The 130681-nt window shown below is 38.7% G+C and overlaps 3 protein-coding genes, 1 long non-coding RNA gene and 2 other non-coding genes across 6 annotated transcripts; 3 read left to right on the plus strand and 3 right to left on the minus strand.

Annotated features, from left to right (window-relative positions):
- The first annotated feature begins 55711 nt into the window (after positions 1 to 55711).
- On the plus strand, positions 55712 to 58796 carry LOC113468105. The gene is made up of 4 exons (XM_026824764.1): positions 55712 to 55982; positions 57373 to 57569; positions 57702 to 57817; positions 57973 to 58796. The coding sequence occupies exons 1-4, from the start codon at positions 55712 to 55714 to the stop codon at positions 58709 to 58711; spliced, it is 1323 nt and encodes a 440-aa protein (XP_026680565.1). The 3' UTR covers positions 58712 to 58796.
- A 166-nt stretch (positions 58797 to 58962) lies between these two features.
- LOC103510803 (mucin-17) lies at positions 58963 to 87112 on the plus strand. Its single transcript, XM_026824765.1, has 18 exons — positions 58963 to 59513; positions 59906 to 60438; positions 60516 to 60946; positions 61046 to 61165; positions 61535 to 62167; positions 62347 to 65667; positions 65834 to 66229; positions 66407 to 66974; positions 67052 to 67501; positions 67581 to 67634; positions 70815 to 71300; positions 71704 to 72380; positions 72487 to 73661; positions 73963 to 74152; positions 74698 to 74994; positions 76636 to 76732; positions 77490 to 77622; positions 86859 to 87112. Exons 1-18 carry the CDS (start codon positions 58963 to 58965, stop codon positions 87109 to 87111), a joined length of 10365 nt encoding a protein of 3454 aa, XP_026680566.1. The 3' UTR covers position 87112.
- On the minus strand, positions 80104 to 80175 carry Trnae-cuc. Its single transcript has one exon. It is a non-coding gene; the product is annotated as a tRNA-Glu (tRNA).
- Positions 85272 to 85343, minus strand: Trnae-cuc. The gene has a single exon. It is a non-coding gene; the product is annotated as a tRNA-Glu (tRNA).
- A 1999-nt stretch (positions 87113 to 89111) lies between the features above and the next one.
- Positions 89112 to 90542, plus strand: LOC113468104. Its single transcript, XR_003391964.1, has 2 exons — positions 89112 to 89473; positions 89585 to 90542. It is a non-coding gene; the product is annotated as an uncharacterized LOC113468104 (long non-coding RNA).
- An 86-nt stretch (positions 90543 to 90628) lies between these two features.
- LOC103510804 (rhomboid-related protein 3-like) lies at positions 90629 to 107037 on the minus strand. The gene is made up of 8 exons (XM_026824766.1): positions 106487 to 107037; positions 96932 to 97010; positions 96650 to 96683; positions 92319 to 92379; positions 92243 to 92246; positions 92052 to 92203; positions 91279 to 91468; positions 90629 to 90932 (listed from the first exon to the last, which is right to left on the minus strand). Exons 1-8 carry the CDS (start codon positions 106523 to 106525, stop codon positions 90670 to 90672), a joined length of 822 nt encoding a protein of 273 aa, XP_026680567.1. The 5' UTR covers positions 106526 to 107037; the 3' UTR covers positions 90629 to 90669.
- Between the last annotated feature and the right edge of the window lie 23644 nt (positions 107038 to 130681).

Here is a 130681-nt window from a genome sequence, read left to right on the forward strand (position 1 = left end):
AAAACAAAACTAAAATTTAATATCACTTCGTGTAATGGTGCGCAGGGGTTGGGTAACTGTGCGCATGGGGGGGTAACTTTCCCAGCAAGTCCTGTAGTATGGTTAAAATTGTGCTGGATCTTGTGCTCTTCTGCATATCTGAATACAAGTCTCCTCAATTCTTTAGGTGTTAGTCCAAAGAATGTCTTAGCCAAAGTTATAATGTAACTGGCCAAATCTGCTCGGTTAAAATTGTGCTGGATCTTGTGCTCTTCTGCATATCTGAATACAAGTCTCCTCAATTCTTTAGGTGTTAGTCAAAAGAATGTCTTAGCCAAAGTTATAATGTAACTGGCCAAATCTGCTTCAACTGAAGGTGCAAATGTGGGGGGTCTACGGTCTACCCATTCGAACCTCTGTAGAGTTTTGAAGAAGCTTCTTCCGAAGTGTTGACTCCGGAATGCCAAATCTCCTTGCAGCTTCTCGTACTGGCTTCATCTCTACTTGCCAGCCTAGTTAGCTTAGTTGGTAGTGCGTCTGCCTTGTAAGCGCTAGGCCGCGGGTTCGATTCCCGCCCGGGGCGGATTTTATCCTGATGGGATAATGTTCGTTCTCGGAACGGCTGGCTTTCTCCTATCCTGTCTTCCTTCTCTCCTCGATTTCGGGACGATAAGACCATAGCAGTTACAGTTCCCTCTGTCAAACCTCTTAAAAAAAAAAAAAATCATCTCTACTCGAACGCAATCCATTGCTTGTTGCAAATCCTCCTGGCTGTACGACATCTTAACTGAGGTCCTCTCATATACCCTTGGCATCTTGGTCTGAAACATACAAAATATGATTAATTTAGAAACAAGACATGGATTTATATGGAGGGTATTTGTGCGCAGCTTGCTATTTAATTGTATAAGGGGGAATGGTGCGCACCCGCGCACTATTGCCCAGCTGAAAAGCGCACTATTAACCGAACAGCAATATTATTATGTTTTTAATTTTTAAAAATAGTTTTAGTTATTTTAAAAATATGACACTTGGATAGAAAAATTTACTAGATTTAAAGCTTTAATTTAACACTAAGAACAAAAAAATATATAAAGAAATGTTAACTTACTGTCTTATTTTCTGACTCCTTAAAATAATATGAAAATCGCCGGGCAGCAACAAGTGAACTTCACAGAAAAATCAAAATAAACAGAAGCACGTTGTTGATGAATTTTAGTTTCCGCAACGTATCCGAGAGCGCAGCACTTTTCGGAGTATCTCTAGCTCTTATCAGTTTGCTAGTATAATGGTGCGCACCATTACCCGCTGCGCACCATTACCCTGCTCTCCCCTACATGATAAAACTTAATGGTAATTTAAACCATTAGATTCTGTGAGCATTATCATAATTGCTTCCCTAGAACATTAAAAATACTGTTACAGTGTTTGAACTAAAGTAACTGTTTTACAGCGTTGAAACTTTGAATTTCTTTGTTAAAATCAACATAAAATGAAAATAGACATAAAATTTCTTTGTTAATTTGTTATTAGACATAACATCATCAACCAGCCTTACCCATTCATTGAAGTAAAGATGACGAAAGAGCTCTTTTACATTGAGATGAGGTACACATAACCTTTCTTAATAAAATAACCCATACTGAGATATATGTATCTATAGTAGATACTAGATACTTACCTACTTACATACCCACGAGAAAATACCTACCTATTCAATTATTAAGTAAATATACTTACCTATAATGTAAACATGGATGATGTACCTATCAGTAAGGAGCTATGTAGGTAAATTAGATATGGATGAAGAAAGTAAAAAGGACGTTCCTACTATTAAGTTATGGTTATTAGCTATTCTAATTCAGCATCTGTAACGATATCAAGATACATTAATGTTGATAACACGCACATGCTCGTAATACGTTTAGGCAAATATTTAGGTGGGTGCGCAGAAAAAAACTAAGTCAAATATACAGGGACGCAATGTATCTTGCTATGTCGCTTAAGCTGTGTACGCATATATTCGACGCCGTCGATCGAAGAGGTGAATCCATGTTGTCGAGGCAGTGTACGGTTTCAGTCGACATTGACCGATGACGTCCACTATGTGTAACTTTATCATAGGAGATTCGAGTTTTTAGTTCTCTACCACCTAACCTTTAGAGATCCATTATGATATGGTAAATTTCTCAGACATCAACATTCTGGTATCGTACATATCTGAGGTGGTTCCAGACTCGGAAAGAAAGTAAAGTAAGTGATTTCTCAAGTAAACGAGAATAAAAATTCATGTCCCGACGGGGATCGAATCAGTAACACCCTGTATCCGGGAAACGAGTCTCATCCATGACCGTGAATATAACCATAACAATTGTGATGATGGACAATGAAACAGCTCTGGTACCATCAGCGATGTCCACTCCGACTTTCATTCAGTTGATCTAGAAAGAGGAGAAAATCAAATGGAGAGATAATCACGGATGATTATCTTGATCAAATAATAGTAATAGTCCCAGTTGTAATAATAGAGATGAAACTAAAAGTAAGTCATTGTCAAATCTTTCAGTTATTGAATCAAATCACTCCATCTGTAGGCACCTAGGTGCTTGGAACACTTTGGTAGATGGTTTCTGCTCCAAACTCGCTTTTCACTAACTCGTCCATTTTGGTTCGTAATTCTCTCTAATATGTCAACATGGATTCTGCTAAGTGGTTTATTTACCTATTGTATGGAGTTGTGCATTGTTACTGGATCAAAAGGAACAGCGGGAGACAGACCCCCACAGGTGATCAGACCTAAAGACCTTCATAATGTATTGTGGTCTTCCTATATTCGAGCCCTGACTTGCTAGCAGAGGTTGGCGTTTCCCAAAATGAGAATCCTTCCAAAGGTACAATAACTCGTTGCAGCAAATGAACGCGCTATCAAGACTACAACCTGCTACACACTGGCACCATATCTGACTTTTGATATATTCGAGCCCTGAATTGCTAGCAGAGGTTGGCGTTTCCCAAAATGAGAATCCTTCCAAAGGTACAATAACTCGTTGCAGCAAATGAACGCACTATCAAGACTACAACCTGCTACACACTGGCACCATATCTGACTTTTGGTTCTTCCGGACACGGAAATTAAAGATTGACCCAAGCCAACTGGTTTTCTGGACAAAATTTGCACCACCATTTTCTTGTTCCTGGTAAAAAGACCTTTAATTTGATATATAGGTCGACTAGACCGACAGAGAGACCGACAGACAGACGACACCGAAGCGAATACAATAGTCCGTCCCCTATACCTTTTATTATTAGTAATAATAAAGGAAGGACGGACTAAAAAGGAATCCTAAGTATCCTAACATTATTGGTTATTGACTTAGTCCAACTCCAATCTAAGGAGGTATGTTGAAATTTACGTACGGATCTCTAAGTTAACTAAGTTTACGACTTGGTTTGATTGCTTTTTTTAATCGATTTGTTTTCAAATTCTCAAATTGCATAATGTCCTAATGTCCATTCGAATCAGAGGTATACGAGTACCTAGCTATAGCTTATAGATGACTTCGATTTTACGTCACTCGCAATTTTATTGTTTGATTAGAAGATGAAATGAACATGATTTGTATTTTGTGTACTTGGGTAAATTCTCAAATTGCATAATATCCTAATGTCCATTCGAATCAGAGGTATACGAGTACCTAGCTATAGCTCATAGATGACTTCGATTTTACGTCACTCGCAATTTTATTGTTTGATTAGAAGATGAAATGAACATGATTTGTATTTTGTGTACTTGGGTTCAGTTAGGTAATGGTTTTACTGAACTAGGTACTCCTTGGAAACAATGGACAGCGATATTCCCAATTAAAATAGCCAAAATGGTAGTTGGATTTTACCTCTTACGTCATAGGTCCTCCTTGGAAACGAAACAATGGACAGCGATATTCCCAATTGAAGTAGCCAAAATGGTAGTTAGATTTTACCTCTTACGTCATAGGTCAAAATAGACAATGTGTACGTAGACCTGGGTATCCTGAAAGCTAGAGATAGGTGGAATTACAGGTAGGCAGAGAGTCTCTACACAGAAGTAAAACCATTACAAGGATATAAGACAGACTTTAATAGAAATAATCGAGATAGTACCTACATGAAGTAATATTTGAAACAATTGAAAAGGAGATTGGACAGTACAGGGTTCATGGAGTATCAAAGAGGATATACAGAAAAACTAAACAGAGTTATATAACGAAACGTTATACATATATAACAAAGGAGATGATGCAGATGAAGCTCTCAAAACACGATATGAAATATCATTACATACTTGAAAGCACACATACAGGGTACTTATGAAGGAAGCTTTGAACACATCATATGTTTAATTTCTTTTAGCTTTTGGTCCCAATCAGACTTTTAGGGGCTCAGTAGAGGTCCTAATCCTCGGTGAATTTTGCACTGGAACTTGGTTTTTGGTCTGTCAATATCTTCTTCTATCACAGGATTCCTGGATCCAGCATCAATCTTCCCGCTCTTTATACCCTCAAGCTCTTCCAAGGTATAAAGAAAATAAAATACTTAGGTACCAAATAATAGACACGGGCATCATGATAGAAAGTAAAAAGGACGTTCCTACTATTAAGTTATGGTTATTAGCTATTCTAATTCAGCATCTGTAACGATATCAAGATACATTAATGTTGATAACACGCACATGCTCGTAATACGTTTAGGCAAATATTTAGGTGGGTGCGCAGAAAAAAACTAAGTCAAATATACAGGGACGCAATGTATCTTGCTATGTCGCTTAAGCTGTGTACGCATATATTCGACGCCGTCGATCGAAGAGGTGAATCCATGTTGTCGAGGCAGTGTACGGTTTCAGTCGACATTGGTAGTCTCACATTTCAGTCGTTTACATAAATAACAACCAAACTGATAAGTGCTCTTTCATTCACAGCTGGTCTACCGTTCTTTATCACTTTATTCAGTTTCATTCAAAAAATCCAAGTTCCCAGTCCATCCGAATCAAATGGAACAAGTTGCCTCTGGCTTTCGTTCGTAGCTAAAATATCGACTAGTTCTCCTATCTATTCCTTTATTCTTCTTAATAGACGCTGCAAGCAATCTGCATATCTCGAGTCCATAAATGGATGCTGGTATTGCTGGTGGTACATCTGTTAAAATCTCTCCTCTCAGTGACGAACAATATAAAAGCTCCCGCAGGTCTCATATTTCAGTCGTTTACATAAATAACAACCAAACTGATTAGTGCTCTTTCATTCACAGCTGGCCTACCGTTCTTTATCACTTCAGTTTCATTCAAAAAAATCCAAGTTCCCAGTCCATCCGAATCAAATGGAACAAGTTGCCTCTGGCTTTCGTTCGTAGCTAAAGTATCGACTAATTCTCGTATCTATTCCTTTATTCTTCTTAATAGACGCTGCAAGCAATCTGCATATCTCGAGTCCGTAAATGGATGCTGGTATTGCTGGTGGTACATCTGTTAAAATCTCTCCTCTCAGTGACGAACAATATAAAAGCTCCCGCAGGCTCTTGGACTAAACGTAGAGACCTGGCTTGAACTCGTAATAATGTGCTTGGAGGTGCTATTTGCTATTTAACATAGCAAACCACTTTCTATTTAGGTATCGCTTTTAAAATTGAGATACCTCTTGACGAACGTTTTGTATTTATCTTCTTGCGAGTCAATCCCATGGCGTGAAATCAATTTGCCTACAATTTGACTTGTGAAATCTGATTGGTTTGACTTTTCTACAATCTAGTTATAGTTAATGAAGGTTTAAAGGTGTATGGAGATAATATTACATGCGTATGTTAAATGAATTAGTGCTCATTGAGAAAGCCGAAACAAGAATTCCCAAATGACCCTGTTATGGTCCAAGTACAGGTTTCGGATTCTCGGTTTTGAATCGAGGCCTTTGATAAAATTGTAACCTATTCACCCCTAGATACTACTCGTATTTCACAATGCAATACAAAACTTCTTTGGAAAAGACCCGTCTGATTGGTTTGACTTTTCTACAATCTAGTTATAGTTAGTGAAGGTTTAAAGGTGTATGGAGAAAATATTACATGCGTATGTTAAATGAATTAGTACTTATTGAGAAAGCCGAAACAAGATTCTCGGATTCTCGGTTTTGAAACGAGGCCTTTGATAAAATTGTAACCTATTCACCCCTAGATACTACTCGTATTTCACAATGCAATACAAAACTTCTTTGGAAAAGACCCTGAAGTTGGTATTAAAAGTACCAACTTCAATGCTAGAAGTGCAACTATAGTTACTTAGTTGAAAAAGATCACAATTTATGCACTTTCAGTATAGGCCTGTATACAGAGTATCATACCAACAAAACTCTGCTAATCGAAATCCACAGTCATAATAAAGATGCTTACAAGGCATGTTCTCATGAAACTTACTGAATTTATGAATCCATGCTAGGAGGTATTCTAGCACGGAAATCAAGAACTAGTCTCACATTTCAGTCGTTTACATAAATAACAACCAAACTGATTAGTGCTCTTTCATTCACAGCTGGTCTACCGTTCTTTATCACTTTATTCAGTTTCATTCAAAAAATCCAAGTTCTCAGTCCATCCGAATCAAATGGAACAAGTTGCCTCTGGCTTTCGTTCGTAGCTAAAGTATCAACTAATTCTCGTATCTATTCCTTTATTCTTCTTAATAGACGCTGCAAGCAATCTGCATATCTTGAGTCCATAAATGGATGCTGGTATTGCTGGTGGTACATCTGTTAAAATCTCTCCTCTCAGTGACGAACAATATAAAAGCTCCCGCAGGCTCTTGGACTAAACGTAGAGACCTGGCTTAAACTCGTAATAATGTGCTTGAAGGTGCTATTTGCTATTTAACATAGCAAACCACTTTCTATTTAGGTACCTATCGCTTTTAAAATTGAGATACCTCTTGACGAACGTTTTGTATTTATCTTCTTGCGAGTCAATCCCATGGCGTGAAATCAATTTGGCTACAATTTGACTTGTGAAGTCTGATTGGTTTGACTTTTCTACAATCTAGTTATGGTTAGTGAAGGTTTAAAGGTGTATGGAGAAAATATTACATGCGTATGTTGAATGAATTAGTACTTATTGAGAAAGCCGAAACAAGAATTCCCAAATGACCCTGTTATGGTCCAAGTACAGGTCTTGGATTCTCGGTTTTGAATCGAGGCCTTTGATAAAATTGTAACCTATTCACCTCTAGATACTACTCGTATTTCACAATGCAATACAAAACTTCTTTGGAGAAGACCCTGAAGTTGGAATTAAAAGTATCAACTTCAATGCTAGAAGTGCAACTATAGTTACTTAGTTGAAAAAGATAACAATTTATGCACTTTCAGTATAGGCCTGTATACAGAGTATCATGCCAACAAAACTCTGCTAATCGAAATCCACAGTCACAATAAAGATGCTGAACTTACAACTCTTTCAAGGCATGTTCTCATGAAACTTACTGAATTTATGAATCATGACTCGAACTGCCTGCGGACATGAACCTAGAGATGGGTCTACTACGAACCCCTGACCTCCTCATTCAGAAACGTATATACGAGAGATAAAACTACACTTTCACAATAATGAGGTAACGAGAAAAGAAGAAACATGGTAAAATAATTATCCACAGTGATAGTGGAGGCACTAAAGGTGTCTTGACCTTGCAAGCGTTCGCTTTTGCTGAAGTCTTCTTCTTGGTCTTCTACTGTCCTCTGTACTTTAGGTAAAATTTTCATGGTATCTTCAAGTTTATAGACTTTTTTTCCTTGTGGTGCTGAATTTGTGATAGTGCTTGTGAGGATATCCACAGATGCGTGAGAGAAAAATATCGTACTCATAATCGCAAATTGTTTGGTTTTACTTCAACACAAGGAAGCCTGAATTGCCAAAAAGTAGGTATTTTGTAGATATATATTATGCTCTCTCACTTTGATAATTTCCTATTTTCTATACAATATAGCACTATACCAGTATACATAGGTACAAGTGTATGTAGGTAATAGTAGATATGTACCTATTGAAGATTCTGGTAAGTCCAATTGATTTCCTTGCGTCATTTGGTTTTCAATAAAGTCTTCTGATTCGTGATTATAATTAATACCCAAAGTGCCTCTGGCTATATCCATGTCCCATGTCATGGTTGCTATCCAATAGCTGAAGACTGATGTCTACTTAAATGAGCTCTTTTCGATCTCCTATATTTTGTTGGCATTTTCATTCCTTGAAATCCGTTGGTATAATTTGATACCTACATATATTCAATGATAGTTTATTCATTTGCCGACAATTTTCTAAAGCAAATACAAAAATATGGCTCCATACACATGCGGTGAAGCTTTTCGGTCTCCCTCTCTCTGTACACGGTAAAAGGCGAAGAAAAAGATCAGTTTTAATGTCACCTTTGAAGACCTGGATGGTAAATGACTCTTAGAAGACCTGGATCTTCAAAGAGTCATTTACCAGCCTATAGTTAACTTGTAAATCCCTCTATCAAAATCTCTTCGTAAAAAACCTCTGAAGTTGCTTGTTCGTTTGTTATGTCTTTATACCTAATAATTTCTCAATATCTTGTTTTGTTTCAGGTAAGAGATCGATTTGAATATCCTCAAAGGCTCTATAGAGGGATCCAAGGATCTCCTAAAGGTAAGGTACCCCTAAGTAAAAAGGAATCCTAAGTATCCTAACATTATTGGTTATTGACTTAGTCCAACTTCAGTATTAGGACTATTATTATTTTTTTACCTTCGTATTTGTAAGAAATTGTTACGAGGGGCCCTGGGGCCCATTCCTGAAGTTTTCACCGGGGTTGGGTGAGGCTGTGAGCAGGCCCTGCACACCGAATAGACAATGACTTTAAATCCAATTCTCTCATGCAATCCTGTACGATCGACCAACATGCAATCATATCGAATGAATAACAATGCTCGTTCACACCTTAGGTGCAGCTTAGCTCTTATGCAACCTTCAAATCGGCCGGTGGACACTGCAGATTCAGGCGTGGACAATGGACAAAAATTGTCAATCGATATGAAATGAAATAATGAAAGTGACTCAGATAGACATAGTTGATCAGTGGTCATGCACTATGTACTATGTGAATACCTGTTGAAATTGAAAGTGTTGAAACATAGTTGCCAAAAATGGATCTTCTCGAAAGATGAATTTTGAAGACAGTCGAAAGATAGGTATGTGAAGAACGGAAGTGCTTAGCTGGTTTCAGACGCCTTTCCAGAATTTCACAACACATTTCATTGAAGTTAACTCAGTCAACTTTACTGTCTTGATGTTTTTGTCTTCTGAGATGGCTCTCTATCCTTGCAGTTCTTACGTTAGAATTGCCTTATTTATACCGTCAGCAAAAGACTGGATGTCGGCAAAGACCAGACAAGGGGAATCCCTTGGAAAAGCTTTCAAATATTTCAACGGATTACTGGTGTTCTTGTGTTAACGGTCAGCACCTAAATTGGGAAGTATTGTGTCTCATCTTGCCGATTCGATGAGGGACATTTTACACTTTTACAGGATTGGCATGCTATGACACAGACCACATAAGTCTAATATGTATAGCTTTGCCCTTAACTCACAGCTGTTCTCCCAAAGCCCAATATAGAGAAACAATACATATAGCTACACGCTTGTTTTAACTTTCATTCGAATACACAAAATTTAACCTTATGCCAGAGACGATGTTTCATGCCATCTTGGGCTACGGGAATCCACCAACTCGCATTATTCCACTACTTAAATCAAACTCAAGATGAAACCGAGTGTATAATGTCGGTAACATATAAAATTGAATTTATGAAACGATGACTAAAAGGTTGGATATTGTATTCTGCAAGGGAGGGAATTTGACTTTGTTCACATCTGGATCCTGGATCTGGAGATGACCCCAAGATTCGACCCCAAGACTCTCTGCATTTTAGATCCAGCCCAAACGGTCCTATGGATTCTTTTGGGTCAAATCCATGAATCTTGTTAATCCGTCCCATGAGTTGAATTTATGAAACGATGACTAAAAGGTTGGATGTTGTATTCTGCAAGGGAGGGAATTTGACTTTGTTCACATCTGGATCCTGGATCTGGAGATGACCCCAAGATTCGAACCCAAGACTCTCTGCATTTTAGATCCAGCCCAAACGGTCCTATGGATTCTTTTGGGTCAAATCCATGAATCTTGTTAATCCGTCCCATTCCCCGAAACTTGAAATCTTTTTGATTAACTTTACAAATCCCATTCAGATTTCATTGCCTGAATATGGGACACCTCGGAATGATTTACAACAGCTGTCAGACAAATCTAAGCATGCTAGGAGGTATTCTACAGAGACGATGTTTCATGCCATCTTGGGCTACGGGAATCCACCAACTCGCATTATTCCACTACTTAAATCAAACTCAAGATGAAACCGAGTGTATGCCGGTAACATATAAAATTGAATTTATGAAACGATGACTAAAAGGATGGATGTTGTATTCTGCAAGGGAGGGAATTTGACTTTGTTCACATCTGGATCTGGAGATGACCCAAGATTCGACCGCAAGACTCTCTGCATTTTAGATCCAGCCCAAACGGTCCTATGGATTCTTTGGGGTCAAATCCATGAATCTTGTTAATCCGTCCCATTCCCCGAAACTTGAAATCTTTTTGATTAACTTTACAAATCACATTCAGATTTCATTGCCTGAATATGGGACACCTCGGAATGATTTACAACAGCTGTCAGACAAATCTAAGCATGCTAGGAGCCTAGGAGGTATTCTAGCACGGAAATCAAGAACTAGTCTCACATTTCAGTCGTTTACATAAATAATAACCACCAAACTGATTAGTGCTCTTTCATTCACAGCTGGTCTACCGTTCTTTATCACTTTATTCAGTTTCATTCAAAAAATCCAAGTTCCCATTATGTGCAAACATTAGTGGCTAGACTAGTTAGCAATGAAACTGGGTGCAAAATTTTCGAGTTTAAACTCAGAACTCTCTTCGATTGGTTTAATCCTGGTACCTGGTCCTCCCACGTGGCTAATACTCGTATATCAAGTATTTGATTCAGCGGGGGAACTCGGCAGCGGTCATGGGAACCCAACTTGGTTCTTTCAATTTAGAAGAAGTGTTTTATGTAATATAGTTTTTAGAGTATGAACTGTGTACCTAATGTTCATCAACTATTTGGCTACCCTGTATAAGATATGAGTGGTTTCTAGAAAAAATTCGGTCTTACTCTTTCCTGTATTCCTACACAAAAATGTTCGCAAAAATAATGAACTTTCGTTGAACGGTTTTGTGTCTTGTAGGTTTGATTATTCAAATGCTTAAAAACGCTTTGGTTTCTAGAAGAAATTCGGTCTTACTTTTTCCTGTATTCCTACACAAAAATGTTCGCAAAAATAATGAGCTTTCGTTGAACGGTTTTGTGTCTTGTAGGTTTGATTATTCAAATGTTAGCAAAACGGTAAGAATAAATAAGGCACAGTATGGTTCCATTATGAATTTTAATAAAAATTTAGCAAATATGAACAACCGCAATGGACCAAACATGGTGCTTACTTTGTGACAGTTTGATAATTTTCTATTTTCTTTACAATGTAGCACTATACCAGTACATAGGTACAAGTGTATGTAGGTAATAGTAGATATGTATTGAAGATTCTGGTAAGTCCTATTGATTTCCTTGCTTCATTTGGTTTTCAATAAAGTCTTCTGATTCGTGATTATAATTAATACCCAAAGTGCCTCTGGCTATATCCATGTCCCATGTCATGGTTACCAAGATGGGTGACGCCACACCAATTTGCAATGTCCCGGAACTTCAGGGCATTGGTATCAGACAAGTACCTAAACTTATCCATGGGCATGGGTTTGTATAGGGCATTAGACAAGTATTACTTTGTGTTGGTGGTAGAGACTGAAATTCGAGATCCCGTTGAGTTTTTGATATATCCAATGAGTCGGAGAGTTGATACTTTTTCATCAAAGAGAACTGTTGGTAATCTGATGAAATGCTCAGGTCACCACCCAGAAGACGTATTTTGTTTTTGTTTCCAAAAAGACATAAATGTCGTAAATGCTGAAGAATGTTGGAGAAAGTCTGTTGTCATAATAATTTCTTTCCCACAACATCGACATTACGGGAATCGAACCCGCAACCTAGCGCTTACAAGGCAGACGCGCTCCCTTCGAAGCTAACTAGGCTGGCAACACAATTTTTATTTTGGCAGTTCAGGAGAAGAAAAATGAGCTTGTGGCACTATGGCACCCACCTGAGAGCAATACCTAGTTGCCTAGCTGATGAGTTGTAAGAACAAAACGCGTCCTATATATGCTGCTCGAAGGAAGCTACACCCAGAGATTAACAATTTGACCCTTTTCACACTTGTCTTCTACGCCATAAATAAACACCAACCTACTTGAATGACAGACGGGGTAAGTCCTATGGATTTCAATAGTCTTCTGATTCGTGATAATAATAAAGATTACCTAAAGTGCCTGTGGCTATACCAATGTCCCATGTCATGGTTACGAAGATGGGTGACGCCACACCAATTTACAATGTCCCGGAACTTCAGGGCATTGGTATCAGACAAGTACCTAAACTTATCCATGGGCATGGGTTTGTATAGGGCATTAAAAAAGTAAACTTATCCATAGGTAGATAGGTACTCAATAGGTTTGTACTGTTTGTAGTCGCCTGGGGCACTTCAATTGGCCTTGCAATTCAAACCTTAGTCAAGCATGGTCTCCGAGACTCCGAGCCAATTTTTTCCAGACCGATTAAAAAAAATAATGAATTGAATAACTCCCAAACAAATGCAATCAAGTGTGTTTTTTTTTATAATAGCACTAATCATAAAGAGTATAATAGGTTGTGGGTGGAAAAAAGCTGTTGCGTCATCAGTCCTGTTCTGTTAATAATTTGAAAAGCGTAAGTATTTTCCTTCCAGCAACTATTTCAATGATTGGTAAATCAACTATTGATTCACCAATCAATGATAACTTGATCACATCCAAATCAAAACTCATCTCAGGATCATCAAGAGTATTCAGGAGCGATGCCGACGGTCGATGGTCGAAACAGTATTACTTGCCCTTCAACATTATGAAGAACATCTGGTTATTTGTTAACATTTAAATAAGTTTCACAAGACGACCGTTCAACGAAAGATCATTATTTTTGCGAACGTTTTGGGGAGGAATACAGGAGAAAGTAACATATTGATAGATTCTGACGTAACTTTGTGAAGATTCATCTTGAAAAGAAGAACACAATAAGAGAAGGTGAAGAGGTGAAGGTGAAGAGTAAAAGTTGGTGAAGAGTAAATAAGAGGTGAAGAGTAAAAGTTATTGTGTTCTTCTTTTCAGGAAAAAGTAAGACCAAATTTCTTCTAGAGACCATATTCAGAACACTGATTTTTCAGCAACCTTTTGGGGTGATAGGAAAGAAAGTCGGTAGTCACAATACTTCTGACCTCCAAAAAGATGCTGAGATTGTATTTCGGAAGACTCCAAACTCAGAACTAAGATGGTTCAATTTTAATCATCTAAATTCTAACTACTATCTGGTTATTTGTTAACATTTAAATAATGAAACTACAAGACGACCGTTCAACGAAAGATCATTATTTTTGCGAACGTTTTGGGGAGGAATACAGGAAAAAGTAAGACCAAATTTCTTCTAGAGACCATATTCAGAACACTGATTTTTCAGCAACCTTTTGGGGTGATAGGAAGTCTGGTTATTTGTTAACATTTAAATAATGAAACTAGACCGTTCAACGAAAGATCATTATTTTTGCGAACGTTTTGGGGAGGAATACAGGAAAAAGTAAGAGCAAATTTCTTCTAGAGACCATATTCAGAACACTGATTTTTCAGCAACCTTTTGGGGTGATAGGAAAGAAAGTCGGCAGTCACAATACTTCTGAACTCCAAAAAGATGCTGAGATTGTATTTCGGAAGACTCCAAACTCAGAACTAAGATGGTTCAATTTTAATCATCTAAATTCTAACTACTTCTTTATCTAACTACAGTTGAATTACATCTACTTTTATGGCAATTTTAATCTTAAAAACACTTTGGTTTCTAGAAGAAATTCGGTCTTACTTTTTCCTGTATTCCTACACAAAAATGTTCGCAAAAATAATGAACTTTCGTTGAACGGTTTTGTATTTTGATCAGATTTCTAACGAATTGCTTTCGAAATATCGGAAAATTCTCATTGTGCGAAAAGTTCGAAAGCGTTCGATCGCCCGATAAAACTTCGTACGAAATCGTAAAACTAGATACCTACCTGAATTATCTGATCATGTTTCTGCACTTAATATCACTTATTGTTGGGTGTTAAGGATTTTTACAGTGTTTGAGACCTATATTTCATGGTTAGGGGTTGGACCTAAGGGTGTGTGCTTGGCCCGTCAAACTGTGTGAGTCACAGCGGTGCCTCCAATCCTGCAAATTGTTTTTATTGGGTCTGTCTATGGCTGCATGTGAACTTAGCCCAGAATATGCATTGCTATGAAGTTAGCCTTGAAAATTGTAATGTCATAAACCTAGCTACCTACATAATTTGGTCTATCTATAGCTGCATGTAAACTTAGCCCAGAATATGCATTGCTATGAAGTTAGCCTTGAAAATTGTAATGTCATAAACCTAGCTACCTACATAATTATTTACCTACAAACCTACATACATATGTCCGAGTCGTCTGAGCACTCTAACTTCTAAAAAAAAAGTTATAGAAATAGTTAATGACTGGGCAAAAGTTACCAATGAATAATTTCTTATACTCTCTCGTTACATAATTACCTATGAGTTATAACTTGAAACCCACCCATATCTGTTTAAGAATTGGTATATAATTATCTGTGTCTGGAGATGACTTCATTGCCTACACACAGGTAACATGAGGGCAAATAGGTAGTAATTATCTTTATTTATGTGTATCTGTGTTCTGTACCTATGTATGTGTATTTTTTGTCTAGTGACTTTCTTGTAGGTATTGGTAATTTTTCATCACTATCAGTTTTAATGTCATCCAGACTGCGAAGACTCGAAGAGCAATCACCCTAGTTAGGGCTGATTGAGAGGCTGACAAAAAACGCCGCTCCCTGTACACGGTAAAAGGCGAAGAAAAAGATCAGTTTCAATGTCACCTTTGAAGACCTGGATGGTAAATGACTCTTTGAAGACCTGGATCTTCAAAGAGTCATTTACCAGCCTAGACTTGTAAATCCCTCTATCAAAATCTCTTCGTAAAAAACCTCTGAACTTGCTTGTTTGTTTGTTATGTCTTTATACCTAATAATTTCTCATTATCCTCTTTTGTTTCAGGTAAGAGATCGATTTGAATATCCTCAAAGTCTCTATAGAGGAATCCAAGGATCTCCTAAAGGTAAGGTACCCCTAAGTTGGTAATTTTTCATCACTATCAGTTTTAATGTCATCCAGACTGCGAAGAGCAATCACCCTAGTTAGGGCTGATTGAGAGGCTGACAAAAAACGCCGATCCCTGTACACGGTAAAAGGCGAAGAAAAAGATCAGTTTTAATGTCACCTTTGAAGACCACCTGGATGGTAAATGACTCTTAGAAGACCTGGATCTTCAAAGAGTCATTTACCAGCCTAGTTTAACTTGTAAATCTCTCTATCAAAATCTCTTCGTAAAAAACCTCTGAACTTGCTTGTTTGTTATGTCTTTATACCTAATAATTTCTCAATATCTTGTTTTGTTTCAGGTAAGAGATCGATTTGAATATCCTCAAAGTCTCTATATCTTGACCTTGCAAGCGTTCGCTTTTGCTGAAGTCTTCTTCTTGGTCTTCTACTGTCCTCTGTACTTTAGGTAAAATCCAAATCAAAACTCATCTCAGGATCATCAAGAGTATTCAGGAGCGATGCCGATGGTCGATGGTCGAAACAGTATCATCATTTGAGTCTTCCATCATGATATGTATCATCATTTGCCCTCCCAGATTATGAAGAACGCCCTGAGGTCGTAGAAAGTATTGTTCCTTGGTCTTCCTCTATTTCATGGTATCTTCAAGTTCCATGGTATATTCAAGTTTATAGACTTTTTTTCCTTGTGGTGCTGAATTTGTGATAGTGCTTGAGGATACTTCGTTCATGGTATCTTCAAGTTCCATGGTATATTCAAGTTTATAGACTTTTTTTCCTTGTGGTGCTGAATTTGTGATAGTGCTTCAGGATATCCACAGATGCGTGAGAGAAAAATATCGTACTCATAATCGCTAATTGTTTGGTTTTACTTCAACACAAGGAAGCCTGAATTGCCAAAAAGTAGGTATTTTGTAGATATATGCTCTCTCACTTTGATAATTTCCTATTTTCTATACAATGTAGCACTATACCAATACATAGGTACAAGTGTATGTAGGTAATAGTAGATATGTATTGAAGATTCTGGTAAGTCCTATAGATTTCCTTGCGTCATTTGGTTTGCAATAAAGTCTTCTGATTCGTGATTATAATTAATACCCAAAGTGCCTCTCGCTATATCCATGTCCCATGTCATGGTTACCAAGATGGGTGACGCCACACCAATTTACAATGTCCCGGAACTTCAGGGCATTGGTAGGTATCAGACAAGTACCTAAACTTATCCATGGGCATGAGTTTGTATAGGGCATTAGACAAGTAAACTTATCCATAGGTAGATAGGTACCTACTCAATAGGTTTGTACTGTTTGTAGTCACCTGGGGCACTTCAATTGGCCTTGCAATTCAAATCTTAGTCAAGCATGGTCTTCGAGCCAATTTTTTTCAGACCGATTAAAAATAATGAATTGAATAACTCCCAAACAAATGCAATCAAGTGTGTTTTTATAATAGCACTAATCATAAAGAGTATAATAGGTTGTGGGTGGAAAAAAGCTGTTGCGTCATCAGCCCTGTTCTGTTAATTGAAAAGCGTAAGTATTTTCCTTCCAGCAACTATTTCAATGATTGGTAAATCAACTATTGATTCACCAATCAATGATAGGCTGGCAACACAATTTTTATTTTAGCAGTTCAGGAGAAGAAAAATGAGCTTGTGGCAGTATGGCACCCACCTGAGAGCAATACCTAGTTGCCTAGCTGATGAGTTGTGAGAACAAAACGCGTCCTATGCTGCTCGAAGGAAGCTACACTGTTGGCTAAAAGCTACACCCAGAGTCACCGTTGCTCAGTAACGTCTCTTTTTAAAAACTAAGAAAATAGACCCCAAAAGTGGGTGTCAAGATATCTTCATAAGTGCTCAAAAGTACGGAAATGTGATATAATAATGTATTTCCGTATAGGTATCCAGCTTACAGACCACCTTTCTTCACTATCAAATGTAGGAGCCCACATTTCGATGCAATACAGATAATTGAGACAGAAGGATTCTGCGAAATAACGAAACAAATTATTGCAAACATTCAAATCATTATCTACAATTTTTATTTTAGCAGTTCAGGAGAAGAAAAATGAGCTTGTGGCAGTATGGCACCCACCTGAGAGCAATACCTTAGTTGCCTAGCTGATGAGTTGTGAGAACAAAACGCGTCCTATGCTGCTCGAAGGAAGCTACACTGTTGGCTAAAAGCTACACCCAGAGATTAACAATTTGACCCTTTTCACACTTGTCTTCTAGGTACGCCATAAATAAACACCAACCTACTTGAATGACAGACGGGATGTCTTTGTTGCTTTTATTGAAACTTTGAAACAAATCTCAGCTCTGTAATAAATCGTCTTCTGGAGCACAATAAATTTCCACAGGTGCAGGGCCATTCTTATGAGGTCCATCCGGTCCTATTTGCCCCCGGCCCGGAAAATGAAATACAAGTGTGTACCTAGTACCTGCCTCGGTGGTGTAGTGGTCAAGACGCTCGCCTGTCAAACAGGAGGGCGTGGGTTCAATCCCAGCCAAGGTATGAAATTTTATCCTCAATATAATTTGAGAATTTGACCACAATAATAGTAGTAGCCTACGGCTGGGTTAAAGGGACTTTTCAGTCCTATGCGAGCAGTATTAGGACTATTATTATTTTACCTTCGTATTTGTAAGAAATTGTTACGAGGGGCCCTGGGGCCCATTCCTGAAGTTTTCACCGGGGTCGGGTGAGGCTGTGAGCAGGCCCTGCACACCGAATAGACAATGACTTTGAATCCGATTCTCTCATGCAATCCTGTACGATCGACCAACATACGATCATATCGAATGAATAACAATGCTCGTTCACACCTTAGGTGCAGCTTGGCTCTTATGCAACCTTCAAATCGGCCGGTGGACACTGCAGACTCAGGCGTGGACAATGGACAAAAATTGTCAATCGATATGAAATGAAATAATGAAAGTGACTCAGATAGACATAGTCCTGATACTCCTGATCATGCACTATGTGAATACCTGTTGAAATTGAAAGTGTTGAAACATAGTTGCCAAAAATGGATCTTCTCGAAAGATGAATTTTGAAGACAGTCGAAAGGTAGGTATGTGAAGAACGGAAGTGCTTAGCTGGTTTCAGACGCCTTTCTAGAATTTCACAACACATTTCATTGAAGTTAACTCAGTCAACTTTACTGTCTTGATGTTTTGTTTTCTGAGATGGCTCTCTATCCTTGCACTTCTTACGTTAGAATTGCCTTATTTATACCGTCAGCAAAAGACTGGATGTCGGCAAAGACCAAACAAGGGGAATCCCTTGGAAAAGCTTTCAAATATTTCAACGGATTACTGGTGTTCTTGTGTTAACCCAGCCGGTCAGCACCTAAATTGGGAAGTATTGTGTCTCATCTTGCCGATTCGATGAGGGACATTTTACACTTTTACAGGATTGGCATGCTATGACACAGACCACATAATTAAGTCTAATATGTATAGCTTTGCCCTTAACTCACAGCTGTTCTCCCAAAGCCCAATATAGAGAAACAATACATATAGCTAATATTGTTTCTCATTGCTACAAAACAAAAACGGTCACAAAGCGTCCGTCCCTGGCAGTCCTTCGTCCATAGTCCTAGCTTGTAGGCCATTTGTCCGTTTCGAGGGGGCTTGTTATACAAGACACGTAAAGTTATATTAGCAGCGGAATGACATAATTATGAACAATGTCCAATGTGAATCAAGGTCGACATCAGACTCATTGAAGTATGTGTAGACCTTTAGGCAGTTCTGATTTTTTTTTTCAATTTGAATTGGCCAGGAGAGAAATGTACGGGGTGACGTCTTTATGGGTGGCTGTGGAAATACAACACCACCAACAACAACAACACCAACAACAACACCAACAACAACAACACCAACACCAACAAAAACAACAACACCAACAAAAACAAGAACACCAACAACAACAACAACAACAACAACAACAACAACAACAACAACAACAACAACAACAACAACAACAACAACATAGAAGAAGAAGACGACGAAGAAGAAGATTTCTTATCTTCACGCTTGTTTTAACTTTCATTCGAATACCTACACAAAATTTAACCTTAGGTATGGCAGAGACGATGTTTCATGCCATCTTGGGCTACGGGAATCCACCAACTCGCATTATTCCACTACTTAAATCAAACTCAAGATGAAACCGAAGATATGAGTGTCTAATAATAGGACTAGTAGTATCGAGCAGATTTGATATAGATAAAATTAGAACGTTTGGAACAATGCAATGTTAGATGTCAAATCGAATAACCCCAAGTCTTGTACAGATTTGTATCTTTTGTTCTCCCGATGGTCTTTAGTAGGGTATATCTTTGGAGATGGCAATCTGTGTGTCCATGAACATATCAATTAGGACCTTATGTGTATCACTCACTGTATCAATAGTGAACATATCAATTAGGACCTTATGTGTATCACTCACTGTATCAATAGTGAAAATGCCTGAGAACCTGATCAAGTTTGACAGACAGCCAAAACCAAGATTGTATTGTTCTTCCAAGTGTACTTTTGTTAAAGCGAATGTTTCGAAATTCAGAGACCTGATTATTTTGATCATTCAAAATCGGACATTTGTTGATCCAAAAACCAAAATGGGAATCCAAAACCAAGATTGTATTAATCTCCCAAGTGTACTTTTGTTTAAAGCGAATGTTTCGAAATTCAGAGACCTGATTATTTTGATCATTCAAAATCGGACATTTGTTGATCCAAAAAACAAAATGGGAATATTAACTAGACGTTCTATTAAGGTTTGATTGGAGACAAGACAGCAGCAAAAACAATCTCTGCAGTAAAGCAGACACATTGGTAATTGACTAATTCAATAAGTTTACTGGTTAACCTATAACAGAGAATCTATTAGTTGTACTCGTACAAACAAGAAACAAGCTGCATAAAGCAATTTCCATTCACACATATTACAAAGTGACTTCTCATTAAATCTTGCAAATCAAATAACTTAGATAACCTATAACAGAGAATCTATTAGTTGTACTCGTACAAACAAGAAACAAGCTGCATAAAGCAATTTCCCTTCACACATATTACAAAGTGACTTCTCATTAAATCTTGCAAATCAAATAAGTTGGTCATTAACTTTACCTATTAACTTATTATTCATATTACATGCTCAAAACTTGTTTTGTGTATTGAATAGATATGCAACTTTACAAGATACAAGACCTAACTGCAATCCATTCAACAGAACAAACAAACAAACAAACATCTAATAACAAACAATAAATTTCATCTGTTGGAAAAATTACTCAAATCATATTTTTTCATAGATATTTATTCTTTCACAGAGCAAACAAACATTTAATAACAAACAATAAATTTCATCCGTTGGAAAAATTACTCAAATCATATTTTTTCATAGATATTTATTCTTTCAATGATAGAATCACAATAGATATACTCGCACGTATGACTGAGTAATATTCTTGAGAATTTTTACATGAGTTGTTTCTTCTTGATGTACATATTTTTTCAACTCACTTTTTATTAGAGCTGTGAGAACTGTGCTAGAAGTTTAATGTGTTAATTGTTCGTTATATGAAAAAACTGAGTAATATTCTTGAGAATTTTTACATGAGTTGTTTCTTCTGGATGTACATATTTTTTCAACTCACTTTTTATTAGAGCTGTGAGAACTGTGCTAGAAGTTTAATGTGTTAATTGTTCGTTATATGAAAAGTGTATCAGTGTTACATGTTTGAGCTATTTCAGCACAGTGTTTAGAAATGGATCTAGTAGTCCGCGTATTGTGAGACCAACTTTGAACATGGTTTTGTACTTTCAGTACACTCTGGTCTTGAAGGTCTAGGCCCTGAGGTTGTAGAAAGTATTGTTCCTTGGTCTTCCTCTATTTCATAGTATCTTCAAGTTCCATGGTATATTCAAGTTTATAGACTTTTTTTCCTTGTGGTGCTGAATTTGTGATAGTGCTTGAGGATATCCACATCTCCCCCGTTCTCCCTCTCCCTCTTCCATCAAATAATTCATTCACAAGCTCCCTTTCCTCATCTCTCTCGCTTTGCGTGGTATTCCTCCTGATCATCTGGATATTCTTGCATCTGATAGTAGTTAGGTATTCTGGCATATGATGGTTATTCTGGCATCTGATAGTCTCATACGACGGGATGTTTGGTACCGGAGAAAGTGTTTAGCATATCACCACATCCTATAAGGTACTAGATATACCTTCTCTTCTCTCTCTCTCTTTCCCCCGTTCTCTCTCTCCCTCTTCCATCAAATAATTCATTCACAAGCTCCCTTTCCTCATCTCTCTCGCTTTGCGTGGTATTCCTGATCATCTGGATATTCTTGCATCTGATAGTTATTCTGGCATAAGATGGTTATTCTGGCATCTGATAGTCTCATACCACGGGATGTTTGGTATCGGAGAAAGTGTTTAGCATATCACCACATCCTATAAGGTACCAGGTTTACCTATAGATGTATTCTAATACCAGATAGAATATAGATTGTTGATATTGCAACTCTATTGATTTTGTTTCAAGAGAAATATTGTTACGTCACGATGACTCTCAATGGGATGCTGAGAGTATGTTTGGTATCTAGTGGATGTTTCATTATTACAATTACAATAGGATATTATCCACTCGTAAAATTTTGTAGCCAAAGCAAATGTCATCCAAAAGCGATCTCTCTAGGGCTGATTGAGGGATGACGAGAAACGCCGACCCCGTCTGTACATGGGAAAAGGAGAAGAAAAAGAAGATGAGATATTATTAGTAGATGTTTTTATTAGATACGAGTACAGCTCTTTTATTAGTAGAGTTTTCTACAAGGGCTAAAACTCTGGGATTATCCGGAACAGAAATCCGAGGGTCTGAAAAACCGGATATTTCAGAAATACCTATATACAGATCTTGATCCGGATAATAGACAGTTTTCAACTATCAGGGTAACTCAAACCAGGCGAAAAAAGTAAAAAATAAGGACCCATATTAATACATAGCTTCGGATATCTTGCCTCATAGTCCCAGTGAAAGTTCGAAATCTAAAAAAAAAAAAAAAAAAAAAAAAAAAAAAAAGAACAAAAAAAAAAAAAAAAAAACAAAAAGTTGTTACCTACTGATTGCAATAAGTTAGGTACTGATTTTATTTGATTCAATTTTGTTTGTTTTTGAACACTTTGTTCTTTTTGTAGTTGTACCTACTAATTTCCTACTGTTTTTCCTTTTTATTATTATTAGAATACCTACTTTATAATTTCTTCATAATTCAAATACATTCTTTATGTTATAAAGTACTGAAATATCATTATTTTCATTTCAGAAGACCATAATAGGTAATATAATAAGTGTCAAAAAGAGGTGGTAAAAAAACCCCTATAGGTTTTTTGCTATTTGCGTCATTCAAAAACCAAGCATATTGCCGTGTTTGTGAGATCATGAGGAGTCCAATGAATATAAAAATGTTCATAAAAAGTCTATCGTATTTGATATACAGGCTCTGAAAGTAGGGTTATCACTGTCTATCATATTTGATACCCAGGTACCCAGAGGACACATAGGTGTCTATCACATATGATACCCATGTACGGAATGGGTTAAACTAGGTCTACATTCAGAGTGTGGCCCTGATAATAGATAGGTACTGATCATAAATAGGAGATACTCATATAGGTACACAAACAGGGAAAGAACAAAAGCAAATTAATGAGGGAAAACACTGGTTGTTATTGTTACACTTTCACAGGTCGAGGGGAACAATAGTACCTTTTACCTTAGTATTTGCAGAATCACTCTTCATTTCCTAAAAGCACTTGAAAGTATTACATTTCCCCTACGCTACTGACTTTCCGACTGGAATCTAATATCTAGACCGAAGTTAACTATGTATTAGCAATTTAGATAATACCATACTTTTCTTGCCTGACACATAGGTCAAATGCAACAAGTGCTAAGCCATTAATCATTTCATATGAACTAAATTTTACTATCTTGGTACTGCGAGAAGAAGAAACCTATAGTTAAAATATTCTCAGATAGTTTAGAGGAAAAGGACTTGATACTCATCCATCTAGATTCTAGGAGATTTTCGAACTTGTTTATCCTGATCGAATAGAGCTATAAAGTGCCCTTACGCCAGCAGTCTGACCGAGATCTTAGGTATTTTATGCGTTTGGGAATACCTGACTTCTGATGCCAGGCATAAAGGAATAAATTTACAAGCTTGGAGTTCGGGGTGCGCTTAGCCTCGTGAGGACAATTGAGTAGCTACTTTAATCGAGTGGCGGAATTGAAAGTGTAAAATGATGATACAATTAGATGAGAATTAATAGCAAAGGAGGCACCATTCCACTAAGCGTCTTGACTACTACGCTACGGGAGTTGACATTTTGAGATCTCATTCGACCAAGAAGCAAAAGGGTAAAGTTCTTATTCGACCAAAAACTTAGTTTACCACGTGGTTAGTGACAAGTGCACTTTGCAGCATTTGCCATTCAAGCCCCTTTTTTGTGCAAGCGTGAGAGAGCAATATGATCACAACTTGATCAATAAACAGCCCCAAAGGATGGGTTTAAGCTTCTACGTATCTACTAGGTACGCTATGGAATTTGACATTTTAATATCTCATTCGACCAAGAAGCAAGAACTTACCACGTGGTTCGTAACAAGTGCACTTTGCAGCATTTGCCATTGAAGCCCGGTTCTGTGTAAGCGTGAGAGAACATTACGATCAAAACTTGATCAAGTGAAAAGGAGAAGATTTCGGATCGATCTTGTTCAGAACCAATGTCGTGCTGGCCTTCAGGGCCGTCAACCGGGCCCGCGGGGGGCTACCTCCAGCAATGGGGCGCTCCAACCTCCCACAGTGGGGCCCTCTTCGGAACTATTTTTCCCAAACAAAACGTTATACAGAGGGTATTTTTGGCGGATTTTATCCCAAGATTCATAAGCTTAACCAATCTTTTGGGGCAGTTGCCCGTACGCCTAGACTCAGACTGGGCTTTTTGTGTATGAATTCCCCTAACAGATCAAGTTCGTTCTCGGAACGACTGTCTTTCTCCTATCCTGTCTTACTTCTCTCGCTTTCGGGGCGATAAGACCTTTACAATTACAGTCCCCTCTATCAAACCTTTTGAAAAAATAAGGTATTTTTTACTAAATTAGGTACCTACCTATATACGAGTATGTATTTATTCGTATTTGATTTTCCCTTTTTTGTGGTGAGAGGACGGCTTGTTTTGGGCTCCCCTTGAGAACCCTGTCCTGGGGGCAAATCGACAATGAGCCCCCTGTGGACGGCCCCTGGTATCCTCTCGATTTCGTATGCACGATTCTGATGTTAGCTTTATGCCAATCCATAACAGGCACTTGATTCGAACCGGGTTTCATCTGTATTTTGATGTTCTTTATCCCAGGTTTAACATGGCAATATAAGACAGCAACAACAAGCAACTCTTTTTAACGCAGTTATAACATTCATATAATCTTGGTTTTAAAACAGAGGCATACCTAATTTTTACTTTCCTTATCCTATAGGAAGGAAAGTAATGTAATCGGGTCAAATTTTCGATGGTCAGATTTTAGTGCCAAAACACGTGTACATATTATGTGCAAACATTAGTGGCTAGACTAGTTAGCAATGAAACTGGGTGCAAAATTGTCGAGTTTAAACTCAGAACTCTCTTCGATTGGTTTAATCCTGGTACCTGGTCCTCCCACGTGGCTAATACTCGTATATCAAGTATTTGTTCACCTTTCTTCAAATGAAGCCACTCATTTTCGGGTGTTGTAAACTTGCAACCCTTCCATTGGGTTAGTCGGTCAGCAATTTGGTATTACCTCACTTCATTGCCGCTTTGCTTGGTGCTAAGACTTCGGACACTCGAGTACCTCTTGGTTAATTTTAGACTTCTAAGACTTTGGACACTTGAGTAGGTATCTATTAATTTTATTTGAGTAGTCCGAATGAAGGTTTACTACGAAATCCATAGAGGTATCAATTCAATAGAGGTTACGTAACCAGGCCGGTTGGAATTTACCAGAATGTGTGGTGACTATGAGGATGTGGTGAGGTTCTAGGACCAGAGAGGTTTGGTGTGAGGTTTGCTTCATGACAAACACCTAGGTGGTGACGCTGGCCACTTAATAACTTCTCACTCTATTAATTTTATTTGAGTAGTCCGAATGAAGGTTTACTACGAAATCCATAAAGGTATCAAAGCAATAGAATAGAGGTTACGTAACCAGGCCGGTTGGAATTTACCAGAATGTGTGGTGACTACGAGGATGTGGTGAGGTTCTAGGACCAGAGAGGTTTGGTGTGAGGTTTGCTTCATGACAAACACAAACACCTAGGTGGTGACGCTGGCCACTTAATAACTTCTCACCACTCTGTCTTGGTTGATGGTGTAAGAAGGAGGAAAATAAACAGTAAGTTACCTGTGGTCCTCTGTTACGACCGTATTATACAGGGTGTCCCGCGAACGACTGTACAACGCTTGAGGGTTGATGCAGGACCTAAAGGGCTACCAGAAAAAGCTATCTGGACAGATCCGATTTTCAACAGGGGCGGAGTTATGAAGGATTTTCTGTTTTTCAACATTTTTCATACCTTGCCCCCTTAAAAAGCCTTTATCTCTTGAACCAATAAAGATAATAAAAAAATGATTGCACCATTGAAAAGAACACAAAATTTACTAAAAGAAAAGATTCCCTGTTTTGGTAAAACCCTCCCTCAAACACAACCAAAAGCTTGAGAAAAAGATTTTTTTGTATCTCTTTAAAAACTACCATTTTTTCAATTCGATTTTTCTTCAAGTTTCCACTGAAACCCATTGAATTTCTCCTAATAGAAAAGTACCCCTTTTTGTCCTCTTTAATCCCATTATCTTGAATTTTCTGAGAAATCATTATTTACGGAGATATTAACGATACAAATGGAGAATCCGTCAACTTCCTACGTTACTATGATTCCCTGTCCACCTGTTTCTTTCTATCGCCGCGCCGAATTTTCCTCCAAAAACAACTCGAACAACAAAACAAACAACAATAGCACACCAACAACAAAACAAAAACAGCACACCAACAACAAAACAACAACAACGACACCAACATACTGTGGTGTATTTTGGAGGCATCTTTAGCCCGAAAGCATTGGGTTTTGATATAGGATTTAAATTTAAAAAATGTATCAAGAAGTGGTTAATGGTTACTTACAATATTGTGTTATGTGTTATCCTTAAAGGTTTTGGTATAATTTTGAGATGTTTGGGTACATCTCAAAATTATACCTAGCTATTCATTATGCTTTTACCTTTACGAGTAAGTAGACTACAGACAAGGGTCCACCTAATTTGTAGTCTTATTTACAATTTACTACGATGCATTTAGTAGGGTACTTCATTTCATACAGATGCTTATTATTGCCATCAGTTACAAACCTATCGTACGTACTTACTATGTTTATACTCTAGGCATCAACCTATAACATTTTGCTGTGATTTATGTAGGCCTTCCTTCAATAACATGTTATAGGTGTTTGTAGGTAAATCTTGCAATCTAATCTAGATCCAGGTGGACCTTATGTGATCAGATTGATCAGCCTCATTGACAGAGCTTTGCAAAACAATATTTCTATTGAAGATAGATCCAGCAAAAAAATCATAGACGGTATCTTGAAGGCAACAACATGACTTTTTTAAAACATTTAGAAATGGCTCTCAGAGTAAAGAGATGGAAATGCAAACTGCACCAAATTCACACTCAGGAGTAAAAGAAAGAACTTATTGGCAACTATACCTACAAACTATAAGGGTTCATAATAGAAGACGTCCTAGTACACATAGGTACATAATAGAAGTAAAAAGCCTTGAAGATCGTGTACAAGGATTGACCGTGTAAGGTGCTCCAGAATAATACGATTACCACAAAGGAATGCAGAAGATCTGGGAAACTGCACTATGGGTTACTCGTTCGCTGACTATCTCTAAGAATACCACTTGATATCTATAATATAATACTATGTCTATAATTCTTTACTATAGCTATAATAGTCAATAAGTATATCACTATACTAGTAATTTCCGTGGCTAATCCATTGAGCCACATACCTGATTACCAGTACCAGTCCTCTTCTTGGCCAATCAGCGCAGCTGTTTCCTAGGTCTATCCGTCCGTCCGGATCTGAAATTATATCCTGGCTTGTTTGGCCTCTTCTTGGCCAATCAGCGCAGCTGTTTCCTAGGTCTATCCGTCCGTCCGGATCTGAAATTATATCCTGGCTTGTTTGGTTCGATCTCAAATAGTGGCTGTATGGGTTTATTTAAGACAAAAAAGGGTTTATTTTTGACTCACGGCGAAAAAAAAAAATGATGTATAGAGTCTTTAGAGCAGGGGTGGCCACACTAACCTTACCTTCGGGAGCCGTAATCCCACGAAGCCGATTTGGGGCGAGCCACGCCGCAGGCGAAATTTTTGACGATTTCGGTCTACAATATTCAGAATGGATTTATCTTCAGCTCCGGACGAGACTTCTTCAACAAGAACCATGATTAGAGAGCCGTACAAGATCGGTTTTCGAGAAATGTCAGAGCTTGGGAGAAATGTCAAAGCTTGTGTACCGGGCTTCAATTCCGACTCTCAAATAGCGATTCTGATTCGATTTCAAACGTTTGAATCGATCCACAGAACGTCGAATAATCGTGATCGCCTGCTGCTGAAATCAAAAGAAAAATCGAAATCGTGATGAATCAAGGATCGGACTAAGATCGTGATGGAAAATTTTCAATGAGAGAAATGTGCTTGCGTGTAACAGGTTGGAGTGGTTAAGGTGTCAAAATATTTGAGATCCAACTTTTGTTTTGTGTTTAACATTGAATAAGTTCTTATACCTATTATGTTCTGTTTAAGTTCAGTGGTCCTCAGTCCTTTTAGTAGAGATTGTCAGTGGTTCTCCAACTTTTAGTAAAGATGTGTTTATGTTCTGTTTAAGTTCAGTGGTCCACAGTCCTTTTAGTAGAGATTGTCAGTGGTTCTCCAACTTTTAGTAAAGATGTAAAGATGTGTAAAGAGTGAGTGAGTGAGTTATAAAAAAGAACTACTCTTTTCAGTAGACTTCTCAGTCAACGAGTCAGATCCTAAAACATGTAGGTAACTCACGCCTCAACAGTTTTAATCCGAAAGAGGCCTGAGCAGAGCCAGGTTTTCCTTGTATAAAGCCTTCAATTTATTCTGATCTTATACCTTTTTGCAGCAATTGTTTTAAAGGAATGTTAAATAAAAGTGTTTTTGTATTTTGTCTGATTTCAGGTATGTGTTGTAATTGTAACTGAGTCTGGAAAGCATCAGTGCGGGTAAGGTAAGATAAAATAAAATTAATGAAATAAGGAGGTCAGGATTCAAGAAGGATCACCCGCTCCCTTTGGTAAACCGAAAACCGAGGCATTTACTATGCTTTCAAAAGTTTCAAGTCCTGAAGTGTCTAACCCAAAACCAACCCTATACTTTCAAAATTTTCTTTTCTTCGTCGTCATCTTCTTTCTTTTCTTTGCGTTCGTCTTCTCCTTCTTCTTCTTTTCATTCTAGTCTTCTTTGTCCTCTTCTTTTTCTTCTTCTTTAGTATCATTAATGAATCACATGTAGATGTTAGATACATTACAGGATAGGAATCGACCTTTAATTAATAATCCTACGTCCTTATTTGTCTTTTATGTTGTTTCTTATTTGTCTTCTCACACTTCTTTCAATCCTACGATAAGATTTTATAAGATCTACCTATCTATAAAGACATCTTGTGGATTATCTTATTTATTAGGCATTCAATTTTGTACTTTTACATCCATTTATAGGTACACAGTGTAGGTACATTTATATTATTTTGTTCTCGACTTGTACTTATGTACATATTATTATATGTATTTGTGTACTCGACTCGTTTAGAATTGTACTTTCTTCTCCGCCTTGGAGTACATTAGAGTTTATTACATTAAGAGTCGCGTTGGTAATATTGTTTGCTCAGGCAATGTCGTCATTAGGGCCTAGCCGTAATCTTGGTGGTGGTTTTTCTAATTCGTTTAATACTATCTCTGTAATGTCTTTCATAAGGACCAAAATAGTTATAATAATAGTTATGTAGGTATATTTACTATGTACGAACCTATATTATGTACCTTTCATAAGGACCAAAATAGTTATAAGAATAGTTATATGTATAGGTATATTTACTATGTATGAACCTATATTATGTACCTATACCTATATTTGGGGGTAATTTAACTTTCTATCTTGGAAATATGGATGCGGATTTTGTACCTAATGTCTAATGTTGTATACCTACCTGACGATTTGTAATATTAGGCACTTTATAATGAAAAAAAAAAAAAAAAAAAAAAAAAAAAAAAGAACTTACACTTATGCCACTGGAGCGTGAACCTGATATCGAGAAAAGGAAAAGAAGAAGAAGATTAAGGAGAAGAAGAATGCCGTAAAGAAAAAGAAGGAGAAAAAGAAGAAGAAAACAAGAATAAAAAGAGAAAGGAAGAAGGCAAAAATGACGGAGAAAGAGGAAAGACAAAGATGAAAAAAAAGATAAGAATAAGACGAAGGAAGAAGAAGACAAGAATAAAAAGAGAAAGGAAGAAGGCAAAAATGACGGAGAAAGAGGAAAGACAAAGATGAAAAAAAAGATAAGAATAAGACGAAGAAAACGGGGAGTGAGGAGAAAAAGAAGACGAAAAACAGGGTGATGGAAAAATGAATTGAATAAACGCAAACACGAAGAAAGAGTAGAAGAACGAGCTGAAGTAAAAAGAGATTGGTCGGAAACTAGTGCATTCAACATCGTCAGCCCACAGGCAATCCTAACAATACCGTCCATCCCATCATCCAGCTATGCACAGTTCAGCTACTTGGACTTTACAAACAATGTGATAATGTGAACTTTACGAACATATTTACACTTTACAAAACAAGAGCATTCTTCGCGAGAACAAGGAAGTGCGAGAATATAGGTAGACAAGTATAATATTGATCTTTTAGGGATTCGTTTTCTTCCTCTTCCCATCTATCCTGTCAGTTTTTTTTTATAATTTCTTTGATTTTTAGTCTGTCCTTCCTTTATTACTTTCTATTATTTCTATAGCAGATGGGCACTTTCATCTCCGCTAGATTTCATCATCTAGGTAATTTACATATCTCCAGATTAGAGGATAGGGTATTTGATAGATAAAACTATGAAGGACATTATTTAGGTATCCCTTGTCTCTGATAATATTGAGGTACGTATATGATACCTCGGCTGGGATTGAACCCACGCCCATCTTGACCATTAGACCAGCGAAATTAAAAGCCATCCATCAGACAGATAGATTGGTATCTTCAAATACTCCTGTGGAATCTACCAAAAGAGGTACTCCCAAAGTTCCAACTACCACTCCAAAGGCGGAGGAAGAAAATATTACCACCGAGTCTCTACCAGAGAGTGATGTGAAATCTAACAAAGTTTCTACCAATGAGCAATTAGAAGGCTCACAATCTGCTGAACTTGTAGCAAAAACTTCCTACAAGACGTATACTTATCTAACTACATTCTTCATACCAGTGAACGACGATTTCACAACTACGTCTGTCAAATCAAGAGATGTGGTAAGTTCTATCTTAGAATCAGTCAGTAGTTAGTAGATCATGTGTGTCCATTTTCAGCATATAAATGGTCCGTAAATGTATATCAATAATCTAGTCGGTCAGGAGGCCACAAAGTCTTTGGATTTGAACACAATGACCGTTATATAACTGTCATTCCGCCATGTTTGTGCTGGAGCTTTTGTTGTTTTACTTGGTCGTTTTTTTATTTATTTTATGATTGAATTGAATTGCAACGTACGGAGTATTTTCCTTATTCGAATTGCTAGGGAAAGAATGTTTCTGTGAGAGAAAGGGTATCTTCGTATATTCTTTGAAATAATTGGAATTGCATCAAGTACGCAAAATCGGCATTCGGTTCTGTAGTGCACATATTATACTCTTATGAGCTTAAATTATTTATCAAATTGTAATGCCGGTATTACAATCGGACCAAGTTACCTGATATCACATGCAAGTTAAGGGGACTTACTTTCCGTATACCTACTCGTATGTATACTCTTACGCCACTAAATATCAGAATGGGAGCAATTGGAGTCCACAACTTTCCGTGTACTTAAGGGGACGGAATTCGTTGCTTGAAACAAACGAAATTTGTGGTCGACTAGCTAAGGCCAGCCACTCTCTATCACTATCAGGTAGGCCTGACAGGTACACCTAATCAGGTCTACCTGATTAGCACACACACTATCAGGTAGACCCAATAGTGAGTGGCTGGCACAAGTCAAAATCACACCCGGACGAAAAACGGTGACGTCCTGCGGTATTCGACCCCAGGACCTTGAGCATGTTAGACCCCGGTGTATCCAGGTGTTAAAATCACACGATGAATCCTTGATGTAAGGGAACCCGACCATGTAAACTGTTATCTAATATAACCTAGTGAAGAAGATATGACTAGCTTCACAAGATAAGGATTATGACTGGCTCCACACCAGTGATCCATTACGACCATGGACTATAAACTTTACCATGCAACGGGCAACGGGCTCAAGGTTTTGAGTGCACAATAGAAACGTAGACGTTTTTCTCTTTGAATTCATTAGTGTCAAAAGCTTGCACATTCTAGGTGAGACCCCGGTGTATACAGGTGTTAAAATCACACGGTGAATCCTTGATGTAAGGGAACCCGACCATGTAAACTGTTATCTAATATAACCTAGTGAAGAAGATATGACTAGCTTGACTAGCTTCACAAGATAAGGATTATGACTGGCTTCACACCAGTGATCCATTACGACCATGGACTATAAACTTTAGCGTGCAACGGGCTCAAGGTTTTGAGTGCACAATAGAAACGTAGACGTTTTTCTCTTTGAATTCATTAGTGTCAAAAGCTTGCATTTCTGTGCAGATTCTAGGACGCAAATGGATCACAAAAGCTACTTCGTTCGTAGATGCCTATATAAGCTTAACAAATCTTTTGGGAACGGGATCTCACGGTGACCTCACCCCGCCTAAGTTTGGTCGGGAAAAGTCAGCACCACGCGATTGTCCAGATGATCGCTTATTCTGAAATCTTTTTGAGACGCAATTTTATTAATCACAAGTAAATTGTAAAAATAGGAAATAGTGCAATGACGTCGATGTCGTCAGGGTATGAATTGTGAGGTATAGTGTCGTCTGAGATCAGAAAACATCTGTCTTTAGAAATCTGGTTGTCCTGCTCCAGTGGCTATCACAATCATTAGTGACAAACCATCCAGTCTAGATCTATTTAACACAATCACTGCTGTTCTCCGAATGGGTACTTAGATCTTCATTTTGGTCTGCACATTTCAGGTATTCTAGTTACTGTTTCAAAAGCATCAAAATAGCTCCAAGATAAATAACTCATTGCTCATTCCAAATAGGAATTTAGCTAAAAATCAGAGTAGAGGACGGCAATTTGCCAAATTATGTTCAATACATAATTGAAGACTCGGTAACTTTGTGTAGCTTTTGACAGAGTAAGGAATGGTGACTTTATTTAGTACAGGACCGAAATTAGGTTCAATTGTGATTGATCAGCCTCATTGACAGAGCTTTGCAAAACAATATTTCTATTGAAGATAGATCCAGCAAAAAAATCATAGACCGGTATCTTGAAGGCAACAACATGACCTTTTTAAAACATTTAGAAATGGCTCTCAGAGTAAAGAGATGATGGAAATGCAAACTGCACCAAATTCACACTCAGGAGTAAAAGAAAGAACTTATTGGCAACTATACCTACAAACTATAAGGGTTCATAATAGAAGACGTCCTAGTACACATAGGTACATAATAGAAGTAAAAAGCCTTGAAGATCGTGTACAAGGATTGACCGTGTAAGGTGCTCCAGAATAATACGATTACCACAAAGGAATGCAGAAGATCTGGGAAACTGCACTATGGGTTACTCGTTCGCTGACTATCTCTAAGAATACCACTTGATATCTATAATATAATACTATGTCTATAATTCTTTACTATAGCTATAATAGTCAATAAGTATATCACTATACTAGTAATTTCCGTGGCTAATCCATTGAGCCACATACCTGATTACCAGTACCAGTCCTCTTCTTGGCCAATCAGCGCAGCTGTTTCCATGTGTTGCATGTAATTGTAACTGAGTCTGGAAAGCATCGGTGTGGGTAAGGTAAGATAAAATTAAATTAATAAGTAGGTAGATAAGGATTTTCAAGGAGGATTGCCCTTAAACGGAGGCATTTTCTATGCTTTCAAATGTTTCAAGTCCTGAAGTGTCTAACCCAAAACCAACCCTATACTTTCAAGATTTTCTTTTCTTCGTCGTCGTCTTCTTTCTTTTCTTTGCGTTCGTCTTCTCCTTCTTCTTCTTCTTCTTCTTCTTCTTCTTCTTCTTCTTCTTCTTCTTCTTCTTCTTCTTCTTTTCATTCTAGTCTTCTTTGTCCTCTTCTATTTCTTCTTCCTTAGTATCACTATGAATCACATGTAGATGTTGGATACATTACATTACAGGATAGGAATCGACCTTTAATCAATAATCCTACGTCCTTATTTGTCTTTTATGTTGTTTCTTATTTGTCTTCTCACACTTTTTTCAATCCTACGATAAGATTTTATAAGATCTATCTATATCTGTCTTTCTGTGCAGGCATCTTGTGGATTATCTTATTTATTAGGTATTCAATTTTGTACTTTTACATCCATTTATAGGTACACAGTGTAGGTACATTTATATTATTTTGTTCTCGACTTGTACTTATGTACATATTATTATATGTATTTGTGTACTCGACTCGTTTAGAATTGTACTTTCTTCTCCGCCTTGGAGTACATTAGAGTTTATTACATTAAGAGTCGCGTTGGTAATATTGTTTGCTCAGGCAATGTCGTCATTAGGGCCTAGCCGTAATCTTGGTGGTGGTTTTTCTAATTCGTTTAATACTATCTCTGTAATGTCTTTCATAAGGACCAAAATAGTTATAATAATAGTTATGTAGGTATATTTACTATGTACGAACCTATATTATGTACCTACCTATACCTATATTTGGGGGTAATTTAACTTTCTATCTTGGAAATATGGATGCGGATTTTGTACCTAATGTTGTATACCTACCTGACGATTTGAGTTTATTATTCGGCACTTTATAATGGGAAAAAAGACAACAAACAAACACAGAAAGAGGGAACTGTAACAACAAGGAGGTCTTAAGTTGTCCCGCAATGGAAGAGAAAAGGAAGATCCAAACCTTCCCTATCTATTTGGGATAATGTTCTCCCCGGCCGGGAATGGAACCTGAGACCTAGCGCTTAGAAGGCAGGCGGGCTCTCTTCCAAGCTAACTAGGTTTACAAGTTGTAAAATATTAGACCTCATACCATACCCAATAGACTAATAGACCTATATAAAACAAGCGTAAAACTTCCTACTACTTCTGTGTCATTAGAGCCTCTTTCTCATTCACCCAAAGATGAGTACCCACCTACTTGATAAATAATTAGTTTAATTATTATTGCCCTCTCATTACCTACCATGGCGTAACTGTGTACATTACGAGAATAGCGGGTTACCTCCATGAACTGGGAACCTAATGCATTTCATTCGATGACGAAGCGAAAAACCGAAAAAAACTTCACATGAGCTCGACATAAATGGTCTCAAGTAGTTGAAGTACATCAGTGGTGAAGTTAGTAGATTTTGGAGTGTTCAAAATGCCCTGGTGGCGTAGTGGTCATGGCGCTCGCCTGGTAAACAGAAGGGCGAGGGTTCAATCCCAGGCAGCGGAGACATGTTATCCTAAGTCTACTTTTGTCCTTTTTACTCGAGGATAATCGACACATTTTATCCTCGTTTGGACCACATAGCATTGGACCATATATTAATGGAGCTCTAAGGCCGACCACCCACGCGCTGACTGTCTGGAAGACCTACTCGTAGGTCCCATCTCAGAAGCTTTTTGCCACTCTCGGAACGTGTGTGACAGACCTAAACAGTTTGCAGTTTGAGCATAAGTGGGCTTCATGAGGGTGAGGTGGTGGAGAACGCGTCCGACCCTGCTTATACCATCCAGCACTGTTTAGATACTAATAAGTTATTCCAGTATGATGGTACAGTGGATCTTTAAAACAACCCCATAGCCCCTGCTTACCATCCAGCACTGTGTACTAATATGTTATTCCATCAGTGGCGTAGTATAACAGATCCTCTGCGTATAACATTATAGGTAACTTTACAACTCGACGTATAACTCATAAATCGCTCCGCTTATTCCTACACATGTCCGTATAAATAAGACTCGTATAAATTGAGAACAATCACTCTAGATCTCAAGACTACTGTAACCTCTTCAGCTCAAGAGCAACCTGGCTCGAAATGAAGATAATTTAGCTCCTGTTGGTAGGTCTGTCTGTATCTATCAGAGGTGATACCACGGCATTTTACTTTAGGGCAAAAACGTATAAATGCCACCCCTCAGCCCCGGGCATACAGGGGTCCCCGCAAGGAAATTCAGGGGTTTCCTGTCAATCTTGTCACTATTGAATCCAACACGGGTCCAATTGAGAAAACTTGCGTTGGCCCGCATAAAACTATATACGCTACATGATTTCCCCTCAAAGTGAATCATGTCTACAAAGTACGATCTGGTTCCGAAAAAAATTCGTTTCCTTTTGACACAGGTGGATTTGTTCCCTCCCGAAAAAGGGTCACGGGTAAATTGGCTTGTTCCACAGTTATTTCAACTAAAAAGGTAAAAATGAGAAAGAGAAAATACATCTAAAGTTTTAACTTTTAAATAATTTGTCATAACAAGTTTTTGCAGACCTATTGTTCCCTCCAGCCTCCAGACCTCAAGAGGATAGATCAAATAACTGACTGTGGAATAAAAAATGAAAATGACTTTCTGCTGAATTCTTCTAGCCCAGAGGCATTCCTAGCTATAATGGTAAAGGTCAGAAGTTTAGAGCTGTCTGAATAGGAGGCAGAGTTGAATTCCCAAAGAAATGTTTGATTGATTACGAATCTCTCATTGATATCTATCACCTTTGAGAGTTTAGAAGATTTTTGATGGATACGCGATTTTGATAGATACAGGACATTAGCCTCACCTAAGTGAGTCACTGAAGTCCACTAAAAAGTCTTACTGGGGGGCAGATTTGAAAAGCACCTACGGACGAACTTATCACTGTTGGACACATTCCGAACAAAGCATATTTAAGAGGGTTTTATCAGAATAAATGCTCCACATTCCATCTTTCTTTTTCGCTAGGATTTCAGTCCTTGAGTTTACACGAGGCTGAGTGAACCCCGATGTTCCAAACACACCATGATTACCACGATCTCCAAACCCACCTTAATATGGATAGGTACATCAGAATATCCCAGACTATCCTCCTCACGAGGCTCAGTAAACCCCCAAATTACCTTACCGGAGCACGTCCCTTCAAATGACGATCGGTCAAATGACGAAAAAGAGATCGGTCGGAAACTAGTGCATTCAACATCGTCAGCCCACAGGCAATCCTAACAATACTGTCCATCCCATCATCCAGCTATGCACAGTTCAGCTACTTGGACTTTACAAACAATGTGAACTTTACGAACATATTTACACTTTACAAAACAAGAGCATTCTTCGCGAGAACAAGGAAGTGCGAGAATATAGGTAGACAAGTTCTGTTGTTGACGTCTTTTAGACTCAGTAGAGCTTAGAATCAGTCAGTAGTTAGTAGATCATGTGTGTCCATTTTCAGCATATAAATGGTCTGTAAATGTATATCAATAATCTAGTCGGTCAGGAGGCCACAAAGTCTTTGGATTTGAACACAATGACCGTTATATAACTGTCATTCCGCCATGTTTGTGCTGGAGCTTTTGTTGTTTTACTTGGTCGTTTTTTTACTTATTTTATGATTGAATTGAATTGCAATGTACGGAGTATTTTCCTTATTCGAATTGCTAGGGAAAGAATGTTTCTGTGAGAGAAAGGGTATCTTCGTATATATTCTTTGAAATAATTGGAATTGCATCAGGTACGCAAAATCGGCATTCGGTTCTGTAGTGCACATATTATACTCTTATGAGCTTAAATTATTTATCAAATTGTAATGCCGGTATTGCTACAGACTCAAACCCAGTGATACGTATATGCCTCTCATCAGATGGGTGACAAAAGCCCCATTGTAAGATTTGTAAGCCAAACATAATAGCACCAAAACCAAAGAGTAAATACATTTACAATCGGACCAAGTTACCTGATATCACATACAAGTTAAGGGGACTTACTTTCCGTATACCTACTCGTATGTATACCCTTACGCCACTAAATATCAAAATGGGAGCAATTGGAGTCCACAACTTTCCGTGTACTTAAGGGGACGGAATTCGTTGCTTGAAACAAACGAAATTTGTGGTCGACGAATAGCTAAGGCCAGCCACACACTATCAGGTAGACCTGACAGGTACACCTAATCAGGTCTACCTGATCCCTGATTAGCACACACATTATCAGGTAGACCCAATAGTGTGTGGCTGGCACAAGTCAAAATCACACCCGGACGAAACACGGTGACGTCCTGCGGTATTCGAACCCAGGACCTTGAGCATATGAGACCCCATCATCATTATCATCAGCAGCAGCATCATCATCATTATATGGCGGCCATACAACTCAAAAGTTCACTCTAATGCCCATAAATATGGCATGTAATGTGATGGGACTTGGTAGACCTGTGCATGAGCAAAAGAAAAAATACAAAAACAGAGGTACATTAAGTACAAACAAGTATCTACAAAGTGTAGGTACATTATAAGTGTACAAGGTGTGAGCTTTGTACTAACAGTGGTGCAGCTTCCTCACTTTAGTACTTTACTTATTCTAAAGTGAGCGGGAGTAAAGGGACTTAATCATAAATACATGTCACAATCACAAATATCATTCCTCGCTTAATACACCACGCGAAATTTTATGACTTGACTTGGACTCGAACCATCAACCTCCAGTTTCAGAGTCGACCGTGCTAACTTCTATACCACTTACTTTACTTTCCATTTCCGAAACAGTGTCACCATAATCAAATCCTATTTCCCCAAAACCGAGCTACGTGGACCGCTCTCTCGGTAGCTTGGGGTTGGTTTTCCTCTTTTTAAGCTGGTTCAGCCTTTTGGACTGCCAGCCAGAATCAGCCAGCAGGATCAGCAATATAAAGGGGCTCGTTTAATCGATTGATCGACCATAGTGTAGACTCTGCGGAATCATCGACACTGCTAACTTGATAATTCATGTCTCCAGACCTCAAGAGGATAGATCAAATAACTGACTGTGGAATAAATGACTTTCTGCTGAATTCTTCTAGCCCAGAGGCAATCCTAGCTATAATGGTAAAGGTCAGAAGTTTAGAGCTGTCTGAATAGGAGGCAGAGTTGAATTCCCAAAGAAATGCTTGATTGATTACGAATCTCTCATTGATATCTATCACCTTTGAAAGTTTAGAAGATTTTTGATGGATACGCGATTTTGATAGATACGGGCATATACGCTACATGATTTCCCCTCAAAGTTAATCATGTCAACAAAGTACGATCTGGTTCCCAAAAAATTTCGTTTCCTTTTGACACAGGTGGATTTGTTCCCCCAGAAAAAGGGTCACGGGTAAATTGGCTTGTTCCACAGTTATTTCAACTAAAAAGGTAAAAATGAGAAAGAGAAAATACATCTAAAGTTTTAACTTTTAAATAATTTGTCATAACAAGTTTTTGCAGACCTATTGTTCCCTCCAGCCTCCAGACCTCAAGAGGATAGATCAAATAACTGACTGTGGAATAAAAAATGAAAATGACTTTCTGCTGAATTCTTCTAGCCCAGAGGCATTCCTAGCTATAATGGTAAAGGTCAGAAGTTTAGAGCTGTCTGAATAGGAGGCAGAGTTGAATTCCCAAAGAAATGTTTGATTGATTACGAATCTCTCATTGATATCTATCACCTTTGAGAGTTTAGAAGATTTTTGATGGATACGCGATTTTGATAGATACAGGACATTAGCCTCACCTAAGTGAGTCACTGAAGTCCACTAAAAAGTCTTACTGGGGGGCAGATTTGAAAAGCACCTACGGACGAACTTATCACTGTTGGACACATTCCGAACAAAGCATATTTAAGAGGGTTTTATCAGAATAAATGCTCCACATTCCATCTTTCTTTTTCGCTAGGATTTCAGTCCTTGAGTTTACACGAGGCTGAGTGAACCCCGATGTTCCAAACACACCATGATTACCACGATCTCCAAACCCACCTTAATATGGATAGGTACATCAGAATATCCCAGACTATCCTCCTCACGAGGCTCAGTAAACCCCCAAATTACCTTACCGGAGCACGTCCCTTCAAATGACGATCGACCTTAATATGGATAGGTTCATCAGAATATCCCAGACTATCCTCCTCACGAGGCTCAGTAAACCCCCAAATTACCTTACCGGAGCACGTCCCTTCAAATGACGATCGGTCAAAAGACGAAAAAGAGATCGGTCGGAAACTAGTGCATTCAACATCGTCAGCCCACAGGCAATCCTAACAATACTGTCCATCCCATCATCCAGCTATGCACAGTTCAGCTACTTGGACTTTACAAACAATGTGACCTTGAGCATATGAGACCCCGGTGTATCCAGGTGTTAAAATCACACGATGAATCCTTGATGTAAGGGAACCCGACCATGTAAACTGTTATCTAATATAACCTAGTGAAGAAGATATGACTAGCTTCACAAGATAAGGATTATGACTGGCTCCACACCAGTGATCCATTACGACCATGGACTATAAACTTTACCATGCAACGGGCAACGGGCTCAAGGTTTTGAGTGACCTACACTTGAATTTAGACCACGCTACGCCACTGATCATTAATATCACCCATTTTATCATTTGTAAACAATGGGTCACGATTTGGTGCTCCAATACTGTTCTGATGGTCAATGCAGCATCTCTCCTCTTTCCCTCCTAATGCATTCTAGGACGCGAATGGATCACAAAAGCTACTTCGTTCGTAGATGCGTATAAGCTTAACACATCTTTTGTGAACGGGATCTCACGGTGACCTCACCCCGCCTAAGTTTGGCCGGGAAAAGTCAGCACCACGCGATTGTATAGATGATCGCTTATTCTGAAATCTTTTTGAGACGCAATTTTACTTATTAATCACAAGTAAATTGATATCTAACATTGTAAATAGGAAATAGTGCAATGACGTCGATGTCGTCAGGGTATGAATTGTGAGGTATAGTGTCGTCTGAGATCAGAAAACATCTGTCTTCTAGAAATCTGGTTGTCCTGCTCCAGTGGCTATCACAATCATTAGTGACAAACTATCTAGTCTAGATCTATTTAACACAATCACTGCTGTTCTCCGAATAGGTACTTAGTTCTTCATTTTGGTCTGCACATTTCAGGCATTCTAGTTACTGTTTCAAAAGCATCAAACGCCAGCCTAGTTAGCTTACTTGGTAGTGCGTCTGCCTTGTAAGTGCTAGGCCGCGGGTTCGATTCCCGCCCGGGGCGGATTTTATCCTCTAGAAATCTGGTTGTCCTGCTCCAGTGGCTATCACAATCATTAGTGACAAACTATCTAGTCTAGATCTATTTAACACAATCACTGCTGTTCTCCGAATAGGTACTTAGATCTTCATTTTGGTCTGCATATTTCAGGTATTCTAGTTACTGTTTCAAAAGCATCAAAAATACTTAATAGCTCCAAGATAAATAACTCATTGCTCATTCCAAATAGGAATTCAGCTAAAAATCAGAGTAGAGGACGGCAATTTGTCAAATTATGTTCAATACTTAATTGAAGACTCGGTAACTTTGTGGAGCCTTTGACAGAGTAAGGAATGGTGACTTTATTTAGTACAGGACCGAAATGAGGTTCAATTGTTAGAAGTTCAACCAAAATAATTCCTTTGTTCTTTCATTCATACCTAATTCTGTTCATTGTATACCTACCTAGACCTAAACTTCTACCAGGAGCGGTGAACGTGTTGACCAGAAACTACAGATAGATGCTCAACTGTCCTAATTCTTAATTGTTATTGTTCCGATCTTGCACTAGTGATCATTTTCCTCTATTTCTATACCATACTATAGATTTCATAGCATACTATCAATTTCATAGCATGACCAAATCAGGAAGGCAGAAAGAAAAGGGCTTTAGGAGAAGAGTTATACCTTTCTCGCGGATCGAGCTTACCAGTCCGAGCGCCACGAGTGTTAAGCGTTAGGTAACTCCCGAAAGCTATTTGATTTAACTCCTCTGTAGGTCTTTAGATGGTACTTTGGGTTTTAGGTGCTAATGTACCACACTACAACGGAAGCCAGCAAGAAAGAAAAGGGCTTTAGGACAAGGGTTATACCTTTCTCGCGGATCAAGCTTACCAATCCGAGCGCCACGAGTGTTAAGCGTTAGGTAACTCCCAAAAGCTATTTGATTTAACTCCTCTGTAGGTCTTTAGATGGTACTTTGGGTTTTAGGTGCTAATGTATACCACACTACCGGAAGCCAGCAGGTGCTCTCTTTCCACTAGGAGTACGAGTAGATGTGGTGGGACTACAAAACAGGGTTAGGTGGTAGAGTTTGCCTCAGGCATTAACCTCGCCTAGTGGTCATTAGAATCATTATCAGGTTCAATAGATAGAATAATATTTCCTTTGTTTAAAATATTCACACATCAGTTTGATTATATTGTTAACAATGCTGTGTTCGTTCCCCTCTTGTGCATGTGTCAAAACATTCAAATCATTAAGGGGTTCAATAGATAGAATAATATTTCCTTTGTTTATAATATTCACACATCAGTTTGATTATATTGTTAACAATGCTGTGTTCGTTCCCCTCTTGTGCATGTGTCAAAACATTCAAATCATTAAGTCTTCATGAGGGTGAGGTGACCATCCAGCACTGTAACACTGTTTAGATACTAATAAGTTATTCCAGTATGATGGTACAGTGGAGCTTTAAAACAACCCCATAGCCCCTGCTTACCATCCAGCACTGTGCACGAATATGTTATTCCATCAGTGGCGTAGTATAACAGATCCTCTGCGTATAACATATAGGTAACTTTACAACTCGACGTATAACTCATAAATCGCTCCGCTTATTCCTACACATGTCCGTATAAATAAGACTCGTATAAATTTAAAAAAAGAAAAAATACAAAAACAGAGGTACATTAAGTACAAACAAGTATCTACAAAGTGTAGGTACCTACATTATAAGTGTACAAGGTGTGAGCTTTGTACTATATAACAGTGGTGTAACTTCCTCACTTTAGTAGGTAGGTACTTTACTTGTTCTAAAGTGAGCGGGAGTAAAGGGACTTAATCATAAATACATGTCACAAATATCATTCCTCGCTTAATACACTACGCGAAATTTTATGACTTGACTTGGACTCGAACCATCAACCTCCAGTTTCAGAGTCGACCGTGTAGCTTTGTACTAACAGTGGTGTAGCTTCCTCACTTTAGTACTTTACTTGTTCTAAAGTGAGCGAAAGTAAAGGGACTTAATCATAAACACATGTCACAAATATATCATTCCTCGCTTAATACACTACGCGAAATTTTATGACTTGACTTGGACTCGAACCATCAACCTCCAGTTTCAGAGTTGACCGTGCTAACTTCTATACCACTTACTTTACTTTCCATTTCCGAAACAGTGTCACCATATTCAAATCCTATTTCCCCAAAACCGAGCTACGTGGACCGCTCTCTCGGTAGCTAGCTTGAGGTTGGTTTTCCTCTTTTTAAGCTGGTTCAGCCTTTTGGGCTGCCAGCCAGAATCAGCCAGCAGGATGAGCAATATAAAGGGGCTCGTAATGTCCCCAAAACCGAGCTACGTGGACCGCTCTCTCGGTAGCTAGCTTGGGGTTGGTTTTCCTCTTTTTAAGCTGGTTCAGCCTTTTGGGCTGCCAGCCAGAATCAGCCAGCAGGATGAGCAATATAAAGGGGCTCGTTTAATCGATTGATCGACCATAGTGTAGACTCTGCGGAATCATCGACACTGCTAACTTGATAATTCATGATGATCGAATGTAACGGTGTACCCAGTCCCCACCTACACTCTGGTGCAGACATTGCGTGCACCCATAACACCATCATATTACACTACACCAGAGGTTCTCAACCGGTGGTACGCGTACCACTGGTGGTACGCGGATACATTTTAGGTGGTACGCACTACGCAGTCATATATATACCCAGTCACCACCTACACTCTGGTGCAGACATTGCGTGCACCCATAACACCATCATATTACACTACACCATAAACCATATTACACCCAACATAGAATAGCCTAATGACGGCAAATTACTATATGGACATCTCCAGAGTCTACCAATCCATTGTTCTTCAGATGAGGTGTTTGGTTTGCTTATGTTTGGAAAATAAATAAATAATAATATGTAGGGATAGGGAAATGTTATAATTTGCGATTATTAGATGATGTTATTTATACTGATATTAGGTAGGTAGATAGATAGATTTGTACATGAGTAGGTAAATAATTTCTACATCTAGGTAGGTACGTATGTAAATTTTAAAATCAATCAATCAGCTTGCTGAATCTACCAGTTAAACTTCAACCGATTTTATTTTATTTTAAGAGCTTTGATAGAGGGAAACTGTAACTGCCGAGGACGTCTTTATCGTCCCGAAAGTGAAGAGAGAAGGAATATAGGATAGGGGAAAGCCAGCCTTTCCGAGAACGAACCTTATCTGTTTAGGATAAAATCCGCCCCAAGCGGAAACTCCGATTCCGCCCAGGCCAACAATTAGGTACTTACTTATCTTTTTTTTTTATTTTTTTTAAGAGGTTTGACAGAGGGAACTGTAACTGCTATGGTCTTATCGTCCCGAAATCGATGAGAGAAGGAAGACAGGATAGGAGAAAGCCAGCCGTTCCGAGAACGAACATTATCCCATCAGGATAAAATCCGCCCCGGGCGGGAATCGAACCCGCGGCCCGCGGCCTAGCGCTTACAAGGCAGATGCACTACCAACTAAGCTAACTAGGCTGGCTACCTATACTTATCTAATGTGATCTTTTCCGCTTTTTGTTTCAGCTGGTGATATTAATTTAGTCAATAGTCATAATAGTCAATTCCTAGCCAATGAGAATCAGCCTGGAGCTGATTTGGACAGCAATACAGATGTGGACAGGACAAAGCGAAATTTGGGAGGTAAGTCTCTCCTCTAACTCCTAAGCTCCTAACCAGTCTGGCTCTTGTTTCATGTGATCCATTTTCTATTCCTAGATTTAGAGCTTCTGGGGTTTAGAGATTTCAAGCCCGGTTCTATTTATACCACCTATCGCATCCGTTCTCAACCTGGAGGTCGGACCCCAGGGGTGGCGAGACAAAGCCAGGGGGGTCTCGGCTCAAAAAGGTTGAATGTCGCTGACGTATAGGTACCTATAGGTAATAATATAATTTTCTTTGTCTAGATATCTCTAAACCCCGAATAAAATAATTATAGAACTACAGAGTTCACCACATTTGTGTATGGAACTTACATCAATGGCGATTACAAGCAACTCTTACAAAGTGCAACAAATATCAAAATTAACCCTTCAAAGACCGCAAATACTCCTGTGGAATCTACCAAAAGAGGTACTCCCAAAGTTCCAACTACCACTCCAAAGGCGGAGGAAGAAAATTTTACCACCGAGTCTCTACCAGAGAGTGATGTGAAATCTAACAAAGTTTCTACCAATGAGCAATTAGAAGGTTCAGAATCTGCTGAGCTTGTAGCAAAAACTTCCTACAAGACGTATACTTATCTAACTACATTCTTCATTCCAGTTAATGACGATTTCACAACTACGTCTGTTAAATCAAGAGATGTGGTAAGTTCTGTTGTTACTTATGTGCCTTCTACTATCAAGCCCTCAAAAGCAGCGGAGACAATTAAACCATCAGAAGAAGTCACCACGCCTCCTCCTACTACTACTCCAGCTACAACAACCACAACAGAGGAATCTCGGGAAGTAAGCTAAACAAATCTTTTGGGAACGGGATCTCACGGTGACCTCACCCCGCCTAAGTTTGGCCGGGAAAAGTCTGCACCACGCGATTGTCCAGATGATCGCTTATTCTGAAATCTTTTTGAGACGCAATTTTATTAATCACAAGTAAATTGATATATCTAACATTGTAAATAGGAAATAGTGCAATGACGTCGATGTCGTCAGGGTATGAATTGTGAGGTATAGTGTCGTCTGAGATCAGAGCCAGTCACCACCTACACTCTGGTGCAGACATTGCGTGCACCCATAACACCATCATATTACACTACACCATAAACCATATTATACACCCAACATAGAATAGCCTAATGACGGCAAATTACTATGGACATCTCCAAAGTCTACCAATCTATTGTTCTTCAGATGACGTATTTGTTTTGCTTTTGTTTGGAAAATAAATAAATAAATAATAATGTGTAGGGATAGGGAAATATTATAATTTGCGATTATTAGATGATGTTATATTTGCTGATAGGCAGGTAGATATGTAGATAGGTAGATTTTTAAAATCAATCAATCAGCTTGCTGAATCTACCAGTTAAACTTGAACCGATTTTATTTTAAGAGCTTTGATAGAGGGAAACTGTAACTGCTGAGGACGTCTTTATCGTCCCGAAAGTGAAGAGAGAAGGAATATAGGATAGGGGAAAGCCAGCCTTTCCGAGAACGAACATTATCCCATCAGGATAAAATTCGCCCCGGGCGGGAATCGAACCCGCGGCCTAGCGCTTACAAGGCAGACGCACTACCAACTAAGCTAACTACGCTGGCTACCTACTTATCTAATGTGATCTTTTCCGCTTTTTGTTTCAGCTGGTGATATTAATTTAGTCAATAGTCATAATAGTCAATTCCTAGCCAATGAGAATCAGCCTGGAGCTGATTTGGACAGCAATACAGATGTGGACAGGACAAAGCGAAATTTGGGAGGTAAGTCTCTCCTCTAACTCCTAAGCTCCTAACCAGTCTGTCTCTTGTTTCATGTATTGTGATCCATTTTCTATTCCTAGATTTAGAGGTTCTGGGGTTTAGAGATTTCAAGCCCGGTTCTATTTATACCACCTATCGCATCCGTTCTCAACCTGGAGGTCGGACCCCAGGGGTGGCGAGACAAAGCCAGGGGGGTCTCGGCTCAAAAAAGTTGAATGTCGCTGACGTATAGGTACCTATAGGTAATAATATAATTTTCTTTGTCTAGATATCTCTAAACCCCGAATAAAATAATTATAGTTATATTATATGAATGTTCTTCTTCTTATACCTATACTCGTATACTGTCTACTTGGAACTGCAGTTCGACCTATTATCTACTTATAACCGGTGCCACAATCTAAAGTGAAAATTGGTTTAAGTTTACCTCTTGTCATTTCAAAGTTTTCGGTCAATCAATATTCAATTTGCATAAACAGGTGTACAAGGGGCTCTTTTCTTACTTGACGGTCCATTCCCATTTGAGATCTCTCGAACTGCATTTCTATTGGTATATATGAATGTTCTTCTTCTACCTACTGTCTACTTGGAACTGCAGTTCGAGAGATTCGTATATCTACCTATACCTGTTATCTACTTATAACCGGTGCCACAATCTAAAGTGAAAATTGGTTTAAGTTTACCTCTTGAATTGACTGATTTCAAAGTTTTCGGTCAATCAATTTGCATAAACAGGTGTACAAGGGGCTCTTTTCTTACTTGACGGTCCATTCCCATTTGAGATCTCTCGAACTGCATTTCTATTGCTACCTTTATTTTGTAATATCTTCATTTAATTTAATAATATTGATCTTTTAGGGATTCGTTTTCTTCCTCTTCCCATCTATCCTGTCAGTTTTTTATCATTTCTTTGATTTTTAGTCTGTCCTTCCTTTATTACTTTCTATTATTTCTATAGTAATCTATAGCAGATGGGCACTTTCATCTCCGCTAGATTTCATCATCTAGGTAATTTATCTCCAGATAAGAGGATAGGGTATTTGATAGATAAAACTACGAAGGACATTATTTAGGTATCCCTTGTCTCTGATAATATTGACTCTGATAATATTGAGGTACCTACCTCGGCTGGGATTGAACCCACGCCCATCTTGACCACTAGACCAGCGAAATTAAAAGCCGTCCATCAGACAGATAGATTGGTATCTCATTCAAAGCCCATTTGGTATCAACTGCCTTTAAACCAAACCAAAACCAAATCAAGTTGGGTACATCCCCCTAAAATAAATTGGTACCTACCTCGGCTGGGATTGAACCCACGCCCATCTTGACCATTAGACCAGCGAAATTAAAAGCCATCCATCAGACAGATAGATTAGTATCTCATTCAAAGCCCATTTGGTATCAACTGCCTTTAAACCAAACCAAAACCAAATCAAGTTGGGTACATCCCCCTAAAATAAATTCGTGTTCAGCTTCTTCTTCTTCAGCTTTTTCTTCTTCTTCGTCTTCATCTTCAGCTTCTTCTTCTTCATCATCTTCAGCTTCTTCTTCGTCTTCAGCTCCTTCTTCTTCTTCTTCGTGTTCAGCTTTTTCTTCTTCTCGTATTTTTTCCTCTCCGAGGTTTCGTTATTCTTCTTCGTCTACCTTCCATTTCTTTTCCTTCTCCTTTTTATTGCTTCCTTTTCTTCTATATTTTCTCATTTTTCTTGCTCTTCTTGGTTTTCTTCTCTCTTCTCCCTGCTTTGTCTTCCCCTTCTACTCCTTCTTCGTCATCGGCTTCTTTGTCTTCTCCTTCTTCTTCTTTCTTCTTCTTCGTCATTGGCTTCTTTGTCTTCTCCTTCTTCTTCGTCTTCCCCTTCTACTCCTTCTTCGTCATCGACTTCTTTGTCTTCTCCTTCCCTCTCTTGTTCTTGTTCCGTTTTTTCTTCCTCTTCTCATCCTCCTCTTTGTCCTCCTCCTTATTTTTCCCTGCACTTAAATGTCCCACCTAGAATGGTCCTTTCCTAAAATAACTTCACATTTTCTTCCAATTTCTCTCACTGTAATTTATTATTTTATTCCCTCCTTATGTCCCTTCTTGAAAAATATCCCTTCCCCCCTTTTTGCTCCCCACACATCAAATAAATTGCCTGAAAAATATCACTGTCTGTACCATACTGAATAACCTCTAAAATAAAAAGGATTTTTTTTTCAAGAGGTTTGACAGAGGGAACTGTAACTGCTATGGTCTTATCGTCCCGAAATCGAAGAGAGAAGGAAGACAGGAAAATAAATTAATCAGACAGGTATGTATCAGTATCTCTATCTCATTCAAAAAACCTATACCTAGATACACAAAATAAATCCACTGTGTAAAGCTTCAAAAATTATTTTATTTCCGCGCGCTTAGAGGAGAAATATACTACTTCACCTCTAATGAAGTGGAAGTTGTATTGCCCGGGGCAAATTATTGACCTACTCAGAGCTTTGCCCACCTGAAAGACCCCCGATCACATGTAGAGGTACATGTGTGAGATCAAAACTTATGAAAGTGAAATTTTTTAGCAACCTGTTTTTTATGTGCTGTTTTCATTTCTTATCGAGTAAACGTTGTATGCGCGACATCTTAGCACGAAGGAAGTGAGGGTTCGGATTTTTGGATAAATTCCTTTAATACTGGGCTCTCTTTTTTTTAAGGAGAGCTTTGCCCACCTGAAAGACCCCCGATCACATGTAGAGGTACCTGTGTGAGATCAAACTTATGAAAGTGAAATTTTTTAGCAACCTGTTTTTTATGTGCTGTTTTCATTTCTTATCGAGTAAACGTTGTATGCGCGACATCTTAGCACGAAGGAAGTGAGGGTTCGGATTTTTGGATAAATTCCTTTAATACTGGGCTCTCTTTTTGTCTTTAGGTAGGAACGTACCTACCTACCTAATGAAATCGGCTGAAATTTTATTTTTCACTTTCTTTGCTTTATTTTTCTTGCGTAGCGATTGAACACCTGTTACGTTGGACTTTACGGGTCTGTGTTGTAGCATGCCCATATCTTAGTATAGTAGATGGGCTTTGGGGGAAAAAAAAATAATTATTATCTTCCATTAAGTCTCCTAGGTCGTTAAAGAGCTCTAGAAACAGAAAGTCACCCGTTGAAATTGGTAGGTATTTCCAATCGAATTGCGAGTGCAAAATTTTTTGTCCGATGGTGAGAATCGAACATGGTAGGTAAATTCTGTATGCCAACAACTAAACATAGATTTGATTTCCTGTCCTATAAATTATAAAACACCCATCCTAGTACGAAAAATGAAAGTGTATAAAGCGCCTTCAAAATCGTACATTTCTTTGTCGAACGTAGTATTCTCACAGATATTTTCAGGCGTTTTTTGTTTACCCGCATCGGCGCGGGAGTTTTCAAATTTTGAAATTTTTAAAAATTCTAGTTTTTGCAAAGTTTTGCGAATACATGGTCACAAATATTAATAGCACGAGATCCAAAGAAACAATCAATAGAAAAATGATAATCTTAAACGATTCTGAAGAAGACCAAATATCATCAGAAACGAATACGGAAGAAACTGAACCAAGCCTATTGCTCCAAACTAGTTATACGACGTTTACTTACTTTACTACCCTTTATAAAGGTAGCTCAAGTGACATAATAAGCAGACTGGAAACAGTGACTAACGTTGTTACGGAAACTGTACAGCCTACTGTGGTCACTGAAAATATATTGGATTTAGAAAACGAAGATGTTCCTACAAAGTTTTGTGGAAAACTTTTTGATTCTCCGATTTTAACAGTTTATCTGGAATAAAATAGGCTACATTGCCCAGCAAGTTATTGAAATGGCCAAAAAAGAACTTGGAGGAGCCACAGACAGTCAGGGTTTAATTCTGTATTCAGTCGGAAAACTAACACATCTGAAAACACAAGGATATCATTTGAATCCAACTTGAAATTTGAACTAATGATAAAGTAAGTAAATATTAAAATACCAACTCCATAGGTGGGCCATTTAAGATTATAGGAGGGTTGATAAGCCCATGGGGGTTACTGTGTACTCACCTAATTTTGTGAAATCTCTATAAAAGAAGCTAACTACAGTAGCCTGTTTCACAAATGAATCCACGATCTATGGAAGAATGTGCAATATGACACCATTTTTTATGGAATAGCCACCTTAAAAAGTAGGCACAGAGATGATAACCAATTACATCCAGCTTGTCACTATGTTGGGATTTAAACAGTCTCGGAAAGTTGGCAAATCTCTTGAAAGTTAACTTAGGAGATATAAGAAGCTAACTACAGTAGCCTGTTTCACAAATGAATCCACACTCTATGCAAGAATTGTGCAATATGACACCATTTTTTATGGAATAGCCACCTTAAAAAGTAGGCACAGAGATGGTAACCAATTACATCCAGCTTGTCACTATGTTGGGATTTAAACAGTCTCGGAAAGTTGGCAAATCTCTTGAAAGTTAACTTAGGAGATAAGGGGATGCCTAAATAAAATGTCCTTAAGATTAGACTCAATTTAAGTGCTCATACCTACCTAAAGTTACAGTTGTACTTAAGTACCCATTTTCTATTAGTAAGAACTTATGAAAGTACCTGTTTATACTTCTGCAATTAAATTTGTTACCTAGGGACCTGCTTATCAAAAGATGAGATCTCTATTCTTCCTTCAATTTTAGCAGGGGGGGGGAGTATTTGGGGGGATAGAACTATAATTTGAGTTACAAAATTACTTCCTCTGGCAAGATAGCATACCTACCAGTCACCTTGGCACATACAAATCCTGATAACATTCGTCCTTCAAGCTCCAGTAGAAAGTTCTCTCGGCCAAGTAAAAGTTCAGGTACTCCAGTATCTAGTTTCCTTCCTAGTAGTCGAAGAGGTAGTGGTCCATCATCATACCTAAGTGTCTCCAAAGACCTAATCAGCTTTTTCTCGTGAATGCCTATAAATTTCACTGATGGTTGATAGTGTGTGCCTATGCCTATTCAAATTGCACATTAGAATGGTATGCTTTCTTGGTACTCTCTGTCCCCATAGGTAGGATAAAAATTGTTCAATCTGTAATTTTATTCAACTATCTATTTCTCATTGTATGTTCTTTTCTGCTGTGATTGTTCTTTTTTATTCTTCTTAAATCTGTTCTCTTGTCTTTCCCTCTTTGAAAGATTTGGAATAATTTAATCTTTATGTCAGAAAAAAAAAATCCCTTCACAATTTTCATGGTAATAAAGCTGGGGAATAGGGAAATGTAAGATTGTTCCACTTCCCCAATCCCCACTATTTCCACCTGAAATTTTGTGAAAGGAAAATACAACTCAACTAGCTCTCTGTAACTTCTTTATTGACCAAATCTTTCAAAGTTGTACAAACATCTTTAAATATTCATCATCTGATTTGCTGAGTGATGTTATTGTACTAGGTCTGCAGATGGCATGATAAACCATCTAAAGCTAATGTTACACCAAGCGCACATTGGTTGCAAACAGTGTTTGCAAACATTTGGAATCATTTTTCTACAAACATTAGCTTGCAAACAGTGTTTGTGTGTGCAGAGTTGATCCGGTTGCTGTCGGTTTTTCTACAAAAGCTAAAGGTAATGTTTACCTTAAGTTTTTCATGGTAATAAAGCTGGGAAATAGGGAAATGGGACATTGTCTCACATTGTTCCATTTCTCCATTCCCCACCATTACTACCTGAAAATTTGTGAAAAGAAAATACAACTCAACTACTTACCTCTTTTTTACCTTCAACTTGGCCAAATCTTTCAAAGTTGTTCAAACATCTTTAAATATTCATCATCTGATTTGCTGAGTGATGTTATTGTACTAGGTCTGCAGTCTCTGCAGATGGCATGATAAATCATCTAAAGCTAATGTTACACCAAGCGCACATTGGTTGCAAACAGTGTTTGCAAACATTTGGAATCATTTTTCCACAAACATTGGCTTGCAAACAGTGTTCGTGTGTGTGCAGAGTTGATCCGGTTGCTGTCGGTTTTTCTACAAAAGCTAAATGCACATTGGTTGCAAACAGTGTTTGCAAACATTTGGAAGCATTTTTCCACAAACATTGGCTTGCAAACAGTGTTCGTGTGTGTGCAGAGTTGATCCGGTTGCTGTCGGTTTTTCTACAAAAGCTAAAGGTAATGTTACACCAAGCGCGAATGTGCGCTTGGTGTAACATTACCTAAAGTAATACTAATATTGTACATAAGAAAGGCAAATTCCTATGATAACTTACATTAGGTACCCTAGAAGTATACTCATCTTGTAGCTAGATTGCCTAGAATGCTAGATAATTTGAAGAAAAAATGTCAGATTTATCTCAGCAAATCAGTGGATGGGTGTGAGTTGAAAACCTTCTTTTCACTGTCCTTTCCCACTTTTCAACCATTTCAACCCTGTCTATCATATTTCTTGTACATATTTTCTCTTAGATGTGAATGTCACACTTTTGCCTAGATTGCAAGATAATTTGAAGAAAAAATGTCAGATTTATCTCAGCAAATCAGTGGATGGGTGTGAGTTGAAAACCTTCTTTTCTCTGTCCTTTCCCACTTTTCAACCATTTCAACCCTGTCTATCATATTTCTTGTACATATTTTCTCTTAGATGTGAATGTCACACTTTTGTACCTTAAGTAATACTAATATTGTACATAAGAAAGGCAAATTCCTATGATAACTTACATTAGGTACCCTAGAAGTATACTCATCTTGTGGACATCTCCAGAGTCTACCAATCCATTGTTCTTCAGATGAGGTGTTTGTTTTGCTTTTGTTTGGAAAATAAATAAATAACAATATGTAGGGATAGGGAAATGTTTGCGATTATTAAATGATGTTATTTATGCTGATAGGTAGGTATACGTAGATATGTAGATAGGTAGATTTGTACATGAGTAGGTAAATTTCTACATCTAGGTAGGTATACGTATGTAAATTTTAAAATCCATCAATCAGCTTGCTGAATCTACCAGTTAAACTTCAACCGATTTTATTTTATTTCAAGAGCTTTGATAGAGGCAAACTGTAACTGCTGAGGACGTCTTTATCGTCCCGAAAGTGAAGAGAGAAGGAATATAGGATAGGAGAAAGCCAGCCTTTCTGAGAACGAACCTTATCTGTTTAGGATAAAATCCGCTACTAGAGGAAACTCTAATTCCGCCCAGGCCAACAATTAGGCACTTATCTAATGTGATCTTTTCCGCTTTTTGTTTCAGCTGGTGATATTAATTTAGTCAATAGTCATAATAGTCAATTCCTAGCCAATGAGAATCAGCCTGGAGCTGATTTGGACAGCAATACAGATGTGGACAGGACAAAGCGAAATTTGGGAGGTAAGTCTCTCCTCTAACTCCTAAGCTCCTAACCAGTCTGGCTCTTGTTTCATGTGATCCATTTTCTATTCCTAGATTTAGAGCTTCTGGGGTTTAGAGATTTCAAGCCCGGTTCTATTTATACCACCTATCGCATCCGTTCTCAACCTGGAGGTCGGACCCCAGGGGTGGCCTACTTATCTAATGTGATCTTTTCCGCTTTTTGTTTCAGCTGGTGATATTAATTTAGTCAATAGTCATAATAGTCAATTCCTAGCCAATGAGAATCAGCCTGGAGCTGATTTGGACAGCAATACAGATGTGGACAGGACAAAGCGAAATTTGGGAGGTAAGTCTCTCCTCTAACTCCTAAGCTCCTAACCAGTCTGGCTCTTGTTTCATGTGATCCATTTTCTATTCCTAGATTTAGAGCTTCTGGGGTTTAGAGATTTCAAGCCCGGTTCTATTTATACCACCTATCGCATCCGTTCTCAACCTGGAGGTCGGACCCCAGGGGTGGCGAGACAAAGCCAGGGGGGTCTCGGCTCAAAAAGGTTGAATGTCGCTGACGTATAGGTACCTATAGGTAATAATATAATTTTCTTTGTCTAGATATCTCTAAACCCCGAATAAAATAATTATAGAACACCATGTTACTAAAGGCAACAGCGACGATGTAACAACCTGGAAACCCACTGTTAAGAAAACCAACAGAAATGCTTACGGTAAATCTCTTTTCAACTTGAACCTCGTTGCTGAAAAGAAACAAATCAATCCAGATACCAGCAAAATAAATAACACACATGGTCAAACTGAAAACGAGGGCACAAATAAAAACAACTATGAGCACATTGCAATCATCGAACCAAATGAAAGACAAGGCAAAGAACGGCCCAGTGGGAAAAGATTTAGACCTACCTAATAAAATCGGCTGAAATGTTATTTTTCACTTTCTTTGCTTTATTTTTCTTGCGTAGCGATGAAACACCTGTTACGTTGGACTTTACGGGTCTGTGTTGTAGCATGCCCATATCTTAGTATGTCCCTTAGTAGATGGGCTTTGGGGGAGAAAAAACATAATTATTATCTTCCATTTGGAAGGTATTTCCAATCGAATTGCGAGTGCAAAAATTTTTGTCCGATGGTGAGAATCGAACATGGTAGGTAAATTCTGTATGCCAACAACTAAACATAAGATTTGATTTCCTGTCCTATAAATTATAAAACACCCATCCTAGTACGAACCATGATCAACGTTGCTCAACAAGTAGGTAGGTATGGGGTAGGTATGGACCACCTGTGACTCGAAAGTGTATAAAGCGCCTTCAAAATCGTACATTTCTTTGTCGCACGTAGTATTCTCACAGATATTTTCAGGCGTTTTTTGTTTACCCGCATGGGCGCGGGAGTTTTCAAATTTTGAATTTTTTAAAAGATTCTAGTTTTTGCCAAGTTTTGTGGAACATAGAGAATACTAATACTCTTGAGCCTATAGCTTTAAATCAAGAATCATCTGAAAGCACCACGCCCGTATTAACATCATCTTATTCCGAAGAAAATGTCACTTCTAGCACAACGGAAAAATTAGATGAACTCGGTAACGAAACTATCTATGAAGACTCCAATGAAGATGTAAAAAATATAAAACCAGGCAGACCACAAGAAAGGAAATTCACTTACGACACTACCATGTCTCGGAATCACAATAAAGTGAATTCTAATGGTCTAGCACAACGGAAAAATTAGATGAACTTAGTAACGAAACTATTTATGAAGATTCTAATGAAGATGTGAAAAATATAAAACCAGGCAGACCACAAGAAAGGAAATTCACTTACGACACTACCATGTCTCGGAATCACAATAAAGTGAATTCTAATGATGTTGAAGATGACGAGGAAAGTTTGGAAAACTTTGACAGTGAAGAGTATTCTAGCGGCTTGAAAGAAAGAGATGCAGCTTTAAGCAATGAAGAAAACTTACTGAAAAATTCGTATAGAAATGAATACATGGTCACAAATATTAATAGTACGAGATCCAAAGAAACAATCAATAGAAAAATGATAATCTTAAACGATTCTGAAGAAGACCAAATATCATCAGAAACGAATACGGAAGGTAGGTACCTACCTAATAAAATCGGCTGAAATGTTATTTTTCACTTTCTTTGCTTTATTTTCCTTGCGTAGCGATGAAACACCTGTTACGTTGGACTTTACGGGTCTGTGTTGTAGTATGCCCATATCTTAGCATGTCCCTTAGTAGATGGGCTTTGGGGGAGAAAAACCATAATTATTATATCTGACATTAAGGCTCCTACGTCGTTAAAGAGCTCTAGAAACAGAAAGTCACCCGTTGAAATTGGTAGGTATTTCCAATCGAATTGCGAGTGCAAAAATTTTTGTCCAATGGTGAGAATCGAACATGGTAGGTATATTCTGTATGCCAACAACTAAACATAGATTTGATTTCCTGTCCTATAAATTATAAAACACCCATCCTAGTACGAACCATGATCAACGTTGCTCAACAAGTAGGTAGGTATGGACCACCTGTGACTCAAAATGAAAGTGTATAAAGCGCCTTCAAAATCGTACATTCCTTTGTCGCACGTAGTATTCTCACAGACATTTTCAGGCGTTTTTTGTTTACCCGCATCGGCGCGGGAGTTTTCAAATTTTGAAATTTTTAAAAATTCTAGTTTTTGCAAAGTTTTGTGGAAAACTTTTTGATTCTCCGATTTTAACAGTTTATCTGGAATAAAATAGGCTACATTGCCCAGCAAGTTATTGAAATGGCCAAAAAAGAACTTGGAGGAGCCACAGACAGTCAGGGTTTAATTCTGTATTCAGTCGGAAAACTAACACATCTGAAAACACAAGGATATCATTTGAATCCAACTTGAAATTTGAACTAATGATAAAGTAAGTAAATATTAAAATACCAACTCCATAGGTGGGCCATTTAAGATTATAGGAGGGTTGATAAGCCCATGGGGGTTACTGTGTACTCACCTAATTTTGTGAAATCTCTATAAAAGAAGCTAACTACAGTAGCCTGTTTCACAAATGAATCCACGATCTATGGAAGAATGTGCAATATGACACCATTTTTTATGGAATAGCCACCTTAAAAAGTAGGCACAGAGATGATAACCAATTACATCCAGCTTGTCACTATGTTGGGATTTAAACAGTCTCGGAAAGTTGGCAAATCTCTTGAAAGTTAACTTAGGAGATAAGGGGATGCCTAAATAAAATGTCCTTAAGATTAGACTCAATTTAAGTGCTCATACCTACCTAAAGTTACAGTTGTACTTAAGTACCCATTTTCTATTAGTAAGAACTTATGAAAGTACCTGTTTATACTTCTGCAATTAAATTTGTTACCTAGGGACCTGCTTATCAAAAGATGAGATCTCTATTCTTCCTTCAATTTTAGCAGGGGGGGGGAGTATTTGGGGGGATAGAACTATAATTTGAGTTACAAAATTACTTCCTCTGGCAAGATAGCATACCTACCAGTCACCTTGGCACATACCTAAGTGTCTCCAAAGAGACCTTCCTGCCCAAGAAGAAAACTGGTGAGCCTGCTATTGCACAGACTATAACCAGAGGCATCACGCCAACCATTGTTGCAACCCCAGCTCTAAAAGCGACGTCTATAAATAATGTGTTTGGAGCTTCCAGTAGAAACAGATTTGCTGCAAGTCGACGACCAAGTATTCCTTCAAATGCTCCTGTATACCTTTAATAACGAAAGTATTAGGGTTTATATTTAAATAGGTAAGTCAGAGATCAAGTTTTTATGGAGCTTCTCGCCAGAAGCTTTTTTTAGGTTGATCTTACCACATTGAGGGCTGATATGCCCTATCTGATATATCCAACAGTAGATAGCCAGGAGTTTGATATTCTTCCTTCCAGTGTACAAGAAATCAATGGTGAATATTTAACCAGCACGGGAGACTTTGATCTTCCCGTGTTGAAGGATATTCTCAGCAATTCTCAAGATGATATACTGGACCCTATCTGATATATCCAACAGTAGATAGCCAGGAGTTTGATATTCTTCCTTCCAGTGTACAAGAGATCAATGGTGAATATTTAACCAGCACGGGAGACTTTGATCTTCCCGTGTTGAAGGATATTCTCAGCAATTCTCAAGATGATATACTGGAAACCTCAGAAGCAAGAAACATTGTGTCACCCACCGATCCTAGTGAAAGAACTCCTTCCATTGAGAAAGAAGAAGATGAATCGCCGAAAGACTCGAGAGAAAATTCTGAAAGAGTTCCAGACAGCGAGAATGTTATTTCTGTAAAGAAAGAATATTCCTCTTCTAAAAACAACGGGGAGATCGTCAAGCCTCAGAAAGTAAAACCCAAAGCTAATTTGCCAACGTACACGGTTAAAAACTCATATGACTCGTTTTTGTTTGAGGATGATTTGATTACTGAGGAGCCAAAATATGACACCAACCAACTGTTCCGAAAACCAGTTATTATCAAGAACGACATTAATTTTGAAGCAATTGCTAAGAAGCAACAAAGGATCTCAAAGTCCCTATTGTTCAATAGAAACAAGGACAGAGAAGCACAGAAGGAAAAAGACCAACCTACCGCCAATCAACAAGAGAAAACTTCTGAAAAGTCAAAGCTAGTAACTACTACCTATTTCGGTTTTGCAGATTTTACAACAACAGTTGGTAGCACTGTGATACATTTCATGCCCCATACTCCCGCTGCTGTACCAAACAGTTTGGTGACATCAATTAAAGGGAAGCACAGAAGGAAAAAGACCAACCTACCGCCAATCAACAAGAGAAAAGTTCTGAAAAGTCAAAGCTAGTAACTACTACCTATTTCGGTTTTGCAGACTTTACAACAACAGTTGGTAGCACTGTGATACATTTCATGCCCCATACTCCCGCTGCTGTACCAAACAGTTTGGTGACATCAATTAAAGTCCAGAGTTGAGAAGTACTGGACCAAATACACGATTTAGAGTGCGTCCAACACCAACTTCTAGTTTTACGCGAGCTAGTACAGTATCCACAACACCGGAACCTGTTGAAGAAGATGAAGAGATAACAAATACTGATGAAGAACAAGACGAGTTGGAAGACAAAGACCTCAAATACTCCTGTGGAATCTACCAAAAAAGGTACTCCCAAAGTTCCAACTACCACTCCAAAGGCGGAGGAAGAAAATATTACCACCGAGTCTCTACCAGAGAGTGATGTGAAATCTAACAAAGTTTCTACCAATGAGCAATTAGAAGGCTCAGAATCTGCTGAACTTGTAGCAAAAACTTCCTACAAAACGTATACTTATCTAACTACATTCTTCATACCAGTGAACGACGATTTCACAACTACGTCTGTCAAATCAAGAGATGTGGTAAGTTCTATTGTTACTTATGTGCCTTCTACCATCAAGCCCTCAAAAGCAGCAGAGACAATTAAACCATCAGAAGAAGTCACCACGCCTCCTCCTCCTCCTACTACTACTACTCCAGGTACAACAACCACAACAGAGGAATCTCGGGAAGTAACATCCCCATTACCTGAAGATAGTAGTAATGCCATTACCACTGAAAGTTCTTCTGAAAGTGATGATCAAGTTACAACAACAGCAACTGTAGACAAGATCTCTTCGATATCAAGCCCTCAAAAGCAGCAGAGACAATTAAACCATCAGAAGAAGTCACCACGCCTCCTCCTACTACTACTCCAGCTACAACAACCACAACAGAGGAATCTCGGGAAGTAACATCCCCACTATCTGAAGAGAGTAGTAATGCCATTACCACTGAAAGTTCTTCTGAAAGTGATGATCAAGTTACAACAACAGCAACTGTAGACAAGGTTACTTTGACCACTCCGAAAAATAAAATACAGATTGATAGTAATGAGGAAAGCAAAGAAGATGAAAAGTACACCACACTAGATTCGTATGAAACGACGGAATCAGTCATCATATCCACTACAGAGAAAAAATCCTCAGATTCAGTTACGTTACCAACACCAACGCCCACGGTCATCTCTTCGACCACTCCGAAAAATAAAGTGGAGACTGAGGAAAGTAAAGAAGAAGAAAAGTACACCACACTAGATTCATATGAAACGACGGAATCAGTCATCATATCCACTACAGAGAAAAAATCCTCAGATTCAGTTACGTTACCAACACCAACGCCCACGGTCAAAACTGAGAAAAATGAGGAACCTGAGGAAGAAAATGAAGAAGTGGAGCTGATCTTCAAAACGTTATACACCACATACACCTACTTAACGACATATTTTGAAGAATCAACATCCACAATCTCATCGCGAGAGGAAATCGTTACAAATGTAGTAACTTCAACAATAGACAAGAGCTTCTTCTCTGACGATGCTGTTGAAGGATTGTTCGAAAGAAATGAAAATAGTTTGATCTCATCAGATGCTGAGAAAGTGAGAGGTACCAATTTGGTAACCTCTGAAAACAACACAGAAGTTGTTGATGACAAAACTATCTACACCACTTTCACTTACTTCACAACATTGTTTGACGATGAAGAACCTAGTGTAACAAGTCGCACTGAAGTTGTTACAAATATCATCAAGCCCACTATAGAGGTACCAATTTGGTAACCTCTGAAAACAACACAGAAGTTGTTGATGACAAAACTGTCTATACCACTTTCACTTACTTCACAACATTGTTTGATGATGAAGAACCTAGTGTAACAAGTCGCACTGAAGTTGTTACAAATATCATCAAGCCCACTAGTATTGTACCTGAAAATATAGAGAATACTAATACTCTTGAGCCTGTAGCTTTGAATCAAGAAAGTCGTGAAACATCTGAAAACACCACGCCTGTATTAACATCATCTTATTCCGAAGAAAATGTCACTTCTAGCACAACGGAAAAATTAGATGAACTTAGTAACGAAACTATCTATGAAGATTCTAATGAAGATGTTAAAAATATAAAACCAGGCAGACCACAAGAAAGGAAATTCACTTACGACACTACCATGTCTCGGAATCACAATAAAGTGAATTCTAATGCACCTTCCTGCCCAAGAAGAAAACTGGTGAGCCTGCTATTGCACAGACTATAACCAGAGGTATCACTCCAACGATAGTTGCAACCCCTGCTCTGAAAGCTACGTCTATAAATAATGTGTTTGGAGCTTCCAGTAGAAACAGATTTGCTGCAAGTCGACGACCAAGTATTCCTTCAAATGCTCCAGTTTCTGAGAATCCTGATAACATTCGTCCTTCAAGCTCTAGTAGAAAGTTCTCTCGACCAAGTAAAAGTTCAGGTACTCCAGTATCTAGTTTCCTTCCTAGTAGTCGAAGAGGTAGTGGTCCATCATCAGTTAAAGTAATTCCTAGAATCCTGATAACATTCGTCCTTCAAGCTCTAGTAGAAAGTTCTCTCGGCCAAGTAAAAGTTCAGGTACTCCAGTATCTAGTTTCCTTCCTAGTAGTCGAAGAGGTAGTGGTCCATCATCAGTTAAAGTAATTCCTACTCCAACGCCAATTGTTAGTAGTAGTCGTAGAAGTCCAAACTATAGAACTTCTGCTCCAATAAGACCTTCTCCAGAGTTGAGAAGCACTGGACCAAATACACGATTTAGAGTGCGTCCAACACCAACTTCTAGTTTTACACGAGCTAGTACAGTATCCACTATAAAGGTAGCTCAAGTGACATAATAAGCAGACTAGAAACAGTGACTAACGTTGTTACGGAAACTGTACAGCCTACTGTGGTCACTGAAAATATATTGGATTTAGAAAACGAAGATGTTCCTATTACATACTATACTACGTTTACTTACTGGACAACATTGTACAAGGAAGGAAGCACGATGATTACTAGTCGAGAAGAAACACAATCAAACATTATTACTCCAAGTGTAAACAAGATAACTGATTTGAATACAATGGAAATCACACCAACACCAACAATGTCTATTGATTCCACTTCTACTCCAACCCCAAACTTAGCAGGGGATCTGCCTGAACCAACCACATACTTTACAACGTACACATATTTCACCACATCTTATTTGGGAAATAGTACTATAGTAAACAGCAGACTTGAAACTGAAACAAACGTTGTGACACCCTCAGAAACCATCGTTGAACCTCCGAGTGTAGTGGAACCAACACCTGAACTATCTTTACCAGTAGAGAAAACCGAGTCCACACAAAAGTTAGAACCCACTGGTTTAATATCTACCATAGCAATTACTGATGTTCTAGAAGGAATCACCACCATTTTATCTACCGATGTTTTCGGAACTTACATCGATGGCCTGTACGCTCCCCGAGTGTAGTGGAACCAACACCTGAACTATCTTTACCAGTAGAGAAAACCGAGTCCACACAGAAGTTAGAACCCACTGGTTTAATATCGACCATAGCAATTACTGATGTTCTAGAAGGAATCACCACCATTTTATCTACCGATGTTTTCGGAACTTACATCGATGGCCTGTACGCTCAAGTTCTAGAAAGCACTACCAAAATTCTATCTTCGGAAACACCATCAGTCGCTACTGAAGCAACTCCTGCCTCTTCTGAGAGTTCATCTGCTACGCCACAAGAGGGAGTTGAAGTCAAACCGACAGGAGTAGTATCCTTGAATGAAGGTAGCATTATTGATGCAGAGGGCATCACTACAACCTTCTATACAACGAAAGCCATTGGCACTTACATTGATGGACTCTATGCCCAGGTGATAGAAAGCACTTCTTCAATCAAAATTGACGAAGAAAGAAAAACTACTTTACCTGAAAGTGACCCCGCAACTACTATTATAGGGGATAAAAGTTACAAAACAGGTTTAGTTAAAATTATTGAAGGACAAATGGTAAAAGACAAAACTACAACGTTCTACGAGTCTAAAGTCATTGGAACCATTATTGACGATAGATATGCACAAGTTATTGAAAGCACTAGTTCAATTAGTATCGAACCTACTGTGAATCCAGATGAAGTTATCAAACCCACAAGTACTCAAATCCCCGAACTTAATATCACTCCCACTGAACAACCAACTACACCAGCTTCAACTCCTGCTGTAGAAAGTTCTCAGGGTGAAAATAAGGGTGAGGATGAAGATGACGAAGAAAATAAAATTGGATCCAAGAAAAAGTTTGCTCCTGTGATTCGACCATTCGCCTCTCGTCCAAGACCGACCTTCCTGCCCAAGAAGAAAACTGGTGAGCCTGCTATTGCACAGACTATAACCAGAGGCATCACGCCAACCATTGTTGCAACCCCAGCTCTAAAAGCGACGTCTATAAATAATGTGTTTGGAGCTTCCAGTAGAAACAGATTTGCTGCAAGTCGACGACCAAGTATTCCTTCAAATGCTCCTGTATCTGAAAATCCTGATAACATTCGTCCTTCAAGCTCCAGTAGAAAGTTCTCTCGGCCAAGTAAAAGTTCAGGTACTCCAGTATCTAGTTTCCTTCCTAGTAGTCGAAGAGGTAGTGGTCCATCATCAGTTAAAGTAATTCCTACTCCAACGCCAATTGTTAGTAGTAGTCGTAGAAGTCCCAACTATAGAACTTCTGCTCCAATAAGACCTTCGCCAGAGTTGAGAAGCACTGGACCAAATACACGATTTAGAGTGCGTCCAACACCAACTTCTAGTTTTACACGAGCTAGTACAGTATCCACAACACCGGAACCTGTTGAAGAAGATGAAGAGATAACAAATACTGATGAAGAACAAGACGAGTTGGAAGAACCCGTTGTTACTACAACTACTACTGAATCTCCAAGGAGACAAAATCCTCTGCTCAGACTGAGGAGACCACCTTTAGGTCGGACCGCTGCATCTCCTACTCCACCTCCGCCGCCTTCACAAAATATACCAACAACAAGAGCAACCCTCAAACCCTCCAATGCTAGGGTAACCACTGGCAAACCCGCCACTACCACCAAAAGAGCACAAGCTTCAAATAATCGTGCCACTGGTAATCGAGGAGCAACAACCACCACGTCAAAACCAACTACAACTCGACCTCGTCCAGTATACAATAATAATAACAGACCTCGACCCAGACCAGCCAGTAGTCTACTCCCAGGCAGATTACCAGGAAGAAAACCTGTTGAAGAACCAAAAGAAGAGGAACCTATTGAACAAGAGTTAGACGAAGAGAAAAATCAAGCACTAGGACAAATCGAAGACGAAGAAAGCGATAATTTCTTCGACGGCTCTGAAACTGAAGAATCGAAACCAGTTAAAAATGAAGTTGATAATAAAATCCTTAGAAAACCCACTAGTCCTGTTTCTATTAGACCTTTCACACGTAGAAGAAACAAAAGGCAAGCAGACTACGGGTACCGATACGACAGCAGGCAATCTAGACAGTCCAATTCTAATAAAAGACCTGCACCAAGAATACAATCATCTGATTATTACTATTATGATGATGACGTTGTACTCACTGAAGCCCCTAAAGTACGTTCAAGATTCAGTTCTAGAAATCAACAACAGCCTGTTCAAAACCAACAAAAACAAGGTGTCCAACAGAAAATCACACCTGCTACAACTTCGAATTTTAACGCCCGTCAACAATTTACCTTACGTGAAAGTAAGCCCGCAGCAACTACGCCGAGAGCAAATTATAGAAGACCACCACAATCTAGGAGACAGGAAACTACCACTCCAGCAGCAAAGAGACCAAGTGCACCACGTTTGAAGAATAATTACCGTGAGAGTCCTCGTAAATCAGCTGAGACTAGAAGATTTAATTCAAATCAAAACACTCGTAGACCTCCTAGCCAAAGACAGAGGTTTACTACAGAAAATTTCAACAATGCCTATGTGCCTCCCATTGATGATGGTAGCATTACAGTTACTTTGAAGACACCAACAGAGGTGACAATACCTGTATTTAACGGTAAATTTACCGAATACAAGAATGTTCTCACTGCCAAACCGAGCTTTGAAACCCTAGGCCCTCATCAATACACAAGTGTCATTGGTAAGAATGGACTGGGTACTCTACAGTATGTGAGTGATGTAACCGAAACTTTGCCCAACGGCAACACAGAAATCACCAAGTTTGTCATTTTGGAAACACCCACTACTACAGTTGTGTTCACCCCTACTACAATACGCGGTAGGAAAACCTCGTTTTCCCATATTGTACCTAGCACAGTGTACGATGTGAGACCTGAAGTTAGTACAATCACACCAAACCTTGGTAACGCTCCTCTTGCTAATCTTCTCCTCTCTCAACTATTGTTAGGAAACCTCAACTTGCAACCGACTGGAAATCCACTAGGAGTCATCAACCAAGCTCCAATGACTCCAATCACCGAATACAAAACCAAGAGTACAACCTACGTCACGACAGTAACGTCTATTTCATCTGCAGTATTGCCTTTGACATTTAGTGGAAAAGAAATCACCACAACTATCGTCGAAAGTTCAACTCAAGTGATAACGGCTACGGAATTCATGACTGAGACAGTGGTGATCACACCAACACCGGTTGCTAACCAAGGTATTCCAGCTGCAAATCAACTCAATACTCTACTCTTACCAGCACTGTTACAGGCTCAGTTACTGCAACAAGCTACTCCGACACCTGTAACAAATCTCCTAGCTGATATCCCTTTGATAGATGATGAATCACAGAATGTGAATTCAAGACTGCAAGAGCTACAAGTAGAGGAAGAGATACAGCAAAATGACAGTAACAATAACAACAATGAACAAGAGAACAATTATTCCAAACAGAAAGTTTCTAAAAAGAAACCTTCCAAATATGAGAAAAAGCAGGAAGTACTTGTCAATAACAATAATGATGATAATGAGAAGAGGAAAATTACACAACACACACACGAGAAGAGGAAACGTACACAACTATTGTATTTTTAATCTTCGTTTCTACAAAACAAAGTCTTCTATTCTACTCCCTAACAATATCCGTCGTTTCTCTATTTTCTAGCATCTGAACAATCAGTTCATCACCAAGACCTACCTCACCACGTACACCTACCTGACGACCTTCCTTCAGAACAACGTCACCAAAACCACATCCAGCGAGGAGGTCATCTCCAACGTTGTCACAGAGGACGTGAAAAACCCTCATTCGACTGCGCCAGTTAACTCAGCGAATCAAATAACGCTGACGTCTCCGGTGGATTTGATAACACAAGTGTATCACACGACTTATACCTATTTGAACACTCTTCTGGATGAGGAGCAACCGATTGTGTTGACGACGAAGAAAACGATTTTGAACACGGTGACTTCCCTGTCCGGTGAGATTGACAACGCGATTGAAACCTCGTATGACGTCATTCAGGACACGAACACGTATATCAATACAGGTGAGATTTCAGTAAAATTACTTAGGCCAGCCACTCACTATCAGGTATGCCGTTTCGGACCTTTTCAGCCGTACCTGTCAAGTCTACCTGATAGTGAGCTGGCCTTACCTTTGAGGATGAGTTGGAAACTTTTGTGTTTTATAAGGTAATTTTCGTGTGATTTGACATATTATGCCGGCCACTCACAGTCAAACTATGACTTTGACGATATGGTGATGTCTGCTCTCAACGACATTTCTGTTGAAAGTAGTGAGACGGAAACGCAACCACTAGAAACAAAGTATTTGATCGAGAAATTCAAAACCTACTCCTCGGCTCCTAATTTAAAATCAATGACAGTAGATCCTCATTTAGATCCCAATATAGACCCGGGTGAGGCCCTGTTTGATATTATAACTTTCGGTCCATCTGATTCTCAAAACAAAAATGTGACCGGTTATTTTTTAGCCGATAGCCCTGCTGATATCACTCCATATCAGCAAGGAAGGGCTTACCCCCGGAGTACCAAAAGAATCGTTAAAAGAGATTTAAGCGATTCTGTCCATACCAAAGACTATACAATAGATACAGACATCAACGCAGAAAGACCAACCCGAAAACTTGTCCTGAAAAAGAAACACCATGTTACTAAAGGCAACAGCGACGATGTAACAACCTGGAAACCCACTGTTAAGAAAACCAATAGAAATGCTTACGGCAAATCCCTTTTCAACTTGAACCTCGTTGCTGAAAAGAAACAAATCAATCCAGATACCAGCAAAATAAATGACATATCAACGCAGAAAGACCAACCCGAAAACTTGTCCTAAAAAAGAAACACCATGTTACTAAAGGCAACAGCGACGATGTAACAACCTGGAAACCCACTGTTAAGAAAACCAACAGAAATGCTTACGGTAAATCTCTTTTCAACTTGAACCTCGTTGCTGAAAAGAAACAAATCAATCCAGATACCAGCAAAATAAATGACACACATGGTCAAACTGGAAACGAGGACACAAATAAAAACAACTATGAGCACATTGCAATCATCGAACCAAATGAAAGACAAGGCAAAGAACGGCCCAGTGGGAAAAGATTTAGAGTGGTCAAAAGACTGAAAACAATTCCAGACAGCCCAAATGAAGATCTGGTTCGAGAAGAAACAAACGATGCAACGAATGGCAAAGTTGTCAAGAAACAATTAAACGTACAAGAGCTGTTCAAAAACGACGCCTCTGACCTTAACAAAAACATTGACAAAACTAAATTGACAAACTATGACACAGTTGATGGAGTGCTGGGTAACCAAGATATCAACTTGGCTCGAGGAAGACAAAAACAAAAACATTGACAAAACTAAATTGACAAACTATGACACAGTTGATGGAGTGCTGGGTAACCAAGATATCAACTTGGCTCGAGGAAGTTTACTAGGTAAGTTCTATGTTCTATCTTATCTATCTTATTTTGAATTGCACGGAAGAGAGAGAAATTCGTCTAAATGAGGCACTTTGCCTAATTAATGCAAGATATCTGCCCTCTGGGGAGAGAAAACGGAGTTAATGAACGGAAGGGTTTGAGGCGTTTCTATGTGGCGTTGTGGCCAGAAAAGGCCAGAAAGATTCTATGAGGCCAGGTCCAGAAAAAATAAAAATAAAATAAATGTGGTTTTACATAACTCGAGATCTCTGTGTTTTGAATCAAACGTTGTTTGTGTCACAGGTTCTGGTTCGGTCGTATAAGTAGTCATCCATCTAAAGGTCTGTCTACACACAGTTGACCGGCCGTCAATCGATATCGATTCATGTCGACCGTATTGTCCACACTGTCTCGACAACATGGATTCACCTCGTCGATCGACGGCCGGTCGACTATGTGTGGACACATTTTAAGGGCAGGTTTTAACTAAGAGAAGTATGCGAATGTAGAGTTGACAAAGCTTTTCTTTTAGTCTCCGATTGAGGTTATGTACTGGGTTAGGCTAGGCTTGAACAAACGTTGTTTGTGTCACAGGTTCTGGTTCGGTCGTATAAGTAGAGTCATCCATCTAAAGGTCTGTCTACACACAGTCAATCGATATCGATTTATGTCGACCGTACCGTCCACACTGCCTCGACAACATGGATTCACCTCGTCGATCGACGGCCGGTCGACTATGTGTGGACACATTTTAAGGGTAGGTTTTGACTAAGAGAAGTATGCGAATGTAGAGAGTTGACAAAGCTTTTCTTTTAGTCTCCGATTGAGGTTATGTACTGGGTTAGGCTAGGCTTGAACTATTTTCACAGTTCTAGTAAGCCTAACCCGGTACATAACTAGAACCTGAATATCTGATTAGCCTTAATTTGAGACCATTTTTTGAAGAATGTTCAATAATATCAGCCCTCAATGTGGTAAGATCAACCTAAAAAAAGCTTCTGGCGAGAAGCTCCATAAAAACTTGATCTCTGACTTACCTATTTAAATATAAACCCTAATACTTTCGTTATCAAAGGCTGCCGTTTCGGACCTTTTCAGCCGTACCTGTCAAGTCTACCTGATAGTGAGCTGGCCTTACCTTTGAGGATGAGTTGGAAACTTTTGTGTTTTATAAGGTAATTTTCGTGTGATTTGACATATTATGCCGGCCACTCACGCTCGACTGTTTTAAAGACCTAGGTCTGTCTGACAGTCGGAACATGTGTGTGGCAGAAAGAATGTCGGACTTCTGGTCTGAAGACTGAGCTTGAGTGACCGGGATTAGGAATTGAGGAATTGCATTATTTCTTAGGCGCCACATTTCGTTGTAGCTTGCCTTGAATGACGGTTGGGCTAGACTTAGGGGCGGGACATTAGCCATTTTTTCGACAAAAACTTTGCTTGAGCAAATTGATACCGTTTAAGATAAATACTAAATATGACCCTATATAATCTATATATCGTTCTCGCGTCAGTACAATTCAGCAAAACCATTTCTTTAATTTTAATATGAATACCTTATGAGGTGATTTTCGTGTAATTTGACATGTCAGGCCCAGACTGTCTTAAAGATCTAGGTCTGTCTGACAGTCAGAAAATGTGTGGCGGAAAATAAACACTATGACCCTATATTTCATTCTCCCTTGTCTAGTACAATTCACGAAATTCGTCTAAATGAGGCACTTTGCCTAATTAATGCAAGATGTAAAGCTGTTTGAGATTCAAAGTTCATCTTAATAGCTATCTAAAGATTCTAACTTTTTGTGTCTGTTATAAAATATCATAATATTTAAAGTTATTAATTATTATAATTACATAGTACATTCGTAAACTACAAGTATGTACATATACAATTATACGTTTGATAATAATTACGTTATTACCATTTTGAAAATACCAGAATGTTACCTCCTTTTCAGCCGTATCTGTCAAGTCTACCTGATAGTGAGCTGGCCTTACCTTTGAGGATGAGTTGGAAACTTTTGTGTTTTATGAGATAATTTTCGTGTGATTTGACATGGTATGCCGGCCACTCACGCTCAGACTGTTTTAAAGACCTAGGTCTGTCTGACAGTCAGAAAATGTGTGGCGGAAAATAAACACTATGACCCTATATTTCATTCTCCCTTGTCTAGTAAAATACAATTATACGTTTGATAATAATTACGTTATTACCATTTTGAAAATATCAGAGTGTTACCTCGAACTTTCTTGCACAAAATGAAATAACAAGAATAGCAGAATCATTGGAAAGATTATACATGAAAGTTTCCTAGTGTTTAAATATTCAGTCTGCTTCAGAAGTTGTGCTTAGGGCTGCCCACTTGTCTTTCTCTTCCAAGCAATTACCATATTGTTCATAAACTGTACAAAACATAAAACATTTTCTCCTCTAAACAAGACATGTACATAAAATCTTGTTAACAAATCGTCAATTGCATGAACTTTTCTAATACCGACCTGTAGAAACAATGTACATAAAATTTATGTTTGATTGATTTACTTGTGACCTCTTACACGACCTTTGTGTTTATATCTGGCCTAGGCATTTATTAGTTTTTTAATAGCCTTTGATAACGAAAGTATTAGGGTTTATATCTAAATAGGTAAGTCAGAGATCAAGTTTTTATGGAGCTTCTCGCCAGAAGCTTTTTTTAGGTTGATCTTACCACATTGAGGGCTGATATCGACTTTCGAAGAAAGCTATTCTAGACGGTTGAAGGTCAGATGCTTCCATGTCTAGAACATCAATAGTGGCCTCACGTTTTCTTTGAGTTGCATCTTCATATACTGTGGAGAGTAAAGTACTGAAATCTCCTGGTCTTTTTCCAGACACATACAGTGTTACAATACTACTGGAAACCGAGGGCTGTACTTCCTGCTTTTTCTCATATTTGGAAGGTTTCTTTTTAGAAACTTTCTGTTTGGAATAATTGTTCTCTTGTTCATTGTTGTTATTATTATTGTTACTGTCATTTTGCTGTATCTCTTCCTCTACTTGTAGCTCTTGCAGTCTTGAATTCACATTCTGTGATTCATCATCTATCAATGTTACCTCGAACTTTCTTGCACAAAACGAAATAACAAGAATAGCAGAATCATTGGAAAGATTATACATGAAAGTTTCCTAGTGTTTAAATATTCAGTCTGCTTCAGAAGTTGTGCTCAGGGCTGCCCACTTGTCTTTCTCTTCCACATACACCTACTTCACAACGCTCCTGTCCAACGAACAAACTGTGGTCAATTCGAGAACGAAAATCATCGAGAATCTCGTCACAGAAACGTTAGCGAGTTCGTTGCTAGACGAGGGACAAATTTCGTTGCTGAAAAGCTCTCTCAAAACGGAGGATAAGATTGTGTCCACTGCTACGCTTAAGAGTGGGGAAAAGGTAGAAATCACCGCCATGAATCACTTGCCACAGGATTACACCCGGCCTTACCAACCTTATAACAACGAGATCGTATCTTCCTACGAGACGGATGTGAAGCAGACGGCCAGTGCCAACCTGGAATATGAGAACAAGAAGAAAACACCAGTGTTGCAAACGAAGCTAACGCTGAACAAGAAACCGGTGGAGAAAACGCAGTATCAGAAAGAGAAGATTGGCGCGACTAATGTGAATGTGAAGGAGAAGACTGCTGGTGAGTGAACCTATTTTAACTTTATACTTATTTAGTTATTTTATTTTATTCTTAAGCGTTTTTTTATTGTTAAGAATAGAATAAATATACGTTGTTTATCCTGCCAGGATGAGACTGAAAAGTCCCTCTAATCCCGCAGTCTAAACAAGGTCTTTAAGGCGCTTTAATTTGTTTTAGTTAACTCTCAGTTGTAAGGTTCGTAGTTCATACCTCTTGTTGGAAAACCAATAATGCAAACTACCACCATCACAGTCACCAAAGAAACCCATTTCAAAGAATTAAATTTGTTTACTTTCAAAAACTAGCAGTTTCTTTATCAACTTTATTATTAAAGAACTATGTTCCTCGAACGTCAATTTGAATGTTGTATTCTAAATTGAACTCTGCTTCCTTTTCGTTTCAGGTCAAACCTCCTACCTGACGTCTTCAACGGTGATCAAGAACGGCGCTACCCTCCTCCCAGGCACTCCCGTCATCAAAGTCACCAATGGGGACGGCAACGAAACGGTCATCCCCGTGTCCGACCCCATCACCAAACACCCCGACAGTAAACCCCCTAGCGGCGTCGGCATGAACGACTTACTCTCCCTGGGATCACTTAGCATTAATAGTCTGACAGCGCTGAAACCGGTGCTGAGTGCGATGGCGGGGTATTTGAAGAACAATCTTAAGACGACGGAAAAGTATAAGAACGAAAGCTTGAAGGTGCCGCCGGCTCATCAGACTTACAAGTTCCCAACTTTTTCGAAGAACGACAAGGTTCCTCTGCGTGTGGGCAGTAGCATTTCCTTTGAATCCAAACCTCACAGTGTCGGAAGTACTATAACGTTTGAATCTAAACCACAGAGCGTGGGCAGTAGTATTTCATTCGAGTCTAAACCCCATAGTGTTGGAAGTAGCATCACATTCGATTCTAAGCCACACAGTGTGGGTAGCAGCATATCCTTTGAGCCCAGGCCGAGCGAGGATAACAGCATTGCTTCCAGTGATGTCCGACAGAAAGTCAAAGGTACTGTACAACCTGTGAAGGAGGCCAAACCCATAGAGACTAACGAAATCAAACAGTTTACCTCGAATGAAGTGAGACCTATTTTGCCAAGTGATCCCACTGTAGCTACTATGAATATGGATGAGAAGATACCTCCTCCGCCACCTTCAAGACCCAAGAAGCCAGAACTCTCACGAGGATAACAGCATTGCTTCCAGTGATGTCCGACAGAAAATCAAAGCTACTGTACAACCTGTGAAGGAGGTCAAACCCATAGAGACTAACGAAATCAAACAGTTTACCTCGAATGAAGTGAGACCTATTCTGCCAAGTGATCCCACTGTAGCTACTATGAATATGGATGAGAAGATACCTCCTCCGCCACCTTCAAGACCCAAGAAGCCAGAACTCTCACCTAGTGGTTCCAAAGCACAGGACAGTGAAGTGTTAGGCATGTCACCCCCACCAGTACAGAGGTATAAGGAAGACATTCGTCCTACCACCCGACGTCCACCGTTCAGACTTCGTCCTTCCAAGATACCACGCCCTGGCTCTCCTTACAAGTTTGAACTCCCTAGCACATCACCCAACACAACGATCAAACTGGAGAAACCAACGCCAGGCAAAATAGAACCGGTTGCCAAATGGCAGACGTCTACCACGAAGAAACCAATCAATCTGCTGCGACCTAATGAGAACGCGTTCCCAGTAGGATTAGTTCAGAGTGTTAAACCTCACGACAATGCTAACAGTCCAAGTATTTCCCTCCCAGGTATAGGATCTTCTGTGAGTGTGGACGGAAACCATCTGAGACCAGAAGTCATAGTGGCTCCAAGCAAGGTAGCTATGAATGATATCAAACTACCCAAACCAAGCAAACCTGTCAACCCACCTGCCATGCAAACTGTTGTGGTGGGTCAACCCATCGCTCAGGATGTGATAGCAACAGACAACCCCACCACGGAATGGAATAACGGCGTCATCATTGGGTCTGAAAGCGAGGAACCCATTGCGCAGACAGAGCATAAGATCAAAACCCTGTTGTCAAAGACAGGCCAGACAACCGTGTTTACGAACCTGTACACGAAGCCTACCATCAAGATTAAACCTACCCGCACCACAGTGGCACACCATAGCGTGATCAGCATGGTTATAGACAAGGAACTACCAGCGGAAACCCACGAACCCGTTGAGAGTAGTCCAGACATTGTAGGCGTGGAGGTAAACGAACAAGACCAATATCAAATCGGAAACATGCAAGGCTCTATGACAGAACTGCCCACCCGATTCGTAACGCACACACAAACCCTGTCGGTAACCATCACAGAGACAACCATTGTACAATCTAGTGGACAGAAACCTTCCACTCATACGTTGGTGCTCACCAAGACACACACATCCACTATGATAGACAGTCCATGACGGAACTGCCCACACGATTCGTAACGCACACACAAACCTTATCCGTTACCATCACGGAGACAACCATTGTACAATCTAGTGGACAGAAACCTTCCACTCATACGTTGGTGCTCACCAAGACACACACATCCACTATGATAGACACCGTCACTGAAGTTCACACCCTACTCAAACCCACTAAGATACTATCCACTGTAACTACAACTGTGCCGGTACCTGTGGTCACTACAGAGTATGCTCCACACTTCTCAGGATCTGCTCATCCAGCCACGGCGCATCCAGATTTGATCACTGCACCGCCCATGGCGGCACAGGCGGCTTTCGGCGCTATATCGCCCCATCTGCCCCTGTAGCGGGAGATAAGCGAGCGATCGTGATCAACTCGAGTAGTAGCAGTAGTGAGGCCAGTGTGGAAGTGACCCCGCCCCCCTATGTCAAACAGGTAAGAGAGAAGGTTTACTCAAAGTAGCATGTACACTATGCTTAACATCGATTGAAAATATTGAAATACGTCTTTATTTGCTATGCCAATTATCTCACAAGCACAATAAATGTAGAGTTGAATCCTCCTGGTCTAAAACTTAAGTAGAATAGCTGAAGTTTGTGTCGACTCGTTTTTGGAAGGGCCAGCTTTCAGCTTTCTCCTATCCTGTCCTCTACTCTTCGGGACGAAAAGACCTCCGTTGTTACAGTTCCCTCTATCAAACTTCTTGTTGAGCAGTTTCAGCTTTCTCCTATCCTGTCCTCTACTCTTCGGGACGAAAAGACCTCCGTTGTTACAGTTCCCTCTATCAAACTTCTTGTTGAGCAAACAAACTAACTCATTAAAACCTTCAAAGAGCATTATGTAGTTTTTACTGTAGTAGGGGCTAGAGGAAGTTCATTTTTTCTCTAGTTAGATCGATTATTTGCTTAGAATAGTTGGCAGTATTTTTCCTTACGAAATCACAAAACTCATTCAATTTTCACCTCTTCTCCCCTTCACAGCAAATCTCGAGCGCCACTCACCAGCGTCAGGTGAAAATGATGGGCCGCAAGGGGCATCGTGCTCCCCCCGCCCCAAGCACTGTCGCCCCCGGGTCTCGAACCTCGACCTTCCGCTCTGAGCAACGTGACCGTAGCCTCACGGTAATGATACCGCGCGCCAAATATCGGGCCCCGCCCCCCCAGCAGATGGCCCCGCCTACGCCATCTTCACTCATGACCATGTCCACGTTTGGGCCCGAACAGAAGTTGCTCAACTATTTGACGGTGGAGCGAGCCAATACGCCTGATAATAAACAGGTCAGTAAAGATTATTTTCAACTTGTTGTTTCATTACAAATTTTCATCTTCTTCAAATTAAATTGATCCGAAGGGCAAGGAAAACCTAGACCCTAGACAAATGAAGTGTACCTGAAGGCATCTGATGTGTTCCAATCCACTCGACCCCAGGTCAGTTGTGTCAGTAAATGCTATGATAGCCCAATTGTTTCATTACAAATTTTCATCTTCTTCAAATTAAATTGATCCGAAGGGCAAGGAAAACATAGACCCTTGACAAATGAAGTGTACCTGAAGGCATCTGATGTGTTCCAATCCACTCGACCCCAGGTCAGTTGTGTCAGTAAATGCTATGATAGCCCACCTTTGTGACGGAGTGGTCAAGAGCACAGATTCTCAACCCGGAGGGGCTGGGTTTGAATCTCGGCCGAGGCTGAACATACTTCATGGAAGTTAGGGATGCAACCCTTCATTTTTTCGAGAAATTGACATTTTTCTCCAAAAAATTTTCTTCTTCTGGGGATTGAACCTGAATTCTGAGACCACCAGCCGATAGGCCTTCTTTTCAAAGTCCTGAGTAAATCAAATCTGAGACAAAGCTACTCCTCTATTTATACTCTTGTAGTCTCATACATATTTCTGGACATGGTCTTCACTTGACTGGAGTGGATTATGGACTGTCCCCTATCTAATAGACGTTAAAAAACATTGTTCTTTCAAATAATGTAGTAACATCTACACGACGATCTGTATTCACAAAAATTTCAAATGACTTAGCTACAAATAGATATTTATCTATTAAATACTGCTGGCTCTTTTTTATTATTCTAGCCAAAACAAATCCTGGAACTTGGTCTGACGTACCGGCGTGATCTCACTACCCCAAGATTTAGCCATAGAAACTCCTTCACATCTGATTTTCAACCTCTTTTTTCCCACTCAACTCTTCGAATGACCGTAAAAACTAAAATTTTCACCTCTAATTTTTCTCTCCAGTTCCGATTATCGAACGACCAATCGTCGACACTAGACCCTTGACAAATGAAGTGTACCTGAAGGCATGTGATGTGTTCTAATCCACTCGACCCCAGGTCAGTTGTGTCAGTAAATGCTATGATAGCCCACCTTTGTGACGGAGTAGTCAAGAGCACAGATTCTCAACCCGGAGGGGCTGGGTTTGAATCTCGGCCGGGGCTGAACATACTTCATGGAAGTTAGGGATGCAACCCTTCATTTTTTCGAGAAATTGACATTTTTCTCCAAAAAATTTCTTCTTCTGGGGGTTAAACCTGAATTCTGAGACCACCAGCCGATAGGCCTTCTTTTCAAAGTCCTGAGTATATCAAATCTGAGACAAAGCTACTCCTCTATTTATACTCTTGTAGTCTCATTAAGATGTGTCCTCACATAGTCAATCGATGTCGACTGAACCGTCCACACTACCTCGAGAACATAGATTCACCTCGTCGATCGACGGCCGGTCACTTATAGTCTCATTAAGGTGTGTCCTCACATAGTCAATCGATGTCGACTGAACCGTCCACACTACCTCGAGAACATAGATTCACCTCGTCGATCGACGGCCGGTCAACTATGTTTGGATACACCTCTAGAAATCTCGAAATTGTCCATTGTTCCTCATGAAGTGTATTTCTGTTCCAGGCATCGAGAGCAAGCAGTAGAAAGCCGAGTAATTCAACCAATCACTCCACTCAGATAGTACATAGGAAGTCTACGCCTCCTAGGAAACCATCCACAGGTAAGACGTCTCATAGATACCAGGGTAAAGCCTGTCACTTAGCCTACTTGTAAGTATGTAGGCTAAAATGTGTTCGGAGATACATATTTGTAAGTATGTACATATGTCCGAAAACAACCTACCAACTCGGAACCCTCATAGATACCAGGGTAAAGCCTGTCACTTAGCCTTCTTGTAAGTATGTAGGCTAAAATGTGTTCGGAGATACATATTTGTAAGTATGTACATATGTCCGAAAACAACCTACCAACTCGGAACCTTCATAGATACCAGGGTAAAGCCTGTCACTTAGCCTACTTGCCTACTTGTAAGTATGTAGGCTAAAATGTGTTCGGAGATACATATTGGTAAGTATGTACATATGTCCGAAAACAACCTACCAACTCGGAACCGGGATGAATGAGCATTAAATTCCTAATAAATAAAGAGCGTTTCTCTGTGTTATTATTTCACAACTTTGGTGCTTACTGCAGTATTGTAGAATTTTTCCAAATATCTCAATAATCCAGCACCCAATGTATACCTACCATGCTGGCACCGATCGCTATGCACATTTATATTAGATAGCTACTCATTTTCCTCACAAGACTGAGTGGGCCCCGCAACAGCCAGTCACGGAATCAATCATTCGCATGATACAAATTTTTTAACCCCGCCGGGAATCGAACCCGGCTCTCCCGCGTGTAAGGCGAGTGCGGTGACCACTGTAGGAGCTAAAGCTCTAAAAAATAATTAAAATTGTTATTTTTCTCAACAGGAGCACTAGTATCAGCCGGGTTCGAAGTGACGGCCACTGTCGGCCGAACCAAAGAGCTGGAAGAGGCCTACATGGGACAACCTCATCCACACGACACCAATCCTACCTTCAGTACGATACGGACCGTGGACAGGTAAGCATGGACGCGCCTTTATTATTTTCTTCTTTAAGTGTATTGATTATTTGAGTAGCCCAGTTCCAAAAGGGGACAGATCGAGTTATCGGTGCCAAAACTTTGACCTAAATATAACTAATTAATGTAAATTTGGCCAGAAATACCATGTATACCAACAGATTCCCTTAGATTTTAGCTTTTTTCCAAGACCAAAACCATTAAAATGGGCTGCTTGTTTCCAAAGATATGAGTTTTTCGTGTTTTCCCTAAAAAAAAAATTCCGTCCGGGAGATGTAAACTTTTGGAACTGGACCACTCATTTTATCTATTACCCTTCATAAGTATTGCCCTATTATTTTCCTACCTATTAGGTACCATTTAATTGCCGACATACATATTTAAGAATCACTTTAAATTGAGATCAGGGCCGTATATAGTTGGAGCCGAAGGAGCCCGCCCCCAATCCCCGCCTCTGCTTTCAGTAGAGTTGAATCCTCCTGGTCTTAAACTTAAGCAGAATAGCTGAAGTTTGTGTCGACTCGTTTTTGGAAGGGCCAGCTTTCAGCTTTCTCCTATCCTGTTCTCTTATCATCGGGACGAAAAGACCTCCGTTGTTACAGTTCCCTCTATCAAACTTCTTGTTGAGCAAACAAACTAACTCATTAAGGGCCGGTTCTAGTAAATGTAAAATTTTCAAATAAGTCGAAATTTTCGTCAAATCCGTCAAATTTTCGACCTAGAACCCATTTGGATGAAAAAAATTTTAGATTGTAAAACCATTTTCGTTGAAAATCATTTTCAGCCAAAGTTACTAGAACCCGGCCTAAAACCTTCAAAGAGCATTATGTAGTTTTTACTCATTTTTTTCTCTAGTTAGATCGATTATTTGCTTAGAATAGTTGGCAGTATTTTTCCTTACGAAATCACAAAACTCATTCAATTTTCACCTAGATCTACCTGATAGTGTGTGCTCATCAGGTATACCTGACAGGCGGACCTGATCAGGTTCACATGTCAGGTCTGCCTGATAGTGAGTAGCTGGTCTAAAGCGAGTTCTTCCTTTTTATGCATGATTCTTGTCCTAACATTTTTCCATGTTCTTTTGAAAGCATGTTTTTATCTACCTACCACTTTCTATTTTCTATGTCTATCATGTTTCTACCGCCTACTCTTCTAAATGCCTAATATGGTTCTATTGTTTTTCTGTCTTCTATTATGGTTCTATTGTTTTTTCTATCTTTTGACTTTTTTTTTATTTAAACTTTGTTTTACATATAGAGGGGCGCGCAGCAAGAAGGTCAAAAGTCGACTTTTGCCCTTTTTGTGTATACAGCTTATTCGACGCGGAATTTTGTTCTCTACACAGCACAGAAAAAATTATCTCGATATCTCGATTTTTCACGAAGTTACTTATCTACCTGCCACTTTCTATTTTCTATGTCTATCATGTTTCTACCGCCTACTTTTCTAAATGCCTAATATGGTTCTATTGTTTTTCTGTCTTCTATTATGGTTCTATTGTTTTTTTCTATCTTTTGACTTTTTTTTTTATTTAAACTTTGTTTTACATATAGAGGGGCGCGCATCAAGAAGGTCAAAACTCGACTTTTGCCCTTTTTGCGTATACAGCTTATTCGACGCGGAATTTTGTTCTCTACACAGCACAGAAAAAATTATCTCGATATCTCAATTTTTCACGAAGTTACACGAAAAAATCCTTTTTGTAAACAAACAATTTTGTAATTACCTAGTAGGAAAAACTTTAAATGCGATTTCCCGAAAACGCGATTTTCCTACATTTGCCCTTCTTGCTGCGCGCCCCTCTATATTAAATTAATTTCCCGAAAACGCGATTTTCCTACATTTGCCCTTCTTGCTGCGCGCCCCTCTATATTAAATTATTACTCTTCAGCTTTCATTCTTTTCATTGCCTGCTTGTACACATTAAATTGACTTGAGACTTGACTGGACTGCAGCTTTTCATTATCAACCATCATCCTTCAATAAAATAATAATAATAATAATCTTGTGATTTACGCTCAAACCCATGTAATTTACGCTTGGGCAAATGTAATCTACGCTTAGACCAATGTAATTTACGCCTTTCTCTCTCTTTTTTTTAATTGCTGATGTACCTACTTATGGGTTAATATACATCTTTTATTTTGTACACTCGGTATCTCACCCAAATTGCCTACCCCATGTTACAAATAAAATCCTTTTCCTGTTGTACTGAAAAAGATTGTTCTGAATAGACGTTAAAAAACATTGTTCAGAACAACATTGTTCTGAAGATGGCCATAGTAGTGGTCGAAATATATCAACTCGTCTATCCTTTTATCTATAGTCTTGTTTTTTAACGTCTATTAGATAGGGGACAGTCCATAATCCACTCCAGTCAAGTGAAGACCATGTCTAGACTGAAAAAGAAACACCTTCTGGAAGCTAACTTTTCAAGTGAATTAATCACTACAATGAATGTAAAAAGCGACAAAAGATTTCCCATGCCGGGAATCGAACCCGGGCCTCCTGGGTGAGAGCCAGGTATCCTAGCCACTAGACCACATGGGAGGTTGTAGGGTAATGAAAATTAAACAATATGAATGTGAACAATAAACATGGCGTAGAAAACATGCACTGCCCTGCATGTTAAAACTGCCCTACATTTTCCTCCCCTACATAATGTACATGTTAGGCTTAATCCCCGAATTCGCTCAGTGAGCGAAAAAAAATAGCTCACTCCGCGGAGTAAAAAATGCAAATTGCTCATTCCCCGAAATTCGGCACTTGATCAACTGTAAATAGCTCAGTCCGCGGACTGGATTTATGCAAAAGTTAAACTGCCGCAATCAACCATTGAGCAACAAGAAAAAGAAGGCTAAACTGCTCACTCCGCGGAGCGGAGAACATTAAATGCCAGACCGCGGATTGTGCGTTTTGAAAAATGCTCAAACCCCGATCTAATGGTATACTGCGGGACTTGAACCCCTTGTAACTTTTACCACTTACCAATAATAGCAACAGATTATATGGTTACCCATGAAATTCGACATACATTTCAAAAATGAAATAAAAAATAGGGGTTCTTATTTTAATTTCTCGAGAAACGACGACTTTTATCCAAAAAGTGCCACTGCTGGGGTTCAAAACTGGATTTTGACATCACCATCAAATTTGTCAATATGGTTACCCATGAAATTCGACGTACATTTCAAAAATGAAATAAAAAATAGGGGTTCTTTTTTAAATTTCTCGAGAAACGACGACTTTTATCCAAAAGGTGCCACTGCTGGGGTTCAAAACTGGATTTTGACATCACCATCAAATTTGTCAAGGGCTCTTTCCTACCTTCAGAAAAAAAAAAAAAAAAAAACAAAACAAAAAAAAACTTCAAATTCCAACCTGCTTTAAAAGCTAAAAGGGGTTAAAGTCAAAACTTCAAAATTCCAAGCTGCCAAAATTCCAAGCAAAATTCCAATACTGCCAGAATAAAAGCTACAAGGGGTTCAAGTCCCGCAGTATAGGTACCATTAGATCGGCGCGGAGTTTGAGCATTTTTCAAAACGCACAATCCGCGGTCTGGCATTTCTTATGGTCCTCTGTTGGCAGTCTAAATAAGGTATGTATTTCTAATACATACTTTATTTAAGACTGCCAACAGAGGACCAAGGAGTCACTTTGTATCAAGAAAGTCTCGTTTATTGGATATGCATTGCTTTTTTCTTTTTTTCTCCGGTTAAAAATTAGATTCCCGAAGAATATTCGAATCACCACCAGTATCTATTAGAACAGAATATACCTTGTTTATTCTGCTCGAATAAGACTAAAAAGTCCCTTTACCCCAGCAGTCTAAACAAGGTCTTATGTATTTTTTGGTCTTATGACTTTGGTGCAGAATAAATTCAGCAGTTATAAATAAAGAATCTTGCTGAAAGGAGTAGAATAGAATAGAATATACCCTGTTTATACTGCCAAAATGAGACTGAAAAGTCCCTTCACTTCTGTAATGTATGAAGTAATGAATAATCCATTTTTCTTCCCCAGGACGGTCTCCGAGGCGAGGTCCTACGACGAGACGACCATCCAGCCCAACAACAATATCACAACTATGAGAAACAACAAGCACAGAATCAGAAGAAGCACAAAGGTCAAAACCAAGCTGGAAAACCATTTCTTTAATACCTTTGAAAATACGTACTATAACCCTATATTTCATTTTCCCTTTTCAAGTACAATTCACCAAAACCATCTCAGACGGGCTGGACATGAAAGTGATCTCCACGCAAGACGTTCTCACTCAGGTCATCATCACGCAGAGTGACAAACCGTTTGGTTCGTCACCTGTGGAAACGATTCAACCGAGCACCACCGATGTCACCAAAACCTACTTCGTGACGTACACCTATTTCAACACGATCCAGGAAGCGAACGGGAATACGGTGGTAACGTCTGAGATTGCAACCTCATCGGATGTTGTGACGGAGACGTTTCATTTGCAAACGAAGAGACCGGAGCTTGAGAAGAATGAACATAAGAAACCGGTGAATAAGGATAAGACGAAAGGTGAGTTAAACTGGATCTGTGTATCTTCGTCACACTACATCTTCTTCTTTCACTTTGCTATTTTCCAATTCAAACTACATCTCTGGTTAGACATTGAAAAAGAATGAAAAGTCCCTTTACTCCAGCAGTAGGCTACTACTATTATTGTGGTCAAACTCTCAAATTATATGAGGATAAAATTCCATACCTAAGTTTGATCAAGGGTGGGGTGGTAGAGAATGCCATAGGCATTAACCCCACCCTTGATCAAACTTTATTTTGTATTTATATGTATATATGTTACCATCTGTTAATAAAGTTTGATCCAATTGTGTAATAATAATAATAATACCTCGGCTGGGATTGAACCCACGCCCTCCTGTTTACCAGGCGAGCGCCTTGACCACTACACCACCGAGGCAGGTTTAATAGGTTTGATAGACTGAGGACTGGTTCGAATACAACTCCAAACAACTCTTCAACGCTGCCAGAAAAAGACAATACATTGTCATGATGATTTCCAACCTCCGATAAGAGAGGAACGTAAAGAAAAAGGTTTGATAGCGAACCGAGAAGAAAGACAGGACAGGAGAAAGCCGGTCATTCCGAGAAGGAACCTTACCTGCTTAGGATAAAATCCGCCCCGGGCGGGAATCCAACCCGCGGCCTAGTGCTTACAAGACAGACGGCTGGCTAACTAGGCTGGCTGATCCTTTGGTAACTGGAACATTTAACCGATTTAACGTGTTATTCTATTGAATTAAGGTAAGTCAAATTCAGTAGGGGGGGACAAACTAACACCAAAGAAACAAAAGTCAGTGAAAAGAAATCATAGGAAGAATGAAAATTTACACGAATTTAATATTGTTCATAAATTTAATATCTTCTTCTTTTTTTAGCCTTTTCCTGTGCACAAAAGGGGTCGGCGTTTTTCGTCAGCCTCTCAATCAGCCTCAGGGTGATAGTTTTGGACTGACTTTTGGTTCTGGCCGTCTTTTGTTCTGTTCATATCATTAAATGTTCACATCATTAAATTAAATTTTAATGTATGTTGATATTTGGTTTCAGTTATCTGACAACACTGAAGATGTGAAGCTCAAGGATGTACTAAGGAAATCATTACGTCATAATAACTATAGTCTGGGCGGAACAGAAGTGTTTGCAGCCAGGGAATATCTGCAGAGTTTGGAAGCGGAAGGTAAGTCCACCATGTTGTCTTCGTAAAAATGGAATTTGTAAAGGAATTGTAATGGAATTGTAAAGGAATTGTAATGGAACTAAAGGAGTCTAGCTGGGGACTTGAAACAGGGAAGTTATCAGCCTGAAATTTCCTTTGCTAAAGAAATAGGAAAGGTTGAGTGCGAAGGACATCCGCTCGTAAAAATTTTGAAGCTAAAACCAAATGTCAGCCCAAAACAAATCGTAAAAATGGAATTTGTAAAGGAATTGTAATGGAATTTGTAAAGGGATTGTAATGGAATTTGTAAAGGAATTGTAATGTAATTTGTAAAGGAATTGTAATGGAATTAAAGGAGTCTAGCTGGGGACTTGAAACAGGGGAGTTATCAGCCTGAAATTTTCTTTGCTAAAGAAATAGGAAAGGTTGAGTGCGAAGGACATCCGCTCGTAAAAATTTTGAAGCTAAAACCAAATGTCAGCCCAAAACAATCACCCCAGGGCTTATTTAGAGGCTGACGAAAAACGCTGACCCTTCACGATAAATATGTATATCTTTTCTCGATTAAAATGTGTTGAATTTTATGATTTGACCTGGACTTGAACCACCAACCCCTGTATCATACTCACAAGTCATACAATTATCCCAAAGCAATCACCCCAGGGCTTATTTAGAGGCTGACGAAAAACGCTGACCCTAAATAAGCACGGGAAAAGACAAGAAAGAAAAAGATAAAATTAGTAAAGGTACTCTTGGTTTCACCACAAATAATTCACGATAAATATGTATATCGTTTCTCGATTAAAATGTGTTGAATTTTATGATTTGACCTGGACTTGAACCACCAACCCCTGTATCATACTCACAAGTCATACAATTATTTCCAGATTTCGACGAGTGTACTAGTCCCCGGTTCCACGACTGTTCTGAGAACGCTCAATGTTTCAATCTGAAAGGAACGTAACCACTTTCTATTTTCTATGTCTATCATGTTTCTACCGCCTACTCTTCTAAATGCCTAATATGGTTCTATTGTTTTTCTGTCTTCTATTATGGTTCTATTGTTTTTTCTATCTTTTGACTTTTTTTTTATTTAAACTTTGTTTTACATATAGAGGGGCGCGCAGCAAGAAGGTCAAAACTCGACTTTTGCCCTTTTTGCGTATACAGCTTATTCGACGCGGAATTTTGTTCTCTACACAGCACAGAAAAAATGGGGGCGCGCAGCAAGAAGGTCAAAAGTCGACTTTTGCCCTTTTTGCGTATACAGCTTATTCGACGCGGAATTTTGTTCTCTACACAGCACACAAATTATCTCGATATCTCGATTTTTCACGAAGTTACACGAAAAAATTCTTTTTGTAAACAAACAATTTTGTAATTAGTAGGAAAAACTTTAAACGCGATTTCCCGAAAACGCGATTTTGCCCTTCTTGCTGCGTGCCCCTCTATATTAAATTATTACCCTTCAGCTTTCATTCTTTTCATTGCCTGCTTGTACACATTAAATTGACTTGAGACTTGACTGGACTGCAGCTTTCCATCATCAACCATCCTTCAATAAAATAATAGTAATAATATAATAATCTTGTGATTTACGCTCAAACCCATGTAATTTACGCTTGGGCAAATGTAGGTAATCTACGCTTAGACCAATGTAATTTACGCCTCTCTCTCCCTTTTTTTTAATTGCTGATGTACCTACTTATGGGTTAATATACATCTTTTATTTTGTACACTCGGTATCTCACCCAAATTGCCTACCCCATGTTACAAATAAAATCCTTTTCCTGTTGTACTGAAAAAGAAGTATCTCACCCAAATTGCTTACCCCATGTTACAAATAAAATCCTTTTCCTGTTGTTGGTACTGAAAAAGAAACACCTTCTGGAAGCTAACTTTTCAAGTGAATTAATCACTACAATGAATGTAAAAAGCAACAAAAAATTTCCCATGCCGGGAATCGAACCCGGGCCTCCTGGGTGAGAGCCAGGTATCCTAGCCACTAGACCACATGGGAGGTTGAAGGGTGGGGTGAAAATTAAACAATATGAATGTGAACAATAAACATGGCGTAGAAAACATTATGCACTGCCCTGCTACCTCCATGTTAAAACTGCCCTACATTTTCCTCCCCTACATAATGTACATATTGGGCTTAATCCCCGAATTCACTCAATGAGCGAAAAAAATAGCTCACTCCGCGGAGTAAAAAATGCAAATTGCTCATTCCCCGAAATTCGGCAATTGAGGGACTGGATTTATGCAAAAGTTAAACTGCCGAAATCAACCATTGAGCAACAAGAAAAAGAAGGCTAAACTGCTCACTCCGCGGAGCGGAGAACAGACCGCGGATTGTGCGTTTTGAAAAATGCTCAAACCCCGATCTAATGGTATACTGCGGGACTTGAACCCCTTGTAACTTTTACCACTTACCAATAATAGCAAAAGATTATATGGTTACCCATGCTTGGCCTAAACTGGATTAAAAGAATAGAAAATTAATTTTTCTGTCTTATTTAGCCGCCATCTTGTCCATCTGTAATATAGCTTCTTAACATTTCAAAAATGAAATAAAAAATTGGGGTTCTTAGTTAAATTTCTCGAGAAACGACGACTTTTATCCAAAAAGTGCCACTGCTGGGGTTCAAAACTGGATTTTGACATCACCATCAAATTTGTCAAGGGCTCTTTCCTACCTTCAGAAAAAAAAACAAAACTTCAAAATTCCAAGCAAAATTCCAATACTGCCAGAATAAAAGCTACAAGGGGTTCAAGTCCCGCAGTATACCATTAGATCGGCGCGGAGTTTGAGCATTTTTCAAAACGCACAATCCGCGGTCTGGCATTTCTTATGGTCCTCTTTGTATCAAGGAGTCACTTTGTATCAAGAAAGTCTCGTTTATTGGATATGCATTGCTTTTTTTTTTTCTCCGGTTAAAAATTAGATTCCCGAAGAATATTCGAATCACCACCAGTACCTATCTATTAGAACAGAATATACCTTGTTTATTCTGCTCGAATAAGACTAAAAAGTCCCTTTACCCCAGCAGTCTAAACAAGGTCTTATAGATCGGAGTTTGAATATTCGAATCACCACCAGTATCTATTAAAACAGAATATACCTTGTTTATTCTGCTCGAATAAGACTAAAAAGTCCCTTTACCCCAGCAGTCTAAACAAGGTCTTATGTATTTTTTGGTCTTATGGCTTTGGTGCAGAATAAATTTAGCAGTTATAAATAAAGAATCTTGCTGAAAGGAGTAGAATAGAATATATGTATTCTGTTTATACTGCCGGAATGAGACTGAAAAGTCCCTTTACTCCTGTAATGTATGAAGTAATGAATAATCCATTTTTCTTCCCCAGGACGGTCTCCGAGGCGAGGAAATTTAGCAGTTATAAATAAAGAATCTTGCTGAAAGGAGTAGAATAGAATATATTCTGTTTATAGTTATACTGCCAGAATGAGACTGAAAAGTCCCTTTACTCCTGTAATGTATGAAGTAATGAATAATCCATTTTTCTTCCCCAGGACGGTCTCCGAGGCGAGGTCCTACGACGAGACGACCATCCAGCCCCCCACCCGCTCCTACCTGCACCACCCACATGCCCACCCACACACCCACTACCCCGGTGGGGGGGAGTCCAAGCATTCCTCATCGGGCAAAACCAACAACGACGAGGGTCATACTATGGTGGAACGGGATCTGGGCTCAACCTATTTGATGCCACAGAGGCACCTGTACAAGCTGGATCATAGCAGGGTAAGACTGTCTGTGTTGTAGCATGACGTTGATCCCGGGCAAAAAGTAAGAGAGAAGAAAGGAGTGAGAAGGAAACAGAAACGAGGACACATACATAACTCTTGTGGAGTAGAAACCCAAGAAAATGTCGCAAAAAATTGATTTTAAATAAAATCAAAGGAACGTGGATCTACACATTCAAACCTTTAAATGAAAGGCTCTTGATAAGTAACATGATGAAACCATTGTCCCATATGAGATGGGCGGTAGGGGCAAAAAGTAAGAGAGAAGAAAGGAGTGAGAAGGAAACAAACGAGGACACATAACTCTTGTGGAGTAGAAACCCAAGAAAATGTCGCAAAAAAATTGATTTTAAATAAAATCAAAGTAACGTGGATCTACACATTCAAACCTTTAAATGAAAGGCTCTTGATAAGTAACATGATGAAACCATTGTCCCATATGAGATGGGCGGTAACCCTTCATAAGTATTGCCCTATTATTTTCCTACCTATTGGGTACCATTTAATTGCCGACATACATATTCAAGAATCACTTTAAATTGAGATCAGGGCCGTATATAGTTGGGGCCGAAGGAGCCCGCTCCCAATCCCCGCCTCTGCTTTCACTTTTCTTTTTTACTGTGGGCTAAACTTCAAAACATTGAAGCATCCACCCCCCTTAATAAAATCCCGGCCCGGATTGATTATTTGCTAACGAAAACCTCACTTCACTTAGACCACCTCAAAGGTAAACCCTTGCCAGCCTAGGCCCTATTATTTTCCTACCTATTAGGTACCATTTAATTGCCGACATACATATATTCAAGAATCACTTTAATTTGAGATCAGGGCCGTATATAGTTGGGGCCGAGGGAGCCCGCCCCCAATCCCCGCCTCTGCTTTCACTTTTCTTTTTTACTGTTTACTGTGGGCTAAACTTCAAAACATTGAAGCATCCACCCCCCTCAATAAAATCCCGGCCCTGATTGATTATTTGCTAACGAAAACCTCACTTCACTTAGACCACTTGAAAAAAAAAAAAAAATGTATGTACATATTGATACAATCCTACAAAGTTCATTAAAAAAAACTTTCAATATTTGTTGGCATTCAGAGCAACCTTGTATGTACATATTGATACAATCCTACAAAGTTCATTAAAAAAAACTTTCAATATTTGTTGGCATTCCAAGCATTCGAAAAATTGCCATTACCCCGGAATCCTTCTGTGTAAGCTGGACGATTTATAAGCTAGTTACATTCAGTTACCTATAGAGTAGTGACGACATATATGCTGAACTCTGGTGGGATTTCTAAAAAATTACCCCGGAATCCTTCTGTTGTAAGCTGGACGATTTATAAGCTAGTTACATTCAGTTACCTATAAAGTGAAGACGATATATATGCTGCACTCTGGTGGGATTTCTAAATACTCGATGTAATGGTGTAAGAACCTCTTAAGAACCTCTTTGAGTATCGGGTTTAAATGGGTTTAAATACTACAACGAAACCATATCACATCACCAAGTCATGGTGGCTTGCTTGTAAAGGTCTCTGTTTCCTAATCCAAGGGTCTCGGGTTCAATCCCCAGCTATGTCCAACTGATGAGTCCAAATAAGGAAGAAACACTGGAACCTAATTCCCAGCTATGTCCAACTGATGAGTCCAAATAAGGAAGAAACACTGGAACCTAATTCCTTCCTTATCCGATTCTAAACTCACTCTCAGCTTTTAAATGGACTCCTTAAACACTCCTAATCCTCCTGCCTCTGTGTGGTGTGGTGTGGTGTGGTGTGGTGTGGTGTGGTGTGGTGTGGTGTGGTGTGGTGTGGTGTGGTGTGGTGTGGTGTGGTGTGGTGAAATTCTTGATTGTTCAGTTTTTGGGCCAGCAAGATTTAATATATTTCAGCTAAATGAGAAACGCCTATAAAAAGTGTATGGTGTCATAACTTAAGTTATTCTTCGGTTATACTCTGCAGTCTGTAAGAGAGACCCAAAAATTCCATTTTCATAATTGGACAAAATTGGTCTTGAACTTCTGTTATACTCTGCAGTCTGTAAGAGAGACCCAAAAATTCCATTTTCATAATTGGACAAAATTGGTCTTGAACTATCACCCCTTTTTTCTTGGATTATTTTTTCTATAGGAATTCCTTTGACTGAGGACCAACAATATTTCTTGCTTGTTATAACAAAATGTTAGGGACCAACTGGTCTCTTTCTCACTTTGCCCAAATTTCCATCTCTAAAGTATTGTTAGTCAGCAATTGAAAGCTATGCCGCTAGCTGAGTTAGTATAAACCTAGAGTGAAGTGGAACTAGTCAAAAATTTGAATTTCCACTAAACTTGCACATATCCAAAAGAAAACGATAAACTCTCCAAAGTTATTTAGATATTTAGGTCCAGGACTACAGGTTAATGTTGAAATGCATGTTCACCCCTCATCTTGGAATAAAATGCTGATATGTCGACAAGTATTTAAAAACTCTCCAAAGTTATTTACATATTTAGGTCCAGGACTACAGGTTAATGTTGAAATGCATGTTCACCCCTCATCTTGGAATAAAATGCTGATATGTCGACAAGTATTTCAACATAAACCTGTAGTCCCCAACCTTAATGTAGGTATTTAATAATAATAAAAAAATCATGACTTTTTTGAAAAAGTTCAAAGCTCTCTCCAATGGACTGCCCAATTAAAATTGCCATTTAAATAAATTATTTTTAAAATAAAATTTAGTAATTTAGGTTTTAATTTTATTTTAGTACCTACTTCGTTACTTGCATATTTTGTGAAGTGAAAAAATGTAGCCTGATTTTTAGATAAACTAACTAGGTATTAGGTAGCATTCACATAAGTCAGGGAAAAAATATATAAATGAAATTTGTACATAAATACCCTTACATTGAAATGAAAGGTACGTGCACACTTCAATATTGTTTCGTGTGTATGCAGTATGCACCTTTCCAAGACTTAACCCTCTTTTTGTATTCATGTAAATATTAAATTAAGTTCTCTTCCAAAACTTTTTTCATATTAGAATGACAACTTTATTGTCTATTCTATGCTAGACTTTCTCTGAAATTCGAAAAATTAGGCTCAAAGTTAGTTAGTCCAGACTTCTTTGGGTAACTTTACGTTCGGCAATCAAAAGGTAACAAAAGTACCTAATGACCGCCACTCAAGCTCCAACTGTGTCAGACCTAGATCTGTCAGACCATCTGAGCGTGAGTGGCGGGCAAAAGTTCGATTTTCCAGGCAAGTTTCGCATTAGGGGAATTGATAATAATATCCGATTGGTTTAAATTTTGACCAAGATATTCTTTTGGATGCAAGGTGCCTTCGAAATTCACCCTAAGTAGAGTAAATTAGAGAAGAGAAAAAAATATGCCCACAAATTGAATTTTTGAATGTCCAATCTTCTTTATGTTCAAAAATAAATAAAAATGGTTTATGTTGAAAAAAAAATCGTCAAATTAATCTATTAGAGTAAAATGTCTAAAATTAAGTGCCATTATTTTTTACTCCCCAATATAAATATAACTGTGAGCTGTTCCTAGGGTAACCTGACTACTGACTACACATTTAACTCATGTCACGTCACGTAGTTATAACTCGGACTCGTCACATTGTAGATGACAGCGAATATCGTGCACGCCACGTACACCCCCAGGGCAATCCACCACATGAGCTGCTCGCGTAGTTTCTGCTCGAAGTTCTTCAGGACCAGGAGGCCGATGGTTAGGCCGGCCAGGGCCCCGGTCAGATGGGCCACGTAGGAGACCGGGTAGCCGCTCCCGGCCCCGGCCAGCTCGCCCGCGTACCGGTTGTAGACCGCGAAGCCCACGTCTGCGCTCGCTGGGGAGAGAAGAGAAGGAGTGAGGTTAGAAAAGTTGTATTGTATAAAGTGGTGCTTTACTTAGTACAAGATATCCCATTATACTAACAGTTTAAAAATACAGTGTGTCCATAAATAAAGAAAGCAGTTTCAGGGGGGTGGTACCTACAACTCGTAGTAGCAATTTTTATCCTGAGCTGATAATGTTCGTTCTCGGAACGGCTGCCTTTCTTCTATCCCGTCTTCCTTTTCTCTTCGGTTTCGGGACAATAAGACCTTAGCAGTTACAGTTCCCTATCAAACCTCTTCAAAAATCCTTGAAGAAGGTAATTAGGGAAACTTGAACGAAGCTTGTGTTAAACTTACCCACAACAAAGATGGCGAGTAGTCGCACAATGCCAAATTCCATCTGGTTATAGTTGAGTAGGACATTGGCCAGATGTGCCGCCAGGAGGGCGTACACCCCACCAGAAGCACCGACTAGATAAACGTCAGAGTCGATGACTGACGTGCCTAACGACCCTGTAAGAAAGAGAAAATGGGAATTAGTTATTGCCTAACAACCCTGTAAGAAAGAAGATTCAGGAAAACTCTGTAGTCCAAAATAGTTCTAGATAGAGATAAAAATAGAAGATACCTCAGGTGTATTTTCCGATGGTCAGTTTCTCGAAAGGAAAATACACCTTGTTTATCCTGCCAGGTCAATCAAGGTGTCCGCCCACCTCTGTGGTGTATTTGTTAAGAGCACACTCAACCTGGAGGTGTTAGGTTTGAATCCCTCGCTGGGGACAGAAGAGAAGGAGTGAGTTTAGAAAAGTTGTATTGTATAAAATGGTGCTTTACTTAGAACAAGATATCCCATTATACTAACAGTTTAAAAATACAGTGTGACCATAAATAAAGAAAGCAGTTTCAGGGGGGGTGGTGCCTACAACTCGTAGTAGCAAATTTTATCCTGAGCGGATAATGTTCGTTCTCGGAACGGCTGACTTTCTTCTATCCCGTCTTCCTTCTCTCTTCGGTTTTGGGACAATAAGACCTTAGTAGTTACAGCTCCCTGCTATCAAACCTCTTAAAAAATCCTTGAAGAAGGTAATTAGGGAAACTTGAACGAAGCTTGTAGTGTTAAACTTACCCACAACAAAGATGGCGAGTAGTCGCACAATGCCAAATTCCATCTGGTTATAGTTGAGTAGGACATTGGCCAGATGTGCCGCCAGGAGAGCGTACACCCCACCAGAAGCACCGACTAGATAAACGTCAGAGTCGATGACTGACGTGCCTAACGACCCTGTAAGAAAGAGAAAATGGGAATTAGTTATTGCCTAACAACCCTGTAAGAAAGAAGATTCAGGAAAACTCTGTAGTCCAAAATAGTTCTAGATAGAGATAAAAATAGAAGATACCTCAGGTGTATTTCTGTCCCGGCCCTCCGTTAGGAACTCTTCTGCTATCAGATGAACCATCCTGTAAAAACAGGTAGAGAGTATTAATCATCTAAAAAAAATCCAGAATTAATCAATTGAAGATAACTACTAGACTGGAAAGGACAAAAAAAAAACGAACATATGTAGGACATACTATGGCACAGACAGGAAAGCTCCAACAGGTGTTTCTTGGTCAATGCACTTTTTACGCACGGTGCAGTTTCGGATGAATGAATCGCTGACATTTTACAACGCCGAGACACCTCTGTCTCTCTGGTGACGTTTTCGCACTTCTATTATTAAACTCCTAGACGCGACTCACGTCTGAGCCAAACAGACATCAAAGTCACCTCTGTCTCTCTGGTGACGTTTTCGCACTTCTATTATTAAACTCCTAGACGCGACTCACGTCTGAGCCAAACAGACATCAAAGTCTTTCGTACTACACGGTGTCTGAAGAATACTGATGAAAAATTCTGAACAACCTAGGCATACGGTGTGTAAAAACAATTGATAAATATCTAACACTTGTCTTCTGAATCTGAACTCTAAACTCTGCTTAAAGAGTAGGTACTGATTATTGCCAGCCTAGTTAGCTTGGACTGCTTGGAGGGTCTGCCTTGTGAGCGCTAGGTCGTTTGTTCGATTCCCGCACGGGGGATTTTATTCTAAACAGACTATAGATTCGTTCTCGGAAACCGCTGGCTTTCTCCTCTCCTGTCTCTCTTCAAAGTGAAGAGAGCTCTCGGGACGATAAGGTCTTAGAACGAACCACATACTTTTGAAACAAAGGCAGTTCTTAGGGCAAAAGGATACTTACTTTTGAAACAAAGGCGGTTCCTTGTAGAGGATATGAAAGTCGTTTTTTTAGTGCGCTTCTTGTTTATGGTCTCATCAGGTATTTTAAGTGCCTAGTACAGGTATTTTTGATTTGAGAATCATTAGCACAAGAAGTTGAAGTCAGGCTGCTAGTTGAGAAGATATCTAGCTGGACTAGGAGAACCAGTGCTAGCAGCAGGTTGATTGCAAAAGTGACTCCAGTCCTTCAAAATATGTAACAGCCCTAGTATACCATATTTTTAAGGTGAACATTTAAGTAAGTATTTTAAGTAATTTGTGTTAAAAGCTTACGCCTGTCACCCACGTCTGAGCGTGAGTGGAGGGCATTAGAGAGTTTGGGGAAATTAAAGGAAATTGCTATTGAATGAAACCTTTGGGATAAATATCTTAAGGCCAATCTTAGTAAATATCCACGGCTTTTTTTTTCTCTCAGCTAGGAATTTGATTTACCTACCTACCTACCTAGTTATTATACTTCAAATTCTGGCTCTATTTTACGTTTCCATAAATTTATATTATTTATTTTTTGCCGTGAACCCAAGAAATGAAACTTGATGCGCCAATTTAAAATTTAAATTTACCTGTCAATTTTGACATATGAGATGGATTGTCAATAAAAATACTCGAAGGCACAAAACCACCCAACCTTCTTGTTCTCGAGAACAAAAGTTGAGCTTGAGAAGGGACCCAAGAAATGAAACTTGATGCGCCAATTTAAAATTTAAATTTACCTGTCAATTTTGACGTATGAGATGGATTGTCAATAAAAATACTCGAAGGCACAAAACCACCCAACCTTCTTGTTCTCGAGAACAAAAGTTGAGCTTGAGAAGGAGAAGCTAATAAATTCGGACCCAAGTTGCTTTGATGTAGGTAATCAAAACGTATCGTAATATTGGATCGAGAGGAGGTGGACTTAACCAAATAACACAGTATAGACAGGGTGGTCAAATAATCTTAACATTTTAACAGATAAGGTTCGCTCTCGGAACGGCTGGATTTATCCTATCCAGTGCTTCTCTCTTCGCTTTAGGGACGATAAGAGCTTGGTAGTTACACTTCCCTCTATCAAGCCTCTTTGCCAACCTTTAGTTATTAGCTTGGTTGGTAGCGCGTCTGCTGTGTAGACAGGGTGGTCAAATAATCTTAACATTTTAACAGATAAGGTTCGCTCTCGGAACGGCTAGATTTATCCTATCCAGTACTTCTCTCTTCGCTTTCGGGACGATAAGAGCTTGGTAGTTACACTTCCCTCTATCAAGCCTCTTTGCCAACCTTTAGTTATTAGCTTGGTTGGTAGCGCGTCTGCGTAAACAGGGTGGTCAAATAATCTTAACATTTTAACAGATAAGGTTCGCTCTCGGAACGGCTGGCTTTCTCCTATTCTATCCTTCTTCTCTCTTCGCTTTAGGGACGAAAAGAGCTTGGTAGTTACACTTCCCTCTATCAAACCTCTTTGCCAACCTTTAGTTATTAGCTTGGTTGGTAGCGCGTCTGCCTTGTAAGCGCTTGGTCGCGGGTTCAATTCCCGCCCGGGGCGCTACTATACAGAATCTGTAGCTGATACAGAATCAGTAACAACTCTGATCCTATGCAGGAGCACAACTCTCTTATTGATCAATGTCCTATTCTATCATAACGAGTAGATTCTATACGATATGGTTCCTCATTGATAACTATCTAACACTTGTCTTCTGAATCTGAACTCTTTTTTTTTTTTTTCAACAAAATACTCAAGTATATTTATTTACAATTCATGGACAGCCATAACATAATAAATTAAAAGAAAGAAATAACAATAAAAAAGAAGAAAAAAATATGGAACTGAAGGAAAAATAGGGGAAAAAATAGAGAAGGAAAAGATGGCAAAAAATAAAAAAAGAATGAGTTAATGAGATGCTGTGTCCCATATTGGGGATGTGTTATTCTATCCGCCCGGGGCGGATTTTATCCTGAACGGATGTTCGTTCTCGAAACGGCTTTCTCCTATCCTGTCCTCTTTCTCTCTTCGATTTCGGGACAATGAAACCTTAGCAGTTACAGTTACATCTATCAAACCTTCAACAAAAAATTAACTCTGAAACACTGTTCCTCAACTAACCTACCCTGTAGTTTTAAACTTTTTCGTCGGAGCGCATAATCTCCGCCGGGGTACCCACAGCACACACACACATCACGTTAAGTAAGTATTTAAAATTAATAATATCATAAAGGAAATATTTCTAAAAACACAGAACATGGGGCTTGGGCAACTCTAAAATACTGTTCCTCAACTAACCTACCCTGTAATTTTAAACTTTTTCGTCGGAGCGCATAATCTCCGCCGGGGTACCCACAGCACACACACACACATCACGTTAAGTAAGTATTTAAAATTAATAATATCATAAAGGAAATATTTCTAAAAACACAGAACATGGGGCTTGGGTCACGTTAAGAAAGTATTTAAAATTAATAATATCATAAAGGAAATATTTCTTAAAACACAGAACATGGGGCTTGGGGGCACGAACCTATCAATCTCGAGAAGAAACTCGAGTAGTGAACTAGTGACTGATGTCTTTATTTGGGGCTTGGGGGCACGAACCTATCAATCTCGAGAAGAAACTCGAGTAGTGAACTAGTGACTGATGTCTTTATTTGAGTTCTAAACTTTTTTTTTTTCTTTCTTTCTTCTTACAGGATGACTCCGTGCTTTGGAAAACAAGTACCCTCTATCAAGTACGACTACGAATCTATATATATGACGAACGGAAATACCTAGTGCAAAGTTTCAATTAAACAAATTCGCATTTACTTGGTTATCCTGTGCCTAGAAAAGGTTTGATAGAGGTAAGGCAGACGCGCTACCCTCCAAGCTAACTAGGCTGGATCTCAAACGGTTAGTTTGTCGGAATTTGGTAGGTATGTTTAACACATAATTAATAAGGATATTTAACACATTGGTATGTTAAGCACATAAGGAAATAGTGACATTTTAGAGCTTATATTCAGGCCTTTGTGAGGACCTGGACGTTTACTGAACCACAGGCAACTTTTTTTTACGCAAAAAAGGTCCTAAATAGCGGACCCAAGACACCCAGTACTCACCAGCTTACGTCTTAACAAAAACCTTTATAAACCGCGGAGGTCGGGCAAAAAAAAAAAAAAAACAAAAATAATAAGAGTAGGTACTGATGATTGCCAGCCTAGTTAGCTTGGACTGCTTGGAGGGTAGCGCGTCTGCGTTGTGAGCGCTAGGTCGTTTGTTCGATTCCCGCCCGGGGTGGACTTTATCCTAAACAGACTATAGATTCGTTCTCGGAAACCGCTGGCTTTCTCCTCTCCTGTCTCTCTTCAAAGCGAAGAAAGCTCTCGGGACGATGAGGTCTTAGAACGAACCACATACTTTTGATACAAAGGCAGTTCTTAGGGCAAAAGGATACTTACTTTTGAAACAAAGGCAGTTCTTAGGGCAAAAGGATACTTACTTTTGAAACAAAGGCGGTTCCTTGTAGAGGATATACTGGCAGGATAAACAAGGTGTATTTTCCTTTCGAGAAACTGACCACCGGAAAATACACCTGAGGTATCTTTTATTTTTATCTCTATCTAGAACTATTTTGGACTACAGAGTTTTCCTGAATCTTCTTTCTTACAGGGTCGTTAGGCAATAACTAATTCACATTTTCTCTTTCTTACAGGGTCGTTAGGCACGTCAGTCATCGACTCTGACGTTTATCTAGTCGGTGCTTCTGGTGGGGTGTACGCCCGAAAGTCGTTCTCGGACGTTACTTCACCATCCCGGGAATGGATGGCGCATTTAAAACTGCGAGACCGCTTGCCGCTCATCTGAAACAAACAAGAAAGAGACGGTCGTTAAAAAAACGGTTGAAATTTGAATAAAATTCTGTTAAAAATGGTCGAAATTTTAGCATTAGCCCAGCCACTCACTACTGACAGGCGAGCCTGATCAAGTGTATTTGTCAGGTCTACCTGATAGTGAGTGGTTGGCCTTAGGAAAGAAAACGGAGATATCATAAAGATAGGTAGGTAGGTATCTAAAATTTAGACCAACTCTCAACAAACTTTTGATCTCGTATAAGGTTCTCTAAAATACGCAAAAAAAGCATGTGTTGAGTTGGAGTTCTAATGTAGTAAGAAAAGATCACTTTGAAAATAGAACATTGGAACGAATTTATTTTGTGTAGACTCACATGTCTGTTTTTAAAATGCGGGTGATTTACCTCCAGTTTTCTCGACTTGAAAACTTCAAGTTTGTATTTAAGTAATTTATGGTTTAGTACATACGTCTGTGTTTAGAATGTTTGTATGTCTGTTTTTAAAATGCGGGTGATTTACCTCCAGTTTTCTCGACTTGAAAACTTCAAGTTTGTATTTAAGTAATTTATGGTTTTGTAGTTATCGACTATGTGATAAAATTTTGTGTTTTATTAACCACGTAGCTACACAACTTACTCATTCTCAGGTACTTAAATTATAATTCTGAATATTGAATAATAATTGTCAGAAATCACGTTAGAGGTCACTACTTAGGTGTTTAGGTAAACTACTTACTTATTTTTAGGAGGTCCTAACCATCATCCTAAGTAAGGGACACAACTAGCAACTACAAATATACCTACTACCTACTTAATATTAATACCTAGGTAGTTTATTTATTTATTTTAAAGAGGTTTGATAGATAGATAGGTAGAACTTGTAACTGCGAAAGTCTTATCGTCCCGAAAGCGAAGCGAGAAGGAAGACAGTAGGTACCTATATGTAGAAGAAAGCTAGCCGTTCTGAGAACAAACCTTAACTGTTCAGGATGAAATCCGCCGCGGACGGGAATCGAACCCGCAACCTAGCGCTTACAGGGTAGACGTTCTACCCTCCAAGCTAACTAGCTTGGAGTAGGTAGGTAAGTAATTAATTACCTAGTCTCGTCCCGTCAGTAATTTAATTTCCCCCATCAACTATTGAATTACATAATGCAGTCAAATTCGTCCGGAATCTAAAATTTCCATGCCTAACTTACTTAATTATCACGTCTCAGGTGTGGTTATGTACCTAAGTCAATTACATAATCTAACTCTAATTTGCCTAATGGACTGCCTACGTATCTTTGCTGTCTACTTGTCTGATGTAATAGATTAGGGGAAAATGGACTTGTAATAGATTACTTAGGGGGAAATAAACTCACCCTAGAAACTCGTATATTTGAGGAAAACTGTGCCCAATACGCAAACATACGTCGTATTTTCCTTTTGCGAATTTCAGGATGTTGTGGTGGGGATATGGTACAATGTCAGACAATGTTCCATTTCCCTATTCCCCACCATTACCAACATGAAAATTGCGAAAGGAAAATACGCGAATAATGTAACTAAGTGATTGTAGCTATGTACTTAAGTAGAGTGCTTTATTAAGATTGTCGGGATAGGCTGGTATTCCCATTATTTCAACAATCCCATTAATTAACTAGGTACAACTCCTTCCTTTCTAACACTTTATTTAAAGTGGCCAGATTCTTTTAAAGGAGCACACAACCACTATTTCAACACCCTCATTAACTCTTTCCCATTATTTCAACAGACCCATTAACTGTTTCCCATTATTTCAACGATCCCATTAACTTAAAATGCCCATTATTTCAACTGAAACTTGGCAACATAGCAAACATACCTAGTAGGTAAGTATTTAGCTAACTAGCGTCTAAACATAGGGAAATGTACAGGGAAAAAGCTCAAAATATTTCCTTAAGTAATTTTCAACTTAACAAAGCTACACATTGGGAAGTGGACAAGCGAAAAAAACTACGACTATAAGGTAAATAATCGGTCCATTCTTTGAAATAAACTCATACCTTTAGTATATAACAATTAAAAAAAGTCTATAATCACTAAATTACCTCAATAAATGGACGAGTTATAGCAAATTAAAAATGAAAAAATCCTTAAGGGTGTCGATAACTAGGTGTTTTACCTAAAGTTAAACTGCATTAAGCAATCTGATAAAGTAATCTCAGACCAAAATTTAAAATCAATGAGACTGGTTAGGCTTGATAATGTAGGTAAGTACTTAATTGATTTAACTTTGAACCAAGTTTCTCACAATTAAACCGGGATTGGATAAAACAATCTGACACGGGCTAATGTCATTTCAAAGTTTAAAATCAATCAGGCTGCTTAAACCACCAACCTAGTTAGTTATAATCGGTTTAATTTTAAACTCAGGTTAACTCGAAATACCTATCTCCCCCGGGGACATAAAACAGACCACCCTGTACAATGCGTATACTAGACTCAGACACGAACCCAAGTAGGTAAGGGTAGGGAATATTTTATTTCAATGTTCCTCTCTTATCGATTTCCTAGCTTTTCTTTCTATAACGCCATTTTTAGCGTTTTTTGTATGTTTCTATGGGCGACACAGTTTGGCCTAAGGAAAACTTTAAGTTACGTAAGTTGTAACTTGCCGAAAGAAAAACCTATGGAAGAAAGGGAAAGAGAGTGACAAGCTGGCACCAACCTCATCCTTTCTTTCTCGTTTTTAGCCCGTCCTTCCTTTATTATTACGATAGTAATTAAAAAAAACGTATAAGGGACGGGCTATTGTATTCGCTTCGGTGTCGTCTGTCTGTCCCCCTGTACATTCCCGCAGAACACAAAATTACAGCGCCGCAGGCGAAATTTTTCCGAGAAAATTTAAGTAGCCCCTTCAAGGTTGCATACTTTTTTTACTGACCAAAAATTATTTTTCTTTTTGTTTAGGCTTTGGAAAATTCCCTGACTTTTTTGGATTTTTGTCACTTTTTTGTGAAATTCCCTGACTTTTCCAGTCTCCATGAAATTCCCTGACAATTCCCGGTTTTCCAGTCTGGTAGACACCCTGCAACATGAGATCGTAAACCCCTTGACCCCAAGTACCTAATATGCTTAATATCCTAATATGTATAACGGAAATGCATCTTGGATCCGAATGAATGGGATTATGATAATCTTTCTCATTGTGCCATTATTTGGCAGGCGCTATTCGTTGCCCCATTGATTCTACGACTGGCAAGACGGAATGACTCATTCTCTAGATCCGGAGCTAGAATGAGTAAACCCCTTGACCCCAAGTACCTAATATGCCTAATATCCTAATACTTAATAACGAAAATGCATCTTGGATCCGAATGAATGGGATTATGATAATCTTACTCATTGTGCTATTATTTGGCAGGCGCTATTCGTTGCCCCATTGATTCTACGACTGGCAAGACGGAATGACTCATTCTCTAGATCCGGAGCTAGAATGAAGACACTTTGTGACTCTCCTTTGTACATATTTTTCGCACCAGTGGTGGACTTTCTCCACGATAAAAATTGATTGGAGACTTTTTTTTTCTTCTTCTTCTTATTTTTTTTTAATTTTTTAAGAGATTTGACAGAGGGAAAGCCAGCTATTCCGAGAACAAACAATAACATTATCCGTTCAGGATAAAATCCGCCCCGAGCGGAAATCGAACCCGCGGCCTAGCACTGACAAGGCAGACGCGCTACCATCCAAGCTAACTAGGCTGGCGGATATATCTGTTTGTTTGTATATCTGTTTGACAGTAGGGTGCCTTTTAGAGGATGCCTTTTAGATCCATCAAGTCAAACACATGGGCCTTTATCCCTCTGATGATGTGCTCACACATTAGATTCGTCACTGGAACCCCAGGTAAGGATATCAATAGCCCCAGTGATCATGTTCAAGTTATAGCTAGAGGTTCGCCAGACAAAACTCTCCGGCGCTTACGTTGCTCACACATTAGATTCGTCACTGAAACCCCAGGTAAGGATATCAATAGCCCCAGTGATCATGTTCAAGTTATAGCTAGAGCTTCGCCAGACAAAACTCTCCGGCGCTTACGTAGGAGTAAGAAATGTGGTATTGTGGAAATGAATATAACACAGGTATACGAATATAACACAGGTATACGAATATAGATAGAAGACAAGACTTTGCAGATACCAACAAGATCTTGTAGCTCTCTCTTCATAAGCTTAGAACTTTTTCGATTGCTCAAGCATTGAAAAAATCAAAATTTTCAGGCAATTATTTACTCCTTCCTACAGGATAAGGAAGGTAAGTAAAAGTAAAGGGAATATCTCCGGCTAAGTAGGTACCTACCTAGAGATGTATAGCGTCTTGTTAACTATGACTTTTCAGGTTACGGGCGTAAATCATAATTGTAAGTAATATCTTGATGGATGCCTCAGTAGATTTGTAATTTTCATGGCCTATGCATGAAGTAAGTAAAGGGAAAGATAAGGAACAACTTCATCCTAAATATACCTACCTACTATGGGGTTACAGAGAAGGAGCAGTGAAACCCCAGAAATGGCAGCAAGTACATAATTACTTACTGTTTGCCTTTCTTTCGATCGGGCGCTTTTGTTTGACTTTTTAATCAGAACCAAGTACATACCAGATTGATGACTATTAATTAATTGCTCTTAATAGCTACAACCTAACTAGGGCAATATGTAAATATTTGCCAGAACGTTGAAATTAAATAGGTAAAAAAAAAACTCGAGTGAGTAAATGAATGAAAAGTAAATGTAGATGACAACATATTGCTGAAATTTTCAACTGAAATTTTCCGATCCCTGTACTGAAGAACGGTCTTAAATCTTGGCCATTGACATCTAATCTGACTAGATAGGTAATTACGTATCTATCCTACATACTTACATAGTCACGTACCTATACTTATTATCTATTTGACCATACATATACTATATACTTATCTATTTGTATTTATCGTTTGACCGTGTGAAACTTTGTAAAAGACAACTTAAGTACAAAGTAAGTATTAACTTAACAGAGCATATACCTACCTACTATGGGGTTACAGAGAAGGAGCAGTGAACCCCCAGAAATGGCAGTAAGTACATAATTGGGTACTGACTGTTTGTTTTTTTTTCGATTAGGCGCTTTTGTTTGCCTTTTTGATCATTGGTGAAATTTTCAGCTGAACTTTTCCGATCCCTGTACTGAAGAACGGTCTTAAATCTTGGCCATTGACATCTAATCTGACTAGATAGGTAAGTACGTATAAAATCTACATACTTACATAGATACATGGTCACGTACCTATACTTATCTATTTGTATTTATCGTTTGACCGTGTGAAACTTTGTAAAAGACAACTTAAGTACAAAGTAAGTATTAACTTAACAGAGGAAATATGATGAGAAGATGAAAGAAAGGAAGAGACGGCATAAAGAGGAAGGCCCGGAGAGAGCTTGATTGAGGAAACTGTCCATTACTTTGGACATCCATCAGATTTGTATAATATTCATAGAACTTTTTTTTTCATAGTCCTTCTCGCCTCTTGGTACCAGAAAAAGGAAAATATACCTATTTCACCTACCAGCAAAAAGAGAAATGTACTTCAGTAAGCAATAAAAAATTGTGCTTGCTACATTTACTTGTAGACAAGTAGGTACACACTACCAACCTCAGAGTTGTAATGGTTAAAGAATTTTGGATCTGGAGGTTGGTGGTTCAAGTCCTCGTCAGACCACTTTTTTAAAGATAACCATGTTCACAATATCAGTCAACTAAGCACGTGATATTGAAAAGACTTGGGTACTTAGCAAAGTAAAAGTACTTACATGTAGGTCTTTTCTTACCCACTTAATAAGTACAGTCGAACCTGTCTAAGTGGGAATCCAAGGGCCCAACAATTTTTTCCCACTTATCCAGGTTTCCCAGTTAAAAAAGTGTCCTACTAAGAGGGGTTGCCTTGAAGGGCCACAATTTTTCCCCAGTTATTCAGGTTTCCCACTTAGACAGGTTCGACTGTAGTACTTAAGTAAGATGGATATAATCCATATTTTATTGTATATTTTAGAAAGGACCTTTTAAGAAATGTACAAAAAAAATTGCCAGAATCCTAACAGCAAAAAGGAAAATGTACTTCAGTAAGCAATAAAAAATTGTGCTTGCTACATTTACTTGTAGGCAAGTAGGTACCAACACTACCAACCTCAGAGTTGTAATGGTTAAAGAATTTTGGATCCGGAGGTTGGTGGTCCTCGTCAGACCACTTTTTTAAAGATTTAATGTCAGGTACTAAGTATGAACAGTTTGTACACCTAGTTAGTGACGGACATTTTATTTTACCTTTTTTTAATACCTTTTCAATTTCCTTTAAGTACATCCCTTTTTTTCATTCCTCTAAAAACTTTTCAAGAACTTTAAATGAAACTTTTTTTTTATTCCAGTCTGTCCTAGCCTGTCCTAGAGGTCCTGAAGAGTTCGCCGAGTGTACACATTGCGTGGAAGTTATGACTGTTTTATTATTTGAACTTCTCAAACCGAATAGCTCTCCTATGCCTCCTTGCTCCCTATTGTCTTGCAACTAATTGAGATTCCCAGCAGTATACTCTTGATGCCTTCATGAGAAAATAAACCAAATGGCAGAGCCGTACACAGGGAGGTCTTTTTATATAAAAAGATTGTACCCACTGTCTGGCTGGGGGACCAGGGAGTATACCAGCCTGAATCTCCCTTAGATGCTAAAGAAATAGCAAAGGTTGAGTGCGAAGGGCATCCACTCGTAAAATTTGAAGCCAAATGTCAGCCCAAAGCAATCACTCTAGTTTTATGCCTGATGGAGGGGCTGACGAAAAACGCCGACCCCGTCTGTAAGGGAAAAGGCGAAGAAAAAGAAGATTCTTGTTTGTAAAAGTCGTTCTAGGAACGGCTGACTTTCTCCTATCCTGTCGAGACGATAAGACCTAAGCAGTTGTAATTCTCAATTGATAAAAAAAAACCAATACCTAGTTAAGTAAGTATTTCCTTTACTTGTGTCTGTTAATCAACTTTGATTGGTTTACCACCCACCCAGATTATCGGCTCATTATTCTACGTGTGCTAAAGTCAAATGTTTGTGGGTACCTAAGTACATACGTAGATAAGTAGGTATAGGTAGCTGTTAAGATAATATTTTGATTAATTAATCTCAGGTATGGTTAGAATAGGCAGGTATCCCCAGTCTAAGTACGTGTATGAAAGTGAAATTTTCGGTATTTAGGTATTCAAAATATTTAGGTAATAACCATGTTCACAATATCAGTCAACTAAGCACGTGATATTGAAAAGACTTGGGTACTTAGCAAAGTAAAAGTACTTACATGTAGGTCTTTTCTTACCTACTTAATAAGTACAGTCGAACCTGTCTAAGTGGGAATCCAAGGGACCGACAATTTCTTCCCACTTATCCAGGTTTCCCAGTTAAAAAAGTGTCCTACTAAGAGGGGTTGCCTTGAAGGGCCACGATTTTTCCCCTGTTATTCAGGTTTCCCACTTAGACAGGTTCGACTGTAGTACTTAAGTAAGATGAATATAATCCATATTTTATTGTACATTTTCCTATCAACAAAGAAAGGACCTTTTAAGAAATGTAGGTACAAAAAAATTGCCAGAATAAATAAAGTGTGTCTGTCCACACAACATAATTTTACTTCTCCAGGTCTACAGTCTGATATCAAAAGGCACTTTGGGGCCTTAAAGTTGAGCAACTTTGACTGTGATCTTAAGTGGATGGGTGACTTGTGTGGGGTTGTAAGTAGGGAGTTAGGGGTGTAGGTGGTTGTGCTAATAAATAGAGGTGTGGGATCTGGTTGGTGTCAGGATGACATAATGGGCTGGTTATTCCAGTTGGCTAAGTAGCCTACTGTGAGTTAGGATGTCCCTCAAAGACAAAATTGTTCACTCCCTTTTTTTCCTTACTTTCTTAAAAATGGGACAATATGGCCACCATGAAAGAGAAATGCATTACCCTTCACCGAAAATGATGTCCCAACTTACCACACCTACCTACTTAATGAGTTAACCAATAAGTTTTACCTAAGATCATAAATACAATTACTTACAATACATTACTTAAGTCTTCAATTCAAAAGGTTAGTTTGGATTATTTTCAGACAGAAGTAGGTAATTTTGAGACATCCCCATTGAAAAGTCCTACAAGTACTAAAGCAGCCAAAAACTTGGGACCTTTCAAATGGCTAAGTAGATGGCTACATCCGTACATCTTACTTCAGCAGTCCATTTTAAAATGAGCCATATGCCTAATTCTTTCCATTGGGGAAATTTACCTGTTATCTCAAAGACAAAGTACCATTCTGAAACACTATAATAGCCACTTAAAACTACACTTCCACCTTAAATTAATAAAATGAACTTCATTAAGTAACTTGAACTCGGGGATTGAAAAATGCTTCAAATTTGAAAGTTTGAACTACGAAATGCGCATTGGAACAAAGGAGGCCACATGGCAAATTTGGGGGAGGTTTTGTCCAATTTAACGAATAAATACCAAAGTAACTTACCAACAGTCTGGTCAGGCAGTATCGCTTGAACTTTTTCATGCGAAAGAAACGAAGGAGCCATCATAATGAATTGCCAGAATAAATAAAGTGTGTCTGTCCACACAACACAATTTTACTTCTCCAGGTCTACAGTCTGATGTCAAAAGGCACTTTGGGGCCTTAAAGTTGAACAACTTTGACTGTGATCCTAAGTGGATGGGTGACTTGTGTGGGGTTGTTATTAAATAGGGAGTTAGGGGTGTAGGTGGTTGTGCTAATAAATAGAGGTGTGGGATCTGGTTGGTGTCAGGATGACATAATGAGCTGGTTATTCCAGTTGGCTAAGTAGCCTACAGTAAGTTAGGATGTCCCTCAAAGGCAAAATTGTCCACTCCTTTTTTTTCTTACTTTCTTAAAAATGGGACAATATGGCCATGATGTCCCAACTTACCACACCTACCAAATGAGTTAGCCAATAGGTTTGACCTAAGATCATAAAAAATACAATACACCTTAAGTAAGACTTCAATTCAAAAGGTTAGTTGGGATTATTTTCAGACAGAAGTAGGTATTTTTGAGACATCTCCATTGAAAAGTCCTACAAGTACTAAAACAGCCAAGAACTTGGGATCTTTCAAATGGTTAGATGGCTACATATCTTACTTCAGCAGTCCATTTTAGAATGAGCCATGTGCCTGATTCTTTCCATTGGGGAAATTTACCTGTTATCTCAAAGACTCAAAGTACCATTCTGAAACACCACAATACCCACTTAAAACTATACTTCCACCTTAAATTAATAAAATGAACTTCATTAAGTAACTTGAACTCGGGGAAATATGGAGAATGCTTCAAATTTGAAAGTTTGAAGTAGGAAATGCGCATTAGCGCATTGGCACAAAGGAGGCCACATGGCAAATTTGGGGGAGGTTTTATCCAATTTACCGAATAAATACCAAAGTAACTTACCAACAGTCTGGTCAGGCAGCAACGTTTGAACTTTTTCATGCGGAAGAAACGAAGGAACCATCATAATGGTCTTTTGATTCACTTAAAACAGTAGGATAAGTGGTAAGTTTTAGCTGATAGGAAAACACTGTTGTCAAACACTATCTTATTGAAAAATGGTTGCCCTATTTAATTGAAAATGTGTTTCGAAATTAACTTGCCAAGTAGGAAATTTCAAGTTTATCTAATTTTATGTTAAATAAAGTAAAATTATCTACTAGGTAGGTGGTAATTTTTTAAGTCTGAACTAGGCGGAAAACGGTAAAAACTTAAAAAGTGTAAAAACCGAAAAAAAAAGTTGAGAGAAAAATGGCAGACTTTGAAAGTTCAAAAAACACTTCACGATTACCTACCTAGATTTATTTTGTAAAAACGTTGTTAAAAATAAATTTAAGTGAATTTTTCTCGATTATCCGACACCTGATTTTAAAATTAAACGAAATTATTTTGGCTAAAAATTAATCGTAAAAAAATAATAAATTTTTTAAGAAACCGACAAACGTTCCACACACAGTGAACGTTTCCAAAGAACTAAAAAAAAAAATAAACAAAATGAGAATGAGCGTGACAGCGCATTTCCCCTCGCTCCATTTCTGTTTCCCCTCTTTTGAAGTTGTGCATAATTTTTCTGAAATCCCTTTGTGCATAATTTTCACATTTTCCCCTATGATTTTTCTTTTAACTTTTAGGACCTTTGAAATTTCTTCAATGAATTTTAAATTACTTTAATTTTAAATTTTGAATAAAACATCAATTTAATCTGCCATTATTCTGTGTTCAGATTTTTTAACCTCAAGGCTAGACAAGTACAAATGTACAAGCAAAACCGCAGATCTACGTTACCCAATTTTTTTGCTGTATCCCGAAAGTCCCTAAATTTGGAGATCTAAAAGAGAACTTTGGTTCTAAATTGGGGAAATGTAGTTTTTACCAGTTTTTCCTTACTTCGAGCTCAAATTTTACAACAAACCAAACAAATTCATACCTAATAATAATAATAATAATAATAATAATAACTAGGTACAACTCCTTCCTTTCTAACACTTTATTTAAAGTGGCCAGATTCTTTTAAAGGAGCACACAACCACTATTTCAACACCCTCATTAACTCTTTCCCATTATTTCAACAGACCCATTAACTGTTTCCCATTATTTCAACGATCCCATTAACTTAAAATGCCCATTATTTCAACTGAAACTTGGCAACATAGCAAACATACCTAGTAGGTAAGTATTTAGCTAACTAGCGTCTAAACATAGGGAAATGTACAGGGAAAAAGCTCAAAATATTTCCTTAAGTAATTTTCAACTTGACAAAGCTACACATTGGGAAGTGGACAAGCGAAAAAAACTACGACTATAAGGTAAATAATCGGTCCATTCTTTGAAATAAACTCATACCTTTAGTATATAACAATTAAAAAAAGTCTATAATCACTAAATTACCTCAATTAATGGACGAATTATAGCAAATTAAAAATGAAAAAATCCTTAAGGGTGTCGATAACTAGGTGTTTTAACTTAAAGTTAAACTGCATTAAGCAATCTGATAAGGTAATCTCAGACCAAAATTTAAAATCAATGAGACTGCTTAGGCTTGATAATGTAGGTAGGTACTTAATTGATTTAACTTTGAACCAAGTTTCTCACAATTAAACCGGGATCGGATAAAACAATCTGATATGGGCTAATGTCATTTCAAAGTTTAAAATCAATCAGGCTGCTTAAACCACCAACCTAGTTATAATCGGTTTAATTTTAAACTCAGGTTAGGTAACTCGAAATACCTATCTCCCCCGGGGACATAAAACAGACCACCCTGTACAATGCGTATACTAGACTCAGACATGAAACCAAGTAGGTAAGGGTAGGGAACACTATTCAGTAGGGAATATTTTATTTCAATGTTCCTCTCTTATCGATTTCCTAGCTTTTCTTTCTATAACGCCATTTTTAGCGTTTTTTGTATGTTCTATTTAGCTAATAAAAACAATGCTAACATGGGTCCTACCTAAACAAGAATACCTTTGTACCAAGAGAACAATACAAACCAGGTAAACTTCATCTGTTATTATTCCTGGGGGATCTCATTTTTTGTTGACGCCTATTACCTACACCTATTTTCTTATTTATTTTTTTCTCTAATCCTCAAAATAATTTAAAAGTCACGATTTTTACGGATGCCTAAATAAACCTTTTTGTTGTGCCAGGCCATAATTAGTGAACATTTTTACTTTTTATTATTGTAGGTGTTTTTATTTTCCATCAATAATGAGATTTTTGTATTGTCAATCTCACGTGCCACGATTTTGACGATCCGGGATATTCCCTTTTTGATCAAAGGTAAAGGAGCGTGTCCTTGGGATTAGGTTCGTCCGTGTTTCGGTGAATAGGTGTGAGGAATTTGGGAGTGGTCAAAATGGGAACTTAGCCACCTACGAAGGTGAAATTTTTTGTCGTCAAAAGGCTTTGAGATCGGGTCAGGGAGTTTAAAGAATTTGACTAAAAATTGTATTCTAAAGGCTTTGTGAATGGTTTGGGTAAGTTAAACAAAGGAAAACTGGTAGCAAGTCAATATGTTGATGGGTGTAGGTCTTTTGGTCGTATCATTAATATTCTTCCTGGAAAGGAGGGCCTTGAATTTCAATCTCCATAATTTTGGAAAAACCAAACTCAATTTTCATCAGCCTAATTCAAGGACTTTGCAAACTACACACGTAATTTGGTCATGATCATGATATTCCCAGGGTTTTTGATATTTCCCAGGCCAAAATTCATTGCAAGACACAAAGTTACTCCACAAAAGTGTGTGCAATATTCAATACACATCAGTGCTCATACTCACAAAGTTACTTCGCAATTCTGTGCAATATTCAATGCACAGGACATATACACACAATGTTACTTCGCAATTTTGTGCAAAATTCAAGACATAGGACACACAGACACAAAATTACTTCGCAATTCTGTGCAATATTCAACACAAGACGCAAAGTTACTTCGCAAATTCAGTGCAAAATTCACTACAAGACACAAAGTTACTCCGCAATTCTGTGCAAAATTCCCTACAAGACACAAAGTTACTGCACATAACCGGCATCATAAAACGATCATACAAGACACAAAGTTACTCCACAAAAGTGTATGCAATATTCAATACATATCAGTGCTCATAGACACAAAGTTACTTCGCAATTCTGTGCAATATTCAATGCACAGGACATATACACACAATCTTACTTCGCAATTTTGTGCAAAATTCAAGACATAGGACACACAGACACAAAGTTACTTCGTAATTCTGTGCAATATTCAACACAAGACGCAAAGTTACTTCGCAAATTCAGTGCAAAATTCACTACAAGACACAAAGTTACTCCGCAATGCTGGTAGCAAGTCAGTGTTGATGGGTGTAGGTCTTTTGGTCGTATCATTAATATTCTTCCTGGAAAGGGCCTTGAATTTCAATCTCCATAATTTTGGAAAAACCAAACTCTATTTTCATCAGCCTAATTCAAGGACTTTGCAAGACACAAAGTTACTCCGCAATTCTGTGCAAAATTCCCTACAAGACACAAAGTTACTGCACATAACCGGCATCATAAAACGATCATAGTGCAATATTCAATACAAGACGCAAAGTTACTTCGCAAATTCAGTGCAAAATTCACTACAAGACACAAAGTTACTGCACATAACCGGCATCATAAAACGATCATAAGGACGTTATTGCTCCGATGTATTCTGGTACCTGTGGATGAACTTCTGCGCCACCATCTGCTACACTAGCAGACACCATGTGTGACGGACAGGTGGTAGATATGGTTCATCCGATATACCACGTGCCCTCGCATTAAATATGTATTGTATTACCTATACCAGTTAGTAAACCTCTAGACGCAGGGCCATTCATAGCCTAATCGCCATGGGTAAAGAGTAAGCCATATGTATTACTTATTTATATTGAGATGATTTGTATTTATGTATGTTTATAAATAAATGGTTATATATTTAAGAAAAAAAAAGTAGCAACTACCTTTTACATACGAAAATAGTAGAATGCTACTTACTAGTTAGTTTTAGTTCGGCCACCGGCCACTCAAGTTCCGACTCGACTGTCTGACAGACTGGAACGTATGTGGTGACAGAAGTTTCCGACTTCCATGTCTCTCAGATGGTCTGAAGATTAATAAAAAAAAAAAAATTATTTTCAAGACCGGGGTCTGATATACCCAGGTCTGTCAGACAGTCTGAGTGTGCGTGGTTGCCATTATCTAATTTAAGTAATCGTATATTATTTTCCTTTTTGGGAATTGCTGGTTCCAGACCCCCCCTGGAGAAGCCCGGGGGAAATTGGACCAGATGAACCGGCCCTGCCTAGACTGTGTACTTTTATCCTGATATGTATGGAAAGTCAACTATACCATCCTATAACCCTAGGTATAATTACGAGTATTGTACATGAAGTAGGTATTGTAGCTCTACTTAGGTTTTCTATAATCGATCTTTGTCAATTGTCACCGCGCGGTGAGATGCAGTATGCAGTTGCTTTATCCGCTGGAAATGCAGTTGTGCTATCCACTAGATTCAAGATTCTTCACTGGTCCGAAATCGAAGAGAGAAGGAGGTCGGGATAGCACAAAGCCAGCCGTTCCGAGAACGAACTTTACCCATTCATGATAAAATCCGCCCCGGACGGGAATCGACCCCACGGCCTAGCGCTTACAAGGCAGATGCGCGACCAGCCAAGCTAACTACGCTGGCTGGTAGGTAAGTATTTTCGTAGTAAGTATGGTGAAAATAGATTCTTATTCTCTAAGTATAACTTACTGGTATTCTAGATCAGTGGAAGACTGGAAGTCCTAATAAAGCTATTTATAACCCTCTGATTTAATCTTGGAAACAGCACCGAAGTATTTATAGACACTCGGTTGCGTATTTAAACATGACTAGATGACTACTGACAGTAAGTCCATATTAACAAGGCAGTGGAAGTACCCAGGGTGCAGGTATGTGTGATTCAGGTCAGACCAAGGCTACTGGTATGGGGAGGCTGCACCTACCAGAGCATGTCTATGGTTCAAACCAACCCAGTGGTCTACAAATTTTCCCTCGATCGAGTTACGAAAAACTTGTTTTCACCTAAAACGGAGCGAAGTCTCAGGAGTAAGGGTTCCCCCGCTACCTAGCACAAACGGTTCAGGGTTCGATTCCCGATATAGGACCTTTTGGACCAGTGAGAAGCCATTTACAAGAGAATAGCGACGTGATTATACTTTTGTTCCAAAACCATTTCTTTAAAGTTTAAAGGATTGTGGGCTTAAAGCTCTGGACCATTTCTTTTCTTGAGAAGCAGACATCTACTTGTACCTTCATACTCTTACAAATTATACAAGTGGTTCAGGGATCAGTGAACCTAAAAACAAATCAGGGCCCTAAAAAAGGGCCCCGATGACCAAAGTCCGTCAGGGAGAGGGACAGGACATTTTGTGGACCCCAAGTTGACCACCGCTCCTCTTATGTCACAGGTTCTCCAGTCTGCTTTCACGTCACCAGTTGAGGTGTCATAGATAACACGAAAAACTTGTTTTCGCCTAAAACGGAGCGAAGTCTCAGGAGTAAGGGTTCCCCCGCTACCTAGCACAAACGGTTCAGGGTCCGATTCCCGATATAGAACCTTTTCTATACGTAGAATTTTTATCGCCATGAGCCATGAGTAACAAGAAGCAGTGGATACAATAAATTTTCAGATACAATGTGTCCTATCATTTGCCTTTGACTCTTTACGAGTGTTAGGACCAGTGAGAAGCCATTTACAAGAGAATAGCGACGTGATTATACTTTTGTTCCAAACATTTTAAGTGAAAACCATTTCTTTAAAGTTTAAAGGATTGTGGGCTTAAAGCTCTGGACCATTTATTTTCTTGAGAAGCAGACATCTACTTGTACCTTCATACTCTTACAAATTATTACATACCTATACAAGTGGTTCAGGGATCAGTGAACCTAAAAACAAATCAGGGCCCTAAAAAGGGCCCCGATGACCAAAGTCCGTCAGGGAGGGGGCAGGACATCTTGTGGACCCCAAGTTGACCACCGCTCCTCTTATGTCACAGGTTCTCCAGTCTGCTTTCACGTCACCAGTTGAGGTGTCATAGATAACTAGCCAGGAGGCAAACTTACTATTAATATAACTTTATGAATGAACAAAGGTGATTCATAATATCCGTGGCTGAATGAATGAATCATGGCGCTACAACATCCTGTAACATGTTTCTCTTCTGGAATACAAACATGATCTAACTTGTCCGACGGACAAAGAATTCCTCCCCCTAGTGATTTACGTTTAAGTGAGAATAAGAACTAAGAAATAGGTTTAAGTAGATAGAATTGAAATGTGAAATATTCGGATTTCTTTCCATACTTAAATTTGATTAGGGACATACAACGAGATGGGCATGCTACGACACAGACCACAAGCGTCTAATGTAGCAGTTGTTTCATTGCTACGAAATAAAAACGGTGCTTTTTTTTAACACATAATCGCACCTTATGATTGGTTTTAGAGTCGAAAAGAGAGAATAAGTTGATGAATCAGTTCCTTGTTCTTTGTGAAAAAAATCTTGCACCTAGTGGGTACCTGTCTATTTTCATCAGAAATACCTGTAGCTCTCTTATTAATCTAAAATGAAGTCCGAAAGTGAAATGAAAGTCCACATCACTTGGGTTAACATAATGATGGCCAAAAGTGACGAATGGCTAGTCTAAACTAAAAAAGACTTGAGACAGTCCCAGACAAATAGTGACTGCGACTACAGATCCAAATTTCGCCTACTGTAAATCACAAAAAAACTGTCATTTTGTGGGTACCTGTCTATTTTCATCAGGAATAACTGTAGCTCTCTTATTAATCTAAAATGAAGACTGAAATGAAAGTCCACATCACTTGGGTTAACATAATGATCGCCAAAAGTGACGAATGGCTAGTCTAAACTAAAAAAGACTTGAGACAGTCCCAGATAAATAGTGACTGCGAATAGTGCGAATACAGATCCAAATTTCGCCTACTGTAAATCACAAAAAACTGTCATTTCTAAACGAACTAATCAGAGAAAACTTCAACTAATCGGTCTTATCCCGATATGGATTCGAAATCCCAGATCACACCAAACGATCACCACAACTCGGACTTCTCTCGGACGGTCCAAATTCCATCGACCCCAGAATGTCATTCCCCCATAGAGGTCTTCGGTCTGGGTGCACCCACACACATTCTCTTCATCGTGCGAAAAACTCCCATGCACTAATGAAACCAAGGATCTCGAGGTCTAAGATCTTCATAAAAAAAAGAGAAGAAATAAAGAAAGATATAAACTTGATTTAGTTATCTCTTTATTTTATGCGATCAACCCATTGGGGTCTCGTGCCGAGAGAAGAAATAAAGAAAGATATAAACTTGATTTAGTTATCTCTTTATTTTATGCGATCAACCCATTGGGGTCTCGTGCCGGGGTCTATTGTTATGGTGCTCTTCTGGTGTGAACAGTGTGAACTATTGGGAAGTGTAAATTCCTAGGTACTATTGGAGATGTAAATTTCTACTATTGAATGTGTGCATTAATATTGTCAATTTTTGCCAGCCTAGTTACTCGTACATTGGTTGGTATAGAGCGTATGCTTCGTAAGCTCTAGGCTGCGGGTTCGATTCCCGCCCGGGGCGGATTTAACCTGAACGAATACTGTTCGTTCACGGAACGGTTGGCTTTCTTCTATATCCTGTCCTCCTTCTCTCTTCGGTTTCGGGACGATAAGACCTTAGCAGTTACAGTTTCCTCTATCAAACCTCTTCAAAAAATAATAATAATAATAAATAGAAAGTAAAAAACAATTTCTTATAAGACTTTTCAGTCCTATAAGAGTAGAATGTCGGACAAAATGCCTAAAATTTATGTACCTGCCAACACACATGTACGCGTTGGAAAGTTTTGATTAATTGGATTTCATAGGTATTGAAAGCTTCAATTCTGCAATCTTCATGATTAATATGACTGTGGTGCCTAATTTTACTTAGGAGCTGATAGAAAGCGATACATAAAAGCATGTATGACCTCACCAAAGAGCTACCTCCACATGCCAAGAAAAATCTTTACTTAAACTTGCAAAACAGTGCCTACCAGGACAAAATGCCTAAAATCTATGTACCTGCCAACACACATGTACGCGTTGGAAAGTTTTGATTAATTGGATTTCATATCGAAAGCTTCAATTCTGCAATCTTCATGATTAAGACTGTGGTGCCTAATTTTACTTAGGAGCTGATAGAAAGCGATACCTACATAAAAGCATGTATGACCTCACCAAAGAGCTACCTCCACATGCCAAGAAAAATCTTTACTTAAACTTGCAAAACAGTGCCTACCAGAAGAAATAAAAGTTTACAACTTCAATAAGGAAACACCAAGACACTCAAGGTTGGATTTTTTTTTTACACCCGAAGGGGGTAAGGTCACTTAATATTCAGTCAATGTATTGTACCAGATTATTATTTTTTATCTAAAGAAGGAGGAACACCCGAAGGGGGTAAGGTCACTTAATATTCAGTCAATGTATTGTACCAGATTATTATTTTTTATCTAAAGAAGGAGGATGAGGTGGACTACCTCTCTGTCTCTCAATCGTGCTTGTGAACAATTTGGGCAACTGGCCAAGATTTTGGAATTCAAAGAGTAAACAAAAGAAGTCCCGACAATAGCTTAAAGCCTCGGACCTGTTGACGGTCAGTATTATGTGCTCATTTGGAAGGAATTTCCAAACACAGGTACTTATCTGTGTTCGTTTGGACAGGTATTTCGGACTGGGCCCGGGTGACTTCCTAATTGAGTTCTTGGAATAAATATTAGACCTGGAATTTTTAGTCCTCGCGCATTCTAGTGCGATCTTGGCCCTAAGGTACGGGCTGTTCTATTAACTGGAGAGGTGGGGGTGTCCTGGGTTGTGAGTACCATTTCACAAGCAAAATCCGCAATAAGGAAATCTGCGAACTGAGCGAAAAGTCCAATCTCTGAGAAGGTTTTTCTTCAACAAGGGTACCCTTACCGTTCAAAAACAATGTTAATTTTCAGTAAAACATCGTGACGTACGGTACTAGTATACCTACTTACGTGTAGGTGCCTTCATGTAGACACAAAAGACCTGGTTACATATTTATATTTCCGTATCCAGTTTTATTGACAAGTGCACAAAACAATACAGTAATCTTAACCTGGTTGAAACAAAATCCGCAATAAGGAAATCTGCGAACGGAGCGAAAAGTCCAATCTCCGAGAAGGTTTTTCTTCAACAAGGGTACCCTTACCGTTCAAAAACAATGTCAATTTTCAGTAAAACATCTTGACGTACGGTACGAGTATACCTACTTACGTGTAGGTGCCTTCATGTAGATACAAAAGACCTGGTTACATATTTATATTTCCGTATCCAGTTTTATTGACAAGTGCACAAAACAATACAGTAATCTTAACCTGGTTGAAATAACCGATAAGCGTCCTGTCATAGGACTGAAATACCCAATAGCCTTACTTATACCAATACCTTCTTCAAGTTCCTACCCAGGTACATATTTTAAATTAGGAACATGTGTACCTAAGAATTTACAAAGACCTTTAAATATTTAGACAGTAATCAATACAGTAATCTTAACCTGGTTGAAATAGCCGGTAAGCGTCCTGTCATAGGGCTGAAATACCCAATAGCCTTACTTATATACCTTCTTCAAGTTCCTACCCAGGTACATATTTTAAATTAGGAACATGTGTACCTAAGAATTTACAAAGACCTTTAAATATTTAGAACGCTCAGATTAGTGTTAAAGGTTTACTCAGTAATACTCTTGGAATGTCAGGTGTCTACTTTGGTGTTGGACTGATTTGAGACTTGGTAAGGTTAATTCTGGTTCAACATACGGAATGGCATTGAGACGATCGACTGATACCACAAGATCACCTAACTGCTACTTTAGCAGGGCTTATTGCATGCTTGAATTGTTTCAAATTCGTACATTATTATCCACTGTACATTCTACACTACTCTACAGTACACTCAAGTGATAAACATTCAGGAATTAACTCTACTTTTAGGGACTAACTAATTTTAGACAAACGCCCCTACAAAAAGGCTGTTTGCCCCTACTTAGCCTCAGAGGGGGCTTTTTGTGCACGAACACCAAAAATTCGGAGCAGTCTGCATTTCTATTCCTTTACTTTGACAGCCTTTTTTGGATGTTTTTAAAATAATTCGAAACGAAGGTTTCGTTCTATCATCCTATCCCATCCAAAAGGGAAAGTCCTACCGTGAGTTTTCAGACTTTTTAGCTAATTCATGAGCTTTCAACAGGTACCAAAAATGTAGGTAGGTAGATATCAGCTGAAAGTTCATGTTGTCTTCGAGATCCCTTCTTTGGTTTGCTAGTTGGCTATTTGCTATTTTCAATGGAAATATTGTTGACATTGGAAAAGTTAAAAAGGCAGTCTCAAAAATTTGCACGTCTATATAGTTCCACTAGATTCACTAGAACGATGATCTTCGCAAAAAAGAACACAGGTAGATATTACTTAGCTGCTAAATGATAGGTAATTATTTAATGGCATTACGTGTGTTTATTTTATCTTGGTCTGTGGTTTTCAGTTCACTATGCGAGATGAGATAAGTTCTTTATCCGATGTGAGAGGATATAGGGTGTGGGTGTTAGAGAAGAATAAAATTCTGATATAGAATAGAATATACTCTGTTTATTCTGCTCGAATAGGGCTAAGAAGTCCCTTTGCCCTTTGTAAACTAAACAGGGAATATACTCGTAGGTTAAGGTGTTAGGTGTAATTCAAATTCATAAAGTCTTCAAACAACGTTGATCGTTGTTTGTATCGGGATGGGTAACCTTGCGCTGCTAGCAAAGTCTTACTGAGAACTGAGGCAAAGAAATAGCAAAGGTTGAGTGCGAAGGGCATCCACTCGCAAAATTTGTAGCCAAAACCAAATGTCAGCCCAAAGCAATTACCCTAGTTATAGGGCTGATTGAAAGGGTGACGACTGACGAAAGATGCTGACCCCGTCTGTGCACGGAAAAAGGCGGAGAAAGAAGAAGACTGAGGCATGGAGTGTAAATCCTCCCGCCACTAGAGACTTACACTCGTATTTATGAACAAGAATGATCGTTCTTAGATCAGTCTCAAGTCAAAATTGACAAATCAAATGCCTTGAGACTATGCTTTTTCTAAAATGAAGCAAGTACTCGTACATAGAAGTACCTATGTACATACATCAATCTTGCACCAAATTGTATAGAATGATTCACCAGTTGTTATACCAGTTTATGTCACACCGGTAATTTCAGTCAAAACTAATGGGAATTCCTTTAATTGTAATCGTTCTACAATGTTACAAAATGTCACTGGACTTACCCAATTTGGAGAATTTGATAGACCTTTTCAGTCATCCATTACATAATTAACTGGCATAGGTTGTGCGGTTTAGAAATAGGAGATCATGACCTGAAAATAAGTGACTCGAAATAAGTCAATATCCTCCGAGCCTCTCATTAGTAGTTAGTGGACTCTCATTAGAGTGACATGATAGTGGAATAGTGACAAAGTGATATACCAGTATACCACACTTAGGTAACCCCCATTCCAATTTTCTTTGAGCCTTCTAATGTACACATAACTGCAATATAACCTCTTAATATATGACTGATTTACAATGGTATGCGAAAAATACAATTTGGTTGCCTGCCTCACCTAGTAGGTCTACTGTCTACTACCTGGTAGTTATCTCTAAACTAATATTGTTCTTAAAATTTCCGGTTATTAGATAGCTAAACGGCCTATACAAAATTAGAGAGTAGGTATATTGTGTAGATTGATTTCTATTGACTATTGATACCTAGAGCAGCTATAGCTATAAATTAGTATATGATTTTTGTTTCGCATCAGAGATATTGTTTATTTTTAACGTTTTTAGGTACCGATTTAAAGCACCCCAAAAGTAGAAGTCTCTATTGATACCATCAAGCTATAACACATCACAAATGCAATGACCTTTTGTAGCCATGTGCTCCGAGCCCTCTAATTTGTTATATTTAATAGAAAAATAGATTAGACAGCTGATGTGTTTTTATTAGGGGTGTAGACCCTGATATCACCTGGGCCCCAAACCTCCAAGCCCCTTCAATTAGGTGCTCCGGTCTGGTTACTAATAGAGGCATGAGTTACCAATAGGGTGAATAGGGGCAGGATAAAAGAAACAATCTAGTGGCATTGCTGTTTCACTCTTTGTGAGCGCTGGGTCGTGGGTTCGATTCTCGTCCGGGGCGAACCTAATTCTTAACAGATAAGGTTCATTCTCGGAACGGCTGGCATATTCCTACCTTGTCCTTCGTCTCTCTTCTATTTCGGAGCGATAAAACCTCAGATCTCTGAAGTCTGAAAGTATTTCTGTTGTTAAAACTTGAAATGGTGCTGATCTGCTGATTCCTAAAACCCAAAAGCTGCCCTTGCGGCGCGGCGCGAACGACCCACTTTGAAACTGGCATTAAAAGCGTCTCTAAAGGAGCAAAAAGCAGCACTTGCACCACACGAACACTTGTCTTTAATTACGTTCAACGGGTTCGATTCTCGTCCGAGGCGAACCTAATTCTTAACAGATAAGGTTCATTCTCGGAACGGCTGGCATATTCTTACCTTGTCCTTCGTCTCTCTTCTATTTCAGAGCGATAAAACCTCAGATCTCTGAAGTCTGAAAGTATTTCTGTTGTTAAAACTTGAAATGGTGCTGATCTGCTGATTCCTAAAACCCAAAAGCTGTCCTTGCGGCGCGGCGCGAACGAACCACTTTGAAACTGGCATTAAAAGCGTCTCTAAAGGAGCAAAAAGCAGCACTTGCACCACACGAACACTTGTCTTTAATTACGTTCAATAGAACAAGACTTTAGAGCCACCGCTAGACCACCAACCTCAGAGATTGGAGATGGCTTGAAGCCACAGCCATAACGATTGGAGACCGAACTATGCCACTGTCTGCGTTCAGTCAGAACGGTTCCAGCAAAAATCAGTAGAGCTTCAAAAAAGAAAAAAAACTCCTCAGAAGTAGGTAAACGATATGGAGAAATTTCCGAGTCTTTAACAATATCTTGATGATGATGATGAATTATTATGGTAGTCGGATTGTTATACTAGGATCGTTTGTAGGTGGAGGACTGCGGGCTCAAATCCTTGAATTCCTTGGAATTTAGAGGAGGTGTTCTGAGGACGTGTGGGAAAACTGTCACATCCACCATTAACTCCTCATTTTCATATTTCGTATAACTTCTCCGTAAGTCCATACAAACATCTATCCCTACATAAATATGTGCCTAGAAAATGACCGGGGGTACTTGAAGTGTTTTCTTCGACCACTGTTGGAGAACTGTTGTGGACTCTGTGGATTTAACAGAAGCATCTTTCCAAATTTTCCGGCCAAGACCTATTACTCATTCTCATGCAAAGTTATTTATTTTACTGACATCCAATCACCTTCATCATGGTTATTGCTTTTTGGATGAGGATATCCCCTAATTATTTCCCTAGTAGGATCTAGTTTATTTTGTACTAAATCCACACCTTTTTTTGTACCCAATACATAAGACCTTGTTTAGACTGCGGGAGTAAAGGAACTTTTCAGTCTCATTCTGGCAGTATGAATAAGGAATATTCTATTCTATTCTATTCTATTCTATTCTAGTTTAGACTCCGGCCCTGGTTATATCGAGCCCTACTGATGTGCTATCATAACGGTCATCCGAGTTGCAGTCTAGCGTGGTAAGCTGGAACATAACACACCACTGTGCTATGCTCAATAGTTTTCTTATAAAGTCTGTTAATTCTAATATGCTCAATATTATTTTCAGTAGTTTCATAAAGTCTGTTAATTCTAATATGCTTATGACCTTCTTAATACGAGGCCATCAAAGTCCAGATTAATCTCAAAGGCATTAAGAGTTTACCACAAAGAGTGTCAAAATTTTATTAAGGAGCGAGGTAGCGCTCCGCCCCGCCAAGTCAAGAAAGTTTGACTTACATGACTTACATGCTATTATTACAAATTACAAACTTTAATACTTCTATAGAATAGATCACTACTACTAAACTACTACACATCAACAGTATTGGAACCTTATGTGCAACATCAGTTGCAATATGAAAGGCACACAAGCGTATCTGATCATAAGAGATAACCGCGGTGTACCTAATCATTAACAAGAAGTCTTAAGTAGGATGTTACACCCGCTTTCCGGTCCCCTTCTCAATAAAAACAAGGCAACAAAGAAGAAACAATCTAGAATTCTAGACAAGCAAGGGTGGAAATTTAGATCACCAGATTGGCTAATGCAGAATCAAAATATTGCCAAATACATACATGGATGAAAAAGCCAAACCCTTTCAAACTCGACTACATAATAATTATATGGGCACAAAATTGGCAGTTGGCACGTACCTTGCGATTTTTCGGACATTTCGGATCTAATCTCTAGTTGTTGTTGTTGTAGCAGATTCAGCTGTAGCCGAATGGTGATGGCATGATAAAGAAAGGATATCTTGTTTTCTGCTGTGCAACGGGCTGATGGTTTCTAGCCATGTTTAATTGGCCTGTCCTGAACTGCAGTCAACCATCGTGAGGACTTGTGCTTGTTCTTTAAACTTTTTTTTCTGAACCGCCACTGTTCGACCACACAGTTCAAGTTGACCGCGACTGGTTTTCTGGTTCTGGATGGCATAACAAGACGGAAAGGTGTTTTGTTAATGACGAAGGGCACATGACGTGTGTTACAATATGGATCGCCGCGCTGGTCTAGTGAAAACATCTGCCCATTTCAATCCATCTGTAAATTCCTCCATGAAGAATGGACACGTTGTAATAAAGGTTCAAGGCATGTAATGAGTATTTTTGTCCTTTTTGAAGAGCAGAAATCACTAGTTGTTTGACATGTACATGCCAATTTACAGTTTATTGCTTTCAGTTGTCAGTTTTGTCATAGTACTTTGCTGTTGGCAAATCATTGTAAATCATGGTTTTTGTCCGTTTACTGAATTTTTGTGGCGACTGGAGACAATATTTTGAGGAGCTAGCTCTACTGTAAAACGGCAGTATCGCACAGTTTTCTAGTCTTCTGACAAAATATACCTAGGTACCGTAAAGTACCAGGAAAACGGTCTTCAATTCTTAATTTGGTATGTAGGTACTCAGGGAAAGAAAGAAGAAAATAAAAATAGGAAATAGAGCAAATAATAGTAGTTCCCCTAAAAATAAAATGAAATTACCCTCACCCCCTAAATCATGATCCTAAAAACAAACTAAAAAGAACATTATGTAGGTACGTAAATAAAAACTATGTAAGTAGGTATTGTAAGTAAGAACATATTTAGATACTTAATAGGTAGGTACATATTTTTAACTCTTGTTCATCAATTTCAAGGTATCCACCCATCTTTTATAAAAATAAGTACATACTTTAGAATCTTTAGATCTTTCTCCAATACGATTATATGTCAAAATCCCTTCATCTGTAATAAAGACATTTGTGGGGAGAGTTGAAAGGTAAACATAATTCGACAAATTATTAGGGAGTCGAGTGAACGCGCATCAAATAATATCAAACCGAAATTCCAGAGTTAAATCGAATAAAATTTCCGACCGAGTAGATTCGACGTATGTATTTTGCGGATTTGGCAAAAAAAAAGTGCTCAACTGCTCACACAATTTCTACATGAATGAACTTGTTGCCAGTTGTTAATTTCTCTTTCGACCATCAGTACACAAATGGGAAAAGACACTAGAAAAATCATTAATATTACACATTAGTCTTGATTTTCCATGTGATATAGTATGTGTTCAGTACGTTTCTAGCGAGTTTTCCTATCCCAAATGATCATTTTGTTCATTTTACTGCCTCTTAGTATTACACTTTGTTGACTTTAAAAGTGCTTTTTACTTTTTTTTATGTAGGTATAGTCTAAATAACGAACTTCAGCAAATATTGTCTATTGTCTCCCTTGTTTTTATGAGCGTTATAGGTAAATAAATTTATTTGCATTTTTGAGTCTCTCAATGGATATCCTTTTGGATCTTTCCACGGAGAATATAATTTCATTAAGTAGTCACTAGACGTCATTTGTCACCTATATCGGTCTTCTTCTTTTTCTTCACCTTTTCCCGTGTACAGACGGGTTCGCCGTTTTTCGTCAGTCTCTCAATCAGCGCTAACTAGGGTGATTGCTTTGGGCTGACATTTGGTTTTGGCTACAAATTTTGCGAGTGCATGCCCTTCGCACTCAACCTTTACTATTTCTTTGCCTCAGTAAGGCCAGGAAAAGCTCGCAGCACCCATCCCAATACCAACAACGATCCATATTTTTAACTCTTGTTCATCAATTTCAAGGTATCCACCCATCTTTTATAAAAATAAGTACATACTTTAGAATCTTTAGATCTTTCTCCAATACGATTATATGTCAAAATCCCTTCATCTGTAATAAAGACATTTGTGGGGAGAGTTGAAAGGTAAACATAATTCGACAAATTATTAGGGAGTCGAGTGAACGCGCATCAAATAATATCAAACCGAAATTCCAGAGTTAAATCGAATAAAATTTCCGACCGAGTAGATTCGGGGAGTCGAGTGAACGCGCATCAAATAATATCAAACCGAAATTCCAGAGTTAAATCGAATAAAATTTCCGACCGAGTAGATTCGACGTATGTATTTTGCGGATTTGGCAAAAAAAAAGTGCTCAACTGCTCACACAATTTCTACATGAATGAACTTGTTTGTATACCAAACTCTAAGAAGAATTGTATACAGGGTGACCCATAAAATAGGGGTTTAACGTCACCGTCTAACACCCATATTTATGAACAAAATGCTGGCTCTCAAGTTCGTGCGAAGCATAGTCTCAAGGCATTTGATTTGTCAATTTTGACTTGAGACTGATCTAAGAACGATCATTCTTGTTCATAAATACGAGTGTAAGTGTAACCAGGGCCGGAGTCTAAACTAGAATAGAATAGAATAGAATAGAATAGACCTTATTCATACTGCCAGAATGAGACTGAAAAGTTCCTTTACTCCCGCAGTCTAAACAAGGTCTTATGTATTGGGTACAAAAAAAGGTAAGAAGAATTGTATACAGGGTGACCCATAAAATAGGGGTCTAACGTCACCGTCTAAGTCCCTATAGTGACGGGAGGATTTACACTCCATGCCTCAGTCTTCTTCTTTCTTCGCCTTTTTCCGTGCACAGACGGGGTCAGCATCTTTCGTCACCCTTTCAATCAGCCCTATAACTAGGGTAATTGCTTTGGGCTGACATTTGGTTTTGGCTACAAATTTTGCGAGTGCATGCCCAATAACTTTGCATGAGAATGAGTAATAGGTCTTGGCCGGAAAATTTGGAAAGATGCTTCTGTTAAATCCACAGAGTCCACAACAGTTCTCCAACAGTGGTCGAAGAAAACACTTCAAGTACCCCCGGTCATTTTCTAGGCACATATTTATGTAGGGATAGATGTTTGTATGGACTTACGGAGAAGTTATACGAAATATGAAAATGAGGAGTTAATGGTGGATGTGACAGTTTTCCCACACGTCCTCAGAACACCTCCTCTAAATTCCAAGGAATTCAAGGATTTGAGCCCGCAGTCCTCCACCTACAAACGACCGTCCAGGGCCGGACACACGGCCCCGGGGCTCCAACAATGGGCCCTCGCAACATTTTAACAAACAAGACTACCCTTCTTTTTCTTCGCCTTTTCCCCTGTACAGACAGGGTCGGCGTTTTTTGTCAGCCTTTCAATCAGTCCTAACTAGGGTGATTGCTTTGAGCTGACATTTGGTTTTGGCTACAACTTTTACGAGCGGATGCCCTTCGCACTCAACCTTTACTATTTCTTTAGCAAGGCTGGTATACTCCCTGTTTAACGTCCCCCAGCCAGACTAAGCTGGTCTACTCCCTGTTTAACGTCCCCCAGCCCCCAGCCAGGTTCGGGGAAACGAGACCGGATAAACCACCCTGTGACCGGCCCTACAACCCTGTCTTCATCTAATGCTTCCATTATATCTGTGTGAGGTTGTGTGATGTCACTTCCTTCGAGTCTATGTCTTCGGTATTATTTTCATTCATTAGAGAATTGTGGCACGCTTCTTCAACGCAGGATACAGGAAGCACCTGGCTGACGCAGACTCTGCGCTATAGGTTGTTACATCACTCCGGAGGGTTGTTTCGAACTTTGCTACAGGTTGTAACTTTCACTTTTATCAGGGATTCATTTGATTCTGGGATCTTACATGACTTATGACAAGGTAGGGTTTCTGAGACTTCACTCTAAAAGTTATGGTTGATTAGACTAATCGTACATAGAAGTACCTATGTACATACATCAATCTTGCACTAAATTGTATAGAATGATTCACCAGTTGTTATACCAGTTTATGTGACACCGGTAATTTCAGTCAAAACTAATGGGAATTCCTTTGATTGTAATCGTTCTACAATGTTACAAAATGTCACTGGACTTACCCAATTTGAAGAATTTGATAGACCTTTTCAGTCATCCATTACATAATTAATTGGCATAGGTTGTGCGGTGTAGAAATAGAAGATCACGACCTGAAAATAAGTGACTCGAAATAAGTCAATATCCTCCGAGCCTCTCATTAGTAGTTAGTGGACTCTCATTAGAGTGACATGATAGTGGAATAGTGACAAAGTGATATACCAGTATACCACACTTAGGTAACCCCCATTCCAATTTTCTTTGAGCCTTCTAATGTACACATAACTGCAATATAACCTCTTAATATATGACTGATTTACAATGGTATGCGAAAAATACAATTTGGTTGCCTGCCTCACCTAGTAGGTCTACTGTCTACTACCTGGTAGTTATCTCTAAACTAATATTGTTCTTAAAATTTCCGGTTATTAGATAGCTAAACGGCCTATACAAAATTAGAGAGTAGGTATATTGTGTAGATTGATTTCTATTGACTATTGATACCTAGAGCAGCTATAGCTATAAATTAGTATATGATTTTTGTTTCGCATCAGAGATATTGTTTATTTTTAACGTTTTTAGGTACCGATTTAAAGCACCCCAAAAGTAGAAGTCTCTATTGATACCATCAAGCTATAACACATCACAAATGCAATGACCTTTTGTAGCCATGTGCTCCGAGCCCTCTAATTTGTTATATTTAATAGAAAAATAGATTAGACAGCTGATGTGTTTTTATTAGGGGTGTAGACCCTGATATCACCTGGGCCCCAAACCTCCAAGCCCCTTCAATTAGGTGCTCCGGTCTGGTTACTAATAGAGGCATGAGTTACCAATAGGGTGAATAGGGGCAGGATAAAAGAAACAATCTAGTGGCATTGCTGTTTCACTCTTTGTGAGCGCTGGGTCGTGGGTTCGATTCTCGTCCGGGGCGAACCTAATTCTTAACAGATAAGGTTCATTCTCGGAACGGCTGGCATATTCCTACCTTGTCCTTCGTCTCTCTTCTATTTACATAGTATAACAAAAGTTTAAAACAGTAGACCTTGCTTAATGGGTAGCGCTACGGTTCGTAAGTTCCAAGCTATGGGTTCAAATCCCTAAGGCCAGAAACTCACTATAAGGTCAGCAACGTATGGTTGCCAAATTTAAATATGGTAGGCCACTCAAGACGCTATGGATCTCACTCAGGAAAAGGGCTCTGCACCTTTTCAGACCTGATAAGGGGACCCTTCAGCAACGTATGGTTGCCAAATTTAAATATGGTAGGCCACTCAAGACGCTATGGATCTCACTCAGGAAAAGGGCTCTGCACCTTTTCGACTCCAGATAGAACTAGTGAACGCCATCAGTTCACTGGCGCTAGATCAATTGAATTTACAAAAGGCTACTTGAAGACTTACTGCACAAGAAACTGCGCACCTTTTCTGAAAATTAGTGGAGATGTCCATTTCACCATATTGCAAGAATTGCAAGTAAATAAAGTGAATGAGGGTAGGTAATTAGCGATTACTGTTCGGATTCTTATTTTGATTAGTTATTTACTTTATTTACATATCTGTTTGTTCCGTTTTTTGTGAATAAAAATATCATTTTCCATACATATTCCATCATTCACAGTCACCTAAATATTCAATTAATACAATTTGGACAAAACATAACGGTACTCTCTTGGGCAGAGATTATACTTGAAACATGAAATTTCACCAAAAACAAAAACCCAGTTTACTTCCATAGCTGTTACGGCCAGTCCCACACACGGATTTGTTATTTTAAGCCAAGTTATAAGCGTATGGGATCTTAAAACAATAGCTCTCAATACCATAAGCTATTTAAGTTTAGAAAATGATAGTCGTATGTAAATATTGTAAACACGGACTAAATCTGTGAGTAGGATTTCATCTATTGTTTGAATTATTTTTATCTTCTGAGTAATGCGACTTGGAGTGGATTTACTGTGGAACTTTTTTGGGACGGCTTCAAATCCTCGTGGGAGAAATATCTAGTAGAATTCTTAGACGAAATTTAAATAATATCTACAAAAGTAGGTACAATCTACCTGGTAGATAATACATAGTAGAAATCCCAGTTCTTTAAAATAAATAGATTATCAATATTACTAGTATGTAGCTAGGTGGCTGTATAGTTGGTTACCTTTTGTAAAGGTACATCTACATTATAGTCAATCGATCTACTTTGGACTCTATGACTATGAATTCACCTAGTTCAGTCCGAACCCGAACTTTCACAAGAAGGTGCTGGTATCAAACCTCAATTCGGGGCGAACAATGTTTGGATTGTTTGGTATCCTTTGGTATCAAATACCTACATACGATATTGGAGCCATTCATGTTTGGTATCCTTTGGTGTCAAATCCTCCCTTTGCCCTAATCAGCCCACCCTAGGGCTGATTGAGGACTGACGAAGAACGCCGTCTAAACACGGGAAAAGGCGAAAGAAAAGAAGAAGACCCTTTAGTGTCAAATATTTCGGTAAAAGGATTTCTTCAACCCTGTAGCACAGAGCTCATAAATAGCTAGCTAGATCTATTTGTCAAAATCAGAACTAATAGATAACAAAACCATCGGATATTTATATTACCTATTTAATTGAGATATATTAGGACAGTGCTGTGGGTTCAAATAAGAGGTCCAGTTCCAAAAATGGACATCTTTTTCAGGACTTTTTAGGGAAAACACGCATATCTTTTGAAATAAACAGTCGATTTTAATGGTTTTGGTCTTGAAAAAAAAAACTAAAATCTAAGGGAATCCGTTGGTAAATATGGTATTTCTGGCAAAGTTGACGTTAATTAGTTAGAGAGGAACAATCAATAATTTATTGATGAGCTGCCCAGCGTCTGGGTTGCCATATGACACAGCATACTACTCAAACAGACATGTAACATTAAAATTAAATTGAAAAGATTAAAATTAAAAAAAAAAAAAAACATGGAGAAGGTAAAAGGTAAAAGTTCCGAGCTGTCCAGATTTAGGACCGAAAACTCGATTTGTCCCCTTTTGAGTTTTGGAATTTGGGCTACTCTAATAAGGTGTTACGATCTACGCTACAAAATGAAATACCATCGTAGAAAATATTGTACCGTTCGCCACTGAAAAATCAAATCTAATCAAAACACCCAACAACAATAGATCTAACTTCAAACCGAAATCTAAATCCTTAATAAACGTAATCTATTATGAGAGGTCAGAAATCTTTATCGACCATTAATAAACAAATATACCATGCAGACATCGAGTTTGTGTGGCATGAAGGTATATCGGTTTGGAAAATTGTTTTAACAATATCTACAAGGGAGTAAGGGAGATTAAGAAAAGCCTACAAGACATTGAGGTGTGTCCACACACAGTCGACCGGCAATCGATCGATGTCGACTGAACCGTCCACACTGCCTCGACAGCATATATTCACCTCGTCGATCGACGGCCGATCCACTGTGTTTGGACATACCTTTAGAGTACTCCATTGTAGGTACTGTTCGCCACTGAAAAATCAAATCTAATCAAAACACCCAACAACAATAGATCTAACTTCAAACCGAAATCTAAATCCTTAATAAACGTAATCTATTATGAGAGGTCAGAAATCTTTATCGACCATTAATAAACAAATATACCATGCAGACATCGAGTTTATGTGGCATGAAGGTATATCGGTTTGGAAAATTGTTTTAACAATATCTACAAGGGAGTAGGTAAGGGAGATTAAGAAAAGCCTACAAGACATTGAGGTGTGTCCACACACAGTCGACTGGCAATCGATCGATGTCGAATGAACCGTCCACACTGCCTCGACAGCATATATTCACCTCGTCGATCGACGGCCGATCCACTGTGTTTGGACATACCTTTAGAGTACTCATGCAATGTTGTTTCATGTGTGAAGTTTTAGCAAGCTAATTTAGACCGCTGTTAAAGTCAAATTCTAAAACTGTGTTAGGGATAATATTCAATACCTGAGATGGGATTGAACCCACGCCCTCCTGATAACTAATAACTAGGCGAGCGTCTCCATACACCACCAAGGTATGAGGAACCACAAAAAGGTAATTAAGGAGCTGAGCTGATTGAAATATCTTGTTTTGTTTATACTACCAGCATAAGACTAAAAAGTCCCTTTAAAACTGTGTTAGGGATAATATTCAATACCTGAGCTGGGATTGAACCCACGCCCTCCTGATAACTAATAACTAGGCGAGCGTCTCCATACACCACCGAGGTAGGAGGAACCACAAAAAGGTAATTAAGGAGCTGAGCTGATTGAAATATCTTGTTTTGTTTATACTACCAGCATAAGACTAAAAAGTCCCTTTACAATACCAGCAAAAATATGTAGAAAGTAAAAATCGAGGTGGCATAATACCTGATAATATATGACCCCAATGGAAAAGATTATCTTCATATGAAATACCTAATAAGAAAATTGTGTTGGGTTGTTATGTTTATTATTGTGGTAGGACCATCTTGCGGCTAAAGCATTTACCTATGGCGCCAGCATCAGCAGTCCCAATAAAAACAAGCGCACGGGGCTGGAAAAAGAGAAGTTAATCAGGCTTTTATGTTTTCTTTATCAGCTCTCTTCTCTATAGTACAATTGGTGATTCTCATGATTTTTTTTTATTATCTCAGAAAAAACTATAAAAATTAAAAAAAATATTGAGACTAAAACGAAGAAAAAGAGATATTTGTCAAGGGGAAATTTTAAGTCGAAGATGATTTTTATTTTTTTATTATTTTTTTTTTTTTAAGAAAAAAAGAGGTTTGATAGAGGGAGCTGTAACTGCCAAGGTCTTATCGTCCCGAAATCTAAGAGAGAAGGAAAACAGGATGGGAGAAAGCCAGCGGTTCCGATAACGAACATTCTGCGTTCAGGATAAAATCCGCCTGGGGCGGGAATCGAACCCACAGCCTAGTGCTTACGTCTACCTACTCTGCCTTGTACAAGGTAGACGCGCTACCAACCAAGTTACTAGGCTGGTTACTGACCTAATCTAAAATTCATTTTATCCAAGAGTTTTACCGAAATACCAGACAGTACTAAAGTTGTCCGCAAAATGTCAACATCTTTGAAAGTCGCCTACTATAGCAATATAGAGACTGTGAGGTGAGGCTCATCCTGGGACCCCAATTAAGAATTAATAAGGTGAAATTTGTTTTTAATTTATTAGGTTGTTATGTGAAGATCCCCGGACATGATGACTTGATGGAAATTTAATCAGGTTGAGACCTTGTATATTCTTGTAATTGTAAACCTGTTGGAACATTTTGCCTGCCAGCATGAAATTCGTGTAAGGAGTCATAAGTTTTACAATCAGGACTATCAGGAGGTAGATTTTTTTTTTCTTTTAAGTTTTATAGACTTTATACAGGGAACTGTAACGACGCGAAGAAGGGAGGTCTTATTGTCCGAAATCGAAGGGAGAAAGACAGCCGTTCCGAGAACAAAATGAACCCTTCATTATTTACACTGTGGATGTAGCCTATTTACCTATATAGTTCCTTTAGCTCAAAAGTTTATTCATTTATCTACACACTAAGCAGCAGGGCCATGTGT

The sequence above is a fragment of the Diaphorina citri genome, unplaced genomic scaffold (genome assembly GCF_000475195.1).
Source record: "Diaphorina citri unplaced genomic scaffold, Diaci psyllid genome assembly version 1.1 scaffold645, whole genome shotgun sequence".
NCBI lineage: Eukaryota > Metazoa > Arthropoda > Insecta > Hemiptera > Psyllidae > Diaphorina > Diaphorina citri.

What these genes read in the sequence shown, in the direction of transcription:
- LOC113468105 (XM_026824764.1), top strand. Translation starts at nt 55,712, where the DNA reads ATGTCTCGGAATCACAATAAAGTGAATTCTAATGATGTTGAAGATGAC. An exon ending in ATCAGAAACGAATACGGAAG is followed by an intron (nt 55,983 to 57,372) that starts GTAGGTACCTAC and finishes TCCTCTGGCAAG; the next exon opens with ATAGCATACCTACCAGTCAC. An exon ending in CCAGTAGAAACAGATTTGCT is followed by an intron (nt 57,570 to 57,701) that starts GCAAGTCGACGA and finishes AGCTTTTTTTAG; the next exon opens with GTTGATCTTACCACATTGAG.
- LOC103510803 (XM_026824765.1), top strand. Translation starts at nt 58,963, where the DNA reads ATGAAGAACAAGACGAGTTGGAAGACAAAGACCTCAAATACTCCTGTG. An exon ending in AACAGTTTACCTCGAATGAA is followed by an intron (nt 72,381 to 72,486) that starts GTGAGACCTATT and finishes AACTCTCACGAG; the next exon opens with GATAACAGCATTGCTTCCAG. An exon ending in TCCTAGGAAACCATCCACAG is followed by an intron (nt 76,733 to 77,489) that starts GTAAGACGTCTC and finishes TTTTCTCAACAG; the next exon opens with GAGCACTAGTATCAGCCGGG.
- LOC103510804 (XM_026824766.1), bottom strand. Translation starts at nt 106,525, where the DNA reads ATGAAAAAGTTCAAACGTTGCTGCCTGACCAGACTGTTG. An exon ending in GAACCGCCTTTGTTTCAAAA is followed by an intron (nt 92,380 to 96,649) that starts GTAAGTATCCTT and finishes CTGTTTTTACAG; the next exon opens with GATGGTTCATCTGATAGCAG. An exon ending in ACTCGCCATCTTTGTTGTGG is followed by an intron (nt 90,933 to 91,278) that starts GTAAGTTTAACA and finishes TTCTCTCCCCAG; the next exon opens with CGAGCGCAGACGTGGGCTTC.